Here is a 144,179-nt window from a genome sequence, read left to right as displayed (position 1 = left end):
GCACACGTTTCAGGCCATTGTAAGCATTTTCAAAATTTGCGCGCGAGCACTTATATTTTTGCGCGTTTCCGCGCGTAACCGCGCGTACTAACATTTTGCAACATGGAATTGCCAAATTTTCACTATTATATTTATTACATTTTTCCAAGCATTTTGATACCTTGTTCACCTTTTTTTGACCAGTAATAACGCAATGAGCGTCCGTCAAAGTTTACAGTACGCGCGGATCTGCGCTATCTGTATCCACAATACATGTGCAAAAACATGCCTATACAAAATTCATTGTAACTCTTCAGGATGGATGGTTACCCCCCATTTTTTTTAAATATTTGGATAGATTATGAGTCGGAGATATGATTTCATGTCTCATTTGACCCTCAATTAACTCATGACGTCATCATAATGGCCTCCAAACTCAAAATTTCAATTTGCATATTATGACGTCAGCAGATTTTTGGAAAATTGATTGTATCTCTGTAATTATTGATCAATTTTCTTTCAAATTTTGATATGTTTTAGCTGAGAATATTCTCTACAAATGCAATGGTCAGGATATTTCATTTTGACAATGGTATCATGGCGTATTTTTGCGATTAAAGGAGGCATGTCAATTTTTTACATTTTGCGTGTATTCTCTATGGGACATGACTTTTTCTCAAAACTGGATTCTACATTCTCGTCTTTCGCGAGCAATATCTCCGTCGTTTTATCTTTGTTTACGCTGAGCTTTAAGTAGGTGTTAGCTGAGACAATAAGCTATCACAAGTGTGCCCTTTATTTTTCGATCAGATGCCGGGATCATGCTCATATTTCACTTACAAAGTGGGATTTGAGAATTCCATTTTCCGTTTACGCGCACGTTTGTGTTCGTAATGGTCGTACGCAACCTAAAATCTCCTTTTTTTTTTGTCTATCATAGTATTGCCAATTTTATCCCGAACAATTTGATACCATGTTTATCTCTTTATGATCATTAATAACGAAATGAGCGTCCGTTCGAGGTAAATTCCGTTCGAACACTCAATTAACTCATGACGTATTTATGATGGCCTCCGTTCAAGGTAAATGTCTGTGCGTGCGAGCTCTTGTAATACATAGCATATATGGGCAAAAACATGCCTATACAAAATCCATTGTAGCTCTTTAGGATGCAAGATGACCCCAATTTTTTTTTCATATCTTGATAAAGTATGAGTCGGAAATATGATTTCATGTCTCATTTGACCCTCAATTAACTCATGACATCATCATAATGGCCCTCCGAACTCAAAATTTCAATTTGCATATTATGACGTCATCATATTTTTGGAAAATTAATTGTATATCTGTAAATATTGATCGATTTCATCCAAATTTTGATATGTTTTAGCTGAGACAATTCTCTACCCAATAAACAAAATCACGTGAAAATCACGTCAATATCAAGGTATCGACTTGAGGAGAGTTACGTTCTTCAAACACCGGACATTTACGTAAATGTGTTAATACGTTTATTGCATTAGGTAACTTGAAACACACGTACACTAAATCACGCACTTGTCACTGCAATATCACCATTATAATAACGTGATTATCCCTACCTTGGAGACCATGGTTTGTAAACCTAATACTCCCGTGTTTGTTTGGTTATGAAATTACATCTTCATACACGAAATTATCGCGTCACAGAATTACGTGAAGCGTTAGTGATAGTTTTAGTCAAAATATCTGCGTGAAATTCACGTGAATATTACGAGGCTGACTTGAGATGAATCATGTTCTTCATTCACGTGAAATTTACGTCGAAGAGGAAGTATGTTACTGTAACCCGGGTTCAACCCAATAATTACGCAAATGTTACACAATAAATGAACCAAAATAATGACGTTCTCATCCCGTTTCTGAACATCGTGTCTTGGATCTTCCATAATTACGTCCAGGCGCGCCGGAAGCAGTTTGGGATTAGAGGGGGTTGGGTGGGGGGGGGGGGTGCAAACATCCCAGAAGAGAAAGCTAGTTGCAACTGGTCCAGTTGATGAACCATTTAATGCCAACTGGTAACCCTGGAAATTGAAATGGGCTAAATGATCCAGTTGATCCAGACCAGTTATAATTCAACTGGTCTAGCTGAGCCATTAGAACCATTTGGTAAAACTTCCAACCAGTTGAACAGCAACAATACTTCAATACTGGTACGTCTGTATTTTCAATGTAAGGGCATTGGTAATAAGTAGACTTACATAATTTAATTAATCGAAAAAAATTCGTATACTTGTACTTTATTGAAATTATGTTAGTTCACAGTTAATGTTTCCCTTATTCATGTTTAACTATTTATACGAAGTAGCGAAATGTCCTAATAACTGGTAATTTATATTTGTAGTATTTTCGAAATGAATTGCATATAACTAAATCATCAGTAATTAAGAAATTTGCTGTAAATTCAGATAAATTGTTTAAAAAACATAGATCTGCACGCTCCCCATATATTTAATATGCAAATGAATTGATGTCAGCTGGGTCAACTCGAAATATGCCAACGCTCAGTCATCAACTGGTGCAACTGGAAATATGCACACTCCAGTTATCAACTGGTGCAATGAAAATATGCCAACAGTCAGTTATCAACTGGTGAAAATAGAAATATGCCAACAGTCACGGGATTATCACCACGGAACTTAAATGGTAACTGTGAAACCATCAAGACACCCAAGAATAACTTATTTTCACACATGGAAAACACGGAATACCCAGCTTATATTAATAATCCGTTTGAGTCACGCGATCATCACCGCGGAACTGCTGGCAACTTTGACTACGATTTAAATAGGTGTTTTAAGACACCTAATCATGACTAATTTTTCACACCTAAAAGTCACGTATGCCCAGCTTAGATTAATAATCCGTTTGAGTCACGAGATCATCACCGCTGAACTTATGGCAACTTTGACTTCCATTTAAATAGGTGTTTTAAGACACCTAATAATGACTAATTTTTCACACCTAAAAGTCACGTATGCCCTGCTTAGATTAATAATCCGTTTGAGTCACGAGATCATTACCGCGGAACTGCTGGCAACTTTGACTACCATTTAAATAGGTGTTTTAAGACACCTAATAATTACTAATTTTTCACACCTAAATATCACGGATTCACAGCTTAGATTAGTAATCAGCAGCTTGAGCCACGTGATCATAACCAAGAAATTTATGGTAACTTTGAAACCTTTTAAAGAGGTGTGTAAGACACCTCAGAATTACTAGTTGAATATTACCAGAGATTCACGGACAGAACAATAAGACGATTAGCCGGTGTAAGTAACGTGATTATTACCATCAACCTTGGATAACCTGTGAAACCAATCAATAAGGGTGCTTACAAGACCAAATAATAACGTATTTATCGCCAACATCGGGTAACTGACAAAAAACTCGTTGCTTGGTCAAGTGGTTATTTGGTCATAAACACTTGATTTACAGAGGTAAGTGGAATCACGTTACTCCAGTCGCGTGATAAACTGGTGGTTTTTAGGTTAGATGAAAACGTGAACAGGAGTACCTTTTTTGTTTAAATGAAGGCACGTGTCGATAACGTTTAAATCTAGTTCAAAAGGCACTTTACTTTAAAATCACTTAAAATACACTCCCAAAAGAGGTTACTTTTTGGTGTTCTGTTTATTGGGTACAGATGCAGTATCCACAAATTTTCATTTTGATGAAAATATCATGGCTTTTTTTTGCGATTAAAGGAGGCATGTCAATTTTTTACATTTTGCGTGTATTCTCTATGGGACATGACTTTTTCTGAAAACTGGATTCTACATTTCCGTCTTTCACGAGCAATATCTCCGTCGTCTTAGCTTCGTTTTCGCTGAGCATCGAGCATGTTGTAGCTGAGACAATAAGCTATCACAAATGTGACATTTATTTCTCGATCAGATGCCGGGATCATGCTCATATTTCACTTGCAAAGTGGGATTTGAGAATTCCATTTTCCGTTTACGTGTGATCTCTATGGGAAATGTTTTGGTATATTGGTAACGCACTTGACTTCCGACCTCGAGGTCCCTGGTTCGAGTCCGGGTGTCTCCAACAATTTGTTTTCTTCACTTTTTTTTCTTTTTGACCTTTCACTGTACCATCTCCTTTGAATATTAAAACACGTACAATCGCAAATAATATAATAAACAACCATATTTACTTTATTATCCCCTATTATCACTTGATCCATTACTTTTTGCGTGTAGTCCCTATGGGAGATGACTTTTTCTCAAATCTGGATTCTACATTCCTCTCTTTTACGAGCAATAACGCCGTTATTTCCGCTTGGTTTTTGTTGATTTTGGAGTATGTTGTAGCTGAGACTATATGCTATCTAAAAAAGTCCCCTCATTTTTTTCAATCAGATGTCATCATGGTCTGTTGATGATGATCATCAACATCATCATGATGATGATGATCATCATCATCGTCATCACCATTCCAATTTTAAAGATCATCAGTATCATGATCATCATCATGATCATCATTGTTTACATGTCTGTATAACTTGAAGGCAGACCACCTTATTCGTCCTCGTGACGAATTAAATTCTAGTTTATTTTTATTTCTTCCATACACTTTTTTGTGCACACGTTTAATCTAAATCGACAAGTTCAATTTCCTTCAAATTTCTGTCAGTCATCAAGCCCTATGATTTTAAGTCTAATCAACTTTTTCAAGGTCATTGGGTCATCGTGACGTCATCCAGGCGCCATTTTGTAAAAATCAGGTCATTATCATATCTCAATAACGAGTCTTAAAAAATAAACCATATTTGATATACATTAACTTCAGGTCAAAGGTCAACTTAAAATGTCAACAAATTTTGCGCGCGCACCTCGACGCCCACGTACGTGCGCATCAAAGTTTTAAAATGCTCAAATTCGTTCCAAATTTTTATTGCACACGTTTCAGGCCATTGTAAGCATTTTTAAAATTTTGCGCGAGAGCACTTATTTTTTTGCGCGTTTCCGCGCGTAATCACGCGTACTGACATTTTACAACATAAAAACGCCAAATTTTCTCTATCATATCAACCACATTTTTCCAAGCATTTTGATACCTTGTTTACCTTTTTCTGACCAGTGATAACGCAATGAGCGTCCGTCAAAGTTAACAGCACGCGCGGATCTGCTCTATCCCTATCCACATTACATGTGCAAAAACAAGCCTATATAAAATTCATTTTAACACTTCAGAATGGATAGATACCCCCAATTTTTTTCATATTTAAATAGATCATGAGTCGGAGATATGATTTCATGTCTCATTTGACCCTCAATTAACTCATGACGTCATCATAATGGCCTCCGAACACAAAATTTCAATTTGCATATTATGACGTCAGCAGATTTTTGGAAAATTGATTGTATCTCTGTAATTATTGATCAATTTTCTTTCAAATTTTGATATGTTCTACCTGAAAATATTCTCTACAAATGCAGTTGTCACAAAATTTCATTTTGACTATGGCATCATGGCGTATTTTTGCGATTAAAGGAGGCATGTCAATTTTTCACTTTTTGCTAGTATTATGGGACATGACTTTTTCTCAAAACTGGATTGTACATTCTCGTCTTTCGCGAGCAATATCTCCGTCATTTTATCTTTGTTTACGCTGAGCTTTGAGTATGTTGTAGCTGAGACAATAAGCTATCACAAGTGTGCCCTTTATTTTTCGATCAGATACCGGGATCATGCTCATATTTCACTTACAAAGTGGGATTGAGAATTCCATTTTCCGTTTACATGTAATCTCTATGGGAAATGTTTTGGTATATCAGTAACGCACTTGACTTCTGACCTCGAGGTCCCTGGTTCGAGTCCAGGCGTCTCCAACAATTTTTTTTCTTCACTTTTTTTTCTTTATGACCTTTCACTGCACAATCCCCTTTGAATTTTAAAACACGTATAATCGCAAATAATGTAATAAACAACCATATTTACTTTATTATTACCCTATTATCACTTGATCCATTACTTTTTTGCGTGTAGTCCCTATGGGAGATGACTTTTTCTCAAATCTGGATTCTACATTCCTGTCTTTTGCGAGCAATATCGCCGTTATTGCCAGTTGAATTTTGTTGATTTTGGAGTATGTTGTAGCTGAGACTGTATGCTATCTAAATGACACCTCATTGTTTCAATCAGAAGTCATCATGGTCTGTTGATGATGATCATCAACATCATCATGATCATCATCAACATCGTCATCATTACTATCAAGATCATGATCATCATGTTCATCATTGTTTACATGTCTATATAACTTCTCCCTTTTTCAATATAGTTAATATTATAATCAATTATAAGACTTGAAGACAGACTACCTTATTCGTCCTCGTGACGAATTAAATTCTAGTTCTTTATATTTTTTTTCTTCCGTACACTTTTTTGTGCACACGTTTACTGGAAATCGACATGGTCCATTTCCTTCAAATTTCTGTCAGTCATCGACCCGTATGATTTCAAGTCAAATCAACTTTTTCACGGTCATTAGGTCATCGTGACGTCATCCAGGCGCCATTTTTTAAAATTTAGGTCATTATCATATCTCAATAACGAGACATCAAAAATAAACCATATTTGGTAAACATCAATTCAGGTCAAAGGTCAACTAAAAATGTCAACAAATTCCGCGCGCGCACCTCGACGCGCACGTATGTGCGCATCAAAATTTTAAAATGCTCAAATTCGTTCTAATTTGTTTTGCACACGTTTCAGGCCATTGTAAGCATTTTCAAAATTTTGCGCTAGAGCACTTATTTTTTGCGCGTTTCCGCGCGTAATCGCGCGTACTAACATTTTACAACATGAAAACGCCAAATTTTGTCTATCATATTAACCACATTTTTCCAAGCATTTTGATACCTTGTTTATCTTTTACTGACCAGTGATAACGCAATGAGCGTCCGTCAAAGTTGACAGCACGCGCGGATCTGCATTATCTTTATCCTCAATACATGGGCAAAAACATGCCTATACAAAATTCATTGTAACTCTTCAGAATAGATAGGAACTCCCAATATTTTTCATATTTATATAGATTATGAGTTGGAAATATGATTTCATGTCTCATTTGACCCTCAATTAACTCTTGACGTCATCATAATGGCCTCCGAACTCAAAATTTCAATTTGCATATTATGACGTCAGCATATTTTTGAAAAAATTGATTGTATCTCTGTTAATATTGAGCAATTTTCTTTCAAATTTTGATATGTTTTAGCTGAGAATATTCTCTACAAATGCAGTGGTCATGATATTTCATTTTGACAATGGTATCATGGCGTATTTTTGCGATTAAAGGAGGCATGTCAATTTTTCACATTTTGCGTGTATTCTCTATGGGACATGACTTTTTCTCAAAACTGGATTGTACATTCTCGTCTTTCGCGAGCAATATCTCCGTCATTTTATCTTTGTTTACGCTGAGCTTTGAGTATGTTGTAGCTGAGACCATAAGCTACCATAAGTGTGCCCTTTATTTTCGATCAGATGCCGGGATCATGCTCATATTTCACTTACAAAGTGGGATTAGAGAATTCCATTTTGTGTTTACGTGTAATCTCTAAGGGAAATGTTTTGGTATATCGGTAACGCACTTGACTTCCGACCTCGAGGTCCCTGGTTCGAGTCCGGGCGTCTCCAACAATATTTTTCTTCACCTTTTTTTTCTTTTTGACCTTTCACTGTACCTTTTCCTTTGCTTATTAAAACACGTAAAATCACAAATAATGTTATAAACAACTATATGTACTTTATTATTCCTCTATTATCACTTAATTGATCCATTACTTTTTGCGTGTAGTCCCTATGGGAGATGACTTTTTCTCAAATCTGGATTGTACATTCCTGTCTTTTGCGAGCAATATCGCCGTTATTTCCGCTTGGTTTTTGTTGATTTTGGAGTATGTTGTAGCTGCGACTATATGCTATCTAAATGTCCCCTCCTTTTTTTCAATCAGATGTCATCGTGGTCTGTTGATGATGATCATCAACATCATGATCATCATGATCATCATCAACATCGTCATCACCATTACTATCAAGATCATTATCATCATGATCATCATCATGATCATCATGGTTTACATGTCTATATAAATTCTCCCTCTTCTCCCTTTCTCAATATAGTAAATATTATAATCTTTCATAAGACTTGAAGACAGACCACCTTATTCCTCCTCGTGACGAATTAAATTCTAGTTTTAATTGTGTGTAGAAATCAGAAATCACAATGAAATGGATTAAGTATAAAATCAATGAATTGATTTAAAGTGAACTGGTAACATTGTCCATGATTTCTGAAACAATGAACGGAATGGTCGTACCTGTGTCAGTTTTCTGTTACAGTATTGTAATGAACTCCTGCAAACATAAAGCTTTAATATTCAAATGTTTACCTCAGAAAAGCTTTTTATCAGGTATACCTACCTCATTTTTAGCATCAGTAATGCATATTAGAGTTTTGGATTTCAGTTCCATGAATTTTCATATCGTATCTTTGTATTGCAAAATTTGTTTATTTTGTTTAAATGTTTCTATTTACAGGGGTTGATGCCTTTATTAGAACATGAATATAACTTACATTTCCACAATTTTGTTTGTTTTTTGGTCAAAACACAATGTTACTAGTTCACATTTAATGGTTTTATTTTTTACTTCTGGAGTTATTCTCATCACAATTGTATCTGGTATTTCAAACTATCCTATAATCATATAATATAATGTTGCTGTTTTGAATTTATCTGTATGATGAAAAATTAAATTGTTTAGTCAAACTGATATTTACATGTTTATCATGCATTGTTTAGCTGATAATTGTCTAGTCAAAGATTACGTGTTCGTCTGGGTGAAGATAACCTTTTAGCATTGGTAAACTTTGTAGCGTTTGAGACTGTGTACTAAATTTTATTGAAATACCCTACAAAGAGATTGTGTACACTGACTTGCTTCTAAAACTCTACTCACAAAACATTTATGAAAAACAGTGATGAACAAAAAAGTAACGTTGATGATTAAACACATCATAATAAACAGAGTGCAACCAAACATTTTTTAACAACAATTGACATTTTTCTCAGAAAGCCTAACAATAAAAGCTGTTTGTGATTCAAAGAGTATCGTAGAGATGATGAACAAATAAGAATAATAATACAACGTCGCTAAGCGTGAGACCGTTCGCTTCTTTCTCTCCCCGCCAAATAATCCGAACAAAAGAATCAACCGAGGGTAATCAACTGTTAAACGAATTTATCATGAGTCGTGAAAAAATTAATTAATACTGCTTGTCAAGTATTATAGAAGAGCAGCAAAGGCGAACGCGATTGTCGCTACAATTCAGATATCGTTGCTTCGATTGCTTTTCTCGCAAAATTACCATAAGATATCAAGCTACATTATATAATAGAACTATGATCGACAAAAAAAGATATTGTCTTGAAAACAGTCAGAAACATTGGAACTTGAATGCATATACATAATGGCAAAAGAATAAGACTAGAATGCGTAGGACACAAGTTCATTTTTACCATTTAAATCATCCGGTCCCAAACACCTAAGCAAAATTCGAGCCAGATGCATATAATGGTAAGCTTAAAGACAATGGTTCATGACAAATTGTCAATTGTCATGCCTTTGAGTTTATCGTCTAGACGTATTGCAAAAGATAATCAGGAAAATAAGGATCAGAATGATACCTCTACTACTTTTACATGTATTATAATAATAATATTAATATTCATTTGTAAAGCGCAATAACTATGTGGATATATTCTATTGCGCTGCAAGAGCTCGTAAATGCTGTGCTATACATACTATATGAACAAGTGAGTTTTCAATTTTGATTTAAAATTATCTAGTGATGGGGCTTTCCTTATTTCTAGTGGTAATTTATTCCATAATCTAGGGGCAGCACAGAGAAATGACCGGTCCCCAAGGGTTACTTTGGTTTTATATGGGGGTATTTGCAACATAAATGTGTCTTGTGTACTTCGAAGGTTACGACCATGGGTTTGAGACTTGATGTGCAACAATTCAGTAACGTAACTAGGAGTTTGACCATTTAGAGCTTTGTAGACTATCATTAATATTTTAAATGTAATTCTCTGGCGAATTGGCAACCAATGTAGTTCCTTTAGAAGTGGGGTTATTCGAGAGAATTTTGGGAGGCTGCAAATTAGTCGTGCACATGTATTTTGGACCCGCTGCAACTTGGAAATTTGTGAGTCTGGCAATCCATACAATAAACTATTACAGTAATCTAGTTTACCAGTAACACATGCATGCATGATAGTTTTCATGCTGTCCTGATCAAAGTATTTTCGAATGCGTCTCAAATTATAAATCATGAAATAGGCTGATTTGCATATTTTAGTGATATGTGAATCCATATTCAGGTGGGTATCAAAAGACACACCCAAGTTTCTAACAGTATCAGATGGGGTTATGGTTGAGTCACCAACTGATACACTACGCGACCTAAATTTAGAAACCTGGCGTGGAGTACCAATGACCAAAAGTTCTGTTTTGTTATCATTTAACATCAACTTGTTTTGCAACATCCAAATCTTAATATAAACAACACATGATTCTAATTCAGAAATACAATGATCTTCAGCCGGTGTGTTAGGACAGAAAGATAGGTATAGTTGGGTGTCGTCTGCGTAGCAGTGACAACTAATACTAGGAAACTCTGTATGGATATTTGTAAGGAGTCTGCTTGTATACAAGGTAAACAACAGAGGGCCTAATCGCGACCCTTGAGGAACGCCAAAAGGCACATTGAATACATCAGAGACAACGTTATCAATTTCAATTTTCTGTTTTCTATCTGACAAGTAAGATTCAATCCATTCGATAACCTTGCCACCCGGCCCCCCCACTCAGTGTTATTTAGGGTACGCATATGCGTGTTCCAACCGACCCCCCCTTTTCAGCAAAAGTCCGGTGTGTAAAGTCAATACGGCTCGACCTTTTTCTTTTGTATACGAGCCTTTTTCCGCACCCCCCCCCCCCCCCTTTTCAGCAAAAGTCCGGTGTGTAAAGTCAATACGGCTCGACCTTTTTCTTTTGTTTCGAAAAGGACATTTGGCAACACGCATGCGGTCATTTTGAAACCTGAGTGGGGGGCCGGGCCTTGCCATCAACCCTAAAATGGCTTCTTAGAGTTTTCAGTAAAAATGAGTGATCTATTGTGTCGAAAGCACTGCTCATATCAAGGAGAAGCAGCAGACTTATTTTCTGGTTGTCCATTGACATAAGAAGATCACTTTTTATCCTAAGAAGTGCTGTTTCAGTACTGTGAAATTTTCGGTATGCTGATTGATTGAGCGGCAACAGTGAATGATGTTCAATGTGCTCAAGAATCTGTTGGGTAGCAGCACCTTCTACCAACTTAGAAATATACTGAAGATTACTAATGGGCCTTAAATTACTCAATTCTCTTTCGAGGCCTGGCTTTTTCAATAGTGGTTTCACTAGAGCGACCTTCCACAATGCAGGGAATTGCCCTGCTGATAGAGATAAGTTCAACATAGAAGTAATAACAGGTATCAATTCATTAATTATACTAGGGTCAATGTCGCTATTCATTAGGACAGCTATTCATAAGGTCCGCTATGCGTAAGGTCCGCTATTCATAAGGACCGCTATTCATAAGGTCCGCTTTTCATCATTGGAGAAAAGGGTCATTATTTATAATGACCGCTATTCATAATCAAAGAAGAGGGTCGGTATTCATAATATTAGAAGAGGGTCGCTATTCATAATACTAAATTGGGGTCATTATTCATAAGGGTCCCTATTCATAATATTACAAAAGGGTCGGTATTCATAAGACAGAAAGAGGGTCGCTATTCATAATACGAAATGAGGGTCGCTATTCATAATGCAGAATGAGGGTCGCTATTCATAATAGGAGTAGAGGGTCGCTATTCATAATACGAAATGAGGGTCGCTATTCACAATAGGAATAGAGGGTCGCTATTCATAATAGGAGTAGAGGGTCGCTATATAAAGCGAAGCATATAAAGTTTGCATATAAAGCGAAGCGTTCCGTTACCGATGCAGTTCTTACCTTGACAAACACGCTGTACGAACATTTAGATAAGGCAAGGTGTTATGCCAGAGCAACTTTCATAGACTTCTCGTCGGCATTTAACACTATAGAACCCCTCATCCTACTACAGAAACTTCAACAACTACAAGTTCAGCCATCTCTTATATTGTGGCTGCAAGACTTCCTACATGAAAGGACACAGAAGGTCAAGGTCAACGGTGTTCTCTCTGACGAATTTATCACAACAATTGGTACCCCCCAAGGCTGTGTCCTCTCTGCGACCCTATCTACCCTGTACACCAATGACTGTTTATCTAATTCTCCATCTGTTCATATACTTAAATATGCAGATGATACAGTAATAGTAGGATTGATTGAAACTGAAAATGAACTTTATTACAGAGCTACCATTTCCATGTTCGAAAATTGGTGTAGGGAAAACTATTTACTGCTGAACTCAAAGAAAACAAAAGAAATTGTTTTTGACTTTAGGCAAAAGAAAACTTTTGAACCCATTGATAGACCTGTACACTTTAATGATGATACCATTGAGAATGTTGACAGTTATAGATACCTAGGTACAGAAATCGACAATAAGCTGTCTTGGGAAGAGAAGTCAAAGCGCACACTAACAAAATGCAACCAGCGCTTATATTTTCTTAGAAAGTTAAAGTACTTTCATGTGAAGGACAGAATTCTGTTTCTCTTTTACCAGTCGATAATTCAGAGTACTATTACATTTGATTCCATTATCTGGTTTAACAATGCAAGGCAAAGTGACAAACAAAAGCTGAGAAGGGTTGTAAAACAAGCCAGCAAAATAATGAACCATACTGTTGACCTAGATGAAGTCTGTAAGGAAAGAGTAGTATCTAAGGCCCTATCCATTATGTCTGATCTTACCCACCCCCTTAATGATCAGTACATACACCTGAGAAGCGGACGAAGATTGAGATCTGTTAAAGCAAGAACTAGTCGCCGCATTAATTCATTCATTCCACTTTCCATAAGAGTAGTTGATGAAACCCAGTAAAGAATAGAGAATGTGAAAACCATGCAAAATACCCTCATTGACATGTTACACGAATATATATATTGTTTTAGTATACTTACTTTACTGTTGTACCCCTACTGTTATACCATATTAAGAAATAATTTTTAACACAAAATACCTACTTCATATTAGAGCATATAAGAATTTAAAAAAATGGAGGGTATGTAAGAAGAAAGAGAGAAGAAGAAGAAGAAGAAGAAGAAGAAGAAGAAGAAAGAGTATTTAAATGTATATTCATCATGACCATGTATATTATATCAAATGTAAATTAAAACAGGGCCCTATGAATGTCAATTATATGTTGTTCCTATGTTCTTATGTTGAAGCAAGATTGTTCATGTGCATATAAACAATTATCCTTTATGGACACAATAAAGAAATGAAATGAAAAATGAAATGAAATATTCATAATAGGAGTAGAGAGTCGCTACTCATACTAGGAGTAGAGATTCGCTTTCATAATAGTAGAGGTTCACTATTCATAATAGAAATAGAGGGTCGCTATTCTTAATAGGGTCACTATTTATAATACGAAATGAGGCTCACTATTCATAATAGGGTCACTATTCATAATACGAAATGAGGGTCACTATTCATAATACGAAATGAGGGTCGCTATTCACAATAGGAATAGAGGGTCGCTATTCATAATAGGAGTAGAGGGTCGCTATTCATAATAGGAGTAGAGAGTCGCTACCCATACTAGGAGTAGAGATTCGCTTTCATAATAGTAGAGGTTCGCTATTCATAATAGGAATAGAGGGTCGCTATTCTTAATAGGGTCACTATTCATAATACGAAATGAGGCTCACTATTCATAATAGGGTCACTATTCATAATACGAAATGAGGTTCGCTATTCATAATATGAAATGAGGGTCGCTATTCATAATACGAAATGAAGGTCGCTATTCATAATAGGAATAGAGGGTCGCTATTTATAATAGGAGAAGAGGGTCGCTATTCATAATACGAAATGAGGGTCGCTATTCATAATACGAAATGAGGGTCGCTTTTCATAATAGGAGTAGGAGGTCGCTATTCATAATACGAAATGAGGGTCTCTATTCATAATAGGAGTAGAGGTTCGCTATTCATAATAGGAATAGAGGGTCGCTATTCTTAATAGGGTCACTATTCATAATACGAAATGAGGCTCACTATTCATAATACGAAATGAGGTTCGCTATTCATAATACGAAATGAGGGTCGGTATTCATAATACGAAATGAAGGTCGCTGTTCATAATAGGAATAGAGGGTCGCTATTCATAATAGGAGAAGAGGGTCGCTATTCATAATACGAAATGAGGGTCGCTATTCATAATACGAAATGAGGGTCGCTTTTCATAATAGGAGTAGGAGGTCGCTATACATAATACGAAATGAGGGTCTCTATTCATAATAGGAGTAGAGGTTCGCTATTCATAATAGGAATAGAGGGTCGCTATTCTTAGGGTCACTATTCATAATACGAAATGAGGCTCACTATTCATAATACGAAATGAGGTTCGCTATTCATAATACGAAATGAGGGTCGGTATTTATAATACGAAATGAAGGTCGCTATTCATAATAGGAATAGAGGGTCGCTATTCATAATATGAGAAGAGGGTCGCTATTCATAATAGGAATAGAGGGTCGCTATTCTTAATAGGGTCACTATTCATGCATAATACGAAATGAGGCTCACTATTCATAATACGAAATGAGGTTCGCTATTCATAATACGAAATGAGGGTCGGTATTCATAATACGAAATGAAGGTCGCTATTCATAATAGGAATAGAGGGTCGCTATTCATAATATGAGAAGAGGGTCGCTATTCATAATACGAAATGAGGGTCGGTATTCATAATACGAAATGAAGGTCGCTATTCATAATAGGAATAGAGGGTCGCTATTCATAATATGAGAAGAGGGTCGCTATTCATAATACGAAATGAAGTTCGCTGTTCATAATAGGAGTAGGGGGTCGCTATTCATGATACGACGAGAGGGTCGCTATTCATAATACGACGAGAGGGTCGCTATTCATAATAGGAGTAGAGGGTCGCTATTCATAATAGAAGTAGAGGGTCGCTATTCATAATACGAAATGAAGTTCGCTGTTCATAATAGGAGTAGGGGGTCGCTATTCATAATACGACGAGAGGGTCGCTATTCATAATAGGAGTAGAGGGTCGCTATTCATAATAGGAGTAGAGGGTCGTTATTCATAATACCACAAGAGGGTCGCTATTCATGATAGGAGAAGAGGGTCGCTATTCATAATAATATAATGTTGTGTTTTTTGTTTTGTTTTTGTTAACCATATTAATCTTTTTGGAATTTATTATTGTGAAAAAACATTATATATTGTCATCCTATGCTCACTGTCTCCCACGACTTTGAAATGGTGTCTTATCGTCGGGGTCATCTCGTAGGAGAGGTTGGTATATAATAAAGCATATATATATTGACAACCCCCGAGTAGGACTTGGGCAATGCAACAGTTACCGTATTATTTATCATTCTCAATAAGATGCGTTCACAGTTTTCACACCTCTTTAAAATGTTTCTGGAATTCATAAAATGATACATGTACTGTGTTTGTTAATTAAATCTAATGAATTCTTTAATTTCCTCAGCCAAATCCTTTCTCAAATATAAAAATAATAAGAATGTGTACAGACTTACCTTGAAATAACTGAAGAGACAAACGGCCACTATGGCCCGAATTCACAAAGCAAGGTTTGACCTCAAACCTCCTTTTGTTTCGCCAAACCTCCTTTTGTTATTTACAAACCTGGTTTGTAAATAACAAAGGGAGGTTTGGCGAAACAAAAGGAGGTTTGAGCTCAAACCTTGGTCTGAGCTCAAACCTTGCTTTGTGAATTCGGGCCTATAAGTCTTCAACACGCCAGGTCTGGAACTTCAGTCTTCATCTACCCCCCCCCCCCCCACACACACACACTCCGGGGTCGGAGGGACCGCATGCGCGTTCCTAAAATATCCAGGAAAGGGGTACTTTTTCGCGCGACAAAATCCGGCCCGAGAATTGTAAAAAAAAGGGGGTGTATTTGACTTTTCACCCGGAGATTTCTTTAAAAAGGGGGTGGGTTTTTTTCCTCTCTCTTTGTACACTTGAGAAATGTAAAAAAAGGGGGTTATAAAATATCTTGAAAATCATAGAAAAATTGATCAAATCCCGGGATCAAATTCCTGAAATTCCTGCTAGCTTTGAAAGCTCATTCAGGATTATTTCATTTTGAAAAGTAAAAACATTGGCCCCCAGTCCCCCTCGATCGGCTAGAGCTCACCTGAAATTAGGGGGGGTACATTTAGCAGTGTTCCGGATTTTTTTTTTTTTTTTTTTTTTTTTTTTTTTTTTTTTTGGGGGGGGGGGGGTCTCCAAGGCAGGAAAAGCCAGCGAAAAGCCGCCGAAAGGGGACAGGGGGTGCTTTCAAAGGGAGGGAACGAGCAGACGTGTACCCTAAATAACACTGAGTAGGGGGGCGGGCATCTACTGTACATGATTGCACTTTTTAAGCGCTCGCACGCTGGCGAACTTTACGTCTGGGCTATAATAATAACTTGCAAATCAACGAACAATTATTTTGAAGTTTATGGAGTGCTTGTTCGCGCACGTCGCGCAACTACTCTTAATGATCGTGACATACTGTATACGTGTAGGCTATACAGTTATACATACATTAAAAAAATTATAATATACGCATTATACGCATTAAAAAAAGTAAAAAGCACAACAAAAAAACAAAAAAAACGACAATGAAATAAATGAAATTAACAGCGGAAAAAATATCAAATCACTTTAATAAAAGGCATTAAAATATCACCCTAAAAAATAGAAGAGGAGAGATGATATAAGGAAACTGGTAAAAAGTAAAGAAGGAAAGAGAGAAAGAAAGAAAGAGGGGAGAGGGAAAGAAAGAAAGAAAGAGGGAGAGGGAAATGGAGAGAGAGAAAGAGAGAGAGAGAGAGAGAGAGAGAGATAAGCCATGTCAAAGCAGTAAATGAATCGGCATTGCATTACACAGGTTTAAAAAATTTAAAATTTAGAATTTATCCATGGGCAGTGCCTAGTTTTAACCCGACATTCTTTTACAGGAGCATGTTTGTCACAACAATTTAAAAAAGCCTGTTCGATCCATTCAACCCACTTTTCTCGTAGGGGAATACAAGAAGTACAATTATTATTAAGTACGTCAGAATGTTTTAAATCATCAATGAAAGCATTCTCGTTAAAATTCTTATAGTCTCTAAATCGTACTACATTATGAACATTCTTAGAAGTATTGTTGACATTTATACATGTGTATATAAAGTAATGATCACTTAAGGATATCTTAGCTACGTCACTTAGTATATGCTTATCTGGTACAGAAGTAAGAATATGGTCTAAACATTTAGAAGAGGTGCCTGTAACCCTGGTGGGTTTATGGATCAATTGTGTTAATGAGAAGAGATTTTCAATCATATTAACAGGATTATCACTAAAACTTGCAGCATCAAACTTATAATCATAATTAAAATCACCCAATATAACTAGGTCCTTATCTTCAGATGCTACTTTCTCAAAAATATCCAGCATATTATCAAAATAAGAAGAGTCAGAATTCGGTGGTCTATATAAACACCCAATGATAAGTTTATCAGATTTCAATGATAATTAAATCCAAGTAGCCTCTACGTTAATACTTAACAAGTTATATCTTTCTGAAAAAACAATGGTATTACGAACAAATATACAGACACCACCTCCTCTAGTGCTGTTATTCCTGTCTCTTCTTATTAAGTGATAACCATCAATTTTAACTACGCTATCATCTATCATGTCATGCAACCATGTCTCAGTAAGACATAATATATCAAGATTGATCTTAGAGGTCAGAAAACGAATTTCGTCTATCTTCCCATGTAGACTTCGAACATTTAGATGACCAATTTATAATCCTTTTACTTTGGAGAGTTTACTAGAACACATGTCATGCTCATTAGGAAATTAAAGTAAATCACTTTGCTTCAAAGATACTTCGCTTTCAAAGGCACACTATTCCTGGCCTGCAACCTAGTAATGGCACATTTTTTCTATGTGTCCGTATTGTAAGCGTCGTCGGCATTGAAGCTGGACACCATGTTTGCATTTATGTTCACGATGGTTGAGTTCGCCGCAATAAGTGCAGCTCGCTGAAGCGTAGTTGTAAAAGGTGGACGGGGCTGCATGCTACCGAAGCGTATAGGAGCGGCGTTGGCTCTGGTTGTATGGAGAGGGGAAAAATGCGAAACCTTGATTCTGGTAGAGGTTATGGTTAAAGAATGTACATGGTCTGGGATGATGGTGGTTGATTGTCGGTTCATTCAGAGGTGGTTGCATAGGACGCGAAGGGGGTTGTAGAGGCGGCTGGTAACGGGATTGGTCCAATTGTGGGTTCAGTCTACGTTGAGGGAGGGATGCTGGGAAGTCTGAAGTGGGCGGGACAAACTGCATACGATGATGAGGAGGAGGGGGTTGCGGTGGATACATGTATTGAGACTGAAAAGCGGCCGATGATATCTGATCTTGTTGACGATCTGACTTCTGGGCGGGTGGTGGGGTTCTCCGCTGCTTCTTGGAGGAGGGGTTGGTCTTCACATTCTTAGGAGCATCGAGAATAGCTTCAACTGCATGTTAAACTTTCCTAAGATCTGATGACAGCTGGTCGATTCGTTGATTTATGCATTTACACTTCATGCAAATGCGTTCTTTCTAATCACATTTTAATCCACACCATTGGCATTCCTTTAATTGTTGCGTCATCAGACAAATTGATGAATGACTCATCACAGGTAGAGTTATATAATACAGGTGATGTTGGTGACGGTGCTTGAAGATCTTCGGAAAATTCCGTAACTTCTCGGGTGGCAACAAAATGGCGACAAATTTCAAGATTGAGATGCGGGTAAATCATTGTAAGTTCACCTAGCATAAAATCTGCTGGGACTAGGCCTTCAGGTACACTATTTTGGGCCTTACCGATCAAATCTAGAGCGTAAGTAATGCATTTAATATTCAAACCAGTCGGCAATTTATACTTAAACGTAGGTGTACCTGGTTTTCCCTTGTACTTATTCGTCCGTACTGCTCCGGCCATGAGTGGGACTATGGCAAAACAAGATGACAGAAGGGTCGAAATCCAAATATAAAACACTCAAGATGGTAGAATACAGAAGTCACAAAGAAGTATAGGTCCGAGGATATATTCCCAAAAGCTTACTGATACGATGAAAACATAACATCCGCCAAAATGTTATTAAAAAACGTGATAAAAACGGGTGAAGATCTAGACGTTAAATCCGAGATGCGTGGTGCGTGGTGCGTGGTGCGTAGAACTAAACATTGAGATATGTTCAATCCCAAGATATAACATTTGTTTGCCCTTGATACATTAAAAAGGTTGAGATTATAGTTTGAAATTTTGAAAGCGATTTATTCAAAACTAACTTTCTTTTAATTACGCGCTCATCCGTCACTTCGTGAAAATAGGGACGAAACTTTCCAGGGGGCAGACATTTCAGGCCCCCCCCCCCCACACTCAGTGTTATTTAGGGTACGCATATGCATGTTCCCTCCATTTAAAAACACCCCCCTAAGTCCGGTGTGTAAAGTCAATACGGGCCGGAATTTTGTGTACTACAAGCCGGGCTTTGGTGCGTGAAAAGTACCCCTTTACCGGACATTTTGGTAACACGCATGGTATCCCTCCGTTCACGGAGTAGGGGGAGGGGGGGGGGAGGGCAGGCGCGGATCCAGGATTTCTTAGGAGGGCCCACTTTTTTTTTGTCCCAAAAAAAATCGCAACGACTCAGCCAGCCGCTGATTAAGCGGGGGGGGGGGGGGTGGGTGAGGTCACCTTTTTTAGGTCAGCCATTGGCATAATTTTTTTATTTTTTTATTTTTCAATTAAGAAAAAATAAAATAAAAAAACATCATAAAAGGGGGGGGGTTTGCTCCAAGGAACACGTAAAAAAAAAAGAAGGGGGAGGGGTTCAACCCTAACCACCCCCCCACCATTGCGTACGCGCCAGTTCGTCTGAATACAGTTTTTCCCCTCCCGCGCGAAGCGCGGAAGCTTTTACGTTTTATTAAATCATTAGAGAAAGAAGACGATTCGTTGTACCATTCTCGACTCTTAATCCTTGTCTAATTTCAGTTACCCCACCTCCTGCGCGAAGCGCGGAAGCTTTGACATTTAATTTAATTATTAAAGAAACAAGACGATTCGTTGTACCGTTCTCGAAAATAATCCTCGTCTGAATTCAGGTCCCCCCCCCCCTCCTATCCGCGCGCGCGAAGCGCGCAAGCTTTAACGATTCATTAAATCATTAAAGAAAGAAGACGATTCGTTGTACCGTTCTCGACTTTTAATCCTTGTCTAAATTCAGTTACCCCACCTCTTGCGTGAAGCGCCGAAGCTTTGACATTTAATTTAATTATTAGAGAAACAAGACGATTCGTTGTACCGTTCTCGAAAATAATCCTCGTCTGAATACAGTTTTTCCCCTCCCGCGCGAAGCGCGGAAGCTTTTACGTTTTATTAAATCATTAGAGAAAGAAGACGATTCGTTGTACCATTCTCGACTCTTAATCCTTGTCTAATTTCAGTTACCCCACCTCCTGCGCGAAGCGCGGAAGTTTTGACATTTAATTTAATTATTAAAGAAACAAGACGATTCGTTAATTGTACCGTTCTCGAAAATAATCCTCGTCTGAATTCAGGTCCCCCCCCCCCCTCCTATCCGCGCGCGCGAAGCGCGCAAGCTTTAACGATTCATTAAATCATTAAAGAAAGAAGACGATTCGTTGTACCGTTCTCGACTTTTAATCCTTGTCTAAATTCAGTTACCCCACCTCTTGCGCGAAGCGCCGAAGCTTTGACATTTAATTTAATTATTAGAGAAACAAGACGATTCGTTGTACCGTTCTCGAAAATAATCCTCGTCTGAATACAGTTTTCCCCCTCCCGCGCTTTGCGCGGAAGCTTTTACGTTTCATTTAATCATTAGAGAAAAAAAAGATTCGTTTTACCGTTTTCGACTCTTAATCCTTGTTTGAAGGCAGTTTCCCCCCCCCCCCCCCCCCCTCTCGCGCGAAGCGTGGAAGCTTTGACATTTCATTAAATTGTTTTTTTGTCTGCTCCTTTTTCTTCATACGTCCCCTTCCTTTTCTCTCCTCTTTTTTTTTGGGGGGGGGCCGCCCCCACTGCCCCCCCCCCCCTGACTACGCGCCTGCGGTCAGATGAACATCTTTTGATACCTTGTCCGTCCCCGGAAGGCAAATTACGATCAGATAAGCATTCAGGGGCCCGCCTCAGGGCCCCTGGTGGGGTCGAGGGTGCGGAAACCCCTGAATGTCAGGGGTCTCAGGCATTTGATTACGGTCAGATAAACATATTTTTATACCTTATTTGTGACATTGGCAGGACACTGATTGGCGTGAGGTCCAGCGGGCGGAGCCCCCAGAAGCTTAGAGGTTTTATGCATTACATTACCGTCAGATTAGCATCCAGTGGGGTCCAGGGGGCAGAGCCCCCGGAAGCTCAGGGGTTTAGGCATTTGATTATGGTCAGATGAACATATTTTTATACTTTATTTGTGACACTGGCAGGACACTGATTGGCGTGAGATCCAGCGGGCGGAGCCCCCAGAAGATCAAGGGTTTTAGGCACTAAATTGCGGTCAGATGAGTATCAAGGGGCCTGGCCAAGGGCCCTTGGTTGGGTCCCGGGGAAAGAGCCCCCGGAAGCTCAGGGGTTTTAGGCGTTTAATTACGGTCAGATGAGCAATTTATGATACCTTATTTTGTTGTGACACTGGTAGTTAATTATTCTTTCTATCTTGCTCTCTTTCTTTCTATTTCTCTATTTTCTTTAAAATGCTTTTCCAAAAACAATTGGGGGGGGGGGAGCTGGAGGTTCCCGATCCCCGCCGTTCCGCGGGCCCAGACATGTAGGCATCTCAAGAAGCATATTTCTTGCCTGGCTGTTAATTTACAAACGCATAAAAAATATAATTTACCAAAGAATGAGGAAAAATCTCGGAAAATTATGTCATTTCAGCATTACAGCCTGGGAGGCGAGGCTCTTTCGCCCCTCCCCGATCACTTCTTCCCCCTTTTCTTTTCTTCTTCCTCTTCTTTCTTTCCCTTTTTCTCCTCTTTCCCTTCTTTTCCTTCTCTCTCTTTTTTTCCCTTCTTTTTTATTTCCTTCTTTTTTTTTCCTTCTTTTTTTTTCCTTCTTTTTTTTTTCCTTCTTTTTTTCCCCTTTTTTTTCCCTTCTTTTTTCCCCTTTTTTTTCTTTTTTTTTCCCAGGGGGGGGGGAGGCCGGGCCACCCGCCCCCCCTCCCCCTGGACCCGCCACTGGGGAGGGGGCGGGTTTCAGGGGCAGTGGCGTAATGGTCAAAAACGTCTTGGGGGGGGGGCAGAAGAAAAATCTGGATTACCACCACTCCAATATGTAAAGTTACATGCAGGCCCCGCGGAACGTTTTTATAAAGTGCAGTATGATCAGGTAGAGCGTATAGGTCCTTTGCCGTTAGGCACTCTTTATAAACTCCGTTTTAAACATTACTCTATAGTTTATCTCTTTAGGATTCATCATGTTTTCCGGGGCATGCAAGTTGCCCTTTTTCAAGTTGCCGGTCCTCATATACAGTCGTTTTATTTAAATACAATGGGAAGCGGGAGCAGCCCTTATAAACACCCGAGAAACCCCAAATGATCAAAAACGTCTGGGGGGGGGGGGACAGAAGAAAAATCTGCATTACCACCACTCTAATATGTTAAGTTACATGCAGGCCCCCGCGGAACGTTTTTATAACGTGCAGTATGATCAGTTAGAGCGTACAGGTAGGTACTTTGTCGTTAGGCACTCTTTATAAACTCCGTTTTAAACATTAATATATAGGCCTTCTCAACTGGCGACGCCCGCGCCACTCGTGGCGCGCGCGGTCAGTCAGAGTGGCGCGCGGCTGTTCCAAAAAATAATAAAAATTAGAAATTAAAAATTAGAGAAAGAACAACATTAAAAAATTATATTTTATAATAAAAAAACTCAGAAAAATTAAAAAGTCGCAGTCGAAGTTGAGCCCAAAATGTAAGCAAGCCATTTTGTTTGTTTGATTTTCACTTCATTTTGACATTTTCCGTGTTTATTGCACTAAAATAACTACATATAAATTAACTTCCAGTGTAGATTTTAGCCAGGAATTGTACTAATTATTTCACATCATTATGAAATTATGATTGATGTTTTATGGAACAAAAAGGTGTTAAAAATGCCACCTCTTGGCCTAAAAAAAGCCCTAAAATCCACTAGCTTCCGGAGGCTTTGCCCCCTGGACCCCGGCCGGTATCGGCTCAGTCGCTACGCTCCCTCGTAACACAGTCACCAAACCTACAGGTTGGCACTTCAACCTCAATTCATTTTTTGGGGGGCGCTTCTAATAAACTAGTTGAGAAGGCCTGATATAGATTATCTCTTTAGGATCCATCATATTAACCTTGTTTTCCGGGGCATGCAAGTTGTCCTTTTTCAAGTTGCCGGTCCTCATATACAGTCGTTTTATTTACATGCAATGGGAAGCGTGAGCAGCCCTTATAAACACCCGAGAAACCCCTCCATATTTGAATCACGAATATGGAATATCGAACCAACTTCACGCCGGTCAAGACCTGTACATTGCCGAAAGTCAATATAACTGCTGATGCCATTGCCGCATATATTATAAACGGTGCAAAATGGTCGGAATACTCGCTAGAAGGAGTGGAGATGGCGCATGCTTGTGCAGGCTAGAAATCCAAAGACCAGGGGCGATGTTAAACAGTTATTTTGAAAAGCATATTGAAGTATTAAAGATAAAGTTGAGCCTTCTGGTCATGCGATTGCATTGTGAAATAAAAGGTGTGGAATGGATCAGAACAAGTTGATCATGTAGCATGTAAGTATTGGTGTGTACTGCAAGGTTCTGGAGTCATCAAAATCATAAGAAATTTGGCCCAGTCTTGGTAAAGTAACAAGCACTGCATGCACACAGAAAGATGTATATGGGACTACACAAATAATGTCGGGGCTAGTCACCTTGATTTCCTTATCTTTCTATGCTCATTACTCAGTCAGTATACATTTTCTACCAAATTTGTTTGGCAAATGAAATTTATTTGTAATCTTGAACATTCAGTGTAAGTTTCGTTTGATTCTGTGAGAATTAATTTTCTATTTTTACCAGAACTCAAGTTTATCTTTAACGTAATAATTATGTGCAACATACACATTATATTTTCTATAATGGTAAATTGTCATGTTATTAGTTTAAATGTACGAGGTTTGAGAAATAAGGATAAAAGAAACCAGATATTTCGATGGTTTAGACATCAGAAATCAGACATTCTCTTCCTTCAAGAAACTTACTGGTCTAGAGATATTGAAACAATTGTAAGAAGTGAATGGCATGGTCCATGTTTTTTTTGCTCATGGAACCAATCACTCACGAGGAGTCTCAATATTTTTCAATGATAAATTAAATGTACAAACTATTGCAGTAAAATGTATGCTAAATGGCCAACTTTTGATGCTACAAGCCAAAGTTCATGATATGGATTTATTGCTAATAAATGTGTATGCGCCCACCCAAAAGCAACATAGGGAAGGATTCTTTCGAAAGTTAAATTCTGAAATGAATAAACATTATAACCGTGACCGTGAATTAATTCTAGGGGGTGATTGGAATTGTGTGCTAGACATGCACAAGGATGTACGAGGAACGGAAAACAGATATTACAAGACACCCGTAAACCTCAAAAAGTTTGTTAAAAGATATGCTCTATGCGATGTCTGGAGACTAATGCATTTAGATATCAAGCAATACACATGGAGAAACATATCTCTCAAGAGGGCTTCGAGATTGGATTTTTGGCTTGTATCTAAACAAATGAAGGTAAAAACATTATGTACTGATATCCGTCCTGCCATCAGAACTGATCACAATGCTATAACACTTAAATTTTGTATCAAACAAAATGAAAGAGGACCAGGTATTGGAAAATGAATACCGATATCTTAGATGATGTAAATTACAAAATGAAAGTTTCCGAAATGATCTATTCCTTTTGTGAAGATGAATACCCTTCCTCACAAAAAGGTGGGAAATGTTCAAGATTAGAATTCGTGAATTTTCACAACAATTCTGTAGAACAAAAGCACTCGATAAGAAAAATGATAAATTCTCATTAGACAAGAAATTGTGTGAACTTGAAAAACAAATTGATGTCAGTGTACCTGATAAAGAAATAGAAAAAGAGTACACCGACACAAAGGAGAAGTTAGAGAAGATTTATAGACATGAATCTAGAGGAGCTGGAATCAGAGCTCGTATTAGGTGGATGGAAGAAGGAGAGAAAAGTACGAAGTATTTTTTGGGTTTAGAAAAGAGTAATGCAAAGAAAAGGAAATTTCACAATTAAAACGTGGAAATGATAGTCGAATCGTTAGCAAAAATGAAGAGATTATGGAAGAGGTTGTAAAGTACTATTCAAATTTGTATAAAGAAGAAAAGCATGATACCAAGAATATGAGCAATTATATTGGTTTTCAAAACATTAATCAATTATCTAACGAAAACAAAGAATTGTGTGATGGATTAATTACCGAAGAGGAATGTAAACGTGCAGTATTTGCAATGCAGAAAAATAAGACACCGGGATCAGACGGAATCTCTATTGAATTCTATCAGGTGTTTTGGCCACAGGTAAAAACATTGGTGGTTGAAGCGTTGAATGAGTGTTATTCAACAGGAGTTATGTCAGACACACAAAAGAAAGGGCTCATCACATTGTTATTCAAGAAAGGTGATGCTCATGATTTAAAAAACTGGAGACCGATCACTTTGCTTAATTATGACTATAAAATAATGGCAGCGGTTTTAGCTGCAAGGGTACAGAAAGTCATTGGAGAAATTGTACATGAAAATCAGACAGGTTATATAAAAGGTCGTCTGGCAGCCAGTAACGTAAGGTTGACAAAAGACATCATTGAATATTTTACTAAAAATGGTCAAACTGGAGCAATTATGCTAGTAGATTTTTCTAAAGCATTCGATGTCCTAGATATACAATTTCTTAACTCATGCCTAGAAAAGTTTAACTTTGGTGAGTCATTTCGCAAATGGATCTCTGCCCTATATAAAAATATTTCAAGTTCGGTATTGGTTAATGGTTGGATTTCCAAAAGTTTTGACGTTGAAAGAGGGATACGACAAGGATGTCCATTGTCAGCACTGCTGTTTATCTTGGCTGCCGAGCTCATGGCAAACAAAGTGAGAAAAAATAATATTATTAAACCAATAGAAATGGTCGGGTATGACCTTAAACTAAAGTTGTTGCAATATGCCGACGATACATTATTTTTTGTGCCGGATGAAACTTCATTAAATGGAATTTTACATGAACTGAATCAGTTTGGCGAAGTAGCAGGTCCAAGAATAAATAAAGAAAAGACAGCCATGATATGGCTAGGAGACACTGATAGAAGTTGGAATTTAGAGAATCATGATCTGAAATGGTCCCACAAACCTATAAGATACTTAGGTCACTACATATATTTTAATAATAATGAAGCTCTAAAGATGGACTGGGAGCATAAGTTGATAAAATTGAGGAAAATTCTTGATAGCTGGACAAAAAGAAGCTTAACCATTTTTGGAAGAGTCACGGTACTGAAAAGTCTAGCACTCAGCCAAGTTACTCACTTGATCATGGTTGATTCCATCCCTCCAAACTTTTTGAAGTTGATAGAAGGCATTATATTCAAATTTATTTGGAGTGGGAAAACAGAAAAAATCAAAAGGGTTTCTCTTATGGAAGACTACAGTAAAGGTGGTATAAAAATACTTGACATACAAAGGCAATTGTTCAGCTTCCGACTGAAATGGTTAGGTAGATTTTTCAATGAGAGTAATGGAGCATGGAAAACATTTTTTTCTTACTGGTTCAACTTATTGGGAAGCATCAAGCTACTGCTGAACTGCTCTTATAATATAACCACACTTAATGATATTCTAGTTCAAAAGAAAATTCCGTCATTTTACGTAGAAATCTTAAAGGCATGGGAAATGATTAGATACTGCACTACAGTGAAAGATGTTTGTATATCTATACATGAACCAGTTAAAGTTTCAGATCAGATTATTTGGCACAACAAACATGTGGTGTATGATAATCAGTCGCTCTTTTATAAAGGCTGGTATGACAGTGGTCTAGTATATTTAGGAGACCTTTTTACGAGAGATGGCTTTCGGTCAACAGAATATATTAGATCGCAGGTGCATTCCAAACGAAAATGCAATGCAATGTTCGACTATGCAAGACTTAAACGAGCGATACCTCCTGTATGGGTCAATAGTTTAAAAGAAGAATTTATGCATGATTATACTAGACAAGAAAATGAAAACAATGTTCCACATCTGTTGGTGGCAAATAAGGTAAAACATGTTACTGATATAAGTAGCAATCGTTTCTATAAACTCATTCCTTCAAGAACTGTATTAACTAACACATGTTGCCTTTATTGGGAAAAAAAACTTAATGTAGATATTGATTGGTCTAAGGTATTCAAGCGTAATCTTGCTCAAATTAGAGAAAGCAAATTACGAGAGTTTAATTTGAAATTACTGTATAACCTATTGCCAGTAAGAAGTAATCTTTTCAAATGGGGAATATCCAATGACGATGTATGCCCAACATGTAATATAAAAGAGGATATGAATCACGCATTTATAGAATGCAAACTAATTGAGCCCTTCATTAAACATATCAAAGAAATATTAAGAGATATATACAAAGTAAGGATACTGACGCTCAATATCCAACACCTACTCAAAATAGATTGTGAAAGTCATTGTATATTATTCTTTACAATAGCATTTTGGACCATTTATAAATTGATTGTTAAACGAAATATAACTGGGATAGACAAGAGAAAAGTTGCTTCTAAACAAAATCTCCATAGAGAAATTATAAAAGAATGGAAAGTAAATCAAACTTAAAGATGAACAGAAAGCTTTTACCAAAAGAACTGTTGGGTGTTATTTAAGAAAGAAAGAAAAAAAAAAGAAAAAAGAAAAAAAGAAAGGGAATCAAAACTATCAGTATAATTTGTATGTTAATTATGATTCAATTGCTTTGCAAAGCAAAACTTAATTTCAATTCTTTGTTATGACAATAATAATGTTTTTGCGATTATGTAAATTTGATTTGTAGTATTGTATCTTTGAATGTAACCATGTATATATAATCAATAAATCCTCTGATGAGGCAAAGAAAAAAAAAAAAAAATACACATTATGATTCAGCTATTATTAATTGTCTTCTCGATTAGTCACTCTTTCTTTCCCCTCGGTCATCTTCCTTGCTTTCTCACTTTCTCCCCCCCCCCCCCCTCCCCCCTCTCTCTCTCTCTCTCTCTCTCTCTCTCTCTCTTCCCCCCTCTATCTCTCTCTCTCCCTCTCTATTCTCTCCCCTCAATCGGTCATTTTCCTTTCTTTCTTTATTTCTCACTCTCTCTCCACTTTTCCTCTCCCTCTCTCTCTATTCTCTTTCTCTCCCCTCAATCGGTCATCTTCGATCTTTATTTCTTTCTCACTTTCTCTCCCCCTCCCCCCCCCCCCCCTCTCTCTCTCTCTCTGTCTCTCTCTATGTCCATAATTGCCTCCAACCACTCTCTCTCTCTCTCTCCATTCTCTTTTTCTCCCCTAGCTTATCTTTCTTTCTCACTTTCTCTCCCCCTTCCACCCCTCTTTCTCTCTCTCTCTCTCTCTCTCTCTGTCCATGTCTGCCTCCAACCACTCTCTCTCACTCTATTCTCTTTCTCTCCCCTCAATCGGTCATCTTCCTTTCTTTTTCACTTCTCCCTTCTCTTTCTGTCCTGTCCGCCATCTTCCTCTCTTTCTCCCCCTCTCTATCGACTCTCTATCACTCTTTGTCTATCATGTTTGCCTCCAACCACTCTCCCTTCTCTCCCCTCCATCATCTTCCTTTCTTTCTGACTTTCTCTCTCTCTCTAACCCTTTGTCCATGTTTGCCTCCAACCACTATTCCTGTCTCCCTCTTCTTTCTATCCATCTTCACATATTTCTTTTTCCTTTTCTTTCCCTTCTTTTCTTTCCCCCCTCCATCGTATTGCATTATATTACCGACCTACCTTCTCTTTGATGAAATACAAAGTTCAGGTGTAAATTCATTTTTCAATTTATTTCTGTTTACATATTTACATATCACATAGAGCATATTACATGTTTTTTTTATTATCTTTCTATTGCTGGCAAATTATTTTTCAATACATATTTCCTGCATAGATCCATCACATACATTTTTTAAATTACAAATCCAATGAGAATAGTTTTCATTAAACCTATTTAGTATGAAACTGAACAGGACGAGCAAGCTAATAATCTACATTGTAAATGTACATTTAAAACTCAGACTCAACAAGAAAAAGAAATCTCATATAAAGAGTGAAAATGACAGCCAGTAAGCGTAAAACTTTTTATATATATATATGCTTATATGTACAGACAAACTGAATGCAAAGAGCCAGAACATTGTCATCCTGGCTCCCTCTCTCTCTTTTTTTGCATTATTTAAAATAATAATAATAATAACAATCTGTTTTCTTAGTTCACTTCTGGCTTTCAGCTGACAAAACGTAACACTTAAAATCTTACTTAATGGCAAAATAATGCTAGATAAAAGTAAAACGTAGTTTGTCTTCCATTTGTTCAAAAAGTATGGCGAAGAACATATTTCATCATTCGGATGAGGAACACTAGGTTGCATGCCCTAGCTACATGGACCATTCATCAGATCAAGTCCTGGGGGGTGTTTCACAAAGCCTTTTGTCAATGACACAAATCAGTGAAAACTCTGCTGATAACCAATCAGAAGCAAGGATTTCAGTAGCTTATAACAAAAAACTGTCATTTATCACTGATGACAAGTTTTGTGAAACGCCCCCCCCCCCCCCCCCCCCCCCCCCCGGGCTGTTCTTAGTGTGTTCTCCTTTTCTTCCTATGCCTTTGTCATCTTGTATCTGTTCCTTTATTGGTGAAGTATCAGTAAAGCGATGTACCAACTATCTTCTTTACCTAATAGCATCATGATAATAAAACAAGGCTCTAGAGTATTGTGAATGAAACGCTCAATATTATAATAAGATAAACATAAAGAGCATTTTTATTCTACAGGGCATGCAACTAGTTGGCCTTCAACACATTTTAATGTACTAATGTTAGAACACTTCTTGCACATTTCTTATATCATTGAAATAATAAAATTGCAATTAAAAGTTGTGAAATTTAAAATAAATGCCAACAGATTTTAGCTCATCAACATACTATAAATACAAAAACGCTTTTAGTGTAAGTATATTTATTATTTTGTCTATAATGTATGATAATTTTGTCCACTAAATTGTCCAATACATCAATCAAAAAGCAATTTGATAGCTAGTAATATGTGTCCAAAGTTCCAAACGAAAGAAAATATGCACAATTAACCTATTCAGATATTAAAATGAATGACCATAAAAGTATCTAAGGAGAATTAATTAAAATCTAAATAATTTTTCGATTGAAGACTCTAATATTTTTGAATTCTCTATTTCAGTGTTGATGCAAATATTTGATATTTAGTTTATGACCAGTTTAGTCATCGCTTTACGACAATTTTACAAGTCCTCTGTGACTCTGATCAACTCAAAGTATCCCAAATACTTCACATCACTCTGATCAAAATGTCCAAACTTAGCAGCATCTTAATTCACAATAATAAACCAAAGAACGATATATGAGCGTGGATGATTTCAAACAGTTATTGGTTTACCACTAGCATATGTTTTGTATTCTGTTGTGTACATGTTAGGTACAGAGAATGTTTGGATAGGACCAGCTTCTGGTATAACCCAAGGTGTATCGACCGGGCAGGAGAAGAGTTCAGTCATCTTAGGGTCAGACGGTGTCTTGTATGAACTAGTCATTGTAGTCTTCATACCAGCGTGAGGTACACGCTTGAAACGTTCAGGCCAGCGCGCAGGCTCCTTGATAGCTGTCTTGAATACCATTTCATCTACCATAGGAGCTCGCTGGTGAATCTCAGCTCCCTTAGGAAGAGGACTGTTAAAGAGAAGATAAACAAGTTGATAAATTACAACAATCATGATAATGTCTTTACGTAGTAATACTCTACTATTTCATGAAATAGGAAGAGGACTGCTAAAGAGAAGATAAACCAGTTAATAGATTACAACAATCAAGATAATGTCTTACGTAGTAATACTCTAACGTTTCCATGAAATAAGTCATGAATCACGGCCATGATTTATATTCAACTTGTTATCAATAACCAAATATGCCAATTGTTATAAGCTACTAAAGATCCTTACACTTAATTGGCTTAGAGCAGATAAGTCATAGATTTTTGGCAGTTGTTTCATGAAATGGAGCCCAGCTGATCCTACTTTGCTACTAAAACTCTTTTTTAAAGTGTTTGGTTTGAATGGATTTTCTGGACCTATTGCAGCATACGAATGTAATTAAGAAAAGAAATTATACTGGAGACATTCATTCATTCATCTTTCCTCTGTGGGTGGAACACACTAACAACAAGTTGATTTCCAAAGGGGTCAACATTATGGGGTCATGTGACCCAAGGGGTCAACTTTATCTTGATTTCCTTTTTTATGAGGTTTTTTAGCACCTATCATCAGCCGCTTCCAAGAAGGCTGTACCTGCCAATGTACAGTACAGGGGTTATAGTGAGAACTATTTTGTTCTCCCTCAACCACGCCCCCCTTGAGTTTAAACCAAAAAAAAGAGGATTCAAGGGAAAAAATGGCATATAACAACATTCCCCCCTTTTTGAGTAAGAAAAATTGGGAAATAATAGGGAAAAATAGAGAAATTAAGGGGAAAATCAGGACAATAGGGATAAAATTGGGAAAACAAACAACAACAAAAATCGGGTTTAAAAAAATTATTTAAAAAAAATTGGGGGAAAAAAAAGAAGAAAAAAAATCGGAGAGAACTAAAACTTGGGAGAAAAAAAATAATCTGGAAACCGATTTAAATCAGGTAATTATCAGGCCTGTCTATGAGACGGGAAGACAAGAGAGATTTGTAATACTTACTTGTGCTTGGTTCCATGGCCCCATGCCTGCGTGTAATCTTCACATCGCCAGTAGGTGGCAGCATCTTTCTTTGGGTAGTCGTCCAGCTCATGACGAGTGAAACGTTTGTGCACGTGATGAGAGGTTGGTACGTAGATATCAAGAAGCTGCAGAGCGCCATCATCTCGCACAAGAGTCGGCTTGTATTTAGGCACACTGTCCTGTAAGGCCAAAGATACAGTAATCAATTGTCATCTATTGTGATCATATTTAAACTCAACTTTAAATCAACTTCAAAAAGCACTTTGATAATAAATGACCACGTTTGCTAAGCAAACTTGTAACATGTATAGGTACATCTCACATACAAAAATAAATAAGATATTTTCCTCAAAGATATAGCGTATACATGATAGATTATTGCTAAAAATAGAAAAGGTAAGTGTACATCACAGTAAAAAGGCCTTGAATAGGAAGAATTATATTGTAATGCCCTGAACTTGCACTATGTATTCCCTATAGTTAAACTTGTGATCATCGATATTTGGAAGTTCAATCACTGAATATGGATTTGTCTGAAAATGTCAAACTTTTGAACACACATTACAATTCAAACCAAATCAAAATGTTGCTGACTCAATATATTACATTTTGCTGTAAGGAATAGCATGCAACTTCTTTTAGTCTGATCCGAGCCCATTGCATAAACCGTTCCACTGCATGATGGTAACTTTGACATCAATCCCCGGTGTGTTGGCTCAGTCAGTAGAGCGTCCGCCTCACAACCTGGAGGTCGTGGGTTTGAACCCCGGCCGCGTCATACCAAAAGACTTTAAAAGACGGGAGTTGCTGCACCTTGTTTGGCGTTCAACAATAAGGGATAGAGCAACGTTGATCAATAGGGCAAAAAGAATTTCCATTTTCGGTTTAACTTATTAAAATTTGGAGTGGACTTTAACAAATTATTATTAATATCAACTACCATGGCAACATCACTCAACAGCCATTCAAATTAAGATTTTTATGGAAATACCATGAATGGCAGAGTTACCATCAATGCTACATTGTATACAACCAGGCTCGATCAGACTAAAGGATTTGGTTGAGTTTGCTATAATAAATCATAGTTATGGTAGTTCCTTACCCTGACTGGTGCAGGACAATTCTGATGATGAGTTTGAAGATCAGATGGCTGTGGATTGCCACTGAGCCTGTTGTCAAAGTCTACACCCATCTGCATTTGGTCTCCTTTGTATTGTGCTTGCACCTCACTCTCCTGGTTGCCCATGGTTAGAGGCTTCCTCCAGCCTCTTTGCTGCAGCTGATAGGGAGAGGGTAAGAAGAACAAAACAAATACTTGATTAAATCAAATCAGTTCATGTATTGTCAGATCATACAGAGACAATGAAATCTGCATCTACATGTACTTATCCAACATTTTTGTAAGTTAACCCCTTCTAATTTTTGCCCCCCACCAAATTTTACTTCATGAAAAAAAAAACATAAAAAGTCCAAGCACTACATTGGATTCACTATAGAACCAACCAAAAATTGCCTTCAAATACATGCAGATCTTACATAATAATATTAATATCAACTTCATCATTTACCATTGAAACAAGATTAAAGACTTAGGCCTAGAAGATCTATATTTTACAAGTTTCCAATATATTGCAGTGTATAAAATGTCAAAGGAAATGTTTAGGTACCCCCCCCCCCTTGTACCCACCGCAAACTGACCAATAGTGAAATGGTATACTAAATCAACATAGAGGTCGAGACACAATTTGGAATTTCAAGAACAAAAAAGAAAATTTAGGCCAAACTATTCTTCTTGCCTTATTAAACATTATCTGAATTCATAATCTTACCTTTTCTCTTAAGTCCTTATTGTAGTGCATATTCCAGTGACCTGGGGCCTTATGATGCTGAGGATTAGCCATTAATCCCCCATGATATTTGTAATCATGCGCCCCACCTGTCGTTGTTTGGAACGGCTTGATGATTTCATCTTGTTTGGCAAGCTGTGGTGGCAGAGGGTTGTTGATGGTAGTCTGCAAAGTTTAAAGAGAAAATAGCCCCATTAATCTACAAATGTTATGACTAGACAGTAGACTTCTAGTCTATACTAGCTACGTCCATTCAAGCAATTCATGACACTCCTTGTAGTTACTCGCCTCACCTACCATCCCAGATAGCTTTCTGAGCTGAGTGAGCTGCCAAAGTGATTACCCAACCAAGTACCAAGTCCAACATGTACTTGTAAGTTGTAGTTGCACTTGTAGAATGAGTTGAAATAGAGTCAAGTACATGTAGAACTATTGTCTTGATGTAGATTTTATGTCATTGTCAATCAGTGTCGATATGTTGTGTGTCCAGAAACCAGACAGGTTGGTTATCTAATTGACAGTTGATTTCAAACAGCTAGGATAATTAATACAATCAGTACAAGAATACACCCGACGGTGGCCTGTAGTTGTACTTAGACCTAGTCTATAGCGAAGAAGAAGAAGAAGAATTATTTTTAAGGAGTTCAACAGTGATGCCTCATCAATGAGTCTTTAAATATGTGGGCCTAGATCTAGATGTATAATCTAGTCAATGGTTATAATATAGAGTCTAGTGTCATTTTATGCTTATTTTCCCTTAGATCCAATTGGAAATGTGACAGCTTTCTTTTTGTTAAGTATCCGCAGACACACCACCATGCATGAATTGATAGCCCCCGGCCCCGTCCTTAAAAAAAATTGAGAAATATGACAAACCTTAAAATCTGATGCTGGAAAATAGTATTCCGGTCGGTAATCCAAGCCCCGACCTGAGCTAGTCTGATGAAGGTCGAATCTCCTATCTGCTCCCGTCATGATGTTTCACAAAATTTTGCTTGAATCCTTCAAACCGGTTAAAAATGTTGCTTATGAAACTGTTTTTCTCTCACGTCTCGTCTCCCTGCGCGTAAGGCAAGCCAATAATAACTGTAGACTGCACAGTACAGGTCTGTAGTACTCTGCTCTGGTTGTATTGTGTACGTTATCAACATTAGTCGCGTTGCCAGGTAATACGATCGACTTCCGCACCTCATTCAACGCGATGCGTAAATAAACAAGCACGCCCTCTCTAGCTCTTTGTAGGCGTTACGATGTTTAATCGTAAATGCAATTACACTGGGGTTTCCCCTAAATTGATTTGAATTTAATTATATAAGGCTTAACTATCTACTGTATCAAAGCTACATCCTCACACGAAGGGTTCAATTACATAGATAAGCGTATTTAGGGCGGGCGGGGGGGGGGGGGGGGGTCAAGGGGATAGTTTTCCCCTGACAAACATGCCAATCTCTCTGTGAACTATATCTCTCTCGCTATATATCCTCTCTCTCGCTATATATCCTCTCTCTCTCTCTCTCTCTCTCTCTCTCTCTCTCTCTCTTTGTCTCTCTAAACATGATCTCCTCTCCAAAACAAAGTCCTTAGAAGCATGCAATGTTAAAGTAATTACCTCTTCCCCATCTCAGTTTCTCTCTCCATCTCCCTCTCTCTCTCCTTCCCCCTCCATCTCCCCTTCTCTCTTTGTATGAATCTTAACTGTGGTCTCCTACTTTTTCCTTTGTAAGAAACATGCTAAACACACATAATATCCATTCTCCCCCTTATTATTATTTTTTTTTTATGTAGATTATGTTTTCATGATGGTTTGGCGCCAATTAATATTAGTTTTTGCTTGTATTTTAACTAGAAACATGTTTTGTCAAACTTACATGTTACACATTACATTTATTTGTATGATTTTTCTTTGTATTGATGTGAAAAAGTGGAAATAAAACAAACAACAAACATTAAATATCTCTTTCTCTACCCTTTATCCAAATCTCTCGTTTTGAACTCTTAGACTCTCTCTCTCTCTTTCTCTTGATGTCCCTCTTTCTCGCCTTTACTGGCTTCCACCATCCCTCACTCTCTCTCTCTCTCTCTCTCTCTCTTAAACTCATCTCTATAAAATTCTCTCTTTCCAAATCGTCTCTCTTCTGGATCAAATCATATTCCCCCTGGATGCAATCAAGTAAATCTTTGAAAGTTTGAACTGATAACTTTCCTCAAACCCATCTCAGTTTCTCTACCCCCTCCCTCTTTATCTCCTCTCTTTCTCTCTGTGTCTCTCTCTTTTCAATCCTTTCTCTCTCTCACTCTGAGCTCTGTTTTTCTTCCTCCCCTCTCTTTCTCAACACAACATACCCCCACCCTCTTTATCTCTACAAAATGATCCTTTCTCTTCAGTCTTCACAAAGACAACGTCCGTTCATGCAATGAAGTAAATTATTGAATAGATACAAAGTAAACAATTGTTATATTTCATAACCGTTAAATTTTATTTTACCATGATGTTTATTAATATTTCTATTACACTTTCTTACCAATCCTATTCCCCCCCCCCCCCCCCCGAGTTGATATAACTCTGCATATACAATATCAATGGCGACAACTATCCAACTTGGGTTTGCCTTAACCCTGCCACACCGCGCTATCTACTGTATCTTCATCACCACGATGGCAAGGTGTGGCCTTCAAGGTAGGCCTGTATTCAATGTCAGAACATGGCACAATACGGGTAATGTCCAAATACGCTGTAGTTATAAATGTCCATCTTGGTGTGTAAACATTTTCATTTCTTTCTCTTTCGGAACACTGTAGATTAATGAAAACATTCATGGTGGATAGTAGTGATTATGAAATAACTTAGGCAGGGGTGTGTTCAAGATGCTGTTCTTACCATCTTGTTATTGATAGTCAAACCTGCTTTAGTGACCACCTGTCTACAAAGACCACATTTTTTGTTTCCCTTGAAAATGGTTTCTCATTGAAACATGAATTAAAGGAACCTGTCTACAAAGACCACTTTTTGTGTTTCCCTTGGGCGGTCGCTATAGACAGGTTTGACTGTATCATGCAAACAGGAAAATGACACCATTTACAACTTTAGGCTGAGAAGATAGGAGTGCATTAAAACTGGTTGGACATTTTCTAAAAAATAATTTTTAAAAAATTAATATTTTTTCTAACTGTAGGGTTGTTAAATATCATGAACAGCAAAGGTTGGTACTGTACTACATATAAATTCAGCCCTTCAATTCACTGTAATCTTCTCAACCTAAAGAATCTACGCTTGACTGTATATAAATCAAGATGGATGAACGCTCATGAAGTTTGAACCAATCTTTAACAAAAAGTTTTAAGACTTGGAAACACAGTGTCAATATAATGTACAGCATTCACTGCGCACATACACTTAAATAAAAAATCCACAGAGTTGCAAATACTCCTCACTCTTGTATTGTAATGTGATGGTTTGTCCTACATTTTCTGATGAGAACCTTTCACATATTGTTATATTTTCCTGATTATCCATCCTAAATCTTCCAGAGTTTTCTTCTGAACATCTTCGCGCACCTCCACACCAGACACAATAGAGGGCTTTCTTTCTCTTATCAGCTCAGATTGAATAATGAGTGTTTTCTCAGAAGTCTAGTTTTCTCTCTGCCAGTGATGATGCACAGTTGAATGCTGATGCGGAGGCACTCCGAGCAGCTTTCTTAGCAGGATCTTCTTGAGATCTACTTACAGTCTCTGACAGGTCTGGGGGAAGATGAAGCTTCTGAAAAATAGAAAAAGGAAAATGAAGGAATTACATATTTTTTAATCATACAGCTAGACTTGCACCCTGCATAGATAGGTGTCTAATACTTACAACCTTAAATGGGCAATTCTGGTTTTGAAATAACTTGTATTCATTAAAGTGAAAGATGTGATAGAGAGAAGGTGGGAGAGAGAGAGAGAGAGAGAGAGAGAGATCGAAGAGAAGGAGAGGGAGAAGGAGGATGCAATCATACACAAAGAAAGAAAAAAGAGATATACATGGAAACCTCACAAAGTATTCATGGTTTATTGAGAAAGGAAAACAACGGAGAGAAAAACAATATAAAATAAAGGTTCCTCACCTCAATGGTAAGTTTCTTCCTGCGGAGCTTAAAAGCTAGATCCATAGAGTCAGGAAGATAACTAGCAAGAGTATTCAGTCTCGGCAGTCTATGTATGTGAAATAAACCTGAAAAAACAAGATTTAAACAAAAGCACAAATTTATTGCAATGTTTATGTAGGTTCTTATGCAAAGTGATACATGTACAAATCCAACTTAATTGGCAATTCCTCTGTGTATACATTAATAATGTTGGTTTCTTCCTCCAAATGACAAAATCTTTGAAAGACCGACCATTTTCAAATAATTTCTTATTAGAGGACAAAATCATTCTCTAAGACTTTCTAATTAGGGTACAGCCGGAGTGCAGGAAGGGAAAGGGCTATATTTGAAGGCCCTTGATGCAGCCATACTGCGTGATAGGACAAGGGTATGGAGTTCAATTACTCTAAATCTCTGTGTATAAGACGTACCTGTGTATGAGATGCGCCTGTGTATGAGATGCGCCTGTGTATAAGACGTACCTGTGTATGAGACGCGCCTGTGTATAAGACGCACCCTCTTATACGTCTTATACAAAAATATTTACGGTATACTAATTGCGTTATGGAGACGGACATCAGTCACCCATTGCAGATGTCCGTCTCCATATCGCGATTAGTATACTTGCCATGAAGCCCCACACATATTGGATAGGCTAAAGCTTACCATGATACTCTTTATAAGCAGGATTAGTCTCCTTTTCAGACCCTGCAAATGATTCCAGTTTGAATGCTGCATCACATAATCTCTCTATCCTCCTTACTCTGCTCTCATCCTGTAAAACATGGTAGAAACAAAAACTGCTAACTACTAGTATTCCATTGGGCAATCTACCCCAACCACCCTAACATAGGCAAAAGGTGTGTGGGTATAGTGAGAACACAGACAGCTAGTGATCATACCTGGTATAGGTGTGTTGGTATAGTGAGAACACAGACAGCTAGTGATCATACCTGGTATAGGTGTGTGGGTATAGTGAGAACACAGACAGCTAGTGATCATACCTGGTATGGGTGTGTTGGTATAGTGAGAACACAGACAGCTAGTGATCATACCTGGTATAGGTGTGTTGGTATAGTGAGAACACAGACAGCTAGTGATCATACCTGGTATAGGTGTGTGGGTATAGTGAGAACACAGACAGCTAGTGATCATACCTGGTATAGGTGTGTTGGTATAGTGAGAACACAGACAGCTAGTGATCATACCTGGTATAGGTGTGTTGGTATAGTGAGAACACAGACAGCTAGTGATCATACCTGGTATAGGTGTGTTGGTATAGTGAGAACACAGACAGCTAGTGATCATACCTGGTATAGGTGTGTGGGTATAGTGAGAACACAGACAGCTAGTGATCATACCTGGTATGGGTGTGTTGGTATAGTGAGAACACAGACAGCTAGTGATCATACCTGGTATAGGTGTGTTGGTATAGTGAGAACACAGACAGCTAGTGATCATACCTGGTATAGGTGTGTGGGTATAGTGAGAACACAGACAGCTAGTGATCATACCTGGTATAGGTGTGTTGGTATAGTGAGAACACAGACAGCTAGTGATCATACCTGGTATAGGTGTGTTGGTATAGTGAGAACACAGACAGCTAGTGATCATACCTGGTATGGGTGTGTGGGTATAGTGAGAACACAGACAGCTAGTGATCATACCTGGTATAGGTGTGTTGGTATAGTGAGAACACAGACAGCTAGTGATCATACCTGGTATGGGTGTGTGGGTATAGTGAGAACACAGACAGCTAGTGATCATACCTGGTATAGGTGTGTGGGTATAGTGAGAACACAGACAGCTAGTGATCATACCTGGTATGGGTGTGTGGGTATAGTGAGAACACAGACAGCTAGTGATCATACCTGGTATAGGTGTGTTGGTATAGTGAGAACACAGACAGCTAGTGATCATACCTGGTATGGGTGTGTGGGTATAGTGAGAACACAGACAGCTAGTGATCATACCTGGTATGGGTGTGTGGGTATAGTGAGAACACAGACAGCTAGTGATCATACCTGGTATGGGTGTGTGGGTATAGTGAGAACACAGACAGCTAGTGATCATACCTGGTATGGGTGTGTGGGTATAGTGAGAACACAGACAGCTAGTGATCATACCTGGTATGGGTGTGTTGGTATAGTGAGAACACAGACAGCTAGTGATCATACCTGGTATGGGTGTGTGGGTATAGTGAGAACACAGACAGCTAGTGATCATACCTGGTATAGGTGTGTTGGTATAGTGAGAACACAGACAGCTAGTGATCATACCTGGTATGGATGTGTGGGTATAGTGAGAACACAGACAGCTAGTGATCATACCTGGTATGGGTGTGTGGGTATAGTGAGAACACAGACAGCTAGTGATCATACCTGGTATGGGTGTGTGGGTATAGTGAGAACACAGACAGCTAGTGATCATACCTGGTATGGGTGTGTTGGTATAGTGAGAACACAGACAGCTAGTGATCATACCTGGTATGGGTGTGTGGGTATAGTGAGAACACAGACAGCTAGTGATCATACCTGGTATAGGTGTGTGGGTATAGTGAGAACACAGACAGCTAGTGATCATACCTGGTATGGGTGTGTGGGTATAGTGAGAACACAGACAGCTAGTGATCATACCTGGTATGGGTGTGTGGGTATAGTGAGAACACAGACAGCTAGTGATCATACCTGGTATAGGTGTGTTGGTATAGTGAGAACACAGACAGCTAGTGATCATACCTGGTATGGATGTGTTGGTATAGTGAGAACACAGACAGCTAGTGATCATACCTGGTATGGGTGTGTGGGTATAGTGAGAACACAGACAGCTAGTGATCATACCTGGTATAGGTGTGTTGGTATAGTGAGAACACAGACAGCTAGTGATCATACCTGGTATGGGTGTGTGGGTATAGTGAGAACACAGACAGCTAGTGATCATACCTGGTATAGGTGTGTGGGTATAGTGAGAACACAGACAGCTAGTGATCATACCTGGTATGGGTGTGTGGGTATAGTGAGAACACAGACAGCTAGTGATCATACCTGGTATGGGTGTGTTGGTATAGTGAGAACACAGACAGCTAGTGATCATACCTGGTATGGGTGTGTGGGTATAGTGAGAACACAGACAGCTAGTGATCATACCTGGTATAGGTGTGTGGGTATAGTGAGAACACAGACAGCTAGTGATCATACCTGGTATGGGTGTGTGGGTATAGTGAGAACACAGACAGCTAGTGATCATACCTGGTATAGGTGTGTGGGTATAGTGAGAACACAGACAGCTAGTGATCATACCTGGTATAGGTGTGTGGGGATGGTGAGAACACAGACCGCCAATGAGACTCTTAACAGTCCTCTGAGTGCGTGTAGGAACCTACATAGAGACACACTGGAATGCTCATCAGAGTTCTCTTCCCACAGAGGTGAAGCTAGAGAATAGATTCCTAGTCTCAGGACATTGCGATTCGTCAAACCCTAGGGAATAAAATGAAACAAAAATCTTTTGTTACAATTGTAAATAAAAGTAAAAAATATATAATATAACTACAATTTCTATAACAAATACACCACAGTAAGATATACATCTTCAATATCACAAAGATACTAATGAATAGAATAATGCAACATGCACAGAAAAGGAGAAGTTTTGCAGATGAACAGATTCAAGATCCATTTATTATTGTGTTTGTATTTAATAACATTTATTTCCTTCTCAACAGTACAATATGAAACACAATGTATATATAAATTATATACGTAACAATGATTTCAACATAGGGTATACAGTAAATAATTAACAAAATATGGTTTATAACAAGATAGAATAATAGAAACTCATGACTGCATTCAGAAGAAGAAAAAAAAACCTGAACAGAGAATGAATGAAGAACCAATATGGCGCTTGCTATTTTGAATTTACGAAGGAAATAATGCTTTGTAACATAAAAATCTAATCCTAAATGACCAATAACCTTACTTGTGATTTAGCAGCATCGGCAGTAAGACTATAACCACCATCAGTAATCTCTTTCTCCACAGCACTGAACAATCTCAGATAGGCTGGATTCGTACTAAGGAAAAAACATGACATCAAATTATGAATGAATTTAATGATTGTTATAGGGCAGTGACTTGTCCTTCATACGCTAGATTGGTAAAAAAAAAAAAAAAAAAACAACAATAAAGGCATTGACTAGTGTCTTATGCGCTAGATTGGTACTGTACTACAAAAAAACAAACCCACATAATATTTGTGAATGAATCTCACGATTATTATACAGCAGTAACCGGTTCTCACAGACTAGATTCGTACTTAAAGGTAATACAAAGTTTTGGTATGGGGTCATGAATTTGGTTCAAATGAACATATTGGAAGCATATATGAGCCTACAATATTCGGTGATCGTTGTCGCGGTTGAAATCGAGTCTAAAGTTATGAAATTGTAAATAATAAACTCTTTATGTTGTATAGCTCCCTCTCAAGGTCAAGATATTAATTAAGCTATAAAACAATGTTTCTTGACTAAAATCGACCGATTTGCTATTCCCGTTTGGAAATTATATAGCAGAACTACATATTCTGTGATTTTCATGGTCGCAGCTACCATTGTACGGCCGTAGGTGCTATTTGAAATTTATCAAAATTTACCGGGAGCACCGGTAAATTTTTATATTCAATTTTTCTCAAAAGCAGAAGTGTTTTAGGGGCTAATTTTTTTAGTGCCCTTAATTCATCCACAGGGACATCCAAATATATCAAAATTGTAAAGAATCACTATCCACCAAATTTTCGAGATTTCCCAAAACTTTGTTTTACCTTTAAGCATAACATCAAATTATTATACAATTAGTCCAGTCTTTATTTCCTCATTTTTAAACCAGACTTCAGATGTTCAGAACCAAACCAAAACACAAGATTTATAAAACGATAATCTTTTCTTGATACTTTAAAGAGAGCCCCGTATACCTTTTTTAAAAGAATGTTTATATATTTATCAACTTTATAAAGCACATAGAGAATTAATCTGTAATTATTGTGCACTAAACAGTATAATAATCATTATATTTTTGATCAATGAAATCCTGTTCAGTGGTTGGTCAACATAGAAATGTGACCAAACAAAACATTGCTATGATGTAACTGTGACGTCATCCATGGTATAGTGCACTATACCATGGATGACATCATATATATGCCATCGATCAAGATCAATGTGCTATCGGTCGCGGTACTGTCGTCTGTGCTGCTCTCACTGCACTCTACACTACTTCATTATTAGTAGTAATATCATTATCATTTTTATGAAGGTTGGTTTGAAAAAACTAAACAAATATATCATGCACTATTTCAAGCCACTAGTGAAACTATGGATTCCTCTGAGACAGACATAGCACTATATTCTTCAGGGCTATGCCCCTCAAAAAATAGTGCTATTCCTGCCACCTCAATCCATAATTTCAATTATATACCTCATTTTAAGATTCTTTACTAATCCTGTCTTCTGATTGGTTGAAAATGCAGTCATGTTCTTAACCATGCCCGCTAATTGAAATTCATAGTCATTTTTCCCGGCTCTACCGGTTTATATCCATTTTTCATAGCACTTTTTCCATGGCTGTGAAACGTGACGTCATTTTGCTGCGATCCCCATTTTGGTTTACGTGTTACCGTATAAGTTTCTTTTGTGCGATGACCGATGCGCAATACCGTTAACGGTGTTTGAGTGCAATTCGATTTTGGTCGCTGCATTCAGGCGACGAATCTACCAATCCACGCAGCGCAGACGACCGATCGCCATTTTGTGTACTAGTCTCGATCGTAAACATCTACAACAAGTAGACTAGACGCACAGTCTGTGTAAATATGTTGCGAATTTGTGAATTTATAAAGTTACTGTTCATGTTCTACTGGAGCACAGCTTGTTGGTGATATCATCCTGTACAAAAGTTACTGTTCGTGTAAACGTGTTTGGTATTCCCTGTTCTACTGGAGCACAGCTTGTTGGATTTCATACTGTACACAAGTTATTGTTGGTGTTAATATTCATTACTTCAAAGAGATGGAAACCTAAATGGGTGAGTCAACATTTTCCTTTTTTTCGGTATATAAAATATATATTGACTGCTTTTAATATTCGAGGCATAGTTGTTTCTATAGGGTCTCGGGAAACTCACAACCTGCTATGACCCCGCGGCGCAAGCGCCTTGGGGTCATAGCAATGTGAGTTTCCCTTGACCCTATAGAAACCACTATGCCTCTCAAAGCAGTCAATATATCCTTACTAAAGCCTCTCAGTGCATGGTATATTTGTTTACTATTATCATGAATATCTTACCTGTTATCTTGAAGAGGAATATTTTGTGATTGAAGATGGAAGCATGTTGTGTTGACAGAGCTTAGTCTAGGTTCACCCATAACCCGGTTTAGATCATAGCCGTGACCAAACTGATGTGCAGATTCAGATACCTAAGAAAGAGTAGAAAAACAGTGTGTGTGAAGGTGTGGTGGTAAAGTGGTCATTCACTTGACACTCAATCCTACAGTTAAGGGTTCAAATCCCAGCTCAGCACGAACATTCTTTGGCAAGACATTACTCCACATTTGCCAGGCTCCACCCAAGTTTAAATTGAATGATACCCAAATGCTGGGCCATGATCGGGTATGTATGCTGGAGGGCCAAGAGCATTCACAGCGCGATGGATTTCAAGATAAAGAGGGAGAGAAAGCTGAACAGACTGCTTGATTGATTGATGCAGATGGGTAAATAGATATATGGAGAGAGAGAGAGAGAGAGAGAGAGAGAGAGAGAGAGAGCGCGCGAGAGGGAGGGAGAAAGATAGAGAGGGAGAGAGATAAATAGAGAGAGAGATAGATAGATAGATAGAGAGATAGATAGATAGAGATAGATAGATAGAGAGAGATAGATAGATAGAGAGAGAGAGAGAGAGAGAGAGAGGGAGAGAGATAGATAGAGATAGATAGATAGAGAGAGATAGAGAGAGAGAGAGAGATAGATAGAGAGAGAGATAGATAGAGAGATAGAAAGATAGAGATAGATAGATAGAGAGAGATAGATAGATAGAGAGAGAGAGAGATAGATAGAGAAAGAGATAGATAGATAGAGAGAGAGATAGATAGATAGAGATAGAGAGATAGAGAGAGATAGATAGAGAGAGAGAGAGAGAGAGATAGAGAGGGAGAGAGATAGAGAGGGAGAGAGATAGATAGAGAGATAGAGAGAGAGAGGGAGAGAGATAGATAGATAGAATCTTGAATCTTGAATTTGTTGCACCCAAAAAGCTACGTTGACAGCTGTCCAGGGTGGAGTAATAGTGGTAGTGTGTGAGTGCGTGATGCGTGCAAGTAAAAGAAGCCAGACATTGTGCAGAAGAAGACATGTAAACTGGAGAGTACGAAGAAGTAGGGTGCATCTGGTGAGAACATTAATGTCGGCTTCATGGCTTCCCTCCCTACACGGCCCAGGTGGGCATGCCCATCATGGCTATGATGGACGGGACTGCGGAGGTCTGAAAACCAGCAATCGAGCTAGATGTTACAGCTACTGCTGGGAGTCTGTTCCATATGGGAATAACTCGGGGGAAAAAACTGTACTTATAGCAGTCCACTCTGCAGGGAAGCTGGTGAAAAATAAATGGGTGTGTGGTGTGTCCACGTAGCTCTCTCTGGTGCAAGACTGGGTGAATACCAGGTGTAAGTGGGATGTTCACCATGTTCTTGTGGATTTTGAAGAACATTCCACACTGGGCAAAGATTCTTCGTTGTTCAAGAGTATTCCAGGCCAGTAGAGAAATCATGTCTGAGACGCTCGATGTCCTTCTAAAGTCTTGGGTGACAAAACGTGCAGCTTGCCTCTGGATTCCTTCCAGCAAGTTGGTATTACGCCGTTTATGTGGATTCCATGCACATGAGGAGTATTCAAGTTGAGGCCGAACTAGGGTCTTGTAGGCGGTTTCCCTCACTTTCTTGCTGCAGGAGCCGAGATTTCTCCTCAAGATGCCCATGGTTCTGGATGCCTTAGAGCGGAGTGCTTCGACGTGGGTGTTCCAGCGTAGATCATCTCGAACTGTTACACCAAGGTACTTGTATGTCTTCTTCTGTGGGAGTACTTGCTCATTCACTGAGTAGTTGAACAGGTATGGCCGGCGCTTCAAGGTGATGGAGAGGTGAGCACATTTAGAGATGTTAAAGGCCATGCTCCAAGTTTCAGCCCACTGAAACACCTTCTGAAGGTCTTCTTGGAGTCTTTCCTGGTCATCAGGGCCACAGATTGTACGGTAGATGACACTGTCGTCAGCAAACAGTCTCATGGAGGAATTGACATTAGTTGTGATGTCATTGACATATAGCAGAAACAGCATAGGGCCGAGGACGGATCCCTGCGGAACCCCTGATAGTACGCTAGAGGGCGGAGAGGCAGAGCCATTGACAGACACTTGTTGAGACCTGCCAGTTAAGAATGCACTGATCCAGTGATGGGTGTTTCCCTGGATTCCGTAGTACGTCAGCTTATGTAGGAGTTTGCGATGTGAAACACGGTCAAACGCCTTGCTAAAGTCCAAAAAGAGCACATCAGTTTGGCGTTTCTCGTTTATTGCTTGAGACCAGTCATCTACAGCCTCGACAAGTTGTGTCTCGCAAGATAATTTCTCCCGAAATCCATGTTGTTTGTCAATAAGGACGTCGTTGTCTGCTAGGTGTTTCGATACATGACTCAGAACAACATGTTCCATCACCTTACAACAGATGCATGTGAGGCTAATCGGCCTGTAGTTGGCAGGATCACTTTTAACACCACTCTTGTATATGCCAGCAACACGAGCTCTTTTCCAGTCTCTGGGAAGTATGCCAGTATGGTACGATTGTTGGAAAAGATGCGTCAGGATTGGTGAAAGATCTTCAGCATATTCCTTCAAAACTCGTGATGTTATTTCATCTGGACCGCTTGCTTTGTTTGCCTTAAGTTGTTTAAGCTGCTTCACTATTCCATTTAGGCCTATTTCTAAGTCAGCAATGGGAGTGTAGGGGCATGGTCCCATGCAGGGGAGTGGGTTTGCATCTGCATCATGCTGGGTGAAAACAGATGAGAATTGTCTGTTGAGAGCATCAGCTTTCTGATCACTTGTGAAGTACAGTGTCTCGTCCTTCTTCAGAGTGGGTATTCCAACAGAGTCTCGTTTCTGAACTTCTTACCATCTGTTTTCAGGCTGTCGCCTATAACATTATTCATGTAGTCATGGTGAGATTTTCTCAGTGATTTCTGTACCTCTCTCCTTTTCTTCTTGTAGCTCTCCCAAGTTTCATCGGTCCTTTCTCGTATAGCTTTCCCATACAGCTTGTCTCTCTTACGCATTTGTTGTATGATGCTTCTAGAGACGTATGGGTGACTTGGCTTCCCATTCCAGGTCTTAGATGGTATTTGCCGCATGACAGAACCTATGGTTGATTTGAAGAAATTCCAGTTTTCTTCTACAGTTCTCTCATTTGGGTTATCTTCGAAGTACTTTTCTGTTGCTTCAGTAATACACTTCTGCACTTCGGTTTTATTTGCTTTGTCATACTTGTAGATTGTTCGTGGTGACTTTCTTTCAAGTTTAGGAGGTAAACTAATGCTATACACAAGTATACTGTGGTCACTAATTCCTGATGCAGTCTGAACATCTCCAATGAGTTCATCATTTGATGTGAGTGTCAGGTCCAGCACATTTCCAGAGGTAGGCCTGGTGATATGTTTCACTACTTGTGTGAGGTTAAAGTAGTTTAGAAGTTCAATGAAGCTGTTATGCAGAGACTGGGTTCTTGGACTTGAAGTGGTTGTAGAATTCCAATCAATATCGGGTAGGTTGAAATCCCCTCCAAGAATGACATTTGGAACTCTCTTTGTGTGTTTTGAGAAGATTCCATTTATGCTATCATGTAGTTGATCTAGTGCATCATTACTGGCATTCGGGGGCCTGTAGTAGCTTCCGATGTATAGAGTAGTACCGCCCTTGAACTGTACCGATGCCCAGATGATTTCGGCTAGGGCCAAATTAATCTCTGGTTTTTCTACAACTGCTATGTCATTTTTAAATGCTAAGAAGACACCTCCTCCATTTGCATTTCGGTCTTTTCTCAACACGTTGTAGTCATCAGAAAACACAGAGTATGTTGGTATTGTAGAATCTAACTTGGATTCACAACCGATGATGATGTCTGGCTTGTGATGTTCTACAGCTGCAGAGAAGTCTTGTCGTTTCTTTTGTCCCTTTAGCCCGTTGCAATTAAGTTGCATGACCTTCAGGCGCTTGGGTCTCAGCGTTCTTGTTCTTTGGTGTGAGGCAGGCGGTAAGGGGTGGTCTTCTTCTTCATCTTGTGAGCTTGGAGTGAGCTGGTCATCACTTAGCACATCAAAACTATTATTCAATTCCAATGTTTGCTCATTAAAGAAAGAGTCAGAGAGGTTGACATGGCGACATTTCACGAGATAGATAGATAGAGAGAGATAGATAGATAGAGAGAGAGAGAGAGAGGGAGAGAGATAGATAGAGAGAGAGAGAGAGATGGAGAGAGAGAGAGAGGGAGATAGATAGATAGAGAGAGAGATAGATAGAGAGAGAGAGAGATAGATAGATACAGATAGATAGAGAGAGATAGATAGATAGATAGAGAGAGATAGATAGATAGATAGATAGAGAAAGAGAGAGAGAGGACTCACCTGATGTTGAGGAAGATGTTGATACCTCCATGCTATCTTCATCTTATCTTCATCTGTTTCTTGAGAAGTCTTTCTATCTTTATCATCATCTACAGGATGAGGCAAAGCCTGAAAAACAACATCAATAAACAACATTGCAAACTCTTTCATCATCTAGAACATTAAGCAATTAAATGTCATTTAAAATATATACACTTTTTTTCCAAGGGATGCATAAGTTACCTACAATGCAAGCCGGTTGAAGTATAAAGATAATAATAATAATAAAATCTATTCTAGTTTTTTTCAGGACCGCAGGCCCATCTCTAAGCACGTTACAGATATATTACCCCGGTCATCAGATTCAGGCTTACCCACACACAATGCATGCACATTCTCCACTCCCTGGGGAGAATTACAGCCAGGCGTCATTTTTACAAGCGCACGCTTGCTAATCTAAGCACATTAGGTTTCGCATCCTACCGGGTACCCATTTAACACCTGGGACCTTGTGATGCACAGTCCGGTGACATATCAACTCGACCACGACCTCTACAGATAGGGATGTCCATGCTGTTTTGCCCCTTATACATCTAAATTTCTCAATATATCTGATGAATGTATCAAGTTGATAGTCCTAATATAGCTTGAATAAGACAAAACAACAAATAAAATGATATTATTTTTGTGTCAATCAGTGTTCACAAAATAATACAATTCAATAATACTTGGTAATGTAGGGGATATATTGCAGACGTGCCTGGTAATAACAAGACTGAATGAAGGTTATGGAATTAGTCCCCTCCCAAAATGCACTAAATAGGAATGAACTAGTTGCCATCTTCCCACTTCCTAATCAAATTCAAATACTTGTGGAATAAAATGTCTAAAATTACTCAAATTTCATAATGGATTTCTTAGGATAAGTACCGGTACATTTCAATAATGACACTTTCTCTCTATCTGCATGTACATTGTACATAACATGTCATTTTCTCAGAAAGATGACTATTTTCAGCAATAATGGATTCATTTTCAAAAATTAATCTATGGTATCAATTTTTGGTGGATACCATAGATTTTCATTCCATTAGTGTTGTTTGTGTACCTTGAGTATCTTTTTTGGCTGCTCCTCTGCACTTGCCACCATTAATCCATGTCCACACATTACCCCTTCAGCTAAGAAGTAGCGGAGCAGCAAATTGGCATAGCTTCCAAATGTGTCCTCCTCTAAGATAACATGAAACCAGGAAAACAGCATTGATTTTTTTTAAATAATAATTAATAATAATAATACTCAGCTTTTATATAGCAGAATTACAATTAAGTCTGTACACGCTTCCAATCTTTGAGTTTATTACCCCAGCTTTAGCTGTGCTGCCATTACGGCGCTCTAGCATTTCAAGGAATTAATTACAGCCAGGTACCCAGGTACAAGGTGAAAGTTATCAGGAATATACTTGACATACTTCAGCGTCTCACGCAAGTGAAATGTATGTCCCCATCCTTTTTTCCCCGCTCTTTGCCTTCTTTTCTTTTTACATGAAAGAAAAAAACAATGTGCCCCAATATTTTCGTAATAGCATTAATAATGTTCACCAATTAAGTTTTCTTTATTTCTACATTTTTTTGCTTCCTTTCCACTATCAGTATCACTTTTTATATTTTTTACAACAGCTGGATTTTACTTTAATGAACCTTCAAGTCTTTTAAAGCATGACTTACCTATTAATAGCACTGAACCAACTGCTAGGCCCCCACCTGAAAATAAAGGAGAAAAATCACACAAATACTGTAATATGTAACATTGAGATTCATGAAATAAAAATAACTGGAGGCCCCGTGCAGGAGAGACACGTACACCCTGTGCATGTTTATACACTTGATACTTGATGAGGTAATCCCTGAAGCAGCTTTTCCATACTGGGATGGGATGTGTTGTGACAGCAGGTGAAGGTGCAGACAACAAAAGGGTGTACAATTGCTTTATACAGTAAAACAGTGACGTGCAAGTAAAAAATCATGCTGCTCATATGGTTTACAGCATTATGCCGGTCATACCGCCCACCGGGTAATGCATGGCCGCACACTGGGGAACTTGAAGCATTTCAAAACATCAATGCTGACCACGCTGTCAGGCTGTGGGTCAGTTAGGTTATTTGTGCCTTCTAAAGTTCTATTTAGACTAATAAGTAGATCTACATGTCCGGGCCAGCGTTTCTAGAAACCGTCATAACTACAAGTTCACCGACATCCCATTGAAACGTGTGTATTAAGTTTAACACGCGTTTCAATGGGATGTCGGTGAACTTGTAGTTATGACGGTTTCGAGAAACGCTGCCCTGCTAACTTGGACCAGGGGACAACTCGGCTCAGGTACAAAAACGGTCAGTTTTTGCATGTTTAGGTTTAGGGTTAGGTTCAGGGTTAGGGTTAGGGTTAGGGTTAGGGTTAGGGTTAGGGTTAGAGTTAGGATTAGAGTTAGGGTAAAATGACAAAAAATGACCGTTTTTGCAGCTGGGCCGAGTTGTCCCCTGGTCCGAGTTAGCCCGGATCCATCTACATATGATATGGACTCTACATTGAGGGTAAGTATTCTGTGAGTATTTGCATAAAAATAGAATCGGCAGTTCCCGCGGATCGGCCGCACACCGGAGCCACTAGATTTAGACCCTACATCAACTATAAAACTGTCTGTCCAGATCTAGATCTATACAAATTCAAAAGCTTAAGGGTCTAGTCTAGACTACTTTTACTTTTTAGTTTTATGACTTTTCATGGTTTTAATTGCACCTTAGCCCCGCACCTCTAAACTGTACGGTATTTTTAAAGATAAATGCATTTTTCTGTTTCAATGTGGGCTCGCTTTCGTACGAAAAAATAAGACGCCGCCCGCCTTGCCTGCATGCTGCTCGCGAAACCAGCAGCTTGGCCTGCTCTGCTCATCGCCTCCAGTTGGAGCCGCTGCGGCTCGGGGCGCGAGGGCCAGCAGGAGGAGCAGAGCCAGCGCCAGAGCCAGAGCCAGAGGCCTGATAACTGTCTGATTTTGTGAACCAGCACAAAAATCGTTTAATAAAATTCTGTTTTCTCAAATGTCATACCCAGTAAGTGATCGAGTGATGGAACACCAGTAGAGACAAGCAACTGTCCATTGTGTAGGGACGGTCGAGTTCCTCGTACAGAGAAATTCTTGGATTTCCCCCGCCTTTGAAAACTCGTTTTTGGTTCACAGGGCGCTGCCATTTTGTTTAAAGTAACCTTATTTAAGGCTAATGTAATAAAATAATCTTGTATACCTTTACTTTTAGAACTCTATTAGAAAAAAAATGAGGCAATAAACAAATCTCTATAAGATGAAAAATGAAATAACTCATAACAAAGAGATCTAGATTGTGTTTAAATACAAAATTTAAAAGTAAAACAAATGTTTCAACAATTTATGACCAATCTAAATTTATAAGTATACCTGGAAATACACTAGACGTTACAATTTCAAAGTGATGCACAACCAGTCTGAGTCTGACTGTTTGATGAATGAAGAAGGAACAACATGACTTCTCAATCTCAGGAAGTAGGCGATTTAGAAATCATAGTTTCACATGGTATGAACTTTATGATGTGTTATTGTGTTTAGTTTTGTGTTGTCTATTCTGTTTGTTTGTATTATTTTGTAGATTTGGGGGTCTATTTTTGTTAATGTTATCATGCAATTATCATGTTTAACTTAGTTGTGCGGCCGCGGCCCGGTGATGGTGATCGTTCATTTCATTTCATTTATTTTCATATTTCTCATGTTACATATATTATAGACCTACATTTCAAATAAAGTAAAATTTGTTTTTTCAATGATACATAATAAATAACATAAAGATAATGGTCAATATGGAGTTGTGATTTAACAAGGAGTAATATGAAAGCAAGCTTGTAAAGTTGTAAAGATGTTGGTCCCAGTGAAATAGTTTGTGGTAATAAATCATTAAATGGAGGACGGATGACCAGTCTAAATGAATAATAATTTTAAAAAAAGGAAATAATAATAAACAGGCAGTGGTGCTGTTTATATTGTTCCTTCCTTTCTTACTGTACATGTAGACAAAAAGTACACATTGGTCTATACTTAAATTATCGTACAATGGGTGCTCAGCTGCTAGCTGGTAAACAAACCTTAGACCTACACTGTACAGATAATAATAAAATGATTACATTTGTATATACATTAATAGATATAACGAAGCGAGCAAGCACACTGTGTTGTTGAAGTTGTATAGGCCAAGTTTTGTAATCTGTTATCTTTTGTTGTATCTTCCACAGATAATACAGCACTAATATTGTTGTAAATTGGTATTCTGAAAACTATTTTAATCCTGTATTATCTCTTGAAGGACTGCCTCTATCTTATCTTTGACACACCCATTGTTGTCAATCAAGATCTACATGTATTTCATTATATTGACATGATAAGAAAAAAGTAGGTCATGCAATAGGAATACTTGGGCGTAATTAGTTTAAATTGAACGCATATTATGTGCATCATATGCGCTGTGGTATGTGGATCATGAAGACAAGTCGCGCTTTCAGAAGGTGTAACACATTAAGCTCCGTTGAGCTTCAGATTGTTTTTAGCTGCACATAGAATTCTTGTAGAGCCTTTTTACTTGCACTGTACACTCAGCACTTGACAAGCACAAGGTACGATAATACGCCAACAGCGGACTGTAACTATACTGGAAGAAGAAGAAGAAGAAACATCACAGAGATGAGAGCATATCACATCGTCATATCCCAGCATGTAATTTAATTCTTAGAAAGTTCTCATCTGTGATGTCTCCGGTCAACACACAATCTTCTTCTAACTCTTCTAACTCGTCTATTGGCACGAAGTTGGTTCTGGGCAAGGAAGATTGCCGCCATTATAACACCACAAAAGATACAACAACCCCCTACCTATTGTACATATTGTTGTAAATACCATGCATGATAAGATAAGATAAAAGATACAACAATTTTAAGAATACCAATTATCTTGTCCTTTTATCTTCCATGCGCATATGCTAATGAGGATTAAGCGCCATTTTATTAATAATACACACTATTACAAGCGCACAAAGTTTGAGCGCAGACGCAGCCAAGGAAATGAGAGAAAAGATACATCAAAAGTTACAACAATGTTCAGAATACCAATTTATCCTATCTTCAATGATAGCGAAGCACATGGTTCAGAATACGTGCTTGTGTTTTCATGATTTTGTGTGGAGAAAAACAACTTTACACTTAAATTTCCACTGATTACAGGTTGATGATTTCTAAAAGAGTGATTGAGAGATGATGATAGACGAGACTACTACCGGTAAATTTGATGAAGATGACATGATAAACATTCAAAGTTGTAATCGATCAAACACAATTTGGCAACTCAGTCGCCCATAAATAGCAAAAACATTTTAATCCTATACTGGTCTAACCCTTGACAGCGACACATGAAAACAAAGATTTTAAATACTGTCCTTAGTTAAGCCAGACTTAAATAAGCATGTTTAATAAGAACGAGTGATCTGTTGTGAATTGACTACATAATTTGTTTACATTGTAACAGGGCCAGATAAACATTGTGTGAGTCTCCCTGGTGCGGCTACTGTGGGTGATCTGTCTTTGAAACTGGAAGAGTTGACAGCAGTTCCTGTGGGTGGTCAGAAGATCATTAATAGAGGTAAGATCATTCTTTAGCAATATGGTCAATGTCAATGTCAATGTCAATGTGATGGTTATTTTACCTGACTGCTAAGAAAGCATAAATGCTTGTAAGTAAGCAACCAGATGGCCAACGGCTTTAGGTCCTCTCTGAGGGACCTGGTAGTGAGGATTTATTCCTTACTAAAGGGCACTATAGCGCATCGCCTTGGTTTCGAACCCAGGTGACCGGATTACGAGACCACTGCTCTACCAACTGAGCCATCGCGCCTCCTCAATTAAGATCTTAAGTTGTTTAATTTCTTGGCATAGATATACTCGTGCAACCCTGACCACTTCTTCCAACTACCTAGCAGACACAATGCACAACAACAAGAGGTGAAAGTCTCAAGCTTGCAAAGCCGAGGTGTAGGACAAGTCACAAATGTAAGGATTCCTGTTAAAGGTATAGACCAGTTCTGGTCGTGCGATTGCATTGTGAAAGAAACGTGGAATCGATCAGAAAAGGTTGACTATCTAGCATATAAGTATTGGTGTGTACTGCAAGGTTTTGGAATCATCAAAATGATAAGAAATTTGGCCCAATCTTAGTAAAGTTACAAGCACTGTACACAGAAAGATACTACGTGATATCTATCAAAGCTGGATCGATATGATAATTTACCAAATATACCAATTAGTAGGCGGTTTCAGGGCAAAATTTGTATCATCATGTATTAGTCAAAACATTTTCTTTCACATGATTGGTAATACGAGCTTCCATTTCATTTTTTGAGAGGGGGCGTTTTCAAAACTGGTCTAAACCTATAAAGAGGTTCTCACTAGTCTGTGAATTACAAACAAAAATGTACACAAAAACTACAAACAATCTTCATTTTCACATAAATGTGCTGATGATAATATTAGAGACAAAGTATGTTTTAGAATGAATTATTTAGCAGTATATTATTCAATGGTTTATTTTATAATCTTCAGGCCTGATAAAAACCCGATTTAAATCGGTTTCCCGATTTTTTTTTATTTTTACAGATTTTTTCCAGATTTTTTTTTTACCAGATTTTTTTTCTTCCCTATTTTATCCTGATTTTCCTGATTCCCCCTTATTTTCTCTATTCTTCCCTATTTTGCCCTATTTTTTCCCCAATTTTTTCCCCAATTTTCTTACTCGAAAGGGGAGAATGTTGTTAGATGCCATTTTTTCCCCGCGAATTCCTCTTCTTTTTTTTTAACTCAAGGGGGGCATGGTTGAGGGGAAAACAAAAAACCTTTTTTTTTTTAGTGCTCACTATTCCCCCTGAATCTTGGGGTGTCTGTTAAATGCAATCTCTTGAAAAGAAGTCTACTTTATCTTTAATAACCCATTGGAATGATCGTTGATATCTCCACAGGTAAAACTCTTATGAATCATGATCTGAATGTGACAGAAGCCGGTATCAGGAATGGAAGTAAACTCATGCTCATCGGTAAGAAGGTAAGATCAACATCTAAACCATTTTGATTTCAAGACTAAATGTTTGAAGAGATGTTGTGGTCTGACTGTGAACCACAAGGCAAGGGTTTTGAGTTCCTACCTCAGCACTAATTGAATTTCTTTATTGTCATGCACAAATAATAGGAAGGCATAAAGTTGTCTTACAACTGACATGCGTGTAAAATATATCATTACATTAACATATCATAAACAAATAACTACAAATAACGTAAATAACATAAAAATGTAATATAATTCACTCTCTCTGTTGAGAGCCAGGGGAATTATTTCATTATTTGTACTCCCCTGGCTCCCATCAGACAATAACTTAAATATATTCTAGAAAATGTTTATGACAACAATCAATGACATATAAATAGAACACATCACGGTCAAGATCTAAAAACAATTATTCATCAATTATTAAAAATTTCAGATATAAACTGTATATTTTGGGTATATCCTCTGGCAAAACATGAATCTACATTTGCCACACTTGACTCAGGTGATCTCCTGGCCAGATGTATCCCTTGAATGCACTGAGCGTTACAGTTGCTCAATGTGCGGGGAGTTAAAGCCAGGGGAATTATTTCCCAAGTCCTTTGGAATATAGAGACTTTATATCATAGTCTTTATTGTTATAGACTTTATATCATGGTAATAATACTATTATTACTAAGTTATTACCAGTGTTAACGGTTTACTTGTTATTGCACTGAAGTGACAATCTACTTGTAATATTTTTAGAGAGATTCTATGATACCAAAACAAAAATACACCGGTATCTAGGATCCTTTAAAATATATTTTAAAACACAACATTTTGAATTATACTATAATTACTATATTTCTGACTTTATTAAACCTGGGCCCTGTCTTACAAAGAGTTGCGATTGAATCGCAAGTCCTTCAATCAATCGCAAGTTTGCAGTCTCCTTTCTCTTTAAGTTGCGATTGATATCAATCGCAAATAAGTTGCGATTGGTATCAATCGCAAATAAGTTGCGATTGGTATCAACTCCTTGTAATACGGGCCCCTGGTATGGATATAACATGATCTTATTTACTGACAACGCCATGCATTTGTAATTGTATCCTCCAGTTAAGAGAATGTTGAGTTCTGGGAAGAGGTGAAAAATAATTTGTGAGCGTTATCATTCTTATTATGCAAGTGTGGAAGAACATCAGATAAGACATGTTTCTTAAAAGCATGGCTCTTCAAATGCCTTCATATTCTAAATATGTCATGTAACATCGTAGAACTCGGGGGTTAGGATTTTTACGCCACGTATTCGTGTAGTCCCATATACATCTTTCTGTGTTCAGTGTTTGTAACTTTACCAAGACTTGGCCAAATTTCTTATCATTTTGATGATTCCAGAACCTTGCAGTACACACAAATTCTTATATGCTAGATGATCAACCTTTTCTGGTCGATTCCACACCGTTTCTTTCACAATGCAATCGCATGACCAGAACTCAATTTTATCTTTAAACCTATCTAATGCTTTTGGTCATGTGACCTTTACCCTTGACCTTTAACCTCTTGACCTCTAACCTTTGTCAGTTCAATCCAGAGGAGGATGAGAACTACAAGCAGATTGTTGAGGCGAGGAAAAAGATTGATTCTTTAGCAAAGAAACAGAGCGGAATATCAGAAGAACTATCCGGTGTAGAAAAAGTAAGTATATTCAATACTTAATTAAAGTGTGCCATCAGGTTTAGAAAGATTTGTCATAAATGGGAGGGTTTTGGTTTATTTTATTTAAGGTGAAGAGTTGACGTTGCATGATCACTTCTACTTTGCTATCCATAACTTCAGTACTTTCAAAATTTTAACCATCAATGTATTCATACAGAAAAATTGCTTTAATACTCAGTAGAATATAGAACAGTTTAAACCGTTTACCACTAGACCAAATCACATCTCTCAATGTTGTTGTTGTTGTTTAGGTTTATAGGTATCTATCATTCAGGAATGAAGGTATTCTTTTCCCATTCAATTAGATTTACTTCTTTGAATATATAGATTTGGATAATTTGGATTCTTAAACTTTTTATTTAATGTTGAAGAGGTCAATGGCTGGCAAGCAAAAGGCCTCAGTATCGGCTATATTTGGACGTCCAAGGATCGACCTGGACAAGGTACGTTGAGTGTATGTGTGTGTATTGGGTTTTTACAGACGTGTATCAATCAGTTATGATTATTTACGTCTGGGACCGACCTTTAACATCACCATCCAAAAGACGTGACTCAGTTTCGAACCTGCGTCCTCGGCTGAATCAGTTTGTAACTTCCATTGTTAGCTGGATTACAGGCGCATGCCACAATGCCTCGTTGTGAAGAATAGCATTGTAGTCTTGACTCAATGCATTTTCTTTTCTGTACAGGGTTATCTGCACAAGGAATTAGAAAGTAATTCTTTGTCTAGCCTGGGGAAGAGACTAGCGGCATGTCATGAGGAGTATGTAAGACTTCTAGAGAAGCTAGATGCACTGGTAAGTATGTCGTGAGATGAAGAGAAAAATAATATTCTTAATCTGAAAAGGTGGAAAGTATACAAGAAAGGAAGATGGAAGAGAAGGGAGGGAAAAAAAAGGATACAGGGACTTAAAGCCCCTCTAATGTGGGAGCTCCCAAAATTTTGTGACAAAACCTACATTTTGTATTCTTTCATCTAACCCTGTAAGTTGGGGTTTTGATCGGATCGGAAGATCTGAGCGACACCTGCGCACCTTTGATCAGTATCTTTTTTTGTAAATGCCAAACAATGTTGGTCTATCAAATGCTGAAAAACATGCATACAGTAGCTGGCATTATTTTGTCATTTAGAGTTGTTTTAGACCATGTTTGTTGATATTAAGTGCCTTTTCATGAATTTGAAATTGATATTAGTTAAGAATAGAGGCAAAACATGTGAGTCGCCATCTTGGATTTTAATAACAATGGACAAAAAATGTGTGCCTACATTATAATCCAAGATGGCGGCTCGCATGTTTTGCCTCTTCTCTTAGACCAATATTATTAATATCAAAGTCATGAAAAGGCACTAAATATCAACAAACATGATCTACAACAACTCCAAATGACAAAATAATGCCAGCCATGCATGATCATTTTCATTAATCGGCAATCCCAGTTTATTATCCGATTTCGATCAGATGCTTGGTAACAGGGTTGCTTTCTTCAATATGCGGCTTCAAACACATTTATTTTAAAAATCCTTGCAGAATTCAGTGTTAAATAACATCCTCTTTCACATTATTATAACATTTACGTGAAAATAGTTAGTGGGGGGAGATTGCCACTGAAATTTGTTCTTCTTAATTGCTGTTTGTGAATATTGAGATACAATGTATATCATTCTCTTTCACATGACCTGTATCTTGACCTCTCTCCCTATTCTGTTTTTGCTCCCTTTATTTCTCCCTTTATTTCTACCTGTACGTCCTTCTTTCCAATTACTCTGTCTTTTTCTTCTTTCTCTATTTGTCTGTCTCTTTATTTCTCTCTCTCTCTCTCTCTCTCTCTTTCTCTCTCCCTCCCTCTCTGTATCCCTCTCTCTCTCTCTCTCTCTGTTTCTCTCATTCTCTCTCTGTGTGTGTCTTTTTCTGTCCCTGTCTGTCTCTCTCTCTCTCTCTCTGTCTGTTTCTATATATGTGTGTGTGTGTGTTTGTCTCTCTCTCTCTGTCTGTCTGTCTGTCTCCCTCTGTCTCTCTCTCTCTCTCTCTCTCTCTGTTTCTCTCATTCTCTCTCTCTCTCTGTCTTTTTCTGTCCCTGTCTGTCTCTCTCTCTCTCTCTGTGTCTTTTTCTGTCCCTGTCTGTCTCTCTCTCTCTCTCTGTCTGTCTCCCTCTGTCTCTCTCCGTATGTCTCTCTCTCTCTCTCTCTTTCTCTCTCCATGTCTGTCTCTGTCTCTCTTTGTCTGTCCCTCTCTCTCTCTCTCTCTCTCTGTATGTCTCTCTCTGTGTCTGTGTATTTGTCTCTCTGTCTCTCTCTATCTGTCTGTCTCTCTCTCTCTGTCTCCCTCTGCCTCTCTCTGTATGTCTCTCTCTCTCTCTCTCTTTCTCTCTCCATATCTGTCTCTCTCTGTCTGTCTCTATCTGTCTCTCTCTCTGTCTCTCTCTCTCTCTATCTGTCTCTCTCTCTCTCTGTCTCTATCTGTCTCTCTCTCTCTATCTGTCCCTCTCTCTCTCTCTCTCTCTCTGTCTGTCTCTCTTTGTCTGTCTCTCTCTCTCTTTCGTGTACAGGACCTAGGAGTGTGCAATCAATCCATACGTATGAAGAGGAGGAGTGTTATCAAAGAGATCCAGAGCCAGCTAGACACTAATGATTCCATAAGTACTACCATAGACAAACTACAAAACACTAGTGACAGCTGATGGATTGTGACATAACTCATTCTAGTATTAGCTCTACAAACTACAAGACTTATGAAGTGAACTTGTCTCAAGGAGGTTATAATCATGTGATCGTGTTACCAAGTGATATTATTTGATCAATCAAGATGCAAGGATTTCACAGAGAGTTTTGGTCGTGTGACAACCTGACAATCTCTAAGTTAGACTTAACAATTATGGAAAGCTGTTAGCATCCTTGAAAATATTTGTGTAAAAGTTATTTTAAAAGGAACTAATTGTTGATTCAAGTCATTTATATTTTCTATTATCTTTGGAGTTTTCATGTTCTTGATGTGGAATTTATGAAAAGTCTAAAATACTTGAATTTTTTAGTTTTTGAACATATTTCATTATAAGGCTACAAATGGCTCTCCATAATATTTAAGTCCAACTTAGAGTAAGTTCGAATTAGAATCTTTGTGGAACACCCCCCTGTATGGCATTTGTTTTTTTAAATATATATCATCCATGAATGCAACATTCCCTCATTTGAATATGACAAGTGCTAGTGAAAGTACCATTAATCAGTGGAAGGAAGGAATTCTTTGAACGCACCAAAATCAGTAGCCTAGCAGAGCAGGGGTAATATTGGACCGCCTTGAGCACCTTGCAGGGTGGATATGTGCGCTATAGAAATATCTAATATTATTATTATTATATCAATTTTTTGTTAATTAAGTAAATTTTGTATTCTTCATCTAACCCTGTAAGTTGGGGCTTTGACCGGTATAGAAAAAAAGACATATGTTGTATGGGACACTACATAACCCTATCAATCAATTGCCTGTGGGGCATTATTGGTATCTCTCTAGGACATTCCTATGTGAGATAATTATGTAATTAATAGATATTTTCACACAGGTACAGTATGTGATGTGGGGTGATGTTTATTTTACCTGACTGCTAAGAAAGCATAAATTCTTGTAAGTAAGCAACCAGATGACCGACAGCTTAAGGCTAGCTAGGTCCTCTCCGAAGGACCTGGTAGTGAGAGTTAATGCCTTACCAAAGGGCACTAGCGCATCGACTTGGTTTCGAACCTGGGTCACCGGTTTACGAGACCACTGCTCTATCAACTGAGCTATCGCGCCTCCTTGAGCTTTGAGCTGGCTTAATACCCTAAAGAGGGGAGATTGGTTTTTACTCAAATACACCATACACAAAGACCAGGAAATGTAACAAAAGAAAGTATTTGAGGAAAGTCAATAGCAGGGTAAGTGTGCTTATAGCCATCAGGTCCAGACTGATCTCCATGTGTACTGTGTGGAATTCACACATTTTGATCCGGTTTTGTTTGTTATAAGAACAAGCTTTTCAGTTGTTATCATATTACTGTAGTCTTGTATTGTCAAGAAATTCAGAAGTACTTACATCATGAAACATTTACCTTTAGAAACTGAGAAAAGTGATATACATTATGAATTATGAAGGAATGTTTTACCTGACTGCTAAGAAAATGCTTGTAAGTAAAGCCTCGGTCACAAATGCCATTACGAACTGCTACGAACGATTTTCAGACAATGGAAATTTGGGAAGACAATGAAAAAACGGAGATTCGTACAAAATTATCATTCGTACGAACCTTTGTGACCGTAGCATTAGCAACCAGACGGCAGACGGTTTTAGGTCCTCTCCGAGGGACCTGGTAATGAGGATTAATGCCTTACCAAAAGGCACCAGCGCATCGCCTTGGTTTCGAACCCGGGTCACCAGATTACAAGACCACTGCTCTACCGACTGAGCTATCGTGCCTCCTTGAATATGTATTCCTTTATAAAGTACCAGTACTGAGTTGAATCTGTGCAGAGTTGTTATTCCAAGCTTTCACAATGTCACGTCTGAGCGATCTGTGACATGGTCATCGAGAGGTTACAGGAAATCATTTTAATTGAAAGAAAAATCTATGTGATTTATTCACTTGCATATACCCTGGAGTCAAATCATAAAGGTGCATTTCATGGTAAACTAACCTCTTGTTGACTTTTCATGAGACTAAAACGTTCTCAGTAGTTTTTTCTTTATCTCTTTTTCTTTTTCATCATCCTTTGAAATGTGTAGTTTGAGTACTCCTAAAATGTATTATTTAAAACTAAGATAACTGTTGACTACAAAGCCTTATACAGGCTTTCCCATAGTTATCTTATTTCATTTCTCATACTTAACGGTTTATCATCATACATGACATATTCTTTGAATGATTTCTATTTGTTTTTTATATTGTATATATGTTATATTTTGATTGTATTTTTAAATGAATAAACAAACAAACAAATAAAAAGATTTGTGGATTAATAATATTTCAATTATTGATGTATATGGTTCTAATGAATTGTGCTTTTATTATAGACATGATAAATCTAGTTACTATTACTTCTTGATGCAATACACAAGGGGAATTAGAATTGATGCTAATGACTTTAACTTTTATTCAATTTGTAAGTTATAATATTGTTGTGATAAATTTTACAATACTTTTGATAAGTATAAGTCTCATTTGATATACATTATCTTGAAATAGATACTGAATATTGATGGTTGTGAAGTTTCCTTACAACAGAAAATAAATCACATTTGTTTTCACTACGGATCTCTGTTTCCAATTTGGTGCCCTTTGATTTTGTATGACGGGATGTATGCTTCTAGCTCCAACAATTTGCTATGCATAAGTTCTATTCCAAATTCTGAACTTAAAGACAAACTTGAGTTCAGAGGAGAGGCAAAACATAATTTGTGAGTGTTAATAATTATGCAAGTGTGTAAGAAAATCATAGAAAAAATGTTCCCTGAAAAGCATGGCTCTTCAAATGCCTCCATATTCTAAATATGACAAGTAACAGCTTAAAAATGAGGCCCGGTTTTTATGCAACATGGTTCTGTAGTCCCTGTTCTTTCTGTGTACATGCAGTGCTATAATTGACCAAGATTGAGCCAGACTTCTTATCATTTTGATGACTCCAGAACCTTGCAGTACACACCAATACTGATTTGCTACATGATCAACTTTTTCTGATCGGTTCCACACCGTTTCTTTCACAATGCAATTGCATGACCAGAACTCAACTTTATCTTTAAATCCTTGACTACATTTACAAGCCTAAACCCAATTGCATCCCTAAAATTAGCCCTATATCTTTCTTGAAATAAAACCTGCAGCGCAGATGTGGAATAACCACAGGGAGGCTAGGCCGGAGAGAAGTGGAGTGATAGTGGTAATATTTAGAAAGATTGGTGGATGAAAAGAATCAGGGGGGCGTTTCACAAAACTTGTCATCAGTGACAAGTGACAGTTTTTGTTTTAAGCTACTGAAATCCTTGCTTCTGATTGGTTTTCAGCAGATTTGTTATTGATTTTTGACAAAAGGAAATATAAAAGAAAGAGAAACACAAAGGGGTAGTATATAGGAGAGATACGGGAGAGAGTTGGGGGAGAAGAGACGGAGAAAGAGGTGGTAGAAATAGGAGATCGGAAGAAAGGCCGGTATAGCAGAAACGAGAGAGAGGATGGGAAGGGGGGTAGAAAGGAAGTAGAACTCATGCACTGATGAGAGATAGAGGAAATTTGAGGATAAAAGATCCGGGGGTGAGATATCAAGAGAAGAGGTGGGAATTGAAGACGTAGGTATATTATATTCAATTCAAGATTTTATTCCAGACTCGGCTGCAAGAGCAGAGGTCCATATAACATATTTACAGGACTGTATAGATATAAACAATAAACAAGAATAAGAGAGGAACATAATAATCCGACATAATTACATGAACAAGTATAAACAATGAACAAAACTAAGAGGGGTACCCATAATAGATTATACGAGAAACAAACAACCTCTGCCGACTATATACAAGAGATGAGATATAACGAGGAGTATAGTGGGAAAGAGAGGATACAGAACGGAGATGAGATAGAGAGAGGGTAGATGAGTGGGAGAGAGGGGTGGGGGAAAGGGAGGGGATTACTATTATGGCGAGAGATAAATGAATTTTAAGGAGATCGAGAGAAGGAAGTACGTCTGACGAGGTGAGCCTAAGACCCGGGGGGGGGGGGGTGGGGGAGGGGACTCACATATTAGGACATACGGGGGTGTATGGGTCACTTTGTCACACAAAAATCCTACATGGGTCTCACTTTTAACAAAAATACTATTAAAAATGGGTCCGTTTGGGGATCTAAGAGAGTAGGGACTGAAAGAAAAAGAAGGAAAGATTTAGAGGAGATGTGATAAATCATAAGAATAGATGAGAAGAGGGGATGGGGGTAATTGAATGGCGGGGGGGGGGGTATAAAGATGAGAGATGAAGGAGAGAGAGAGAGAGAGAGAGAGAGAGAGAGAGAAACGGGGCTGGAGAGGGATGCAAACAATGAGGGGGGGGGGGGGTGTAAGAGAGAGAGGGAGAAAGGGGGGGGGGGTAGTAAAGATGGGAGATGGAGATAGACTCGCGGGGCGTGGTGGTTTAAAAAGGGGGGTAAGTACCCCCTCCCCCTTTCCTTTACAACCGATTTAATTGTTTAATTATAACATGACCAAACTGGGACGAATTTCAAATATTGATGCTTTGTCGGGGAATTAAGACTATATATTTATATATATATATATATATATATTATTTTTTTTTTTTGGGGGGGGGGAGATTACTTCTGCTCGAGAGAATTGCATTCTGGATTAACTATTGTCGGCAGTATATTATCCATCATGTGAAAAATCAATTTCATGCCTCATAAGACCATTATTGATACGGAAGGAACCAATTATCTGGGAAGAAGAAACAAATTTATATGTTGAAACAAGGTTTAACAAAATTATGAATCCCCGGTGATGTGTTTGTTTTATCGTTGTAAAAACACAGTTTTGCAGTATCCAGAGTGGAAAACCTGACATCACTTGAACTTGAGCATTATATTGAACTATAGTCGTCAAACAGGAACCGGGTGTACTACATGGACAGTGGCGCCGGAAGAGGGGGGGGGGGTAAACGCCCCCAAAATCAGCATAAATTAAGGACTAAAAAATGATTTGTATTTTTTACCAAAAAGAAGAAGAAAAAAAAAATCTGAATTGAATCACATAAAAATTATATTCCATTCAAAGAAAATGAGATTAAACAAGAATTAAATTTCCAAGACTTTCCGCATGCCCTGCAGAACGGCGTGGCCCGTGGGCTCGACCCCCCCCCCCCTTTCACTTTAAAAAAAAGGTATGTTAACGAGAAAAAGAAAGAATGAGTGACCTGCTCATTTGACAGTAATTAAATGCCTAAAACCCCTGAGCATCCGGGGGCTCCACCCACTGGACCAGGGGCGTCGCTAAACCTTTTTCAGTGGGGGGGGGGGGGTGTAGAGGCCAACGACTATCTCTATAGTACTTTTTTTTCGACGACATAAATATACGAATTATTTCGTCAATTTAGTCAGCATCATAGCTATATATTTTAATGTAGCCGCGGAGCTAGGATCTCATTTTAGGGAGGGGTGGTAGTGAGCAAGCGAATCACCTTAAGGGGTGTGGGTAATAGGCCTCTCGCGCGAAGCGCGGAAGCTTAGTCGTTTCCATAAATAATTATTATTATTAGGAAAAGAAGACGATTTATTGTACCGTTCTCGACTGTTAATCCTTATCTGAATTCAGTTCTCCCCTCCCGTGCAAAGCGCGACAATTTTTGACGTTTCATTAAATTAATAGAGCCTGAAAGTAAACAATTCGTTGAACCGTGCTCGACTCTAAATCCTTGTCTGAATGAAGTCCCCCCCCCCCTCCCGCGTTTTAACGTTTTGAAGTTTTGACGTTTCCTTTAATTATTAGAAAAAGCAGACGATTCCTTGTACCATTTTCGACTCTTAATCCTTGTCTGAATTCAGTTTCCCCCTTTAGCGTGAAGCGCGGAAGCTTTGGCGTTTCCTTAAAGGTAAAGACCATTTATGGTCATGCGATTGCATTGTGAAAGAAACGTTGTGGAATCGATCAGAAAAGGTTGATCATCTAGCATTTAGCATCTGCAAGGTTCTAGAATCGTCAAAATGATAAGAAATTTGGCCTATTCTTCGTAAAGTTACAAGCACTATACACAGAAAGATGTATATGGGACTACCCTATATCTCTCACAGACCATGAGAGAAAGAAATTTACCAAATATATGAATTAGTAGGCGGTTTCCCGGCAAATTTTTTATCATCATGTATTAGTCAAAAACATATTCTTTCACATGATTGGTAATGAGAGCTTCCATTTCATTTTTTGAAATTGGGGCATTTCCAATACTGGTCTTTACCTTTAAATTATTAGAGAAAGCAGACGATTCGCTGTACCGTTTGCGACTCTTAACCCTAATTTGTCTGAATTCAGTTTCCCCCCTCTCGCGCGAAGCGCGGAAGCTTTGACATTTCCTTAAATTATTAGAGAAAGCAGACGATTCGTTGTACCGTTCGCGACTCTTAATCCTTATCTGAATTCAGTTTCCTGTGTTTCCTAAAATTACTAGAGAAGGAAGACAATTCGACGTACCGTTTTTGACTCGTCTAAATGAGTTTTCCCCTCCCGCGCGAAGCTCGGAATTTTGGGCGTTTCATCAAAATATAGAGAAAGAAAGACGGTTCGTCGTACCATTGTTGACTCTTAATCCTGTTTAAGAAAATTTTAAACCTCTGATTTCTTTAGCTGATATTATAGGAAAGTGAAACTTCGAGAAAATACAAGTATTGTAGTTGTAGTCACTCTCGAAGTCGCATGCGCGTACGCAGGATTTTTTCAAGGGGGGGGGGGGGGGTTTAACATTTATAAATCGGGCCGAAAATTTCGCAACGACTCAGCCAGCCGCTGAATAAGCGGGGGGGGGGGGGGGTTACACACATAAAAATACCAAGGGGGGGGGGGGTTAACCCCCCCCCCCCCCCCCCCTGTGTACGCGCCTGCGAAGTCGTCACAGTGAATAAAAAGTCACAGTTCGAAGGGAAAAAAACTTGTCGGCCGACCGACAATATACATCTCACCGACTTCAAACTTCTGTATTGATATAGTACACGAGGATCGAGCAAGAATACCGTCACAGCTGACCCGACATAGCAACATATTTACCCGTGTCTTTCTTGCTCCCTCGACGAGACGACTCCACCCAACAACCCCCTTCTCTCTTTTACTCCCACTCATCCTCTATCAGGCTCTGACCTCCCCTCTCTCTCTCCTCTTTTTCATCCCCCGTTTCTTCTGTTTCCATTTTCTCTTTTTTCTTCTCTTTTTCCTTTTCTTTCTTTTCCTTTCTTTCCTCTCCTCCCTCTTTTTCTTTTTTCTCTTTTCTTTCCTTTCTTTTCCTTTCTTTCCTTTCTTTTCCTTTCTTTCTTTTCTTTTCCTTTTTCTTTTCCTTCCCTTTCCCTCTCTTTTTCCCTCCCCCTCTTCTCTTTTTTCCCGACGGCAGCGCAATTTTACCGACAATATCCTGACAGGTGGGGGGGGGGGGCTGTCGCACCCCCACATCCCCCTTTGGCACCGCCCCTGCATTGGACCCCACGCCAATTCGTGACTTCGACTTACCAGCTCGTGTCACAAATAATGTATACCCTATCCAAAAATGTTTATCTGACCGCAATTTAATGCCTAAAACCCGTGAGCTTCCAAGGGCTATAGCTCCGCCTCTTGACCCCTGCCGGGGCAACACCCTGGACCCAACGCCAATTTACGCTCCATTCCCTTCACTCGCTACGCTAGTTAACTCTGAAAAAAATGTTCTGCGGGGCCTGCATGTACGTGTAGGAGTAGTGTGGGGGTTCCAGCCACAATTTTTTTTTTTTTTTGGGGGGGGGGGGGAAGCGAATTACTAATTCAATGAATATGATCCAATCAAACAGGATTGCTTTCAATTCAATTTTGTCATATAAACTTAACAAAAATCGAAAGCAAAGTATATTTAAGATAATTGAAAGCAAATATAAACATAACAAATTATGGAAATTGATTCATGTTATTATTTTTTATTACGACCGGCTTTTACGCAACTCACTTCAAGATTAAGACGTAAAGAAGAAGAAGAAGCCTAATAAGAAGAAGAAGAAGAAAAAGAAGAAGAAGAAGAAGAAAAAGAAGAAGAAGAAGAAGAAGAAGAAGAAGAAGAAGAAGAAGAAGAAAGAACTTGAAGAAGAAAAAGAAGAAGAAGTAGAAGTAGAAGCAGAAGTAGAAGAAAAAGGCAACACGTGAAGAAAAAGAAAGAAGAAGAAAAAGAAACGTGAAGAAACCCGGGAAGGACAACAAAGAAGGGAAAAGAAAAGGGAGAGAGAGAGAGAGAGAGAGAGGGGGAGAGAGATAGAGAAAGAGAGAGAGAGAGAGAGAGAGAGAGAGAGAGAGAGAGAGGGGGGGGGGGGGGGGAGGGAGAGAAGGGGAAGTCGAGAGACAGTAGTTATGAGGCATAATAACATGCTCATGATCATGAGAGGGAGATAATAATAATTGTTCTTCTTTATTGCGACCTCTATTGGGGGTGGGTCATCGTAATGAATTGTGGGTATCTCATTGAAACTAATGCTACTATACTACAGGAATTGTCAATAGGAATTGTACACAAAAATGGTTACACACGAAGCCTATGTATTTTATGTACACTGCGGCTACAGGATTAGAGCCGGTTATAGTCATCATCAATTCTGAGCCTGTAAGTATGCCTTATGACTATACTGTAACATTTCATCACATATAAATAACATTTGTGGTACGTTTATTTTTTTTTTTGCCTGATAATTATTTGTTATTTGTTTTTTTAGTGGAATTGGAGAATTCTTGTGGTGATAGTGAGCCGTATCGGGTGTCTTTTTATCGGGAGAGTTTCCCATCAAGATCCCATTCAGTTCAGCCCGTATGTCATGATGTAGACGTGCTGAGCTGGGCCAAGCTCTCACTAGTCTCAGCTCTGCTGAGCTTAGCTTACTTACATGTGCAATGTGACTACATTCATGCATGGTAGAACTCAGCTCAGTCGAGACGGAGTCTGAGATGTTACTTGTATAGTCTAATGAGATTAGATCTAGACTAAGTCAGTAAGTGTTGTTTTTCAGAAGGAAAGGTGGCGCTTGTTCAGAAGCCTATCCAAAATTTGACCCGTCGTAAATCCGGCGTGGAGATACCCTACGTGAAGATACCCTACGTGGAGATAACCTACGTGGAGATACCCTATGTGGAGATACCCTACGTGGAGGTGGAGTCTGGCTAACTCGGCCCAGGGGACAACTCGGCCCAGCTGCAAAACAGTCATTTTTTGCATGTTTAGCTTTAGGGTTAGGTTTAGGGTTAGGGTTAGGGTTAGAGTTAGGGTTAGAGTTATGGTAAAATGACAAAAAATAACCGTTTTTGCAGCTGGGCCGAGTTGCCCCCTGGTCCGAGTTAGCCCGGATCCGTGGAGATGCCCTACGAAAACATAGACTAGAGTAAACGGAGGGGGTTTTCGGCCACTTAAGACAAAATCCTATTTTTTGGACCCTTTACTTCCTATTTATTATCATTTCTTGTTCAAATCATGAAGCAAATATTATTATTATTTAAACAAAAAGAGAATCCCAGAAAAAAAAATCACGAATTGCCATGACAATATTCATTTCAATTTTCACTGTTTCGGAGTCAGTTATCGGCATAGCGAACCAGTTTTCGGCCGCATGTACAAAGTCAATAGGAAGTGCGCGCACGCGCCGTGCGTTTCCGCGCTGAGACTATAGTACTAGCGGGCGGAGCAGGTATCCCACGCCGGAGCTCGCCAGGCAGAAAACTAGTACTGCAGTGATCGGACATTGGAATCTGAATTAGACAGAGATATCATGTGTGCGTTGCGGTGTCCGGCTGCATTGATTTAATACATGCGGTGAGATACTTTTGAGCTTGCGACCAGCACAAAATCGGGCTCTCAATCTGAAAAATACTTGGAATAAAGCTCATTTTATGGTACCCATATTTCTTACAGACACGCGTAAGATACTCGATTTTTCAGATTCGGGTAGCGGGACCGCCGATTACATTGCTAAAATGTGATATTTTGGGATATATTTTTCATTGCAAATGTGGTTCTTCAGTGACTCTGGTATGGTATGGTATGTGTGGGATATGTGATATGCTATTATGCGATGTATTTTAAAGGGATTTTACCATGCATCCAACCAATCGGCCGAAAACTGAAGCTGGTCGATTACCCCCTCCTTTACTCTACCCAAAATGAAGTAAATATTCATTAAATGTCTGAATAAAGATCATGAGTTAAAAGTTGTTATGTTTATTACCTGTTTCGTGTCAATTTTCTTGTTATGTTTAATGTAAAACCTTGATATTAGTATACACTTTTTCACAGGTTTCACGGCAAACCGCTGCACAATACAAGTAGTCTACATACCGATGGTGAGTTGTTGGCGGGCGTGCGCCTGTGTGAAGTTATCTACCGTAAGGTCTTAGATCCTCATTACTGTAGATAACTTCATACAGGCGCACGCCCGCCGCGCCCGCAACCCACCATCGGTATGCACTTGTATTGTGCAACGGTTTGCCGTGAAACCTGTGAAAAACCTGGTTCTTTGAAACTCTCACATAAGATTGTGAACACACACTTGTCTATACCGCTCTGTTCCCTTCTTGTTATTGAAAGAGTCAAACAAGCCAGTTACATGTAAAGGGACTTGGTAACATTGTTCAGGTGAGAGATAGTAAGGTAGTGACTTAAATGTATAGGTATGGAAATAAACGAAATGAAAATGAAATGTTACAGTTCTACATGTACAATTAAAGATATTCTGAAAATTTGAGTGAAAACAGACCATTATTAATGATACAAATTGGGAAAAACTGATCTGATCGATTCCTTAATTCTCTCAACTACATGTACATTATTAAAATTTAATTCCATTTTAGGTGAATGTAAATTGTCACAGGGCAATAAATTGGCTCTTCATACCGTTTCAGACATTTAAGCATTTAATAGCCTGTTTTATGTCTTTTTTTCATAAAGAATGGTTGGGAAAATTCAAAAATGGTTGGGAGAATTTGCTGTTAATCACTATTAGAGGGTGTTGCACAGTGACGCCTTTAAAGAAAACCATAGATATCTTTGTGGTTTGAGTATTTTGTCAGGACTTTTTGCATCTCGGAGGGTTAGTACAGTAGAAGGAATATAATAAGTAACATTTTATACAAGTTTTCATCAACCTTCAAGAATGTTACCGAGTCACTTTAAGGAAAACGGATTGTACCTCAATGTTAAGAAGACAAAGATCATGATATATGTGGAGGAAAGAATGACCATCATACATGTACATGTATTCAGGCTGATGGAGGGGACATTAAAGTAGTCAACACTTGTACATATACCTGGAGGGCATTTCACAAAACCTTTTTTCAATGACAAATGACAAATATCATTGACAAATCTGCTGACAACAAATCAGAAGCAAAAAACAAAAAACAAAAACTGTCATTTGCCACTGATGACAAGTTTTGTGAAAGGCCTTCCTGGGCTCTCTGATGGTGGGATGGTGGTGGAAGCTCTGGTGGACGCCTCTCGGGGCTTAAATTAATTCAAGGCCATGGCCGTGGATGCCCCTTTGATTGGCCTCGGCCGTGGATGCCCCTTTGATTGGCCTCAATGCCCCTCTCATTGGCCTTGGAGATTTTGTGTGCCCTTTCCAATTCTTCCAATTTGTGCTGTAATATAGGAATGTGCCCTACAGAAAAGTGGCCTTGCCCTAAAAATATTGAAATTTAAGGCCTGGTCTCGCATGGCTACATCATCTCCCACAAGCCTTACTGACATCTGGGAAGACAGAGGGATCTCTCAAGGAACACTAAGATTCATATGATGAATGCTTTGGTCTTTCCAATCCCTACATAAATGGGTCAGAGACGTGGGCTCTTGGAGCAGCACATGAAAAGAAAATCCACGCTTTCGATTTTTGAAATGTGGTGTTGGAGGGGGATGCTGAGGATATCCTGGAAGGTTCATAAATCAAATGATTTGTCACGAATCAAATTGGAGCGAAGGTCACCCTATGCTAGAAGATAGCAGGGAAAAAAATACTTTAAAAAATTGCTTGCATGAAAATAACACTCTTTAATTTGTTTTGCATTGAACTCTATGCAAATTTTTTGTGGGCTTTTTTATGACTTTCGGAGGCTCTTTTTAGCATTTCGGGGGCTAAATTGCTTCGAGCCCCCATGAATTTTTTTCACTGGAAGATAGATAAGAACAAGTTGCAATGTTTTGGACACATTTCTAGGAGTGAAGGTCAGGAAGGTAACATCCTGGAGATGATCATTACCGAAGGTCATTACCCAAGGTCATTACCCAAGGTCATTACCCAAGATTATGTTGAGGGTCAACGAAAACATGATAGGCTAAAAGTTTGATGGGCTGACGGAATAAAAGAGATTACTGGCATGAACATCTGCAAAGCTAATCGCTATGCCCAGGATAGAAACTTGTGGTTGGAACGTCATCATCAATAGGGTCACAAAGGGTCAGTCATGACTGGTAGGACTAGGGTCACAAAGGGTCAGTCATGACTGGTAGGAGGACGACAACATGTAAATTTATGCTCCCTCTGCTTTTAGGAGGGATCAGCAACAAATTAGTGCTTGTTATATTCTGTACATTGTATGCCGATCAACAGAGATCAGTGGATCGTAAAGGAAAGAGATGAGATACAGTAATTGGCGGTGTATAAACCGCCCTCGTGTATTAACCGCACCCCTCTTTTTCGCCCGACTCTGTCGGCAGCAAGTCAGGTCATTAAAAAAACAGTAGAGGACCTAGGATAGAATCTTGTGGTACGCTGTGTAATAGAAGAAAAATTGGAGGAATTACTGTATTATTATATAAACTACATATTGAGATCTATCAGAAAGATTACTTTCAAACCAAGATGATAGACAAATTTGAGTGTTGTTCTAGTTTCCGAGTGGTGAGCCAACCCACCGATTACTGAGCTGGGAGACATTGCCAGGCATAGCGCCAGGTAGAGGGGAATAAATTGAAACTTTTAAAAAAAGTGCGGTTTATACACCGTTAATTACGGTACATGAATTGTAGCCAGAATGCCAGATGCTGTATAACCTGGCACACTTGTGAGTTCAGAGAGGATTAGTATTTGTGAGCAATGTCTGCAAAGCAAAACATATTACAAATATTTTAAGGCAATGCAATATGGGTAATTTTGGTAGATGCCAACCAGTACGATAATAAGAGTGAAATACGGTAATACGATATCACCTCTTACAAAAACAAAAATAGAAACCTTAAAAACTGTGGAATCGCATAGAAACATGTACAAGTAAACCCCCGCAACCCAACAAAAACTTTGCTTTACAAATTTTAATGAAAGAGCAAACATTTTTGATACTTGAATGTACCAGTAAAACATTTTTCTGAAATTTTACTGGCCCGGGCCAATGGACCATTGGTGTCGAGTTTTCGTGAAAATCTGATTTTTCTCCCCCCAATTTTTTTTTAAAGGATACTCAGTCTGTTTTTTTTTTGTCAAGAGGTTGGCATCTCTGGTAGAGTTGGCACATGTACTGTACAGGTGTATATCATTTATTTTGTAATATGTAATGTAGTAATAGTGTAGTACCTATTTGTAAATAATTTATGTACATGTACATGTACATGTATGTGGTAAATTGATGTAGTAAATAATACTGATAGCATGTGTTTCTCTTTTTTCTTTCTCAGGGAACCATCATGGGGAGCCAATGTACAGACTGATTGCCTCACTGAAGGTCAAAGGTCACTCCCTCATCAGGCAAAGGCTTCCTGATATATTCCGGAGTTACCAAGGTTACATTGAAGTTAGACTGATCGACCTCAGTACCAGGATAAACTTGGGCCCAAATACTTGCCATTCTGAACTGGGATTGTAATGTCTTTATCAAGGCAAGATGCCATTTTTATACAGAATTACATGAACATGTAAATCAGTTTGAAATGTACATTACATAGGGGTAGCGTGTGTCACCTATGATTTTCTTCAGATTTTTCTTTTTTCATCGTTTATATCCAAAAGGTTTTTATAAAAATTGCTTTATATTGTGACAATTCCATTATGCGTGTTACATGAAACTAATATTTATATCATATTGGAAACAAAGTTTTGCACCGTAGTGAAATTGAATTCAGAATATATGGAGTGATATCTCTGAGCTTGGAAGGTGCTAAACTCAAATTGGATCCTCATTTGGAATATTATTAACTTTATTCTCTGGGATTTGTGAAAGAGAAAGTAGACATGATGTGTGATGTCATGCCAACAATATCGGAGGATGGCGTAAGTTTGCGGGACTCCACGCTCGGTGACGACGCAAACTTTGAGCAGTTGATGGTAAACATGCTCGAGGAACGCGATCGTTTGATGGAAACGCTTCGTGAGACGCAGGACTCATTAGCAATCACTGAGCAACGCGTAGACGAAGTAGAGAAGGAACGTGATCTGCTACAGAAACAGATGTCCTCTAATCTACCCCGTGTAAGTATATCGATTCAATATCTTCAGAAAACAATTTTTAAAAGCCCCCCCCCCCCCCTCCACTGATTTGCTGACTTCCTTTTCCCTTTTGGAAAATTCCATTTCTCTGCAATACTTACAGAAATATGATTAAATCTGTTTGCCTTGTGGAGATTGTACGTACATGTAGTGATTAGTGCATTATTACTAGAAAATAACACCCATAAACATAAACATGTAGATATTGCCTGTGTTTATGCGTTCTGGTTCATATGAGTCAAAAAGAGAGTTGTGATTCTGTGGAAGTTAGTGTATGGAGGATTCAATTTTGTATGTGTGTCGCATTATCCCAGCCTGAATACGATTGGATATTAAAGAGAGTGTGTCATGACGAGACCACATTGTATGTGTCTTTCCCGTGGGCCTACTTGGGGCCAATCCGGTATAATATGACTACGGATGACCGAACTGCAGCATTCACGTGCGTGCAACATACGCAAAACCGAAGCGCGAGGAGAAGTTCGGTCTATTTCGTGAATGCTATCGCGCGTTGGCCCAGTTAATCAAGTCTAATCGTTTATGTGCAGTTGTCCAAAAGAAAATGTACTGTACAGTAGATGACATTAACCAGTATTTCCCATGATACACTCCCTTTAAAGATTAACAAGTTTCAGTTTTGTGACCGAGTCTCTAGTATGTGTGGGTGTGTATACAATGCTAAACTTGATTCTTCACAGACTTTATAATATCTTAGCAGCGCTAATCTTTTACTCCATTGTTCACATTCATGGTGTTCATGACTGACATGTTTTGTTTCTTAGCAGCCCCTTTCTTCAAAGCTCATCCTTGGACTGAGTTGATGTAGCTAAATGGGCCGTGCAACCAAACTAGAATACATTGCTCTTAAAACGAAAAGTCATGAACATGTAGACTGTAGCATGAATACATTGTTCTGAATGTTAATCAGCTTTAGGTCACTGGAATTGAATAGAAGTCTCTTCAAGTCAGGAAACTCGGGATTATTAAACTTGATCTTCTTGGGTCATCTTTCATTTAGTTTGTTTTATAGCAGTTCACTTTAAGTGCGAGAGAAGGGAACCTCTGTACAGTACTTGTAATTAAAAAAACATTTTCTGTGGTGAGGGGAGAAGAAAAAAACAAAAATATTCAAACCGATTCATTCAATGAATTCCAGCTACCTGAGTGTAGATGTACTGTACAGTACATGTACCAGTAGTCATCTCAGCTGTACTGTAGCCCCCCCTCCCCCTTCCCCCTGTAGCGTACACACGTATAGATCTAGATACAAAAGAAGTGTGGTTAAGCTGGACTGTACATGTACAATGTAGGTGCTTCGGGTTCGTCTTGATGAATGAGAGGTGACAGGTTAGTGTATACTGTTTTGTTTATGTTTTAAACTGAGATGAGAGATTGAGGTCATCTGTGACAGTTATAAAAACAACCTGATTAATGGTTATTATATCTGGCACAGCCTGTACAACATGTAGGGCATTGTAAACCCGAAAGTGTAAAGGGTATGGTGGTCAGGTCTTGTATATTTTACTGGTTTGAGATGATCCATTTTTTAAGCCAGACATTTCGTTTAGAATATTTTTTTCAATTATTTAATGATAATTAATTGTTTTGATAATTATACAAATAATACACAGCTCAGTAAGAGCATTGGTAAGAAATTACCCACACAACTTTGGAACAGTCTAACGTTTGGACTGTCTTGAAGGTACCCAGTGTGGGTAATTTTACTGATTCCCGAATAAAATTATGTGTATTATTTGTTTTAAAAGATTATGTTTTATTTGTTTTATAAAATGATAATAATAATAATAATAATTGATTCTTATTGAGCGCTACTACAGACAAGCTGATCAGAGCGCTCTACAACAGAAAAGAAACATACAAATCATATCAGTTAAACAAGGAACAGTAATTAAGATATTATGAACGAAAAGAAAATTTAGCTACTCAAAAAGTACATTATGGATTCAAGATGGAAAGAGTTGGGTTTATTTGTTTTATTTGTTTTGTAAAACGATGTTTTATAACATGATTTTACTAATTGCCGGTCATTAGCATTTGATAATGACCGGTTATTATCAAAATTATGTGTTAGGCAAAATAAATGCCTGGTCACATGTACGCTCTCGACCAATCATTTGATTAGGATCCAAGTCATCATCTTATAAAAGATTCTACCATAGTATCAGTGAGCATTTTATGGAAGTCTTAAATACCACCAAACTGTAGTTTACACTGTGTTTTAAAGGATTGTGCCTGTAAACAATGCCCCTGTTTAAAATTTTGTTTGAAGGATTTGAGTCATTGGACTTAACTTGTTAGGGTTCTTTTTAGGTGAACCCCGAGAATATACAGTATTGTTATAAAGCCCAGCAGTAAAATAACTCCCTTCTATACTGTACATTGTAGCTGAAACAGGAAACTGGAGTACTTACGGTAGATTTCTTCTGGTTATGGAGACCATTGAGTTGTGCTTTGATAAAGACCTCGATGATATTAAAGAGAATAGGAAAGCAGGCTTCTAAACCACTTGATATGAATCTATCTCACACTCACACACAATCTATCATGATTAAACCAAGTTGTCAGGCAGCCAGTCAGCCAGCCATTCAGTCTGTTAGTACAGATAGAACATGTACAGTACGCATACATTGTACATTGATTGTATAATTAAAACTCAGTTACAGCATACAGTGTACATTGTACATTGTACATGTACAGTATTTGCCGGCGTAAAGGCCGCACCGCCGTATAGGCCGCACCCCCAACTTTGACATTTCGTAGAGGAAAAAAAAAAAAAACTAAAAAAAAAAAAAAAAGAGAGAGAAAAAAAAAACTAAAAAAAAAATTATCGTAATTTTCTTGTAGAACACTCTTTTTTTTTTACAAACTATACCAAATTCATCAATATTCTTATAAATCAACAAGAAGTTAACCTCAAAAATGATCATAATTTAGCAGATCTTCATCGACTTTTAAGCTACATGTAGTACTGTATTGTACGCAGATTTGGTATCCTACAATACCCCTACCTCGATGTGCGGTGTAATCCGAAATAGCGTTTTTCGACCTGCGCAGTTGCGTTGCGCGGCAGCTAGCTTGTAAATTCCTGTAAAGTCCTGTAAATTCAGAGGATTTTGAGTGCACTTCACATGTGCATAATTATTGCATTGAAGAATTTGTTTATTAGATCAAGTCTTGGAGTGAAATCATTGAATCACATTTGAGGTAAAGCACTATACATGTACATGTAGGTTCTGTTTGAAGCTCATATTTAGATACATGTACATGAAACCCTTAACTCAGGGATTAATACACTGTAAAGGTCTGTGTTTAATGAGGCATATTTCAAGATGGTATTCTCATCTTTTGAATCTTATTTGGAAGTTGAACTTTGAAAGTGATACACTGAATGTGGCATGTAATAAATCATCTTGTCTGCTAGGTGAGAGCAAGAAGGATTTTCATTCCTATGATTTAACACAGAGTTAATGTCATTCTAGCTCTCAATTGGTTCACTAAGTACCAAGCTCTACTGTGACATCACACTGAGTCTATTGGAGTATTTGGTTTGGTTAATATCCTTAGGCCAATGTCTCTTGTGTTCTCAAGGGATTGGGTGTATGACGTCATACAGAGGCTATATCAAGCCACTTTGCATTCTAAATAGGGGAACAGTGCAGAGAAAGGGGTTGGTGAGAAGAGAGAGAGAGAGGGAGGGAGAGAGAGAGAGAGAGAGAGAGAGAGAGAAAGAGAAAGAGAGAAAGTGTGTAGTGTAGTGTGAGGATGGTAAAGGAAGAGTAGAAGAAAGAAAAGAGAAGAGTACATGTAGGCTTTTTTAATTTAAAAAAGAGGATGGCAGCTGTACATGTACTCTGTGTACAGTGTAAATGGTGGTTTAAATTTGAAATGGGTGATGATCAAATAGTATTGTAAGTATATACATGTACACAGTTAACAAGTGATTTTAATAGGACTACTGTATGTACATACCCAATTGTAAAATGTAACTTTGATGTCTTTTGTGTTGCTTCTAACTCAAGAATGAAAGGTGGATTGGTGAATTAGAGTCTTTGTTGAGTAGATGTAGGCTTTAATGTGTAACATTCTCAAGAAACATACATCGGGACAAATCCATTTTTCACATGCTTAGAAAAATTACATAATTTGGAAAGAATTTGAATGATTTAGTTCAACATGTAAACTGTATACAAAATAAAGAATAATACTGTGAACAGATGGTCTACACTACGTGTATATACACTAGAGAAACGGTACACCATCGGCTTGATGAGGAAGCAGTTTTTTTATCAACAGAGTTGTGGATTTGTGGAACAGTCTTCCTGAATATGTTATCACAGCAACTTCTGTAAACTGTCCAAGGAATAGAATAGATAAATACTAAAAAACTTGATTTTGTAAGAGCCTGTACAGTATACATTGTAGAGTGTACAGTATGTAAGCTGTACAGCTGATATTGCAAGTTTGCTCACACTTGTGCCCTTTCCCACTTTATTTAATTAATTCATTAGAAAAGACAAGAATAACCACTGAAGAAGACATGTACGATCAATGAACAGGCATTTCTATTAGGTTTATGGTCCTATATAGAATCGCTGGATTAATGTTAAGTAAAAGTTGAGATTCCAGAGAGGGTGGGAGAGAAAATAAGTTGTGAGTTAGAGGAAGAGAGAGAGAGAGAGAGAGAGAGGAAGAGGAGAAAGAACAAATATAAAGGGAGGTTTATGTGTACAAATGACTATGAAAAAGGAGCACAGGTTCTTTAATCTGATGTACATGTACACAGCCTTGTGTAGAATTTCTATCCTATTTTGAATCTTGGTAAAAGGCATTCACTCTGCCTAAAATCATGTGTACATGTACAATGTAGGAATATGAGCTTTGGGACAAACTACCTTCAAACTGTCAGACTCTCAACCAGTTCAAAAATTGTCTTGAGACACATTTATTCAAAATTGCTTTTGACTTTCTATTGAGATGAGATGTTCATGTGAGTTTGATTATGTTTCTCACAATGTTTTTACCACTTGATCTCTTTGACTCAGAAACACAACATCATGGTACTGTAGCTTGCGTACATTACAGTACGTACATGTAGGCCTATATGAACATGTACATGTAGTATGTACAATGTAAAGGAATTAACACTTCCTTCTTACTGTTACATGTACGCCAAGACACAATTGACCAAAAAGTACAACAACAAAAATGGTTTAATTTTTAGTTACATTGTGTAGGAGAAAAAGAAAATGCAGGGAGGAAATTTATTATAACCAAGATTTCCCTTCCTCAAATGTAGCTTTAATTATCAAATGTGCAGTGTACATGTAGTATTTAGAATACAATAAAACATGTTTATCTTTGCAAGAATTTGTGTGTAATTTCTCTAATCATAATGCAATAATGATTTCATGTATTTCCTGGTATGCCTACATGCATGTACATGTAGGTTGTACCTTTTTATCCTAATACGTTACATTGGCGAGTCCACAGGATATCAATGTATCTTACTATCAACACTATTGCAGGACATTGTTCATTGAACTGTACACAATGATGGTACAGTGTACCGTAGTATAAAAGGAAAGCAATTGATAATACACTCAGGCCCTAGAAATCCAATGCATTAGAGACTGCAACCTTATAAATGAATGAGAGACTTTGCGTGCATGCTTAGAATACATTCTATGTATTGTAGGTTATACCATGGTTATTCGCATGTTCCCTATACATGTACATGTAGGCACAGGGGTTATTTACATTTACAGTATTCTCTGCTCTCAGTTCATAGGAGGCTTTCACACTAATCCATAGCTCAGATTTGAATAGTTATCCTTCTTCTCACCTGGCTTCAAATGCATCCATGGTCTTGCTCCTCCTACTGTATTGTACACTGTATCAACGTGTACAGTGTATCTAGGGTGCGTTCAAGCAATTTTTGTCTCGCCTGCGTAGCAAAAAGCTTTTCTGGTGATGGTGACAGTGACGGCGGAGGCGTCAACATCAAAAAACATTACCTAAGTTCAATATTCAATGAAATTTGGACTAAAGGGGTATCAAGTATCCCAAATCATGTGAGGAGAAGATAGAATCACAAACATGAATCACAAATCAAAACGCCGTCAAAAAACTTGGTTACTGCGGGAGAGCGTTCAAGTGATTTTTCATCAACGCTGATTCTCGCTCATTTCAAGCCCAGCCACTGCTCATCACACTGTGTAGTTTGACCAAGGAAGTATACAAACTGTAGGTCAACTTCGCTGCGTGCTTTCTGTCTGTGTTTACGGTTGACTGTCGGTCAAACTGGAACGAGGCACGATAATGACGTCATAGAATCATGATTGAGATCTCTGTTCGTCCAAGCGAATTTTAGCGACCGTGATTCTGCAGAATCACGATACAAAACTTTTTCAGTGTTTCATGTTTGCGTTTTTAAACACGTTTATTTTTACGACCAACAAAAAATCGCTTGAACGCAACCGTGTTTTAAACTAAACGTCTTTGAATTCTGTGATTCTAGGGCACCCTGACTTTTGATGTTACCAGCGGTAAAAAAAGTGTGGTTAATACACCGTTAATTACGGTACATGTAATGTACATACACATACATGTAAGCGTGAAATTGCACTTACTAGTTTGACCCGATTTTGATTTGTGAATCTTGTGTAATGTGAAATGCCCTTCTGTTGGGGCTCAATTTGATTATTGAATACTGTGCTGTCTCGAGGCTTGTTTACATTCATTGGATATTGTATCTGGGCAATGTATTTCTAACATTATAGAGAGTGTGAAGCATTGTGGACAAACTACTTCAATTATCAAAGTTGATTAGACCTCATACATTTTGTACCTGCACACACGCATGAAGTTCAGGCTGAACTTCATTACAACTATTGACATTGCTCATTGGTTTGAAAGTTCACAGTGATTTCTGTTAGCTTTTTTTATCTTGACTGTCAATTTTTGTTTCCTACGTGAATAAACGTAGCACACCTACCAATAACCTAACAATTCCAAGATTCATTTATATTGTATTGTACATAATCTGTACATGTATGTACCACTAGGCAGCAGGGCGCGACAAACCCGCTTGCCCGACGTCCCGGGGCAACCAAATTGAGCCGTCGGGCAAGTAAATCAAATTATCACTTGCCCGATTCGGGCAAGTGATACTTTTACAGTAATTTCCTAGTGTCCAAGAACTCTACCATTCACCCGTCAACTTCTTACCCGTCGTCAAAATCCAGAAGCAAAAAAGCGATCGTTCCGATTTCGAAAAAACTTCACAGACAGCTAGCCAGCTCAGCTAGCTCAGCGCGCATGCAACAGTGACACTTCAAGCCATGAATGCCGCTCCGCCTCCACGCATGGCCGGCCGTGAGCTAGCTAGAGACAGCTAGCGCGATCGTACCAGCTGCGAGCTTATTCGCGCTCTCTCTCTCTAGCTCTGCAGGCCGCACCGACAGGCCTTTGCTATTCTCTGATTGCCGATTGGTTGAATCACGCCAAATATGACGTCATTATCAGAGCTGCCAAGTCTCCCGGATCCTGCGGGAGACTCCCGGATTTTGACCCAATATCCCGTTTTCCCGACCCCATGCAAAAATCTCCCGGATTTCCAGATTTTAAGTTGTATTATTTTCATAAACGACTGTTTCACAAGACTAGCATGTTGAGTTCGTACGTACGTATACAAACACACGGCAATTCTGTAATATGAATTTTCCTGTTATCCAGTCGTCGAATATAAATTTACCGTGATATCGTACTTTATTTAACAGCGTAATAAATGAGAGTTACGCCGAACGACTGGCGGGCTAATCTAACAAACCATTGGGAACATGTGATAATGTGAGTGGTGTTTGTGTGATAGCAATTCGCCTGCTTGCTCTGCCGGGCGGCTTCCTCGCCGGCCCCCGTAGCGTCCCGGTACGTTGGTGCCGGTTTCCGATCGGTCGCGTCAGAGCAGCCAGAAGTTGCACTGATACAACAAGCAGACTTTGTCTGCTGCGATCGGCCCAAAAAACTGCACATTTCAACATCAGTTTTTGGATTGATTTGGGGACTTTTGCGATGTGATTTTTAAGTGGATTATCATTTGATACCAACATGGCAGTGTTACTGCAGAGTGGATTTTGAAGCCGACTTTTTTTTTCTGATCTCCTTTGCCGTTGGGAACGCATCGATATAACTTGCATCTTCCGAAGGCGTAAGTCAACTTTGTCCAAAACAAGGCTGTATTTTGCTCTCTGTTTGAGTATTAAAATATCATCCAGGACAATGTCGAAGTCGAAATATTATCAGAAATATAAAGATGACTACCACTTGGAATGGCCTTGTGTTGGGAAATCTACGAAAGGCGAATACTACGCATTTTGTACAGTTTGCGGCGCAGATATCTCCATCAAGAGTGGGGGAAGAAATGATGTATTTCGCCACATCACATCTGACAAACACAAGCAAACCGCGAAAGCAAGGGGCAATACAAAAGGAATACAGAGCTTTTTCAGGTTAGTATGAACAGTTCTTAGATTTGTAAAATCGAGAAATAGTCTACCCCTCTATACCATAGACCTGAGTTCATTTCGTCAGTAGTTGGGGACCTCATTAATCTCCCTAAAACTTAGACTTACTCATAAACACGTGTGCGGGACTTGAAGGGTGGATGTCCCATGCTACCAAAGGGAGTATAGCAAGGACCTCCTTAGCAAACTCAAGCAAGCAACCTACCAGTCACTTCAAGGAAAACCCTCAAGCACACCCCAGTCCTTGCCTTCCACAAGTACATCCCCCATTTCACAATAGAGGTAACAGGAGTTCATAGTCTGAAATATGATGTGAAGTTCATATGTTATCAATTGTATGCAAATAAAATGTGCCATATCAAAGCCTTCCATTTTGAGAAATCATTGAAAAAATGTGTTCTAAAAGGGTTTCAAAGAGGCTTAAAACCAAGAGCTTTTGGGGGCCTGCCCCCTGCCCCCCCCCCCACCAGGGGCACTAAAAGGCCATTCTTGGTTCCCGCCAACAATGAAGTCGTTCGATGCTGCTCTCTCAGAAATCTCCCTGATTACCCAAATCAAATGTTGGCAGCTCTGCATTATTCTAGGGAAATGAACACGTGCGAATCGGAATGGAATAAACAACAGGGATTTTCTAGTAAGTACAAAAAGTCAAATGTTTGATATTTATTCATAATGACTGTTAATGATTGTGAACATATTATTTAAAACTCGCTGCTCATATAAATCAGATGAATGTTTTTGTCTCGTTTTCAATTTATTACTGCGGTCTCAAGATCCGACCGAGCGAGTCATTTTGATAATAGTATCGAGACCCCCAGAATATAAGCCGTTGTTGTTTTGTTTTCATGGTTTTAGCGACGTTGTTTAGTCTAGTTTTCGCATACTTATCCGAGATTTATCGTAAAATAGCGAAAAAGGACTCGAGGTTAAAGCATGCTTTAACCTCGAGTCCTTTTTCGCTTTAAAGTTTTGGGCAAGTGGAAATATTGTTTGGGCAAGTAAATTGAAAACCCACTTGCCCGACAGGGCAAGTGGTGAAAAAAATTCTTGTAGCACCCTGGGCAGGATTCAAGGATTTATGTAGTCCAGCATACATTTACAAATTAGTACATGTACATGTACATGTAGAATATTCAGACTACAGGAGCTGTACATGTATGTTCTCATTTGTACTGTATATGAAACCAAGGCTGCAACGTTTTCACGGATGATCGACAACTACACGTGTCCGATTTCTTGTACGCGGCCGCCATATAAGGTGGAGAATGTAGTCATATTCACTGTTTTACGTGTATTACATCCTTTCTTTCTGGGTTACTTCCTTTAAAATTCTATCTGTTTCATTTCATCAATCATTGATACAAGGAAGTTTAATAATCAGAAACATTTTGTGTTGATTTAAGGCACAGTATTAAACTGTGCATGACCATTACTGTATGCGCACTGCTTCAGACAGTATGCCCAGCCTCACTGCACTCCAAATCACTTTCATTTTCTAGTTGCTAGGCAAGGTCACATTGATGTACATGATTGGATACTGTCATTTATAATTTTGAAAGTGATATTGCCTGCTGTGTACACTTCTTTTGGTGTATTAAGGGTGCATTTATGATACCTTTTTTTTTCACGTTCGTATACAGTGGGGTTCGATATACATGTACATGTACATGTATAGAAATGCTGATTCTGAATGGCAAAACATGATAAATGCACAGTAAGATTATCAGAGTTTGACAGATGTCACAGCAATGTGTGGTCAAGCCACTTCAGGCCCTGTGCTAGTGCAATCCTCTCAATAGACCATTGATATTACAGGACATACACTGTAGGCTACTGTATATGCAGAGGTGTGTCGTTGTGGATTGCCTTGGTCTTCTATTAGTTTTACCGGTCAGTGAACCAAAATGACTGTAAATTGTCACCTCATCAAGTCCCGCCATGGCAGGCACTAATGCCCTTTGGCAAGACATTGATCTACATTTGCCACACTCAACCCAGGTGATGTAAATGGGTACCTGGCAGCAATTAATTCCTTGAAATGCTAGAGCGTAATGCGTTGTAATGACAGCATAGCTAAAGCCGGGGTAATAGTCTCCAAGTTTGGAAGTGCTTATGCTACGTTTACACTATGTTCCCGGCGACCACGGCAGCCCCGTTTGCCCGAAACGTAGTGGGATTTAGACAAATTTTATCCCTGGATTCAAGTTTTGTTACGTCTTGCCAAGTTTTCTCACGGTCTACCACGGTATCCGTGACGGGCCGTGGGGGGAAGGGGATGCCGAGTCCCGGAGGCTCCAAGGCGCACTACGGTTCGGCCCGCGTTCTACCACGGATGCCAGAACGTTCCCTCCCGGCCCGTCACGTTCTGATGGGGTCCCTCACGTTTCCCACCTTCTGATCAAGGGCTGACACGTTTTTCACGTTCTGTCAAGGCTTTGTACGGATGAAACGTGGACGCAGGGCAGCTTTGGAGCACGTTTGTGCCGGCGGTATAAACAGAAGGTCTCCCAAGCAATAGCAATCATGGTATTCTGAGACCTCGCGTTGTGTCAGACCGTAGTAGAACGCAACGCGCCGTAGCGTGCCGGGCGCTTAAACCGTCCCACTACGGACCACCCCCAAGTTTTGTTACGGCCTATTACGGACTGTCACGTTTTGTTACGTTCACCCCGGTTTATTACGGCCTACTAGGTTTCTCATCCGCACCATGACTGCCGTGGCAAATTTTTGACAGTTTAAAAATCTGACACGGTATCCACGGCAATCAAGGCCTGTCACGTTTGCCCATACGGTCCCCCGCGTTGTGTCACGTCAATCCCGTTTCGTCCACGGTGGCCTGAAACGTGGTTGCCGTGGCCACCGGGAACATAGTGTAAACGTAGCATAAGAGACTTACCGGTAATTGTAATTCACGCTATATAAAAGCTGAGAATTATTATCATTATTATGTACAGAGATTTGTTAAAATGTTATGTGTGAGATGAGGTAGATGAGAAAAGAGTGTGTACCAGGTGTTGATCTGAAGAAAGTGTGTACATTTATTTTGTGTATTCGTAAAGCTGGTATGAAGAGAATGCACATATTGTTGAGTAGATTACATTCCATGAATGTTTACAATAACAAAGCCATTCAAGTGTCATGGTGTACTATGAATGAGATCCAATGACTCATGTAACAACCATTGCAAGGATGTAATGTACATGTGTACATACATGTAGAACATACTCAGGCCTGATAAAAACCTCATAAAAACGTGATTTAAATCGGTTTCCCGATTTTTAAAAAAAATTTCCAGATTTTTTACTGATTTTTTTTTTCTTCCCGATTAAAAAAAAAAAAAATCCAGATTTTTTTTATTTTTTTTTTTTTAAACCAATTTTTTTTTTCTCCCCTTTTTTATCCTGATTTTCCCGATTTCCCTCTTATTTTCACTATTCTTCCCTACTTTGCCCAATTTTGTTTCCCAATTTTCTTACTCGAAAGGGGGGGGGGGAATGTTGTTAGATGCCATTTTCCCCCCGTGAATCCTCTTTTTTTTTTTTACTCAAGGGGGGCGTGGTTGAGGGGAAAACAAAAAACCTATTTTTTTTATAGTGCTCATTATATACCTCACTTAAGAAATCCAGCCATCTGATTGGTCGAATTGCATTCATAAACTTCAACTGTTCCTGTAAAATTCCCGGTAACCATGCTTAAAACATTTCAATATTTTTAATAACCATGGTTATTAAAAAATAGGTCAGTCTCCATGGTTACCCCATAGGTTTACATGTTAAAAAATGGTTTGAGCGATGGAGGATACCATACGTGTGCGAAAAATTGGTCGGCAATTTCAATACAATTGAATCTCGATCGATCTTACCGACAATTTTATCTTGCATTGTTGACATGAAGACGAAAATTAACTCTCAAAAACAAAAAAACAACATCTGCCGATAGATCTTGATCTAAGTTCGTGCCAATATGCATTGCAAAAGTAAAAGAAGGGTCCGTTTCATGGAGCTTTTGCGAAGCATCCCTCACGCGGAGCCGTTTTCAATCCATTTTAATGTATATTGGAGAAAACTGCCAAGCATGTTAACGGCGCGCGATAGCCGAGTGGTCTAAGCGTTGGTTTTCGATACACCTCTTGTTGTACGCAAGAGTTCGAATCCCGTCTTCGACAAAAATGTAAATTATTTTTTATTTTTTATTTTTTAGTCTATTTTTTTTCGGCATATAAAAGTATTAATGACTGCTTTAATATTCGAGAAATAGTTGTTTTCATACGCTCTCGGGAAGGTTAGAATTGTGCTATTCCCCTCGGCAAGCCTCGGGGAATAGCACAATTCTAACCTTCCCTTGAGCGTAATAAAACAACTATTTCTCTCAAAGCAGTCATTAATACTATACTGTCACCCCTGATACTGTATTCGTGTAGGAGAGGTTAAAGAGACACTCTCATATCGTTGACTGGAAATAAACACAAGCCAAAATTGTGCCCTTTCTTTCCATCAATTTTGTTCAGTCTTAAGGGCAGCAGTAAAATGTGATGTTCTACATGTATGTTTAGGTTTTGCTTGGCTGATATTTTGTTACATTGTACCCCGCTTTAATTTTTGTTAAAAAAAAAAAAATCCACCTACACATACATGTACATGTACATGTGTTTTGTATGACATGCTTTTGCCTGCACATATTCAGATATGCTAGGTAAATATTTGTTTAAATGATTATGACTCACTTAAAAATTAATGACATTGCTATCTGTCAAATTTATGACACACAATAAGAACCGGGGGTTGAACAATTGAAGTTAGAATCAATGACAAGGTGTGAAAACCAACACCAGCTCACAATGTATTGTATCAATGAAGGTTTGAATCAATGGATCCATTCCGTCTGAAACCTTTTTGACTCCCCCACAACAGTGGGGTACAGTGAAACGGAGGGAGGCACATGTGCAACATCAAATTGCATGGCAAAAAAAAGAGACAAAAAATAAGGAAGAGAGAGAGAGAGAGAGAGAAAGGGAGAAACAATGAACATACTGTACAGAATCTTGTCATGTTATAAACATGTACATGTACATTGTACATGTAATGTAGTGCATCTAATAGACAAATAATAGATAATATTGTTTATTCAGTCAAACACAAACAGTCTCTCAACTTTTATTCGGTGTGTATACACTAAAGAAATTGTATTATTTGAAGGGAACCTTTGGAATGTGTACATGTATTGTTTGTTTTTTGATGCAATTGTCTGCTTTAAAGGAGCAAACTATTGTATTAGTACATGTAAGAACATTTCTTCATATTTCCCCTACGTTTTGTAGATGTATTTAGGCATACATGTACTGGTAATTTTACTTCATGGGAGCTCGCTTGTTCAATCAAATGAGAGCAAGGGGGAAAACCCTGATTTCTCCATGGAGGGGGGGGGGGGGGGGGGGGGGGGGGGGGGGGGGGGGGGGGGGGGGGAGGGGGGGGGGGGGGGGGGGGGGGGGGGGGGGGGGGGGGGGGGGGGGGGGGGGGGGGGGGGGGGGGGGGGGGGGGGGGAGGGGGGATTCTGTGATTTCTACTTTTTTGTCTCCAGAGCTCTCATGTATTTGTAATTGGTACGCTACATTGTTCTGTACACTATTTTTTATTTTAGATGCACTTATGTTACATGCATTTGTACACAAGCCTGAAGGATCCTGTTCAACTACTGTATGTGTACATGTACACTGTACAATATGTCCCGTTATTGAACACGTTCCTATGAATCTCTACTATATAATGGGGTGGTATAGACCACATAAACCTCTTCCATTTTATAGTTACATATATTTACGTGTACCCTGTACAATTAGTTCCTGTTTTCACGAAGTGACGGTAGTGAGTAAAATCTGCACGCAAATTGTATGCGATTTTCATTCACTACCGTCACTTTGTGAAAAGAGGGACAAATTGATATGTTCCATTACGTTCCTATGGAGCCCTACTGTATAACGGAGTGCTATAGACCACACAAACCTCTGGCATTAGTTACATAATAATCACCCTGCTTTAATCAATGAAATCAATTAAGAGTAACCCATCTGCTATGTTATTAATTAACTTAAATCCCTTTTCTATTCCTGTGATAATGGCTCTGCCCACATTGCTGCGTACAGGCTGACAGGGTTGGATTAATTAGATTAAAATCATTGTAATGTGAAAGTGCAATGGATTGCTAATCCTCATGGCTAATCTTCATGGCTAATCCTCATGGCTTTTCATTTTTCTGCTAACCTTTATTCCCCTGTGCTGACTGCGAATGAAGGGTCTAATTTAGGCCATCAATATACTGTATAAAAGATATCTTTTTGGTTTTTGGCAGAATATAATACATGTACTTGTGGCTCACTGGCAATCATATAAACTGTAAATGCCTTGCACTATCCCAATTGTTTCTGGTTAGAAATTCATGATATTTTTAGATTCATGAGTTAATCAGTTCCAATCTACATGTAATGTATCTAGATAATAGTTTAAAGGCTGTACACATAATGTATATATATAGAGTGCAATAATTTTATGTAGCCTACATGTATGCGTGTACATCCTCTTTACCGTATACAGAGTGGCCATCTATACTCAATGTGTTGTTGCTTGTATGGAACAAATAGGAAATTAGATTTGCTATCAGGGAAGCTAGTTTTCAGGTTATATTTAAGGTCATTTCACTCTTAGTCCAATCTTTTTAGCATGTCTTTTTGACAAGATTGTTCTTCTTCATCCTCCTCCTCCCCCCCCTCCCCCCCCCCCTCATTCTCTTCCTCTTCTAAGTTTCTGTTAACAGGTCTGCTCAGTTTGATGAAATAATAATAATAATAATAATCATGATTATAGATTTCTAGTAGCATTCGCCTATTCAAGGAATATTCAAGGGGGCAATGGTACGACTTGAACTCAACTTTAAAGCTTTGTGGAGCAGTGTACTTGAAACATTGAAGGAATCCATGCATTGTATAATGCTAATGACTTCTAATCGCAGTGGGGCACAACATTACAATCTGCTTCAATTATTATAACCATTCCTATGTGTGTGTGTGTCTCCCCATCTCCCTAGTTACTCTGGAATGGATAATATTCTATCATTCTCTCTTTATGGATCTCTCTCCTCTCTTTCAGCCTCCCCTGTCTCTCTCTCTCTCTCTCTCTCTCTCTTTCATCCTCCATCTCTCCCTCCCCCTCTCGTCCCCTCCCTCCCCTCCCCTCTCGCCCCTCCCTCTCGTCCCCTCCCTCACCCTCCCTCTCCGTCCCCCTCCCTCTCGTCCCCTCCCTCTCGTCCCCTCCCTCCCGTCCCCTCCCTCCCGTCCCCTCCCTCCCCTCTTCCTCTCCCCCTCCCTCCCCTCTTCCTCTCCCCCTCCCTCCCTCTTCCTCTCCCCCTCCCTCCCCTCTTCCTCTCCCCCTCCCTCCCCTCTTCCCTCCCCTCTTCCTCTCCTCTCCCCTTCTTCTCTCTCTCCCTCTTCCTCTCCCTCCCCCCTTCCCTCCCCCTCCCCCTTCCCTCCCCCCCCCCTCCCCCTCCCCCTTTCCCCTTCCCCTTCCTCCCCCTCCCCCTTCCCCTCCCCCTTCCCTCCCCCTCCCCTCCCCCTCCCCCTTCCCTCCCCTCCCCCCTTCCCTCCCCTCCCCCTTTCCTCCCTCCCCTCCCCCTTTCCCTCCCCTCCTCCCTTCCCCCCTCCCCCTTCCCCTCCCCCTCCCCCCCTCCCTCCCTCCCCCTCCCCTCCCCCTTCCCCCTCCCCTCCCCCTTCCCCTCCCCTCCCCCTTCCCTCCCCCTCCCCTCCCCCTTCCCTCCCCCTCCCTCCCCTTCCCTCCCCTTCCCCTTCCCTCCCCCTCCCCCTCCCCTTCCCCTTCTCTTCCTCCCCCTCCCCCTTCCCCTTCTCTCCCCCTCCCCTTCTCTCCCCCTCCCCCTTCTCTCCCCCTCCCCCTTCTCTCCCCCTCCCCCTTCTCTCCCCCTCCCCCTTCTCTCCCCTCTCCCCCTCCCCCTTCTCTCCCCCTCCCCTTCTCTCCCCCTCCCCCTTCTCTCCCCTCCCCTCTCCCCCTTCTCTCCCCCTCCCCCTTCTCTCCCTCTCCCCCTTCTCTCTCTCCCTCTCCCCCTTCTTTCCCCCTCCCCCTCTCCCCTTCTCTCCCCCTCCCCCTTCTCTCCCCCTCCCCCTTCTCTCCCCCTCCCCTTCTCTGTCCCTCTCCGGCCCTCACTCTCACCCTCCCCGGCCCTCTCTCTCACCCTCCCCAGCCCTCTCTCTCACTGACTGGACTTCTGGTTTTAAACATACACTGTACATGTACATGTATGTACTAGGGCTACATTATAAAATCACCCTGATGCATTCCAATGGTCTATCTATTCAAGGAGTTATCAAAGCACTCCTTGATGCTTTATAACCCCTTCCATTATTCATAGTGCTATTCTGTCTCTTTTAACCAAATACTTTCCCCTCTTTTATTGTGTGATTATATGCAGGCCTATGCATACCTACACAAGCGTGCATGCTTGAACAAAGATATTGCCTTTGATTTTTTCTTCTCTTGCATTTTATTAGGCTTACATTGTCCGGCTGCCTAGTAAAATAAGGCTGTAATAGCTACCTGCCTATGTACACGTTATGGGAGTAGAAACATTCTTGTGGACAGCAGATCGTATGTTTGGCCTCAGAAGGGTGTAACTTATATTATTTACACAGAATTAACGCTGTCTGGCTCCAACTGACGATATACATGTACATACATGTATACACCTGTACAATGTTGAGAAATGGAATAGAATGAGAATAATAATAGGTCAATACATAGAGTGTATCAATTTATAGAGTAATATCCATGATTGAATAGAGATTGAAGCTGAATAGCTGTGATGATGTTTGTTCATTTCTATTCTTTCTTTCCTAGTCAATGGTTTACTCTGCTTCATGTGGAGAGGTGTTGGCCTGGTAGAGATTACTGAACAAATACAATTCCCAACTAACCCCCTTTAATCCCAAATGAGATCCTTGAGGATTAAGGCAGGGGTCAATTCATTTCCCATTTGGATGATCAATCTACAGTTCCTGTTTTACAAGAGAAGAACAACAGTACGTTAGGGAAATATTGTTATAAACATGATCAAACAAATACTTTAAAAATCTACATACTGTAGGCATATACGTGTACATTGAACATGTACTGGCTGTTTCTGAGTCAAAGGATACTACACGATAGTACTGTATTAGCAGTGAATGAGATTTGTCTAATGTAATATTGGTGCGACAATTTTCTTCAATTTAATAATCTCATCAAGAACAAAATGATGCGTGCTATTTTTAAAAGTGAATTACTATATCATGTTTCCAAGCACTCTGGTAGTGCTACCTGTATGTAAACTGAAAGTGGTATTTCATTATTGGAATTGGGTATTGTTACTACAGCTCTTTTACAGTTTTTCAGAGTCAAGTCTCCCACCGCTCTGGAGCATTTTTTCACTGATGTTCAGTAGGTTTCATGACAATGGCTTCTGCAAATGTGATTCGCACCAATTTCGCTACACTTGTCAAATACATGTGTACCTAACTTATAATACCCTGGACCTAACATTACACCTAACCCTAACCCCTGTCTATCAGACATGAGGCCTTGTCTAAAGGCTAGGTAGGAGTGAGATGGAATAAGCTGTCATCACTGCTGAAGCTTTGTCCGCCAGTACAGCTATGCAATTGGATAGTCAGGCTACACATTACAAATTAGACGTTTCCTTTTTCAGGGCAGGGCATAGTACAGGGTGTCTAGAAAAAAGGGAATTTGGTGTGGTGATGTATTATTATGCTGTGTGTTGTCTTTCTCCACATTTTGTTTAGAGTGTATGCTATAGAGTTTAATACGAAGCAGTGACATCATACAAATCTATTTTTAGAATTTCCAAATTTATACTTCATTTTCCGAAAGAGCATCAAAAATAATGTCCAATTGTGGAAAACCAATTGAATATGTTAAGTAAATTGGCTGAGATATGACCATCCAAATAAATAGATTTCAATAGGAAATTACTGTAATTTTGCTTTGGTTCCTAACATTATTTCACCCTTGCTGTTTCATGGTATTTAGCCACATCGCATCTATGGCAACATACATACATGTACATGTACATTCATGTACACGGCTTGTTTAATCAACCATTCATGTAATCATGATGAGTGATCAATTGAACTTTATTTCACTATTTGTTTCAATCAAACTTAGTAATTACATGTATACAGTTGCACATGTATTTTTTTCCTTTGGGGGAGAGCAGGTTATGATTTTAACCTCCTTGTCACATTCAGGAAAAAAATGCACGGGGGCTCGGGGCGAATTAGCCCCCGAAAGTCATAAAAGAGCCCCCCAAAATTTGCATAGAGTTCAATGCAAAACAAATTAAAGAGTGTTGTTTTCATGCAAGCAAGCTTGAAAAGTAGCCCCCTAAATGTTTTAAATATTTTTTTCAATGGTCACATTTATTTTGTGACTGATCTCATTGCGATTGCCCTTTTCTTCATACCATGCCTTGTTTCTCTGCTTTGTTGAGTCTCCTGGTTGAATGATTGACACTCACCCTGAGCGTGTGTGTGCTTTGTTGAGTCTCCTGGTTGAATGATTGACACTCACCCTGAGCGTGTGTGTGCTTTGTTGAGTCTCCTGGTTGAATGATTGACACTCACCCTGAGCGTGTGTGTGCTTTGTTGAGTCTCCTGGTTGAATGATTGACACTCACCCTGAGCGTGTGTGTGCTTTGTTGAGTCTCCAGGTTGAATGATTGACACTCACCCTGAGCGTGTGTGTGCTTTGTTGAGTCTCCAGGTTGAATGATTGACACTCACCCTGAGCGTGTGTGTGCTTTGTTGAGTCTCCTGGTTGAATGATTGACACTCACCCTGAGCGTGTGTGTGCTTTGTTGAGTCTCCTGGTTGAATGATTGACACCCTGAGCTGAGCGTGTGTGTGTGAAGCACATCATCCATCTGTGATGTAGATTATTTCATCTGTTTGGAGCTACAGTGTAGAAGGGCATTGGCTCATTAGGCCTGTCCTCATCAGCTCAAGATTGCCAAATAGCCCGCGATTTCTGATTCGGGAAATGATCCCGAAGTTACCAATAGCGTCCTCATCAGCTCGAGATTCAACCTCGAAACTTGAAACTCGACCTTGAGAAATTAGCTCGAGATATTTTGCTCAGCGTTCGCGCATAGTGCAAGTCTTCGGTCTGGTGAGGACGCACTGGACAAACACCGTAGCTGGATATTTTGCAAACTATCCCAAGATATCTTGGGATGACAATCCCGACCAAATATCCCGCAAATTGCAACTTCGGGCTGATGAAGACGCAAATTAGCTGGATAGTTCGCGATCGGGATAGTTAAAATACTGGGATATTTGGCAATCTCGAGCTAGTGACGACAGGCCTAGAGTTGATTCTCTTCTGGCTCTGTACAGATGATATCTGTATTGATCATTACTTACTACCAGCTAGCTAGCTAGCTATACATGTACCGGTATGTCATGAAGCCTTCCTTACATCTCTCTATCCACCCATCATAGTCTCCAACTCAGAGCCTCTTAGTTATGGTACCTAGGCCTGTAAACGATCATCGGATCGGGGGCCGATCTTGAGCCGATCAGGTGAGATTGGATAATAATTTCCGATTGCCGATCAATAAAAATGATCGGAAAAAAATCGACAATTTTTTTTGTTTTTTTGTTTAAATTTTTTTTTGGCTATCAAATGCCTTTACAAAATGCATAGCTGGGATTATTTTTTTCCATTTGGAGTTGTTGTAGACCATGTTTGTTGATATTTAGTGCCTTTTCATGACTTTGAAATTAATAATATTGGTCCAAGAAAAGAGGCAAAACATGCGGGCTGCCATCTTGGATTATAATGCATGCACATGTACTCTATAGGCGGTTTTCATAACACTGTAGTCTATTGGGGAAAACGAGTATGGTAAACCCGGTCACTCAAAGGTTTTTACTTTTTTAAGGCACTTCTTGATCATTTTGAAGCGCAATTTTTCTAGGGCTTCAATATAATACTATATCACAGACACTGATAACATGTAGGGCCATGCATCTCGGATTTAACATTGTTAAACGATCTCTTGAAGTCAATCTTAGTCTTTGTGAAACACTCCCCAGGAGTAGAGAAATCGTCATAGAATAAACTATTACTGTACATGTAGATGGAGAGCAGACTAGCCTTTGGTCTGTGGCTTTAATACTTTGAATTGTTTTGAATCCATCTGACACGAAGCTTTATTAACTCTTCGAGGCATGACCTGCTATCTCTCTCATTGAGTAAAAGTAATTAATTTTCCTTGGAGGTAAAAAAAAAGGTAACAGAAATTTGTGCAAAGCAAAAGCAGATCAGTCTCAACGTTCATGTAGGCTTACATGGCGCAGAATATTAAGTGAATTTTCTCAATTTTGTTTTGGTATTTCATGAATTTTTAAGACTGATACATTCAGTTTTGAAATTTGACTCTAGAGGCAGCATGAAAACAAGAGGCCAAAGATTAACTTGAAGTTTCCTTTAGAACTAGTCACTGACGAATGAATGTACATCTTGTAAAATATGATACTATTTTTCACACAAAATGTGTAAAGATTTATTATTTGTTTCATATGTAGGCGTACAGGTGCAGATCATCACTTTGACTTGTTTTCTGCAAATTATTTACTCTTATTACTGGATTCATAATGCTAGTTTGGATGATAATAAGAGTAATAATAATTATAATAATAATAATAATAATAATAATAATAATAATAATGATAATAATGATAATAATAATAATAATAATAATAAATCACTACAGTCATGTACATGTAGTTTCTAGAGGCAAGGAATCACAATATGTGGAAGACAGAGAGAGTGTGATGTAAAAAAAAACAAAGCTCATTTGTTTAAACAAATATGAAATGTGATGTACATGTACACTGTATGTATGATCTTCTATACATTGTACATGTACATGTTTATAGACAAAATATTGCACAAAAGGAAATAATGAATTATGGGAGTGATTTCATCCATATATTCTCTGAAATGCCTTTGATCTGAATCTCTTGATATGGTTTTAAGCGAGAGCTAAACATTGATCGTAGCAAAGCCATGAGGGTGATGATAGATGGTTTATAGGATTATAGCACTGCAGTGGATTTAATACGAGACTGTCTTTATGGCTCTAGACCTGCTCTGGCTGTATATTAGGCAGGCTGTTACTAGTCTGCAAGCACAAACCTTGGTCAGTCGTAAAAGTGAGTCTGCACTATAAGACTACCATAGGCCATGTACTCTAGCTGCTCCTGACGACACAACCAGTAGGTAGCTGGGCTAGACTTCTCTCAAGGCACAATGATTTGTTGATAAAGTGTCAAATTAGGGTCTGTGCCTGCAGACTAGGCTGTTACTACAGTGCTCTGCTAGGCTGCTACATTAGTATGCTAACCATAGGGCTGCCTGGCCTGGTTTGTAACTGGATCATACACATGATACCAACCAAAGACATTCTGTCTCCAAATTTAAAGGATATAGCAACAACAATAATTGTGAAAAAAGGTACTTAGTAACATTGTGAAGGTTGATTTCGCAAATCTGTTGAATCAGGATGCAAAACACGTAAAATTATGTTTGAATGTATGGATTGTCCAACTACGATGCCCCAAATCCGAAATTAGTTCACGCAATATGAAGATTTTTAACAAAGTTCAACGGGTTTTCGAACGGGCGTCGATGTGCGGCGCTTCTGAATCTCAATTCTCCCAACCATTTTTTGAATTTTCCCAACCGTTTTTCCATGAAAAAAAAGACATAAAAACAGGCTATAAAAAATCTGTCAACACTTAAATGTCTGGAATGGAATGTAGAGCCATTTTATTGCTTTGTGAGATTTCCATTCACCAAAAATGTATTTAAATTGTGATAATATAGTTGGGAGAATTAAGGAATCGATCGGATCAGCTTTTCCCAATTTGTACCATGAATAATGGTCTGTTTTCGCTCAAATTTTCAGATTATCTTTAATTGTACATCTAGCATTGAAGTCACTGCCTTAGCACCACTATCTCTCATCTGAACAATGTTACAAAGTCCCTTTAAATAACATTGTTTGTACAGTATACATGTACATGAATGTGTTTCTGTTGTATTTTTCCTTTCTTGAAACTGTATTTAACTCACATAATATTGCTATTGTTAAACATATTTCCACTTCTTTTGCCCAATAATTAATAATAAATTATTATTATCAATGCCCAAATACTGATTTAATTGCAAAAACCTGGTTTATTTTTATAATTTGAAAGGCTTATTCTTTGATATATCAAATACAAGCAAGGCATCCTTCTTGGACTTGAACAAAAATTTAAAAAAGTTGTAAAGTAATGCAGATTCTTGCTTTGTAGAATGGTCCATATGAATAAAATCTTTGTACATATCAACTGACATTGAACTTAATATTTTGTGCCGGTAATTTGTTTGAAGGTAGTTTTTTTCTCAATGTGATATGGACTGTACATATACGTACATGAACCCATTTAATGAGCAGTATAATTAGATCATTCCCTCATCTTAGAAATGCTCATATACAGCATCTCACTATCAATTATATTATATATATGCTTGACATAAGTTACATGTATGTTTGTATGCCAGTTCGCATCATATAGCCTACAGAGAGTGTAATAGGATCGAGAGAGTGAGTCAGCTCAGAGTTAATGGCTATGAATATTAAATCCCTCTCTGTCTCTCTCTCTCTCTCTCTCTCTCACTGTTACTGTATTATCAACTACAATCAGTCGATCAATTTCAGCCTATTTCTAGAATCCATCTAGTCTTGCTTTCAGACAACATGAATATTATCGCTGACCAATGAAATAAACATACAATGTATGAAACCATTGGCATCAACTGTTGAGAGAGAGAGAGAGAGAGAGAGAACAGACAAGAAAGTACATGCAGTGTCTTAGTGTCTTCATTTTGACTGTAATGAGTTTCTTTCATATTATTTAAAAATCGCCAGATTGGTGCATGCTTCATCTAACCCTTAAGATTATAATTAGATATTCACATCTTAGTTACCATGGTATTTTCTGTGATGTTCATTTTCTGTTGAGTAATTGCTCCTTTCTTTATTTAAGACTTTTTCCTTGAATAGAAATAGGATTTCATATGATGGCAATATGATCATGTATCCTTCCTAATTATCATTCTCAAAAGTGTTTTTAATAATCAATCTTTCGTGGTTGATGTTGTTGTTCTTGTACATGTACATGTTGTTGTTGTAAATATAATTATTATTATTATTATTATTATTATTATAATCATTATCATCATCATTATACATGTATGACTGTTGTTGTTGTTTTTCTTCTGATTATTATTGTTATTGTTACTATTACTATTATCATTATTATTTTTATTATCATTACATTATTCCCTGCATCATCATCACCACCACCACCATCATCATCTTACAGACACTATGTGTAATGTGCCGAGTGAGTGAGAGAGAGAGAGAGAGAGAGATTGGTATTATTATTATTATCGTCATCATCATCATCATCACCACCATCATCATCTAACAGACACTATGTGTAATGTGCCGAGTGAGAGAGAGATTGGTATTATTATTATTATCGTCATCATCATCATCACCACCACCATCATCATCTAACAGACACTATGTGTAATGTGCCGAGTGAGTGAGAGAGAGAGAGAGAGAGAGATTGGTATTATCATTATTATCGTCATCATCATCATCATCACCACCATCATCATCATCTAACAGACACTATGTGTAATGTGCCGAGTGAGTGAGAGAGAGAGAGAGAGAGAGAGAGATTGGTATTATTATTATTATTATCGTCATCATCATCATCATCACCACCATCATCATCATCTAACAGACACTATGTGTAATGTGCCGAGTGAGTGAGAGAGAGAGAGAGAGAGAGATTGGTATTATTATTATTATCGTCATCATCATCATCACCACCACCATCATCATCTAACAGACACTATGTGTAATGTGCCGAGTGAGAGAGAGAGAGAGAGAGAGATTGGTATTATTATTATTATCGTCATCATCATCATCACCACCACCACCATCATCATCTTACAGACACTATGTGTAATGTGCCGAGTGAGTGAGAGAGAGAGAGAGAGAGAGAGAGAGAGAGATTGGTATTATTATTATTATCGTCATCATCATCATCATCACCACCATCATCATCATCTAACAGACACTATGTGTAATGTGCCGAGTGAGTGAGAGAGAGAGAGAGAGAGAGAGAGATTGGTATTATTATTATTATCGTCATCATCATCATCATCACCACCATCATCATCTAACAGACACTATGTGTAATGTGCCGAGTGAGTGAGAGAGAGAGAGAGAGAGAGATTGGTATTATTATTATTATCGTCATCATCATCATCATCACCACCATCATCATCATCTAACAGACACTATGTGTAATGTGCCGAGTGAGTGAGAGAGAGAGAGAGAGAGAGAGATTGGTATTATTATTATTATCGTCATCATCATCATCACCACCACCATCATCATCTAACAGACACTATGTGTAATGTGCCGAGTGAGAGAGAGAGAGAGAGAGAGAGATTGGTATTATTATTATTATCGTCATCATCATCATCATCACCACCACCACCATCATCATCTTACAGACACTATGTGTAATGTGCCGAGTGAGTGAGAGAGAGAGAGAGAGAGAGAGAGATTGGTATTATTATTATTATCGTCATCATCATCATCATCACCACCATCATCATCATCTAACAGACACTATGTGTAATGTGCCGAGTGAGTGAGAGAGAGAGAGAGAGAGAGAGATTGGTATTATTATTATTATCGTCATCATCATCATCACCACCATCATCATCTAACAGACACTATGTGTAATGTGCCGAGTGAGTGAGAGAGAGAGAGAGAGAGAGAGATTGGTATTATTATTATTATCGTCGTCATCATCATCATCACCACCATCATCTAACAGACACTATGTGTAACGTAAGGAGTGCCGAGAGAGAGAGAGAGAGAGAGAGAAAGTTTGATTGATGTGATTTAATCGTGAGGAGCAATTATTGATATGAATGAAGGCGTCAGGCCGCAGCTATGACTCAGCTCAATGTTGAGATAAGAAATTTATCTAATGACAAGCAATTCTTCTAATGAAGAATTTCATTCCGTTGAGAAGTCATAAAGTTGGCAATTTGAAGCTTTGATGTTTACAATAAATGACTTCCATACCAGACATTTTGACTGTTCAGAACCAGGACGGAGTTAATACTTTACACTGTACATGTACATGTACAAGTCTGTGTTAAATTACATGTACCGGTATAAGACCCTTCAAGGCTCTCTACAAAGAGATGAGTCTACTCTTGTGGGGTCTGTTTATACATGATGAATCATGCAGCTTCTCATATATTACATATTTTTACAATGTGTGACCAAAACAAATTATAGAGTCTGTATACATTATTGAGATCAAGAAGGGTTTGGATTTGATCATTCATGCAGGTACATCTTTCTATCTCTTGGGGGAAATAATAACAACTGTGTACACTGTACATGTAGCCACTCCAATTGTAATATTCAGAACATGTACACATGTATTTAAATCATTAAATAGCAATATCATCCATGGTTTGTTAAATATTTATAAATATTTTTAAATATTTGTAGGATGCGAAAGTTAATGTGGTTGGATGAGCAAGTGTGGGCTTGTGAAATGGCGACTGTCCAAAATGCCCCCCCCCCCCAGGGAGTGGAGAATGTGCACACATTGTGTGCAATAAGCCTGAATCCAATGACCGGGGTACATGTGTCTGCAACACGCTTTAATAGACACATCGTTATATCAATGAATTGGGTGCTATATAAACACAGAATATTATTATTATTATAGATTTCCTTATTTCCCTTTAATATTGTTTATGTTGCTGCAACATGTAAATTTGCAACCTTACTTTAATACATGTAGTTTCATTTGTGATACTTGCAGTATTATCTGATGTAACAAAGATATTGCCAATTAATTCACTATTAGAAATGTGTTTTCTTGATAATCCTTACAAAAAAATTATAATTAATGTGATTGGAATATTGACTGGGAATGAATAACACAATAGAGTGTTGTATGAATCACTGTGTATTAGGTTTGTACATACAGTAGCCGGGCATGTACCGACACTCATTACTCACTTACTATCATTACAGGGACTGATCGATTCCTCAATTCTTCCAACTACATCATTTTAATTTAATTAAATTTTAGGTGAATGTAAATCGTCTCAAAGCAATGAATTGGCTCTGCAGTACTATTCCACACATCTAAGTGTTAAGAGATATTTAAAAGCCCATTTTATGTCTTATTTTCATGAAGTAATGGTTGGAAAAATTAAAAAATTGGTTGGGAGAGTTACTCTTTTATAGAGGGTGTCGCGCCGCGGTGATGCCTTTAAAAAAACCATAAATATCTTTGTGGTTTGAGAATTTTGAGAATGTAATAGAGGGTTAGTACAGTAAAACAAATATAATAAGTAACATTGCTTAGAAAAATTATGCAGTTTTTTCATCAACCTTCAACAATGTTACCGGTTCACTTTATCATGAAAATGACAATACCTACATGTATATGGTGGGAGAGAGAGAGAGAGAGAGAGATATTTTAAATTCATGTTTAATTCTGTATATAGAGTAACTTCGGTTTAAGGTCAGATTTTGTAGCTGTTTCAGTCATGGTGCTGCACAGGTTATGTGTGATCCTCACAAAGAAAGCTGTGATATTGTAATCACCTTCTGCTGTTTATATGACACTTTGATGTCATAAAGATACATGGATCTTGGTATGTGGTACTACACTTCATCATCAATCAGAGGGCATGTTTACACTTTCATTTAATACCTCGGTTACACCAAAGGGACTGATATTAAACATAAAGATACATGGATCTTGGTATGTGGTACTACACTTCATCATCAATCAGAGGGCATGTTTACACTTTCATTTAATACCTCGGTTACACCAAAGGGACTGATATTAAACATAAAGATACATGGATCTTGGTATGTGGTACTACACTTCATCATCAATCAGAGGGCATGTTTACACTTTCATTTAATACCTCGGTTACACCAAAGGGACTGATATTAAACATAAAGATACATGGATCTTGGTATGTGGTACTACACTCCATCAACAATCAGAGGGCATGTTTACACTTTCATTTAATACTGTACATCAGTCACACCAAGGGGACTGATAGCAAACCGACCGTAGACCAAAACGAGACATTGCAAAGACTACTTTCGGTTTGGAATCGGTCTAGAATGGGTTTAATGATGATTGAGGTACATGTACAAATGTATGTAACTGGAGCATGATACATATTGCAGGTACTCCATGTATTTTCAATATATTGGGTTGTGTCAAAGTACCCATCCAAATTGACTGGAACATTACCAAAAGCAACAAAGACACAGAGTTAAATCTTAAAAGGCCTAACATGTGTTAAAGATAATGCAGCATTATAAGTATTGCAGATAAGATTAGATAATAACGTCTGTTTAGAGCCAGAACTTAGGGCGTTGACAGTGTATAAAATGATATTTAGGCCCTTATGCCCTTAAGGCTAGAGATGATTAGAAATGTTTTCAATGTTGATTAGAAGAGTAGTGTGAACATGATGTTACACATGACTGAGGAAGAGAAACGATCCGCCTTTCTCTAATTGTCTACCGTAGCAGGTGGTATCATTAATAGCCTTACTTCAAGCAAGCAATTTATCATAAAGCCTACCGTACATTATGTGACCCTACTGCCTTCGATTTTTAAAGAAATATACATACAAATTGAGAAATATATTGTTCTAATATTAAGAGATTAGTAATCTGTAAACTAACAATCAGAATGTGAGTGTATTGAAACCTTCTACTTTGATGAAAGCTTATTTTAATGAACATCTAATTGCAGACGATCATTGATGAGCGTGTTGTGTGTTTATTTGTTTCTTCCTAATAGAATAATAATAATGATTCATAATGCTATCTATATTATTCTTCCAATCACCATAAAAAAAAAGTATGTATATAGGGCATTTTCCATACAGGTTCAAATGCACTCTTTCACGAGTGGAAGTAAACTGTGAATACATCCTAGAGTGTTTGCTACTGTTGATTTGAGTAGTAATGCTAGGTACATAAAGGGCAGAGATACAACGTGAACATGGCCCATGCTGTTTTATATTGTTGTTTTCATCAGAGTATGTCATGGGCAGACCTAGAATGTCAACCCTGTCATATAGTACATTGTACTTGCTTTTTGGCATAGCTAAAATATGAACACATCCCAGCCAAGCTTGTTTTCCTAATAAGGTCATGACATCGGATAGGAATTCATCTTATTCTAAGTGGGATCTTCAAGGCCATCTCAGAGAGAGAGAGAGGAGAGATGCACACACACACACACGCATACAGGGAAATGGCGTCAACCGTGGACCACTCCATAGAAAACTACATCAAACCACGGACGTACCTCCTATGGGATGATCCAGGTAGCGAGCGCCTCTCCCGCGCAGTCAAAAGGGGGCGCTGTGACATTTCGCGATACACATCGGACTGATCCAGTCGATGTTGCCTACACGCTGTGACATCTAATATTCAAATGCCCCCTACGTCGTAAATTTGATACGGCGGAACCGGTATCGCAACCGTAGACGGTCCCCCATTGCAGGTACGTCCGCGGTTTGAGGTAGTTTTCTATGGAGTGGTCCGCGGTTGCTGGCGTTTTCCTACGCACACACACGTACACATACCACAATAGAGTGTGAGAGATACAATTAGAGTAGAAGTGGGGGAGGGGTGGGGGGGGGGGGGGTAGAGAAAGTCATGGTTACTACTTCAAGTTCAAAGTTTCAAACCCAAATTTATTCCTTGACAGAGTTTTTGGGGGGTCATGCTGGCATCACACTTTAAATTGCCATAGTGACGGGAGAAAATATGAATTTTTGTTATACTTGTGTTTCTTTTATAATGTGCATGATGTTTCCATAGTCCATTAAATTGTTCATTTTGCACTTGTGTTGATCAGTAGGGGGTACTTATGAATGTGTCTGTGTGGAGCCACGAGGGTGTTAACTCTTAATAAAAAGATATAAGTTTATTGAGTTACCAACCTTCTAGCACTAGCATGTCATTTGTGCATTATTAAGAAAAGCATATGATAGAAATTGAGTGGTTGGAAAGAAAAATAAGACAAGGGAATGAGATATTACATACATGGATGACTATATCTCTTTTGCTCTAAATCTAGATTCCATGGTTGTAATCTGGAGCAGAGAGCTTGAGATCAATGATCCTGGGAGTCCTAAACCAGTATACTGCCCTCTCTTGGTTGAATTCTGCAAATCAGCCTGAGACTTATGAATCTTGCTGCTATACATGTTCATATGAAACCCACTTTAATACCCAAATTACTTCATCCTGATTGTCATAGAGATAATCAAGAGAGAACAAAATAAATGAAATATCTCTCACCAAAAAGAATCTAATGATACAGATACATGTGTAGGTTTATCCTGCAATCACAATCGGCAAGTTATTTTTGAAAAACAGTAAAAGCAACTCATATTTATGATTTCTAAGTTATGCTGTTTAGTATGTTTAGCCCCTGTAAATTTGCATAGGGTTCAATGCAAAACAAATTTCAGAGTACTATTTTTATGCAGGCAAGCTTGAAAAGTAGCCTCAAAAAAAAAAAATTCCCTGCAAAAAGGAACTAATGATATGGTCATCCTGCGCTTGTTATGCGCAAAGGCTCATGGGTAAAGATTCCTCTAACCTATGACCTCTCCATTATATTTGATTGAGATATGTTTATGATCGGAGAAGACTGGTCACGTTTGGCTTTAAAGGTAATACAAAGTTTTGGTATGGGGTCATGAATTTTGTTCAAATGAACATATTGGAATATATGCGATCTTACAATATTCAATGGTCGTTGACGCGGTGTAAATCGAGTCTAAAGTGATGAAATTGTGAATAATAAACTCTTTATGTTGTATAGCTCACTCTCAAAATTGATATAACTTAACTTCAAAACATTGTTTCTTGACTAAAATCAACCAATTTTCTATTCCCATTTGTAAATTATATATCAGAACTGCATATTCCAAAATTGTTGTGGTCGCAGCTACCATTGTATGGCCGTATATAGGCGCTATTTGGAATTTATCGGGAGCAATGATAAATTTTACATTTTAATTTCTAGAAATCCTTGCGTTTTGGAGCCTAATTTTATTTTTCAAAGTTGCTTATTTGAACACTAGGTTCACAATGGTAATGCAAATTTTAAATTTCATAATCCAATCCTGTTGAAATATTACCCAAACTTTGTATTACCTTTAACCTTTCTTGATGGTTTGATACTAACAGATGTAGACCCTCTAGAGAACCCCCAGAATAATTCAGGCACTGTATTACCCTGACACCACCCTTCCCCATTATTGCAGAGTATTTCTATCTATAGGTAGAGTTAGGTTGAAAGTACATTACTTCAGTGAGATTCTATGAATATTAAATAGAGAATTATAGAGAAAGCAATCATCATCTTGTATGTATAGAAGTGATTATCATACCAGAAGTAATGACAAATGGAGTGAGCTGATCAGGCATGTGGACATCAAGTGTTGAGAGTCTTTAGTGTTTCATTCAACTCAGTATCCTTGTAATGGAGTCAATGCCCTTCTTGTTCTTTACTCTGAAAGGTAATAGAGACTCTCTTTTACACAATATTATACTTAAAACAACACCATTTTACACAACATGGTACCTATAAACAAAAACCTTTACACAATGTGATACATAAAACAAAACTCTTTTACACATAACACAATATGATTCTTAAAACAAAACTTTTTTTTACACAATATGAAACTTAAAACACAACCTCTTTCACACAGACCCTTTCCATTGTTTACTTGATCAATGGTGACACTCAAACATAATGCATAGTATACTGTAAGACTTCACACTCCCTCATCAGGCCTACATGTATACATTGCACAAATGTGCGATGACCACTACTCAATTCAATTAAATTTTGGTTTTATTAAAAATATACTAAATAAAAAGTCTAGAGACTTAACAATACTTGGTTTACATTGTATCATATCAAAATGCATTAAAAACAGTAGATTTAAAAATTCAGTAATAAGTACCGGTACATAAAAAATATCACAAACAAGTTAATTATAAAATGGTATATTAATATCAATAGGATATTAAGTTTACTATATATTTGAAGAAAATCATGGTGATAATCACTTTGTCAGTGAATTGAGAAAGAAAGAAGAAAGATAGAGTGAAAAGTGGAAGAGGGGAGAGGGAAGGATAAAGAGAGATAACATTTGAAAGAGAGAGAGAGAGAGAGAGAGAAAAGGAGAAAAAAGACAAGAGAAAGATGAGGGATGAGAGAAAACAGAGAAGAGTTCAATTTATGACAAAACAATGTAAGCAAATAAACGAGAATTGAGTTGATTCTGCACATGTAATTGAATCCTTTTGGGGGGGGGGGAGGGAGGGGGAAGGTGAGGGAAGATGGTGTTCTTTGCTTTGTTTTATGACTGCCTCTGAGACTTCAGGGGTGAAACCCTCCAAATAATCACCACTTAGATCTTAGCACTCACTATTCAATCTACTCTCATCTCCAAGTAGACAGCTTTATATTCCTGAATTGACTGACAGTAATTGCTCTCAACTCAACTCAGGTCAATGACCTTTCTTTACATCAGGCTGAACTAGTCTTCATACCCAGACCTAGTATTAATTGTTTAAAGGAAGAACTTGATTATTCTCCTTATTTTTTATATTTTTACAGATACTTTGGTCTGTTGTCAACATGATTACTACTAAGTATGAACAAAAGGTTCAGCAAAATGAATACATTTTTCATCATGTGTGTAACATAGAGGGATAAGCAGAGAGAGAGAGAGAGAGAGAGAGGGGGGGGGGGATATTTGAAATTGATAATAATTTAGCTCTTTGGAGCTATTGGAATTGAGTTTTTGTAACTTTACATACATTTTTTGGTCTCATGATCTATAAAAGTGCTGAGGCGATTGTGTATTGGATAGACCTACTTTCTCTGTGCACTATACTCACTAGGCGTGTCCTCATCAGCCCGCTATTTCTGATTTGGGAAATAATTCTGAAGTTACAAATCGCGACTTCATCAGCTCGAGATTTGACCTCAAAACTTGAAACTCGACCTTGAGAAATTAGCTCGAGATATTTTGCTCAGCGTCGTGCATAGTGCGAGTCTTCGGGCTGGTGAGGACGCACCAGACAAATAGCAGGATATTTTTCAAAACCATCCCAAGATATCTTGGGATGATTATCTAGTCCAAATATCCCGCTAATTGCAACTTCTGGCTGATGGAGACGCAAACTAAGTGGATAATATTGCGATCAGGATAGTTGAAATAGCGGGATATTTGGCAATCTTGAGCTGATGAAGTCAGCTCTACTGATGTCTAACAGTGCTCACATGACGTTAGAATATAATCCATCCTAGGGACTATTGAAGTTCAATGACATTTAGGAAAGTACAGCCCATGTATAATATGCTAATGGTTATCTTGAATATTTCATTTCCTAATTCTCTCTTCACCCTTCCCCTCTCTCAGTCTCAAGCTCTAAATCAGTTGTTTATGTATTCATATCATCTGCATGCAAGCCCATTATATGGAGCTACAGTATGTAAGTTCACTAGTTAGATTGAAGCTCTATGGACCTTGCAAATTGATTACAAGTTTTCTTGTTTATTTCCGTGTTAATAAGGAGTAGGGCATTCCCCTTGTTCCAGGTTGTGTGGTATGTGGTCACGAAGCATCGATAGGGGTTCAATTTCGCAGCTTGAAAGTATACATTGACCATTTTCTTATCTTCCATTTTAAGAAAAACTTATCAGTTATCTAGGACATTTTTTCACAATAATCCTTTAAATTCTAGGACAAAAGAATGATCATTTTTAAAGGAAGATAATTTTTATTTACATTGTTTCATGTTTGAAGAGGTTTACAATTCCGTTTAATTCTGCTTTTTTAAAGGAGCTTACTCACTTGTAAAGAAAAAGGCATTATTGCCTATTTTAAAATATCTAGAATAGAAATAATCTTGGTCAGCCCCCCCCCCCACCCACCTTCACCCCATCCCATGCATTTACTGTAGTTGCGAGCTTAGACACGGGGGTGCAAAACTTGGAATTAAATGTAATTATTCTTGTCATGTAAGTTTTATGTTAGATGCTGCTTATAAGTTTTATGTTGTTGATGTGTATTGTGAAACGTCACATTGGAAACGAAAGTCCAGTATTGCCTGAGAGGAAATAATTAAAACTCCCTTCCCTCCGGCCACAGAACATACAGGTAGAAATGTCAAAAGCTTTTTGTTTTTAGTTTTCATTTTCACTCTAATAGCTTGGAGGTTGGGAGATAAAGCATGGGAAATTTGAGAGTTTGCCACAAGAATTAGGTTAAAGTATTCATGGTTTTTGTGGAGGGCTATTAAGAGAAATTCCATTTGTAGGTGATTGAGCATTGGACGAGGAGAGAAGGAGGGATAGTGGAAATCAATTTGGGGAGGAAGAGGTAATGTTAAGCCATATTTGATTAGGCTGATGTAAAATGAATGATGGAGAGAGGGATAGAGAGAGAGAGAGAGAGAGAGGGGGGGGGGGGGAGGGAGAGATGGCTGGAGGGATAGAACGAGAAAAGAAGGGAGGGGAGGAGTGAATGGATAAGTGAGAGGAAGAATGAGAAGATTAAAAGAGATTTATAAGAGAAAGAGAGAAAGTTGGAGGAAAATAAACACATGTATACAAATACAAAAAGTGAGAGAATGGTGGGGATGGTTAAAATGGACTGATTTGAAATTCTAGATGTTGTTAATATTGTGTATTCGATGATAATAATGATAATAATAAGCAGTGTACATTATTAAAGTATCTTATTATTTACATGTAATGATTGTTTCTGAGTGGATTTGCTTGACAATCACTTTAGGGTCTGTGAAAGCAGACTATATTGGATAAAGAAGATAGACATGTGATCTATCCTTTGAGTATCCTCTACATGTATGTACAGGTGAATATACACTCACTTTCATACTTTAAAAGTCTTTATTTCCAGACCCATTTATTCCATCTTTCCCTGCATTTCTCCCTAATCTTCCTTTGTAAAATATTCTCTAATGTTTTTTTTTTTTTTTTTTGGTAACTATACAATTCTGTTGCAATCTCTCATGTAGATTTAACTTTTATCCATCTACATGTATGCCTTTTTCTATTTTTTCTCTTCATACATTTTCTCTGAATGTATGAATATTAGAAAAATGTGAACCTTGTTAGTAATCGTGCTTGAAAAAGTTTAATCTAAGCTTTTGGTTAGAGTTTGGAGGATGATATACGAGGAGGAGGAAAAGGAGGAGGGGAAGGAGAAGAAGAACTTGTTCTTGAGTCCATGCAGGCTAGATTGTTTACAAGATACCTCCCTCCCTCCCTCTAGAGATATAACATCTCTTCATTACTAAGGTGCCATAAGCATTTCTACTGCAGCTCATCTCAGTTTCTTAGAACATGAGCAAACAAGAAATCCTTTAAGGGGCATTACTCCCTTCCGAGCTTTCCGAGCTGGAGTATGTTATCATAATTTACAATGTTACTTGCATCTATCATCTTACTCATGAGCTATCTGCTGTACATGTATGATGCTATGGACTAAAGCATTAGCTATTCTCTCAGAGTTTGCAGTGTGTGTATTTGTATTACAGATTTGATAAAGCAGATCAATTTGATGAATTAAGATCCATCTTCTTTTGCCCATTGATATTTTTTGTAAGACCAAGTTCATATTTTTAAAAGTAGGATATAGTGGGCTATTTTTGCATGATAGTTGAATAATTGGAAGTAATTTCATAATGATAATTAATGACATAATACAAGTCATGAAACAGGTTCATAGAAACAACAATGTTAGTTCTGAAAAAAAACAAGTAAGGTAACTGGCTATGAAATTCATTTCATCTCTAGCTTGGATTTACCTATTCTTGTATCCTCTGGGCTTTTATGCTTTCAGAATTGTGTTTTCTTTGAGAATTGTTTGAGCGGTTTAATGTCCAGTAAGAAGTTAATTGTCTGACGTATGTCTACTGGGAGACGTGTTGTACATTATGAGATTATTCACGCAGTACTACTATAAATGGTGGAAGACAATATTTGAGTTCTTTGACAGGTGAAATCCTGGGAGATTGATTTCTTGACTAAAATCCTGCATTTGATGACTGTTATCACTCACTTGAAGATAAAGTTGAGTTCTGGTCATGCGATTGCATTTTAAAAGAAATGGTGTGGAATCGATCAGAAAATGTTGATCATCTACAGCTGTAGCATATAAATATTTGTGTGTATTGCAAGGTTCTGGAATCATCAAAATGATAAGAAATTTGGCCAAGTCTTGGTAAAGTTACAAGCACTGTACACAGAAAGATGTATATGGGACTACACAAACATGTGGCGTAAAAATCTGTCCTGTTTTTTACGATGTTACATGCCATACTTAGAATATGAAGGCATTTGAAGAGCCATGCTTTTCAGGGAACATGATTTATCCGATGTTCTTCCATATTTGCATAATAAGAATGATAACGCTCACAAATTATTTTTCACCTCTTCCCAGAACTCAACCTTCTCTTTGTGGCATTATTCAGTTTGAAACGACTTTGGTTGATAACACTAGCTGCTTTCATAACCCAAAATGTATGTGATATATTACAAACTTTTTACAATTAGGTTTTTTGGATTTGAACGAGTGATTTTCATTGAAATAGAGAGAGTTTTGCCAAGCTTTAATTTCCTGCAGCGTAGTCATAATGTGAACACATCGGAGATAGCGGTGTAAATGAGCATGTTATGGTAACATTAGTAAAATAAAGCCATTTGTCATGTAGCAGTGTAGCGTGGGTTGGCTTCAAATCCCTTGAGAAAACATTGCATAAACACCATCACGTTAAGATAACAAACATGAGCATACTACTAGCTGTATGCCTCTATGCTCACTGTTGCATAGGGGATTGAGAACGGTGTGAAACCTGTGATCCGCCTGCGCCATGCTACATTTCTCCTACACTTTTCAACATATTGGATCGTATCATCTTCCAGTGTAAACATGCATTGGGATAATTACTGCTCTTCTAGGAGCATCTATGCATAACTACATGTAACAATGAAGACTTTAATAATAATTGTACTCCTAGAAAGAGAGTCACTAGAAGCACACTAATATGTACATTTAAAGAGAAGTTCTGGGGAGAGGTGAAGAATAATTTGTGAGCGTTTTTATTGATATTATGCAAGTGTGGAAGAACATCAGATATTAGACATGTTCACATGAAAAGCATGGCTCTTCAAATGCCTTCACAATTTGTAATTAAATGTATGACATGTACAGGTGTAATGGCTTAAACATGTTGGCTTCATTCGTATGCCACCTGTTTGTATAGTCCCATATACATCTTTCTGTGTACAGTGCTTGTAACTTTACGAAGACTGGGCCACATTTCTGATCATTTTGATGATTCCAGAACCTTGCAGTACACACCAATACTTATATGCTACATGATCAATTTTTTTCAATCGATTCCACACCATTTCTTTCACAATGCAATCGCATGACCAGAACTCAGATTTATCATTAAGGATGCAAACAATCTGAACTTTTCATATGTTTATGAGGAAAGAGTAAAAAATACCCTAACATTATATTTACCATAAGGTGATGAAGCTCATCGCGGTGAAGCTCGTAGTGGTGTATTAAAGAGGAAACTCAATATTAAAGAAGTACATATGTAGGAGAACTTCTATATTAAAGGGAAATACTCTAGCTAATAGTGTTGAGAGGGGGAGGGAGAGGGAGGAAGGGAGAAAGGGAGGGATAGAAGGAGAGAGGGAGGGAGAGAAGGAGAGAGGGAGGGAGAGAAGGAGAGAGGGAGGGAGAGAAGGAGAGAGGGAGGGATAGAAGGAGAGAGGGAGGGATAGAAGGAGAGAGGGAGGGATAGAAGGAGAAAGGGAGGGATAGAAGGAGAGAGGGAGGGATAGAAGGAGAAAGGGAGGGATAGAAGGAGAGAGGGAGGGATAGAAGGAGAGAGGGAGGGATAGAAGGAGAGAGGGAGGGATAGAAGGAGAGAGGGAGGGAGAGAAGGAGAGAGGGAGGGAGAGAAGGAGAGAGGGAGGGATAGAGGGATAGAAGGAGAAAGGGAGGGATAGGAGAGAGGGAGGGATAGAAGGAGAGAGGGAGGGATAGAAGGAGAGAGGGAGGGAGAGAAGGAGAGAGGGAGGGAGAGAAGGAGAGAGGGAGGGAGAGAAGGAGAGAGAGAGAGGGAGGGAGAGAAGGAGAGAGGGAGGGATAGAGGGATAGAAGGAGAAAGGGAGGGATAGAAGGAGAGAGGGAGGGATAGAAGGAGAGAGGGAGGGATAGAAGGAGAGAGGGAGGGATAGAAGGAGAGAGGGAGGGATAGAAGGAGAGAGGGAGGGAGAGAAGGAGAGAGGGAGGGAGAGAGATGACGGATTGGGGGGGGGGATGAATATTACTCTAATTGATCAGTCTTCCTCCTTGTACATTTATTAAAAAAGTTAGTAAACCAAAATGGAATAAATTGAGGATTTATAGCCCTGGCAACGGGCATTTGGTGATCATGTTAGAACCTGTGACCTTCAGGTTAGAAGACCATTGCTCCCTACCACTGAGCCATCAGGACTCACTACATGTATGTGATGGAGGATGAAGGTGAATGATGAAGGTGTGTTGCCACACAGTATGGTTTATTTAAACACTGCATTCTACTTCAAGAGAAGACACATGCTATCTAATGCTGATATGAACACACCATAGTACAATCGAATGCATCTCCAAGCTCAATCAGGACAAAGCATTTTAATGGAATTCTATAAAGGAAGGATCAAATTAGCTAGTGCTGTGGAAATCATTTATTATGCAGCATTTAATTCATTCAAATTAATAAATAAGAAGAAAAAGATGTATTTAAAAAGAGATTAAAAAAGATTTGCCTAAGTGCTTTTATGAATATTCAGGTAAGGCAGGTAGTTGAATAGTTCATTAATTCATTGATGTATTTTGCCAGTGTGTTTTGCATGGTCATATACATGGGGGGGGGGGGGGGGGGGGGGGGGGGGTGTTTCACAAGGATTCTAAGTTTAACTTATCTCTAAGTTGGTCTTAAAATTTATGGAAAGCTGTTAGCATCTATGAAGATATTTTGTAAAAGTTATTTCAAATGGCATAAAATAATGATTCAAATCATTCATATTTTCTATCATCAAGGAGAGTTCATGTTCTTGATGTAAAATTTATGAAAAGTTGAATTTTTACTTTTGAATATATATTTTTTTTAATGCTACAAATGGCTCTCCATAATTTTTAAGTCCAACTTAGAGTCAAGTCTGACTAAGGATCTTTGTGAAACACCCCCTGTGGTGGTTGTAGTACTGAGTGTGAATGCATTGTTGAGTGACATGTATGAAGATGTACGGCACATAGATACAAACATGTATGAGAGCCCTCTACCAGGTACTTGAGTGCATGAGAGTAGACCAGCGATTCACTCACTCATTTCCCTCATTCACTCTGTGCATTATTCCCCTGAGGATAGAACTACCAATAGTCTTCACTTCTAAACCTCTTCCTCTCTAAACTTCTTCCTCAATCTACTATTATGTAAGCGGGCAAGCACTGAATCCAATGAACGGGGTACCTAATAGTATATTTGTAAAGCGCTTTTAAATAGAGACATTTGTAATAAGCGCTATATACAAATTTAATATTATTATTATTATTACATATAAAGGCGATAGCGTATTATTAAAGGTTTTCTAAAAAGGAAAGACAGTCCCTAGTCATAGATTTGAAAAATGGACATTTAATTTTGTATGTGTGTTTGAACAAAAGGGAAGGTAGACACACATTTTGTGATAGTGACATTACTGATTCAGCCAGTTTGTAGTGCCCATGCATGTACCTTTAGCGAGATTACAACTTTCAAACATTCTTGACTTTCTTGTGTTTGTCCGAGTTTGATCAAACTGTTACCAGTCTGCTTGTCTGAATTCACTGCTTTCTTCTAGAGTAGTTTGCTATGAGGGTTCATTTAAGGTTTATTCCTTGAAAATAACCTATTATTTTCAACTACAGTTTTAACTATTTTAATGGAGTTACATATTCATTCAATAATAAAACTTTGATAATCATAAGAATATGGGGTTGTTGTATAGCGCTCATATCTGTCAGACTTGACACTCCTGGCGCTCCCGATTATAGATTTAGGCATGGCTGCCATTACGGCACTCTAGCATTTTAAGGAATTAATTCCTCCCAGTAAACCATTTACATCACCTGGGTTGAGTGTAGCAAATGTTGATTAATGATCCACAGTCTGGTGACGCATCTACTCGACCACGACACCTCTACACACTACGATGAGGATAAGAGGTTGTATACATTTAGTGCTCTGTGAAATATGTCTTTGAACATAGACTAATTAAGCAGTCAGTGCGCTACCAATAGCGTGTGTCAGTCATCTCAGCAGCACACACATTCCAAATATCACACACACATAGACAGACGCAGGTGGCTCTGCTCTCTAGCAGCTCCCTCTCTCTCTCTCACTTGCATCCAATGTGATACTACCATCCACAACATCTCCTTCCTGCTTCCTACCGGTGTAACGAAGGATCGCATCATCCTACCGGTGTAAGGATCGCATCATAGTACCGTTGTAAGGATCGCATCATAGTACCGGTGTAAGGATCGCATCATCCTACCGGTGTAAGGATCGCATCATAGTACCGGTGTAAGGATCGCATCATAGTACCGGTGTAAGGATCGCATCATTCTACCAGTGCAGGGATCGCATCCTACCGGTGTAAAGATCGCATCATTTTACCAGTGCAGGGATCGCATCCTACCGGTGTAAGGATCGCCTCATTCTACCAGTGCAGGGATCGCATCCTACCGGTGTAAGGATCGCATCATTTTACCAGTTCAGGGATCGCATCCTACCGGTGTAAGGATCGCATCATTCTACCAGTGCAGGGATCGCATCCTACCGGTGTAAGGATCGCATCATTCTACCAGTGCAGGGATCGCATCCTACCGGTGTAAGGATCGCATCATTTTACCAGTGCAGGGATCGCATTCTACCAGTCTGTGGATCATATCGTGGATCATATCGTAGAACTCGTGTGTGGATCTTATCATCCTACCAGTGTGTAGATTGTACCGTTGTAAGGATTGCATCATCCTACCGGTGTGTGGATTGTACCGGTGTAAGGATCAAACCATCTCACCCTCCACCAGCGTGAGGAGTGCATCATTGTGGAATAGCTCTCAAAACCAATACTGCTCTTCTTTATGATCGTATCTCGTTGTTCAATTTGTGGATCTAACCAATACCTAGTGAGCCTACCAGACAATGCGTCTGTGGAATTATGTGGAAAGTAAGCTTTGACATATTTCATTTTGTGTTGATGGTGATATAGGATCATTTTGATTTTTTTCTTCTTCAAAATAATGAAATGAACTACTGTATGTTGTATGAGGCATGGTCCCGGGACAGTTGCTCTGTAGTACTACATAACCTTCACTAACCTAATATCTTACTTTAACCCTCGACCAAACTCTATTTTTTAATCTAACTCTAATCCTAAAGCCCCTCTAAAGTGTTGGGAGCTCCAAATTCGCCGAAAATTGATGGCAAAGTTTTACTTACATTGTACCATAATTTAAGACACACTTCTGCAAAGATTTCCCGTAAAATTTGTTTGAAGAAAATATTGATAAAAGAATACATTAGGGTTATTCGTTGTTGTAGGCAGAAAACCTAAATTTTGTATTCTTTCGACTTAAAACACATTTGTTTTGAAAATCCTCACAGAAATGTGTCTTAAATGACATCCTCTTTCACATTATGATACAATTTAAGTGAAATTTTCCCTTCAAATTTTTGGGGCTCCCAACACTTTAGAGGGACTTTAATCCTATTTCTACAGCACCCCCAGCCATGGAACACAAACGTTCCATGGCCAGTGTGTATGTGGCTATACAACAACATGCTGTAGAAATAGGGGGTAAACCCATTCTTGACCCTAAACCTCATCTAACCTACAGGTAATTAGAAACCCAGTCACTACTCTAATTCTAATCCTATCTCTGTAACTTTTGGTAAAATAAAGCGTGGAAGAATGTCACAGGAGCACATATCCGAGCACCAAGCTTTTCTGACATTATGATTTGACATGCTAATGTGCTATCATTTATGATCATGTGACACAACCTTCATTCATTGAGATCAGTTTTGGAAACGCCCCCCTTCACAAAAATGAAATGGAAGCTCTTATTACCAATCATGTGAAATAATATGTTTTGACTAATATGTGATGATACAAATTTTGCTGAGAAACCGCCTACTAATTGATATATTTGGTAAATTATTATATCTATTTGGACCTGATAGATATCGTGCGCGTGTCACGCACAGTAGTCCTGTATCCATCTTTCTGTGTACAGTGCTTGTAACTTTACGAAGACTGGGCCAAATCTCTTATCATTTTGATGATTCCAGAACCTTGCAGTACACACCAAATGCTAGATGATCAACCTTTTCTGATCGATTCCACAAGTACGTTTCTTTCACAAAGCAATCGCATGACCATAACTGGTCTTTATCTTTAACATAAATCACTGAATGTGAACAGAAGTAAGTTCATTCATAATTATTTGTTGGTTAATCCTGATATTTCTAACAATGCAGGTATCAACATATATTTTCTTTTGTCCACATGAAACTATTTTTTCTTTCAATGCTGTTTACAGTTTAGTAAATATAGGAAAACAAGTATCAGTATCTTTCACAAGTCAAAGAAAAAAACAATTCTTGTTGTGATGTTCTAGGAATAACCAATTAGTTTCAAGTTTCATTTTTTGTTCATGTGTCCCGAGTATCATTTGAACTCTTGTAGAATACGATACATGAATATCAGTTTCACATGCCTATGGCAAACTTGAAATGGAATGATAAAAGTCATTACATGAACCCCCTTCATCACAGGGTTTCAAAAAAGTATTTTTCTTGATATCTTTCTTAGTATTCATAGATTTTTGTTTTTCTCTCATGTTTCCTAATTATTCAGAGAGAGTTTGTGGTTTTTCTCATTTTGAATGTTGATGATTGCGGGAACATTTTTTTTCTCAAAAACGTTGGAAGGTTTATTTTTTTTAGCTATGAAACTATTATTTGAAACAGACATTTGAAATTTTCAAGTCTAGAATTAACTCTTGATCAATAATGGTAATAAATGTGGTATTTTCCAGTCGGTTTTAAATTTAATTAAGTTACCTGGATTGGTTGACAAACGAGAGTGAAAATGAGGAGAGACCAAGTACAGGATATTGCGTAGCATGTAATCTAAATTCAATATCCCATCTGGAGTGAAGGGAATCTCCCATTCTCTCTAAGAAAGACAATGTTACCTGGTGATATGAGAGATGGGGAAATCAAGAGAGAATTCATGTTCAGTAAGTACAGAGCCATGATGGTGATAACTCTGTTTTGAAGTATAGTCTCTGAACAGACGGTGTGGTAGACATGGACAAGAACAATATCTTTCAGCTTCTATAGATAGAGGAGGAGAACAGAGAGAGAGAGAGAGAGAGAGAGGGAGGGAAAGAGAAGGGGAAAGAGAAGGAAGATTTGTTGAGGGAACTGAACTTAGAAAGAAAAATGGATGAGACGAATGTGGAAGAATTCCTAAATTGATCAGTTATTTCTATTTCATGAGCGACACCTCTTTTATACAGACAAAAGATAAGCTGTACACATCAATTTAATTTTACCATGAAGACTGTGGAGAAGATTTATAAGATAGATGGAGAAAGAGAGAGACAGAGGGAGGGAGGGGGGGGGGGGGGGGGAGTGTAAATGGTGACCAGAAGCAGGAGGATACATACATGAGGTGTGTAGAATGACTTTATTGAAACCTCTCTGTACATATTTCCATACCAAATTTTGACTCGGGTTGTTTGCAGGAATGGTCATATTGCATCTAAAAGGACAATTTTCTCATCTTACCAGTTATTGCTTTATTCTCACATTTCTTAATGGTTTTGGTCAAACTGCACTTTCAGACAAAATTCTTTCTAAGGTCATCCTTCATCATTATTGCATTTTTTCAAGGAGAAATAAGCAGTAATTTAAAATTGAAAACTCATAATCCAATCTATGTTTTTCCCTTACAAATTGGCATATTGCTGCAGTGTGTAGTATTCATTGATGCTGTTTCGTTTCCAGACACAAAATATTTTTTGTCGGAAGACTAGAAAGGTGAAAGAAAAAATAAAAGTGTATCCAATGAAAGACAAAGGTTAGTCATCCTGCACTTTGGTAAATGCACTTCTCGATAGAACCTCTTAAAATGTCTGGCAAAACAAACCTTTAAGTGCCCTTTGTAGTGACATTGAAAGTATTTGAAGGGTTGGTCATTTGGTAGCATTTTCTTGTGCTATATAGAAGTCTTGAAAATAAATTCTAGATTTTTATGTGGATATGTGAAACCCAAATTTGATATTGCAGAAATTGATTGAACCGTCTCATTTTCTTTTAAAACCGTACTATAGACAACCTCAAACAAGCCTCAACCTAATTACCATACTAGCATCAATGATCTTTTTTAAATCTCAAGATGTATGATCTATCATTTGCAAATGAATTGAGACCTGCGTGTGCTTGTGAAATGAATTATTTGAGTTAAATGCGTCTCATACAGGAGTTGAAGCCACTCATTCATTTGATCATCTAGCTTAAATCCCCTCTGAAGTGTTGGGAGCCCTAAATTGCCAAAAAGTTGATGGCAAAATTTCACTTAAATTGTGTCATAATGTGAAAGAGGATTTCATTTAAGACACACCCCCCCCAAAAAAAAAATGTTTAAAAAAAAAAATGTTTAACAATAAAAAAAAAATTGGGTTTTCTGTTGTACCTGCAGAAAACATAATTTTTTTTATTCTATCATCAATATTCAACTTCAAACAAATTCGTTTTGAAAATCCCTGCAGAAATATGTGTCTCAAATGACACCCTCTTTCACATTAAATGTTACAAATTTCAGTATTTTACCATCACATTTTTGAGGCTCGCAGCACCTTTGAGGGGCTCTCAACACTTTTGAGGGGCTTTAAAGACTGATCTCAAATCAGCACTCTGCTTGTCCCTAAAGCTGAGTGAGTGTAAACTGGTCTGTTAGTGTTTCTAAGTAGCCTGCCTTGTGAGCTATGTGAAGAATCCTTGAGTAATAATAACCAGACAAAGAACAGGTATCATTGGCTGTATTAAGAGCTGTGTATTGTCTATGGCAGTCCTAATGACCTTCTTGTGGACAGTGAACAGCATCAGGATTTAAAAATAATCCAAAGACCTTCCAAGTACTGTCTGTGGTTGTATTTTAAGAAGACATGTATTTCTCTTCTTTTATTTCATTAAAAATGATATTTTAAGGATTAACTGTATACATTAGTCATTCATGTACATGTATACAAATATAAGTATTGGTAATATTTCATGATATTACCAAGAACAAGGAGGGTATGCTATATAGAATTGGAGAAATTGAATCGTTATTTCTAATTTTGAGGAACTATTCTGCTATGACCCTTGCTTGTATCAAGCTCTGTCTTTACATCTCATTTCAGATGCTACTTCTTTGCATTTTGAATATTCCTTTATCTCTCCTCAACACAGCTACATGTACTGTAGTAGCATTATTGAGTTGCTACATGTCTTATGAAGACGTTGGATTGTGCCTCAGGGGGCGCGACATGGGGGGCATAGATTGGTAGGAGGTGGGCTCGGACAGACCGTGATAATTTAATAGTTTTGTAATCTCTGGCCCTAATTGGTTCGGCTCGACATATACGCTCAGCACCAGCTTTTATTACATCTATGAAGAGAGTGTTGTTTGGACGGTTGTATTCCCTGCAGACTTGAGTAGATGAGATTAGGATTAGTCACACTTGAGTGATTTATCTGAACTTCTTACAATTCAAACACATTGACCACAGAGAGCAAGCAAGGTGTGCACGGTATTCTGTTAAAGATAAAAGTGATTTCTGGTAAAAAATTTAAAAAAAAAGATTTCTCACAGAATCAAACAAAACTCACACTGAATGTTCAAGATTACAAGTAAATGTCATGTACGTAGTAATTTTGGTAGAAAATGTTTACTGGCTGAGTAACGAGCATAGAAAGATTAGGAAATCAAGGTTAGTAGCCCCGACACCATTTGTGTCTAGTCCCATATACATCTTTCTGTGTACAGTGCTTGTTACTTTACCAAGACTGGGTCAAATTTATTATGATTTTGATGACTCCAGAACTTTGCAGTACACATTAACATCTATCCTTCATAAAATTTCAGTGAATTCATAGTATGGTTGATTAAGGGCTTTAGAATAGTCGCATATATGCAGCTGGCCTGCAAAGACATTAAGCTCTTCACGTTTGCGCAGGTCATACATGTACATGTATATAAACCATGATTTAAACAAAAAAAATTAAATGCTTCCTCCAGTGGAAGTATTGTGCATTTAATTGAAAAAAAGGAAGGGATTCTACATAAAAGATAGGGGGAAATGTTATTTACAATACACCTTTTGTCGATAAAAGAGGGAATAACCTATCAGGGTGTTTCTCACATTAATGATCATATGTGTAAATAGTTAGCAGGAGATGACAAAGAAACTTTTGGGAAATATCGTCTGTTTGGAGAGAGAAGCGTGTAAACTCTTTGAAATACTATGAGATCACACCCTTCTGGCTCCCGACAAAGGAAAGATTTATACTACCCTAATATCAAATCTCTTTCAGTTAGGTTCTCAAGATAGCTGCCAGGATTATCATTACATTTTGAGGGCCATTTGGCCAAACTTAGCCTTAGAAATTGCCCCTGAATTGGTGTTGTTGAATATTTTAAGTAAAAAAGTTCCAGAGAGAGAGAGAGGGGGAAAGATTACAAGAGTTCCAAGAATAGCTCACAGCTTCAAAATGCCTTGGACAAAAGTGACATGATTTCATTCAAGCAAAATGCTACTTACATTATCTACTGGAGATGTGAACCTATTAGCTCATGTATCATTTTCTTTTTCATCTTCCTCCAAGATGTTTTATGATGTCTAGAGATCTTGGTTTGCTAGTGATTGTTCAGAAACACAAGTTTATAGGAATTCAATAACCCTGCTATCTGTTGAGAGCCAGAAGGATGTTAGCTCGTAATAATTGATGTTGAGTTTAAAGCCCCACTGCACTACTTATAGCTACTTGTGCCCTCTATATAGAAAACAATGCCTAATCAAGTGACCATTGGTTCCCCATGATCCACTTTTTCTTATGTTAATTGAGAGCTTATTTGATGAGATAACCACCTGTCAGTGACCATGCAGGGAGGTCTAATCCCTCCTGGCTAAACTAGTGCAGTGGGGCTTTAAAGATATCCTGCTGTCTCTGAACAAATGATGTGGATCGTTGAGGGCACCAGATAAGTGTTAACTCTCGAACTTGAACAGAGTTAATCTCTTTTTGCACTCAGTGAAGTGTATTTCAATTGATATTACCCTCTCCTGTACTCGTCGTCTTGTGCGCCCATTAACTAAACTTCAATATATCGTCGCTGTTTTCACGAAGTGATGGTAGTGAGAAAAAAATTGCATTCACTTTGCGTGACGATTTTCCTCACTACCGTCACTTCGTGAAAAAACGGGAAGGATATATCTACGTATGGGAGTGAGCCTGTATATAAACGGATGCTAGTTGTGTTGGCTAACTGTGTTTTATTGACAGGTCTTGTAGCAGTCTTATAACCCAGCTTTATACACTGTCATATTACTGAGTAGGCCACACACAATTAACTGGGTCACATTTCGGCCCGCGGGTATGTCAGCCAAAATCCAGTGCTTTCTACCTCGTTGGTCAAGCTCGTAATACGAGACGCATCGGTCCATGCGAAGGCCTGGCCGATGGACGGTGTAGTGTGACGAAAGACGATGAAACTTCCATACAATGTGTGTTCCAAATAGTGAGAATTTTTCAAATTGCTGTACTTTCTTGTGTCCAGATTTCTTGAAATGCTGTACTCCCCATTCAAAAGTAGCCTCTAGTTTCTCTGATTGTAGTCTCCTTATAAGGTCACGATAGGTTCCTATTAAATCTCCTCTCTGCTAGATCTCTCCGTCCTAATAATGCAGGGTCCCTTCATCTTATATTTTCGTCAAACTTTAAATTGATCTGTTATCTTCTTTCATGTTTTAGAGATGGAATTGGAAAGGTCATAAATTCAACCTTATTCCTCTTCATGCGAAGTCCACAAGGCTCTTTGTCTGTATTATTTATATTTATTTTTCAAAATGTTACTCTTTATTTTTGCTTTTGAGGATTCAAGTGTTCTTGTTGATTTTGTTTATATTTGATAGGATCTGCACTATTCTGTCTTTAATTTATGTCCATCTTTGGCTGTGTCTGAACTCAAGAAAGAAGTACAACTCTCATTTCCACCATCAGTTCAAATACATTCACTGTGATCAAAGCACAAACCTGTATCTGTTTTCCTCTGATAGAACTATCTTGTGAGTTTCTCATGAGTACGTATGTATACATGTGTGTAGCAATGAAGCGACTGCTGACATTTACCTTGTAAATCCCTGCTTGTGCCAGTAGGATTTATAATGTCTTTACTTCTCGTTTCCTCTCCTTCTTACCAAGCTGCTTCATCAATTTGTTCTTTATAAATGGAGTGTTTTACAGTGCATCTGCTTTCTAGTTCGTCTATGACCTTTGCATAGAGATAACATACACTCACAGAAGGGTCAATAAACTTCTCTGGAAGCACTTTCTGCCCTGTCTCCCTTTCCATGTTAATGAGCTATTATCAGGAATTAGGTTTCATGGTCATATCTGAGTTTGAAAGAATGATTTTGATGTAATTCTGAGAGTATAGATGTATATTGACTCCAGTACAATCGTATTCAAACAACATATCGTCGGTGGGGTGACAAAACCTTGTATGTCAATATTTTGAGATTTTGATTTTTTTTTGCATAATTTTGTACCTAATGGCCTACGACACCACCTGATAAATCCATGGAACGCCTCCTTCTCTGTTTTTTCACAAAGAGAAAGAGAGAGAGTGGGAGAGATGGGGGAAACACTAAAGCATTGCCGATCATTTCATTAACGATTTCATATTGCAGCCATTTTAGCATTCCACCAAGAATGGACTATCGGTACTTTAATAGATTCATGTAGCTTATCATGTCGGCTTCGTAAGTACAGAACATCCTGTATCCTTGAATTACTTTGAAGATGAACACGAGTTTACACCGATTCAGAACAAAATGGATATTCAGCCAGTGATACTGTAGATATCAGTTTACCAGAATGTATCTCTCCAGATCTTTTTTAGCTTAACTTTCCAGATATTGATTTTCTTCCTTTTTCCTTTTTCATTTTCTCCATCGTCTTTTTCTGAATACCAGTATAAGGCAATACAGAATATCTCACTATCTACTGGATATGTCAGAATTATCATATTATTCTGTTAAAAATTGAATGAAATGGCTTTAAATGTATTGATTGTCAGCTTTTGATTAAAGGTATGCTCAAACATTCATCATACTCAAGGAACTTCAATATACAGACTTGTTGAAAGCTTTATAATGCATCTCACCTGAGATAATGATGCCAATGATATCACTTTTGAACCAACATTGTTAAAAGGTTTGTAATAAAATGAACACAATTGGAAAAATTTGAAGGCTCCTGTATCAAACATTAATTAGATTGCAGTATGTGTCATCATCTGTCATCAAGGTGATTTCTTTTTATATGTGAGGAGGTTTGGGTGATTGTGTCAAATTTATTATGATTTTGATGACTCCAGAACCTTGCAGTGCACACCGATACTTACATGCTATATGATCAACTGTTTCTGATCCATTCCATACCTTTTCTTTGACAATGCAATCGCATTACCAGAACTCACCTTTATCTTTAACTCTGTTTGAAAAGCTATGTGATAAGTTCCTTCTTGCTGTAAGCAGTTGATTGCATCTATTAGCATTCATAAAAACGAGAATTACTTGAAACCGCTTACTGATCGTCTCAGTATTGCATCTAATAGGAGACAGAAGGGAGTAAACTCATCTATCATTAACGTCTGTCTGACTCTCACTCAACAGATAATAGAACTGGGGTTTGTTTGTGCATGACCATATAAATTGAGAATTTACACTTACTGGTCATTGTGATGCATAACTTTAGCCCATTGGTTGTATGGTTGAATAAATAAATTCCATTGCATGAAATGACCTATTAGGTTTGAACAGAGATACTAGTGATAGTCGAGAGCGTGTATAGTTAATTCACTTCTATTATAGAATTCTATTTATTGACTAAGGGGTCTGAAGAGAAAGACTAGTGATAGTCTAGAGGGTGTATAGTTGATTCAATCTATTTCATTCTATTTAGTGACTGTGAGGTCTGAAGAGAAAGACTAGTGATAGTCTAGAGGGTGTATAGTTGATTCAATCTATTTCATTCTATTTAGTGACTGTGAGGTCTGAAGAGAAAGACTAGGGATAGTCTAGAGGGTGCGTAGTTGATTCAATCTATTTCATTCTATTTAATGATACAACATCACCAAGCCTCTGGCTATAACCCAGTCATTATTTAATGAGTGCAAATTACGCACAGAAGTTTTGTAGGTTAAATTCTATTTGCCTCTGAGTAATTCCAGGTTTCCATTCTCTCACTATTTCCCTGTCTTTGTTGTCTTTTTGAGGTCCTTCTTCTTCATGCAGTTTTTCATCACAATGTCTTTTGCATGCCTCTTATTTTCTTATGATATTACGTGAGTATAAAGAGAGAGAGAGAGAGAGAGAGAAGGAGTAAAAATTCTCTATGATACTGTTGAAAGATCTTGAGTCGGATATAAAGATATGTCGTTGTGTCCCACGAAAGAAAAGTTCATTCAATATCATTTTCATTACATTCTTCCTTCCGTATGTTTTTGTGTCAATTTGCAGATTAAACATGGAAACATATTTTGTTCTCACCCAATCATTTTTCAAGGTTTCCGCCCATTGTTTTGGCCTTTGCGTATTAAAACGAGTATTCTCATCTTTCAATACTTGCGGACACACATCCCAAACCATGAGATATCGAGAATAATTGCACGGTCATAGGGGTGCTTTTCATAAGGCATAAGAATACACTTACACATTGTATACGGGTGGATGCAAAGCCCTTCAATGATAAATGATCTCTATTGAGGTTAATCACTATATGAAGAAAGAGACCAAGATCAAAGCTAGAAAGAATAGATGGAATAGGTGAGAGAGAGAAGGAGATGGTCTAATTGGATTGCTAGACTCTATTTAGGTTAATTAGAGGTATGGGAGCTCTCGAACTGAATATAGCTTCAATTTTCATTGGTTGTGTTTAGAAGTTGGTAAATTTATTCTGAGTTACCGATTGCATGGTGTGAATTTAGTGAGATATTAATGAAGGGTTAATTGTGGGTATGAACACTTGAAAAATACAATGAAGAGATCAGAAAGAGAGAGAGAGAGAGAGAGAGAGAGAGAGAAAGAGAAAGAGGTTATAAGGCCCGCATAGAAACTTATCTGCTCAAACTGTTTTGCTTAGATTTTATTATTTTCTGCAAGTATATTGACTATACTGACTTACCAACTCACTTGTACCTTGTACAAATGTGATGATTACCGTGTCAATTAATATAATCATTTTTTTTAAATTATAAAACAATATGTCTTTTATGTAAATTTTGTTATCTGTATTATTTCTGCATGTGAAATGTGAAATCAATAAACTCAAACTGAAACTCAAACCTTTATTTAAAGTGCAAGTTAGGTTTTCTGTTGTGCAATTTTTTTCTTCAGAGAATTGAAGCTAAGGGCCAGAAGGGCCTTGACTATAGTCTGCAAGCACAGACCCTAATTTGACACTGTATCAAAAAATCATTGTGCCTTGAGAGAAGCCTAGCCCAGCTACATACTGGGGAGCACCTATAGTACATGACCTATGGTAGTCTTATAGTGCAGACTCTCTTTTACAACTGACCAGGGTTTGTGCCTGCAAACTACCTTGACTGTGTGTAGATGATATGAGTTAATGCCCTTCTGGTTCCAAACAGACGATATGATACACTGTAGGACCAGCAGGGAACAGAAACAAACAAACAGACAAATATTGATGGTTTGTCCTCACTAATTGATAACAGGCTAGAGACAATCAATTGATTGATTGATTGATTTTTTATTTCATTTCATATAACAATTGTTTGCACAATAAAGAACATAGTTGCCAAAGTAAGATCAAAATATGAAATGAAACAGGAACCTACGGATCTGCTTCTGGAAAGCATAGCTTGTTTTTGTTTTTGATATGAATAGATAGGATGAGAAATAAAGAAGAAAGAGAGTAGAAAATGATTTTAATGAAAGCAATGATATTGATATAGGATGATGGAAAGAGACAATGACAGGTCATAATAAAACTAATTATTTCTTCATTTAAGTTTAATATGCCTTGGAATGCTATCAGAGAAGATGAGCCGATCAAGAGGCCTTTCTAGCTCTCTCTACCTCTGCTGTCTTACTCTGATTAGAAAATAATAGTACAGCATTCATGAGACCTGTTCACACTACTCGTCTAGTATTAGACTCACACTTTGACCCCGTTCTCACTCACTTTGAAAGTGGTCTTAGTTAGACCGCTCCAGACCGCTCCAGAGGAACGGGTCTTGAGGAACGATTTGCGAGCGTTCACACTCCGAGCAGTTTTTATGGCTCAAACCACTCCACGAGTCAAAGTGGTCTTGTTGCTATAGCAGCTCGGGTAGGCGGGTCAATTTTTTCGCGCGCGGAATCCAAACCGTATGTACCGTACTACATGTTTCGCACCGAAGGTCACTAGCTCACTTCCGTTCAAAGTACGCTTTCCGTTCACACTGCACGTTAGAGCGCTCTTGAGCGCTCTTAATAAGACCCGCTCCTCAAGACCACCTCGGAAGGTGGACTTCTGGAGCGGTCCAGAAGTCTGCTTCCTGGACCACTTTGAGTGTTCTCACTCACTCACCTAAGAACCGCTCCTGAGGAGTGGGTCTTAGTTAGAGCGCTCCAGAGCACTCCAACGAAGTGAGTGAGAACGGGGTCTTTGATTGGCTGCTGTTCAAAGCATGTTCCATTTGATAGGATGTGTACGAAGAGGCTGAGCATCGCAGGAGATGTAACGTTGTTAAGAAGGAAGGGTAGTTAGTAGTTACGTCATGAGGGTAGAATGAGAAGATGATGTGCTTTTGTAAGTGTTTTAATCAAGTTAATTGCGTCATGCCATTAAGTCAAGGTTTTTTAATCAAACCAATTACGTCATGTAGGTAGTGCACTTGCTGGGGCTGACAATGAAGAGCAGTGTTCTTGTATTCAAAGTGAAGTCCTGATTTGGTATACTGTACTGTATTTGCGGTATTTTAATTTCCATGGATTTCGTGCTAAGATCAGCAAGCGCTAATTTTAGAACTCGCGAAAAATATAAGCATGCCTTCTTATGCATGTTTTGAACGGGCTGAATTGTGAGCAACACAAATTTAAGGACTCGGAAATATGTTTTGGGGTCGCTCAGAGCGAAAAATTAATCACGCACAAATAACAGCGTTTACAGTCGGGCATTATATCTCAAAGTAGTCACCCCTCAGACTTCAAGTATAGTTGCTGCAATGCTTTCTCATCTGGTAACTTACACAATGCATTCTCTGTCTTGGAGCTTGATATAAACACAGACCAAACAGTTACATATCATCAGTACATAGCATACATCTAGTTAATGATCCACACCATTCACATGTACACAGTAAATCTCTGGCAGTTTTACTCAATTCAAACCACACAAACACATCCATTTTGTAGTAAAAGGGGGGGGGGGGGCTGGTCAGGATTCAGATCGCTTCGTCTCTATTCATACATGTACAAATGTATATCTTAAGGTTGATTATACATCTTCCTCTTTGTTCTCTTTTATAGTTATCATGAAAAACATAAAATAAGATATGAGTATTAAAGACATAGACATATTGCTTTGAGCTTATCATGAGCACTAGTCTCATTTGTCAGACATGTTATCTTAAGTTTACATAAGCTAGAAAGGTCATACTGAGGTCATTCCTGAATCTATCAATCATATATGTCTGTTATAACATTCTTCCCTGGGACATTTTCTCTTTCTTTTATTTTGTCACAAATGAAGAATAAGGTTAAGAATTTTGGCTATGATTACGTTGAGAGATAGGTTTAGGCTTATTGTTATGTTTAAAGTTACTTTCTGGATATTGCTTGGGGGTGGGTTAGGGTTAGTGCTGGGTCTTCATATTATGATTAAAAAACACAGATCGAATCACGAAGGAAGAAAATGAAGGAAGAATTTCTCAAGAAAGGAAGAAAAGGAGATATAAATAATGAGAAGAAAAAAAAAGGGGGGGGGGGTAAAGAGTGAACTCATATACCACAGTTTATAGTCGATTGTATGAAGAAAATGATGTGCATATGTAAATCTCTTCTTGCCTTTAATAGAACACCTAAAAAGCTGATGTAATGAGCATTAGATGTAAGGTTATATACATAGCTCAGTTAATCGTCTAGAGCAGGCCTAGAGAGCTGAGTTAATTGGTGTGTTATTAGATCTCAGCGTATAGAGCCTTCACGCTCTGTAGGCCATGCAGAAATCTTCACACCTATCCTTCTATATATGGCAAGATATTAACCCCCCTACCCCCTCACCCAATTACACCCTGCATTCCACCAATCACAATGCTTTGTCCTAGGGTCCTGATGACTTAATGCATTTACCATATTCTTCAAGATCAAGAGAAAGGGCATTCCAAAGGGTTCAACAGAAAACATCCTCTTTTGTTAATTGCCCCAAACCCATACTTCTTAAAGTATCACATCTAAACCAGAATACAATATATTAATCCCCAGTTAAGTGTCGGTAAGGATTTACTTATTTTCATTTGTTATCTTATTAAATCACTGCGTTTATATTCTTCTAATATGTAATGTTTGATTAAGTGTACCTACATGTAGGTCAAGAAGGCTGTGTATATACGAGCTATTGTCATTGGCAGTCACATACTTATTGTTGGAAGCTGATATATTATTATCCAGGTTGTAGATATACAGGCAGTCAGCCATGAGGTGTATCCATCTTCAGGAATCACCTTTGAAGACAAAACAAACAATCATAGCTTCTTCAAACAGCTGTCTTAGACATATGCTCAGCCTGATTCCAGGAATGGGTTCATATCTACTGATGAGAGCATTTAGTGATCAACCAATAGTCTCATTTGTTTAGTGTGATGTCTGGTTTTTAATGTCACAATGAAATGCCTAGTTCATTTTTCAGCTTTTTGTATTAACCTTTATATGCCCAAAGACCATTATTGCATTTAATTACATTTAATTGTATTTTAGTTGTATTTAATTGCATTTAATTACTTTTGATTGTGTATAATTTTATACATACCTGTACATGTAAAGTGCACATGTATGTAGAGTTGGTTTGATGTGGTTTTTTCTGTTTTTCTTTCACAAATTAATTCCACACAAAGAAAAAGTCCAGATTTTGACATTTTAAAATATTTGTGAAGTCTCCTTCTTGTGGAATGTCTGGATAAGTGTATGCTAGAATATGAAATAAGGACTTGATGAAACTATTGTTATTATTAATATCCATATTCCATCTGAGATGTGAGTTATACCTGGTGTAGAACATGACTTGTGCTTGTGCAAGTACATGTCAGGTATGAAACAAAGACTAGGTTACATTATGTAAATTGCCATGGGCTATATAACATGTTAGTTTGTGATGTGCGTTTGAGAGGTAATGGACCATTTGTATTGGTGGGGCAATACAAGTCTGCACACTTACTGTATTGAATATGAGTGGCAAAGCAATATGGGTAGACACCTCAGAGTTTAATTGTGAAAGGATTTTGAACAGGAGAGTGGGAACAACATTGAAGGAGAGAGAGAGAGAGTGCCATGTTTTTTGTTGGGGGGGGGGGGGGGGGATGGATGGGTGGGAAGAGGGTAGATTGATGCATACAAATGTAAGCAGTTAATACATGTACATGTTATGTATTTTATTAATAATAACTGTCTCTTACGGTCTTCTATCTCATTTGAAACTTATGAAGCACATGAATATGACTATTTCTCTGAATGATGATATTTTCTACCATCTATTGAAAACCTGATGTCATTTTTCTTCCAATCATATATACACTGTATGTGATATAGTTTTCTTCTCATTCATCCATATTTCTTTTTATATTTTGTCTCGTGCAGGAATTTGCAACATTAACGAAGGAGCTTAACCAGGCCAGGGAACAGCTGCTGGAGAGAGAAGAAGAGATCTGTGAACTCAAGGCAGAGAGAAATAACACAAGGGTAAGCATAGATGGATGGATGAATGGATGGATGGAGGGATAGATGGAGGGAGGGAGGGAGGGAGGGAGGGAGACGGACGGATAGACAAACACTTACATTAATGGACAGGTGAAAAATACTGAGAGGAAGAGATCTAAAAAAGAACTCTGATATACCAACAGGAAAATAGATCACACCTTGCATTTATTTTAGCAAATAAACATGACAAGTAACACAGGTACGTACACAGGTACTGTACGTGGAAATAACAAAGATAGAAAAGTGAGAGATAGAGAGTTCTCAATTATTCAAGATAATGTGATGTTTCCATGAAGCCCATCTAATATCTGATCTCATAGTCATCACCTTGAACACCTCGCCTCCTGAGAGACACCTAACACATATTTTATGTTGTGTCATATCAGTTATCACACCTTGTTATAATGAGAACAGACATGCTACCATTCTTTATGTCATGTCAATTTCATGCCTAGACGGTGGGCGTGCGCCTTGATTTGACGCATGGCCATGTTTTCAATTTCCGACTGCTTCCTTCCCATAGTGTGCTGTACATGCATAACCATTCCAGGCAGGAATATTGAACCAGGCCTGATTGTGAACAAGAACGGAAAATTATCAAGATACTCAACACAAACAAACATATAGGTCACACGAAGCAACATTTAATTAGTATTAGTCTGTTATGTACAGATCTCAGTTTGTGCCTTTGTGGCTTGGACTGGGTGGATGTCTTGAGCAGTGATACATGAATACATTGCTATTAATCAAAGGGGTCCTTTTTTATAAATCATAATGTTTAGACAGAGGTCGTCTAAAATTGTGTTTCAAGTTTGACATGAAAAGAAGCATTTAGGGCTAGAATTGAACATTATTAACAGTATACAGCATAACATTCATTTACTTGTAGATACAAAGTATGAAGGAAAAACAAATCAATTTTTTTTTTCTGTAGTGTCTCTATGGAAGTATCTACGTGTATGTATATAAACCCTCGAGGGGTTGATGTTTCAAGGAAAGTAAATTAATAGTGTAGATGAAGGTTCATAGAGAAACATCTTCCTTTGTTAGATTCTCTTTAGCCTTCAATATTTTTTGTAACAGATATGTCTCACTTCACTCATAAGCTACTAATGTAAATCTTGCATGTCTTCTGCTCGTGCTAGACATGTTTCTGCAATGCTTTCCAAGCATCATGACTTGTCATACTTTGTTGATATATTGTTGTATTTTGATGTAATTTTTGTGTATGTTTATTCTTGCTGTTTCCCTTACTTTTATATTGGGGATGTTATGTGAATGCAAATTGTGCTTTGAATATTCGTATATTCTGTGTTGTTTTAGAGGTTGTATTGGAGCAATTAAGATGTACTTGGTTCTTAGCTTATTAGGTGATTTGTTTTGAATCACATTTATTTATTTTCTTCATGATTTGGTGTGTTAGAGTTGGGATAATATGGGATAATGGGATAAAAGAGATACTAAAATGAATTCATGAACTGTTGATCTTCAAACCTTGAATTGTTTGATGTTTTCCCCACAGTTACTGCTAGAGCATCTTGAATGTCTCGTGTCTCGTCACGAGCGTTCGCTGAGGATGACCGTCGTCAAGCGCCAAGCATCGTCGCCCGCCGGCGTGTCCTCAGAGGTCGAGGTCTTGAAAGCTCTTAAATCTCTCTTTGAACATCACAAAGCTCTGGATGAGAAGGTCAGAGAGAAGCTCAGGGTCGCTCTCGACAGGGTCAACTCACTGGAGGGAGAGGTCGAGAGGTCACATGGAGAGGTGAGAGGTCAAAGGTTATTCATGTTGCAGAAAGCAGTCTGATTTGTGTATGAGTGATTTCAATGAGAGAGAAGAAAGAGAGAGAGAGAGAGAGAGAGAGAGAGAGAAAAAGGGGGGGGGGGGGTAACTTCTAGTCATATCTCCGATGAAAATGAAGCTTATTTTGGTGATGTAATTTGTTACAGCATAGACTACACATGAACCTACTGAGTACTGAATCTCATTCCAATATGGTGTAATACAGGATCTACCTGATTTACATCATTATATAAATAATAGGAAATGCACTGAAGTCAAATAGTCAGATGTCAAGAGGTCAAAGGTTATCTTCCACTCTTGATGGGGTGACGTTTGGGGTGCAGTTTGGGTATTTACCGCCCAACCCTGGTGTAAGTTGAATGATTGGAGTGTTGTGTAGCTACTTAAACATGTAACTTGCTTAACTTTTCTCACCTTTTGCAAACTTTCCTTTCCTGTTCCTCTGCCTTTCTGTTTTCAAAGAAGGGTTGATTACCCTGTAAGGCAGTATGTTTGGAGCCTGAGGGGCATTAATGCATACTTGAATATAGAGTTAACGTCCTTCTGGCTCTGCCCTGAACAGTGGGAGTGAATATAGAGTTAACGTCCTTCTGGCTCTGCCCTGAACAGTGGGAGTGAATATAGAGTTAACGTCCTTCTGGCTCTGCCCTGAACAGTGGGAGTGAATATAGAGTTAACGTCCTTCTGGCTCTGCCCTGAACAGTGGGAGTGAATATAGAGTTAACGTCCTTCTGGCTCTGCCCTGAACAGTGGGAGTGAATATAGAGTTAACGTCCTTCTGGCTCTGCCCTGAACAGTGGGAGTGAATATAGAGTTAACGTCCTTCTGGCTCTGCCCTGAACAGTGGGAGTGAATATAGAGTTAACGTCCTTCTGGCTCTGCCCTGAACAGTGGGAGTGAATATAGAGTTAACGTCCTTCTGGCTCTGCCCTGAACAGTGGGAGGATACAGGATTCTTGTTATATTGTAGCGTGGTAAGGATGGCTCCATTGATGATGGTGTAAGAGGATGGGGTGTTAAGCTCTAAGGACGATGGATGGGGTGTTTGGAATACCAGATGCAGGTTGGTTGTGGTGTTAGGGTTACGGGATGCAGGATGGATGAGATTCTGATTAATTGGATTGGTGGTCTTAAGGGGTGAAAGAAGATACCAACTACCTTGTACTTATAACACTATCACATCTAGCCTGGGTCTACCTGTATACAGAGATAGAGAGAGAGAGAGAGAGAGAGAGGATACCAACTACCTTGTACTTATATCACTATTACATCTAGCCTGGGAGAGACAGAGAGAGAGAGACAGACAGAGAGAGAGACAGACAGAGACAGACAGAGACAGAGACAGACACAGAGAGAGAGAGAGAGAGAGAGAAGGGGGGGGGGGTTAAATTCTAATCATATCTCTGATGAAAATAAAGAAGATTATTTTATTTTGTGATTTGTTACAACATAGACTACACATGGACCTTTCAATTATTAACTTCTTCTTTCACTGCTTCTACATTCTCTCTCTCAAAATCAATAATGTGATTATCACACATGGGTATTACTAGAATATGATAAATGTAAGATGAGATTAAACCTCTTAATAGAAAATGCTTGTATTCACAGAAGGATGAAAAAGGTTTTAAAACAAAACAAAAACAACCATTATCACTTGATGATCACAGACCTGCCAACCAGTACGATTTTGTTGTATTGTCATACGATTTTTAGAAGCAAATATATACAACAGTATGGTTTTCCTCAATAAAATTAGATTTTCAAAACCCCTCATGACTTCATGATCATCTGTCATGAAAATACAGATCATATACACATAGACACCAAACTGAATACAAATACATGGGAAAAAAAAACTTAAAGATGACATATAAAACAAAGTAAAGAGAGAAAGCTAATACAAAATACATATATAAACATATGTAACAATTGTCATATGAATGAATAAGGAACAACAAGATTAAATTAAAAAGCCATGATAATGAAAATAACAGAATGAACATTTTTACAGTATGAAAAGCGTTAAGCCGACAAGGTTGTCTAAGCTATAATACATGCACTTGTATTTTTTGATTAACCAACACCATCCCAATAACTGAGTCATTTTCACTTGTAGAATTAATAACAAAACAAAAATTGATGAAAGTAATTGATGAAACTACCGCACCCTAACACTGTTCAATGTTGAAGGTACGGATGGGCCCTGTACAATGTATACATGAAAGGTATAGGAGCAAACAGAAGGAAGTGAAATTAGACGAGAAAGAGAGAGAGAGAGCAAGCGTCGTTAAAATAATTTGTGAAGCCATGAAATTGGTTGTGATACATAAAGCAGCTGTATATGAGTACATACATGATACATGATAAGATGTGAGAGTGTGGAGAGAGAGAGGAAAGACTGGATCGATTTAAAGACTCCAATCAATGTTAGAGCGTGTAACGAGCTGGAGCTAGCTAGCTAGCTGGCCTATCATAAGGCATGTCCTCATCAGCTCCAGATCGCCAAATAGCGGGCTGATCTGGGAAATAATTCAGAAGTTACAAATTGCGTCTTCATCAGCTCGAGATTCGATCTCGAAACTTGAAACTCGACCTTGAGAAATTAGCTCAAGATATTTTGCTAAGCGTTCGCGCATAGTGCGAGTCTTTGGGCTAGTGAAGTCACACCGGACAAATAGCAGGATATTTTGCCAAATAGTGGGATATTTTGCAAACTATCCAAATTTATCTTGGGATGATTATTCCCACCAAATATCCCGCTAATTGCATCTTCGGGCTGATGAAGATGCAAACTAACTGGATAATTTGCGATCGGGATAGTTGAAATAGCGGGATATTTGGCAATCTCAAGCTGATGAAGACAGGCCTATATTGACCACTCACCCATACCTCCCTACTCTCTACTGCTAGTCTAAGGTCACAGGGAAACATATCAAAAGATTACTCTTATGTCTCCAAAATGATGAGAAAAATATATGTTCCAGTCTATTCTATGTACAGAGCATGCTCATTACTTTGCATCCAACATTATCAACTCATTGACAGACATTGTTTACTTGTAATGCAAGGTGCATGATAGAAAATGAACATCTCACTTTTGATATCTTTTTTTTAAGCCACAACTCCTTTTACTTCCATTTTTTTTTGCCATTGCAAGATTTAACATGTATTTGTGGAAAACCCTTGATTTCTTCATTTGATGACAGAAGGAATGAATGAAGAGAGAGAGAAAGCGAAAGAAAAAGAGAAAGAGAAATAGAGATAGATAGAAAGAGATGGAGTGAAAGAAAAAGAGAAAGAGAAACAGAGAGAGAGATAAAGATAGAAAGAGATGCAAAAAGAGAGAGAGAGTAAGAGGGAGAGAAATATAGATAGATAGAAAGAGATGGAGAGAGGGAGAAAGAGGAAGACAAAGAGAGAGAGAGAGACATTGTTGGCCATCGTATACTAATTACCATCCTACCTTTCCATTGTGTTCACTCTACACAACATGACCTTACTTTCCTTGTCATTGTCATTGGGTGATGGGGGATTTAAAGGGAAGGATCAACTCTTCCATGACCCATAAATATGAGCTTGAATTCTGTGCTAAGTTGTTTGTTTTGTTTGCCTATTTTGGAGCCAGAAGGGCTCATATCATTGTACACAGAGTTCATGGCCTTCAGGGTCCTGTTTCATCAAACTTGATATCAATAACAAGTTAGGATCTAGTTGCTATGAGGCACTCAAATCCTTTCATTTGATTGGCTGTGAGCAGATTTGTCACAGATCTGTGGCAGTTGTTGTTGATAACAAGTTTGATCAAACAGGGTCCAGGCTCAAGGCAAATTATATAATGCATTTATGGAGGTGAGAACCTCAGTGGAAAACAATGCTCGGGAGCAGAGACTGACACAGTTTTGACAAATTTCAAAAAGAGCATCGGTAAAGTTGTAAAAAGTATCTGTGAAATAATCAATGTAGTGGAAAAAATGCTTGGGAGCAGAGACTGACACAGTTTGGAAAAATTCAAAAAGACCGTCGGTAAAGTTGTAAAAAGTATCTGTGAAGTAATCAATGTAGCAATGGTTTAATGATAACCTTATGGTTAATTAAGCTTGATAATGTATTTTCCCACTCCTGATAAACTAATTTGAGGTATTATAAGTTCATATCTTCTCTAGATCATGCAGTGTCTCTTCTTCACTTGTCTTGTGATGATGATATCTGTTTGGTGTTGAGTTATTTATGCTTCATAACTATATAAGTAATAATTAGTGGTAGATTTATTTGTACATGTATATCTCTCTCTCTCTCTCTCTTTCTCCTGTCTCTCTCTCCCCTGTCTCTCTCTCCTCTCTCTCTCTCCTCTCTCTCGCTCTTCTCTCTCGCTCCTCTCTCTCTCTCTCCCCCTCTCTCTCCCCTCTCTCTCCCCCCTCTCTCCCCCTGTCTCTCCCCCCTCTCTCTCTCTTTCCTCTCTCTCTCTTTCTCTCTCCGCTCTCCCCTTCTGTCTGTGTGTGTGTGTGTGTCTCTCTATACACATATCAGGGAGGGGGGAGGGGTCAACTGAATCACATCACCACCCTTCCAGGTCAGAGATTCAGATAAACTTCTTCATCTAATACTTAGAGCTGTGCTCTCAAAGCCCTTTTAATATTTGATATCTCTGTAGCCCACTGATGATTGTAGCAGCTTGCCATCTGAGCTTCATCATCATCATCATGCTTTCATTTCTCCTCTCACCCATCTCATATTTCACGTCTCATATTCTCATCGCAGGCCGGTCGGCCCAACTCTTTTCCACCCAACCCGCAATGAGCTGCTGAAAGACAATCAATAGGAAGAGGGCTTTTTAAAATCCATTTTGGAAACAATATTGGAACATGAGTGGTTTTCTTAAATGGAGCTAATTATTGTGTAAGATACACTGCAGCAACAACAATTATTAGAATAATTATATCAATGAGTTATTGTTTATGATTTTGTATCAGTTTCCATGTATTTGATATCAGCATGCTGTGGGTGTGTGTGGATGTACTATTAACCCTAAGGCTTAATACAGGGATCACCTGGTCCACGTAGATAAAGGGTTATAATAAGCAAAATATGACAGGGATTTTAATTTTGAAAACATTCCTCTCTCTTTAAAAAAAAGAAATAATATTACCCCTTTCCCTTAGCTTGGTCTCCTTCCCCTCTCAGTTCAATAAAGCTTTGTTATTCTGTATGTCATTCAACATCCAGAGAGCCTTTTTCGAAATACAAAATGATTTAAAATAAACGATATGCATTTTTGTGGATATTTTGCAGATATCATGCCATTACAATGTAAGCATGGTATGCATTTAGATATACCATTGAGAATGAAGGCAAACATTTCAATATATACATTTATTTATATAGCTTCTTCTTTTTTTTGGGGGGGGGGGGGGTTGGGCAGTCTTTCTCTCTATAAAGGTTCCTTGTAGTCATTACAATGTAATGTAATCTGATTTATAAGAAATGAAAAGACATGTAATGCCTACAAGGGGGGGGGGGATGGGGGAGGGGTGACACATAGAAAGGTTTTGTCTGATGATTTCCCTTCAAGGTATACAGGAAACATGTAATCTGATATGACAAATCTGAAAAAGTGTTTAGGAACATGGCAGGTTGCATACAGTTGAGTGTGTTTTTGATGCCTACATGCAATGATTGCAGCATGTTCTTACAAGGGGGGGGGGGGGGGGGGTTATTCCATTGTATAAAGGTTTTTTTCTTGATAATGTTGTTCCCTTGAGGAGTATAAAGGTAGCATGTAATCTGATTACCAATCTTACTCTGTTCTCATACCGTGTTCTCCTACTCTTTCTCCAATGCACTCTAGATGCAATTCAATACACTACCTTGCTTGTAATGTCCTTTCCTCCTTCTAGCTATTCATCTCATTCCTACATAATTGAGTTTATTTCATAACATCTCCTTTTCCCCTTTGTATTACTCTATCTCATTCCAGCTTCCTACATAAATGAGTTTATTTCATAATCTATTTCTTATCCTTTTCTTGTGTGTGGCCTTTCTAAGTTTCTCTTTTCAGACTCAGAAGAATATTCAATACCTGTAGGATGATACAAGACCTTCATTTTATGTGTTCCCCCTTATCAAATGCCTTGTCTCATTTTTATTTATTTGTTTTAGTTAAGTTATAAGTTTATATAAATGATTGGCCTCGTTGTCCAGTGAGAGATTTAACAATGCATACATGTAAGACAAAAATACTGGTTTTAAGAACAAGACAATGCCAACATGAGATTAGTTTTATGTCCAATTTGGGCAATGTTTCACCCAAGAAGATGACCTCATGCTACAAGCTGATCCAAAAGTTACCCAGACTTGGTCTTGCACACATTTACTGTCTTCACCTATTCATCATTTTCACATGGTGTTTCCTTTTCTATTGTTTGTTTGATGTGATGAAGTAAATCTAATTGTTGCTCATACACACAGCATAGGATATTACAGAGCATAGGATATTACACAGCATAGGATATTACACACCATAGGATATCACACATCATAGGATATTACAGAGCATAGGATATCACACATATGATATTACACAGCATAGGATATTACACAGCATTGGATATTACACAGCATTGGATATTACACACCATAGGATATTACACAGCATAGGATATTACACAGCATAGGATATTACACAGCATTGGATATTACACAGCATTGGATATTACACAGCATAGGATATTACACAGCATAGGATATTACACAGCATTGGATATTACACAGCATTGGATATTACACACCATAGGATATTACACAGCATAGGATATTACACAGCATAGGATATTACACAGCATTGGATATTACACAGCATTGGATATTACACACCATAGGATTATACACAGCATAGGATATTACACAGCATAGGATATTACACAGCATAGGATATTACACAGCATTTGATATTACACAGCATAGGATATTACATGGCATAGGATATTACACAGCATAGGATATTACATGGCATAGGATATTACACAGCATAGGATACTACATGTACACAGCATAGGATATTACAGAGCACAACACAACATCACTAGTACAAATACTGTTCCCTTATGGAAAAACGATCAAAAACAAATTTGAATTCTTAAAATATTTAGTTATACTGTCTCTTATTTTTAAGCTTTTTTGTCATATTTGTAATATACTAAATGTGTAATATTTACTGCATGCTGAAGGATCTTTCCAATATAATTTCCAATTACCTATAATACGAGGGATCTAAATTGAATGAAATCTTGAACAAATGAGAACATAATTTGAGACAATTACTCGAATTATAATTGATTATCATTACGTTGAAAATAAGAATTTACAAAATCTTATACCGGTATTCATCAATTTTTTCAGACCTTTATTTTTCTCTTCAAAATATTTTACTTATTTCAATCAATATATTATTTTATAGATTATGTTCACGTTTTTCTATCTCTGTCTGAGGTTATTAGACTATATTCATACATGTACCTTTTGCTTGAGAGTGCGGCTGAACTTGTTGAAATCTAGTACATGTAAGAATAAGCATTATTGTATGTTGCTATGGTAACATGCTTTTTGCTCCATCTGTATGTTTGCTCAATAAAGGTAGGTCTTAATGCTGGGAAGATTGGGACTATTTTGACATGTATGCTCTCATGGTGCATGACCATTAGGGAATACGCTGTATGAATCTTTGATTAGATACACGCTAAATACTTAGACATATTGAGTTTTTTTCCCCATTTATTTCGGTTTTATTTCAAGTCGTACTGTCTCTGTACCCCTTTGTCCTCTCTCGCTCTTTCTCTCTTTCTCTTTCTGTCTCCCTCTTATCATTATCTACCCCATCTGTCTGTCCCTCTCTTTTATTTCTCTCTCCTCTCCCTTATATTTTGAATTGTTTCTTTATTTCTTACTCTCTTACTCATTCGCTCTCTTTCTCGTTCGCTCTCTTTATCTCGCCCTCTATATCTCTCTCATCTCTCCCTCCATATAAGGGATTGTTTCTTTATCTCTTACTCTATTACTCACTCCCTCTCTTTACCTCTCTCTCTCTGTCCCTCTGTATCTCTCTCTGTGTCTCCCTCTTTCTCTCTCTGTCTCTTTTTCTCTCTCTCTCTCTCTCTCTCTTTCTCTCTGTATGTGTCTCTCTCTCCCTGTGCCAGTTTGCTGCCAGAAAGGTAGGTTTAATGAAAGCCGCCAGTCTGCCAGCACACTGATGTTTTATTTACATAGTGAGATGACATGAGTAGTACCAGGCTGGATGTTATTAATTTATCTATTGATCTGCTACAAGGATACTGCAGTAAATAACTAGGGAGATAGGTTAGTTACTAGTCTCCTTCTCTGTACTGGTGTATTGAGTAACCATGGCATGATATTGATATAGGAATCTAATTGAAGGGACACTGTACATGTTGGTTTCTTTGAGGAGATCATGAAGCTGGATAATACGTGGGTTAAGGAGCAGGATAATACGTGGGTTAAGGAGCAGGATAATACGTGGGTTAAGGAGCTGGATAATACGTGGGTTAAGGAGCTGGATAATACGTGGGTTAAGGAGCTGGATAATACGTGGATTAAGGAGCTGGATAATACGTGGGTTAAGGAGCAGGATAATACGTGGGTTAATGAGCAGGACAATACGTGGGTTAAGGAGCAGGATAATACGTGGGTTAAGGAGCAGGACAATACGTGGGTTAATGAGCAGGATAATACGTGGGTTAAGGAGCTGGATAATACGTGGGTTAAGGAGCTGGATAATACGTGGGTTAAGGAGCTGGATAATACGTGGATTAAGGAGCTGGATAATACGTGGGTTAAGGAGCTGGATAATACGTGGGTTAAGGAGCTGGATAATACGTGGGTTAAGGAGCTGGATAATACGTGGGTTAAGGAGCAGGATAATACGTGGGTTAAGGAGCTGGATAATACGTGGGTTAAGGAGCTGGATAATACGTGGGTTAAGGAGCTGGATAATACGTGGGTTAAGGAGCAGGATAATACGTGGGTTAAGGAGCTGGATAATACGTGGGTTAAGGAGCTGAATAATACGTGGGTTAAGGAGCTGGATAAAACGTGGGTTAAGGAGCTGGATAAAACGTGGGTTAAGGAGCTGGATAATACGTGGGTTAAGGAGCAGGATAATACGTGGGTTAAGGAGCTGGATAATACGTGGGTTAAGGAGCTGGATAATACGTGGGTTAAGGAGCTGGATAATACGTGGGTTAAGGAGCTGGATAATACGTGGATTAAGGAGCTGGATAATACGTGGGTTAAGGAGCAGGATAATACGTGGGTTAAGGAGCAGGATAATACGTGGGTTAAGGAGCAGGATAATACGTGGGTTAAGGAGCTGGATAATACGTGGGTTAAGGAGCTGGATAATACGTGGGTTAAGGAGCTGGATAATACGTGGGTTAAGGAGCTGGATAAAACGTGGGTTAAGGAGCAGGATAACACATGGGTTAAGGAGCAGGATAATACGTGGGTTAAGGAGCTGGATAATACGTGGGTTAAGGAGCTGGATAATACGTGGGTTAAGGAGCTGGATAATACGTGGGTTAAGGAGCAGGATAATACGTGGGTTAAGGAGCAGGATAATACGTGGGTTAAGGAGCTGGATAATACGTGGGTTAAGGAGCTGGATAATACGTGGGTTAAGGAGCTGGATAATACGTGTGTTAAGGAGCTGGATAATACGTGGGTTAAGGAGCTGGATAATACATGGGTTAAGGAGCAGGATAATACGTGGGTTAAGGAGCAGGATAATACGTGGGTTAAGGAGCAGGATAATACGTGGGTTAAGGAGCTGGATAATACGTGGGTTAAGGAGCAGGATAATAGGTGGGTTAAGGAGCAGGATAATACGTGGGTTAAGGAGCTGGATAATACGTGGGTTAAGGAGCTGGATAAAACGTGGGTTAAGGAGCAGGATAACACATGGGTTAAGGAGCAGGATAATACGTGGGTTAAGGAGCTGGATAATACGTGGGTTAAGGAGCTGGATAATACGTGGGTTAAGGAGCTGGATAATACGTGGGTTAAGGAGCAGGATAATACGTGGGTTAAGGAGCAGGATAATACGTGGGTTAAGGAGCTGGATAATACGTGGGTTAAGGAGCTGGATAATACGTGGGTTAAGGAGCTGGATAATACGTGTGTTAAGGAGCTGGATAATACGTGGGTTAAGGAGCTGGATAATACATGGGTTAAGGAGCAGGATAATACGTGGGTTAAGGAGCAGGATAATACGTGGGTTAAGGAGCAGGATAATACGTGGGTTAAGGAGCTGGATAATACGTGGGTTAAGGAGCAGGATAATAGGTGGGTTAAGGAGCAGGATAATATGTGGGTTAAGGAGCAGGATTGAGAGTGGTCTTTAGCAGCAGGTGGTGGTGACTAGTTTATCATGGCTAATTGAATAGATGAATTAAGAACATCTATTTTTGCAAAATCAAGACCAAATCTAAATCTTAACCATGCATTTAACAAATAGAAATGGTACATATCTGTACACTAAAACTTATTCTTTTTTCATTTTGTAATGAGACACTGTGAGTCTACTTTCAACAGTATGTAGTTGTATCATGCTCTGATAGTTTGAATAATCTAAGTATATGTAGGCTTTACTCACAATGTTTGTGCCTTTCGTGCTTTTCTTTTTGTAGTTTTAAATATGATCAGGGAAAAAAATGAATACAAACATTTCGGGGGCTACTTTTCAAGCTTGCTAGCTTGAAAATAACACTCTTTAATTTGTGTTGCATTGAACTCTGTAAATTTTAGGTTTTTTTTTTTTTTTACTTTCGGGGGGTCTTTTGGGCATTTCGGGGGCCCGAGTCCCCGTGTATTTTTTCCATGAATCTGATACTAAATTGTTACATCATCTTTCTCCGATTCTTAAAATGCACACCAATTCTTCTTCTGAAACATCTTTGCATGTCTGTGTACAGGTTTGTAATGATTTAAATGCTGCACCATGCAATATTGATGTTATGATGGATACATACAACGTATTCCCAATAATTATGAGTGGTA

The 144,179-nt window shown here is 38.4% G+C and overlaps 4 protein-coding genes and 1 long non-coding RNA gene across 16 annotated transcripts in view; 3 read left to right on the top strand and 2 right to left on the bottom strand.

Annotated features, from left to right (window-relative positions):
- Positions 1 to 30,224: 30,224 nt before the first annotated feature.
- Positions 30,225 to 35,352, bottom strand: LOC588387. Its single transcript, XM_795411.5, has 5 exons — positions 35,093 to 35,352; positions 34,199 to 34,381; positions 33,472 to 33,648; positions 32,349 to 32,548; positions 30,225 to 31,335 (listed from the first exon to the last, which is right to left on the bottom strand). The coding sequence occupies exons 1-5, from the start codon at positions 35,189 to 35,191 to the stop codon at positions 31,026 to 31,028; spliced, it is 969 nt and encodes a 322-aa protein (XP_800504.1). The 5' UTR covers positions 35,192 to 35,352; the 3' UTR covers positions 30,225 to 31,025.
- Positions 35,353 to 36,729: 1,377 nt separating this feature from the next.
- Positions 36,730 to 52,305, bottom strand: LOC105436390 (elongator complex protein 4). Its single transcript, XM_030989060.1, has 10 exons — positions 52,141 to 52,305; positions 50,765 to 50,800; positions 50,148 to 50,269; positions 49,061 to 49,168; positions 44,681 to 44,811; positions 42,322 to 42,415; positions 41,640 to 41,819; positions 39,007 to 39,115; positions 38,320 to 38,426; positions 36,730 to 37,976 (listed from the first exon to the last, which is right to left on the bottom strand). Exons 1-10 carry the CDS (start codon positions 52,280 to 52,282, stop codon positions 37,839 to 37,841), a joined length of 1,167 nt encoding a protein of 388 aa, XP_030844920.1. The 5' UTR covers positions 52,283 to 52,305; the 3' UTR covers positions 36,730 to 37,838.
- A 206-nt stretch (positions 52,306 to 52,511) lies between these two features.
- Positions 52,512 to 63,183, top strand: LOC115925366 (BAG family molecular chaperone regulator 1-like). Of its 3 annotated transcripts, XM_030989056.1 has the most exons (6): positions 52,512 to 52,641; positions 54,633 to 54,746; positions 56,116 to 56,198; positions 57,765 to 57,878; positions 58,589 to 58,696; positions 60,447 to 63,183. In XM_030989056.1, exons 1-6 carry the CDS (start codon positions 52,590 to 52,592, stop codon positions 60,576 to 60,578), a joined length of 603 nt encoding a protein of 200 aa, XP_030844916.1. In that variant the 5' UTR covers positions 52,512 to 52,589; the 3' UTR covers positions 60,579 to 63,183. The 3 variants fall into 3 exon arrangements, with proteins under 3 accessions (XP_030844916.1, XP_030844917.1, XP_030844918.1); XM_030989057.1 differs by lacking the exon at positions 57,765 to 57,878; XM_030989058.1 differs by lacking the exons at positions 58,589 to 58,696; positions 60,447 to 63,183 and adding an exon at positions 58,271 to 58,365.
- Positions 63,184 to 69,066: 5,883 nt separating this feature from the next.
- LOC115925365 lies at positions 69,067 to 76,208 on the top strand. The gene is made up of 2 exons (XR_004064659.1): positions 69,067 to 69,227; positions 74,274 to 76,208. It is a non-coding gene; the product is annotated as an uncharacterized LOC115925365 (long non-coding RNA).
- Positions 76,209 to 131,147: 54,939 nt separating this feature from the next.
- The window catches only part of LOC593447 (liprin-alpha-2), a 64,672-nt gene continuing 51,640 nt past the window's right edge, over positions 131,148 to 144,179 (top strand). For 9 of the 10 annotated variants that reach the window (XM_030989049.1, XM_030989047.1, XM_030989053.1 and 6 more), the window contains exons 1-2: positions 131,164 to 131,293; positions 132,834 to 133,073. In XM_030989049.1, the coding sequence (XP_030844909.1) occupies positions 132,888 to 133,073 (186 nt within the window). In that variant the 5' untranslated portion in view covers positions 131,164 to 131,293; positions 132,834 to 132,887. Of the gene's footprint in view, positions 131,294 to 132,833; positions 133,074 to 144,179 lie in introns of all 10 variants that reach the window. The other variant, XM_030989055.1, reaches the window with a different exon arrangement.

The sequence above is a fragment of the Strongylocentrotus purpuratus genome, unplaced genomic scaffold (assembly GCF_000002235.5).
Source record: "Strongylocentrotus purpuratus isolate Spur 01 unplaced genomic scaffold, Spur_5.0 spur5_scaffold_18, whole genome shotgun sequence".
Classification (NCBI taxonomy): domain Eukaryota; kingdom Metazoa; phylum Echinodermata; class Echinoidea; order Camarodonta; family Strongylocentrotidae; genus Strongylocentrotus; species Strongylocentrotus purpuratus.
This window is presented reverse-complemented; position numbering and strand designations above follow the sequence as displayed.

Excerpts from the sequence above, each read along its gene's own strand:
- LOC115925366 (XM_030989056.1), top strand. The coding sequence starts at position 52,590 with ATGACTTCTCAATCTCAGGAAGTAGGCGATTTAGAAATCATAGTTTCA. Across the intron at positions 54,747-56,115 it reads TCAGAAGATCATTAATAGAG|GTAAAACTCTTATGAATCAT; the intron begins GTAAGATCATTC and ends ATATCTCCACAG. Across the intron at positions 57,879-58,588 it reads AACTATCCGGTGTAGAAAAA|GGTTATCTGCACAAGGAATT; the intron begins GTAAGTATATTC and ends TTTTCTGTACAG.
- LOC588387 (XM_795411.5), bottom strand. The coding sequence starts at position 35,191 with ATGACGGGAGCAGATAGGAGATTCGACCTTCATCAGACTAGCTCAGGT. Across the intron at positions 33,649-34,198 it reads ATAAGGACTTAAGAGAAAAG|CTGCAGCAAAGAGGCTGGAG; the intron begins GTAAGATTATGA and ends TCTCCCTATCAG. Across the intron at positions 31,336-32,348 it reads GGCCATGGAACCAAGCACAA|TCCTCTTCCTAAGGGAGCTG; the intron begins GTAAGTATTACA and ends TCTCTTTAACAG.
- LOC105436390 (XM_030989060.1), bottom strand. The coding sequence starts at position 52,282 with ATGGCAGCGCCCTGTGAACCAAAAACGAGTTTTCAAAGGCGGGGGAAA. Across the intron at positions 49,169-50,147 it reads AGCCAAAAAAGATACTCAAG|GCTTTGCCTCATCCTGTAGA; the intron begins GTACACAAACAA and ends GTTGTTTTTCAG. Across the intron at positions 42,416-44,680 it reads ATTCCTCTTCAAGATAACAG|TACGAATCCAGCCTATCTGA; the intron begins GTAAGATATTCA and ends TTTTTTCCTTAG.